Source organism: Chiloscyllium punctatum, chromosome 11 (assembly GCF_047496795.1).
Source record: "Chiloscyllium punctatum isolate Juve2018m chromosome 11, sChiPun1.3, whole genome shotgun sequence".
In the NCBI taxonomy this organism is placed as follows: domain Eukaryota; kingdom Metazoa; phylum Chordata; class Chondrichthyes; order Orectolobiformes; family Hemiscylliidae; genus Chiloscyllium; species Chiloscyllium punctatum.
The window spans coordinates 53,685,451-53,829,629 of NC_092749.1; the positions used below are offsets into that span (position 1 = coordinate 53,685,451).

The 144,179-nt window shown below is 39.6% G+C and overlaps 3 protein-coding genes across 3 annotated transcripts; 2 read left to right on the plus strand and 1 right to left on the minus strand.

Moving 5' to 3' along the window:
* Positions 1 to 600: 600 nt before the first annotated feature.
* On the minus strand, positions 601 to 51,543 carry LOC140482990 (putative deoxyribonuclease TATDN3). Its single transcript, XM_072580809.1, has 10 exons — positions 51,485 to 51,543; positions 37,792 to 37,824; positions 37,128 to 37,201; positions 30,466 to 30,550; positions 29,226 to 29,288; positions 19,059 to 19,168; positions 12,615 to 12,670; positions 9,101 to 9,213; positions 5,949 to 6,026; positions 601 to 1,110 (listed from the first exon to the last, which is right to left on the minus strand). The coding sequence occupies exons 1-10, from the start codon at positions 51,536 to 51,538 to the stop codon at positions 967 to 969; spliced, it is 810 nt and encodes a 269-aa protein (XP_072436910.1). The 5' UTR covers positions 51,539 to 51,543; the 3' UTR covers positions 601 to 966.
* On the plus strand, positions 51,285 to 77,152 carry nsl1 (NSL1 component of MIS12 kinetochore complex). The gene is made up of 6 exons (XM_072580810.1): positions 51,285 to 52,019; positions 53,420 to 53,504; positions 60,380 to 60,510; positions 63,949 to 64,006; positions 71,761 to 71,828; positions 76,094 to 77,152. Exons 1-6 carry the CDS (start codon positions 51,900 to 51,902, stop codon positions 76,367 to 76,369), a joined length of 738 nt encoding a protein of 245 aa, XP_072436911.1. The 5' UTR covers positions 51,285 to 51,899; the 3' UTR covers positions 76,370 to 77,152.
* A 14,060-nt stretch (positions 77,153 to 91,212) lies between these two features.
* Positions 91,213 to 121,460, plus strand: batf3 (basic leucine zipper transcription factor, ATF-like 3). The gene is made up of 3 exons (XM_072580811.1): positions 91,213 to 91,742; positions 91,855 to 91,959; positions 117,497 to 121,460. The coding sequence occupies exons 1-3, from the start codon at positions 91,668 to 91,670 to the stop codon at positions 117,707 to 117,709; spliced, it is 393 nt and encodes a 130-aa protein (XP_072436912.1). The 5' UTR covers positions 91,213 to 91,667; the 3' UTR covers positions 117,710 to 121,460.
* Positions 121,461 to 144,179: the final 22,719 nt, after the last annotated feature.

A 144,179-nucleotide genomic window follows, 5' to 3' on the forward strand; every position in this document is an offset into this window, starting at 1 on the left:
ATGTAGGAACAGAAGGATCTGTACATAGACCTGCCCAGATCATTGATGGTGGCAAGACAGGTAGGGTGAGCAGTTAATAAAGAATACAGTATCTTGGCCTTTATTAATAGGGACATTATGTACAACAGCAAGAAGGGTATGCTGAACTTACACAAAACACTTAGCTGTATTATTGTGTATATTTCTGAACACTGCATCAAAGGGTGAATGTGAACACATTGGAGACAGATAAAGAGATTTATGAAAATGATTACAGTGATGAGAAACTTCAACTATGAAGAAGTTTGGACTGTTCCCCTCGAATAGAAGAAGGCTTTAGAAGAGGTGTGACAGAAGTTTTCAAAATTGTGCAAGGTCTAGACCTTGTAGATAGTGAGAAACTGTTTCTGCTTATAAAAGGATGAACAAGAGGGTGCAGATTTGCAAATGAAGCAAATGTGATGTGAGAAAAAAATATTCTCACAAAAGTGATTTTGATCTGGAATATGCCACCTGGATGTATGTGGAGGCAGGTTCAATTGAGACATACAAGAAGGCATTACAGTACTATTTAAACAGAAACAATATGCAGAGTTACAGAGAAAAGGCAGGACAATGGCAGTAAGTGAACATGTTTATTGATTAGCCAGTGCAGATAATAATAGGTCAAATGGCCTTCTTCTGCACAGTAACACTTCTTTGATTTCAGCTTCTTTTCCTTTATTTCAGACTTGCAATGCATTCTTTTCACCATCACTAATTTGACAAATTAGTGAACACTAAAAGTAATTTTAATCTTAGTTTTAATGTATGTAAAAGTTAAATATAATGAATATATGACAGCTATAATGACCTTTAAGGGTGCCTTTATCATCATATTCTTACTTAACACCAAGATGTACAAAGAAAAGATAGAATCCTTCATTCTCCAGGAAATCAAGCATTCTTACTCAACTATGTTACTTTTTATTGGACAGAGAACCAAGGTTACAAGTGGATTAATTTTTGGAGCTTTGGGAAAAGTTTGCATGCATTCCTCGTTGTCACTTCCATGACATTCTCCACTGAAAGCCCTTTAATTTGTGCAATATACTGACAGGAGATAGATATGTTCTTCGGCTCATTTCTCATCTGTAAAACAGCAATAAGTGTGTATCAGTGATGTTCACCACAACACAGTGCAGTTATAAGATGCAATGTAGATAACAAATCAATTAATCTTACTAATTTAAAATATTTGTTGTCAGCTGCAGTGTTCTTTCAAACAGATACCTCAAACCTTTCCCATTCAATTCTTCTGAATCACATAATTTAAACAGTATATTTAGTTTGCAACAACACGAACAACCTTTCATAAAATTCTATTATCAGTTAATATATGTGATGCCTGGTTTAGAGTTTATATAGATATAGACATGAGGGCCCAGATTTGATCCTTAGGCAGTGTTGAATTGATTGAAATCAACTGTGGGAAGATTAGCTACTTAAAGCAAAGTGGAATATAATGTGGTAAAATGTGATTCATGTTTGTTGGAAGAAGAGAAAAAACCCTGAAAGGTTGGGTTTAAAATGATGAGAAATTATTGAATATTTTTGTCCAGAGGGTTAGGATGATCTTATACACAAATATCAGAAATTTAACGCCATGGTAGAACAAATAAATAGGAGGACAACTGGTTTGTATGTGAAATGAACTGCCAGATTAAGTGGTAGATGCAGGTACATTTAAAATACATTTAGATCAGTACATGAATTGGAAAGGTTTGGACCTTATGTGGCACACGCCTTGTGCGACATAACCTGTGTGCCTCTGTCTGAGTTTTTCTTTCACCCTATGACCTACCCGTACTGCTCGTAAACAAAGTTTTTCACTGTACTTAGGTACACATGACAATACATCAAAATCAATCAATCAATGAGCCAAACACAGACAAATGGGATTAGTTTAGATTGGGAAACTTGGTTGCCATGGACAAGTTGGACTAAGGGGTCTGTTTCCACACTATATGACTCTACGACTCTAAGTGGTAGCACACCCAGATATACATACTGGGGCACAGAAAGAGAATTCTCAGGAATTTACTGAGATCTTTTTAAAAACATAATCATGGAGAGTATCCCACACTGAGCTGGCCATGAAATGGCAGCTTTTCCTCATTAAAGGGCCACTTGCAAGGGCTCTGACAAACTTTATACTATAGACCAGATGCACTAAAAACTGCCTGATGGGTTAACTTTACTTTAAAAGTTGAGGTATAGAATTCAACTGAGGTATTCGCCATTACTGGCAGAGCTTTTCTGGTTTCTAAGGAGGTTTGGAGATCTAAGCGTACAAGACAGGTAATGCTTCCATTGCATTCTTGCTGAGGCAAAACCAGCAAAAACACAATTCCTCCAATATGTTTAAATTATGTTTTTGCAAAAGAATTTTTGTTCATAAAATATTTAAAACTATATTCTCAAACATTTCAGTTTGGATGTTATGGAAAATACAATAGATATAACATTGAGCATGTTGCGTTCTTCAATATCCCAATCCAATTCTAATAAATGGGAAATTTACTATATGCAATCAGTGACATGCAGCCTTTTCGTACACTTTGGCTGAAATGCCTGAGACATTTGCCTTTCCTCAATACATCTTTGTAGCGGATCCCCCATGCTTTAGTATGTCCCTCAGTATACATCTGTGGACCTTGGGATGTGCCAATGTGCAACATTCTGTTGAGGACAACTCAAATTTAAGTAATTGGCACAGTCCAACTATTTAGCTCCTGATACAAACCACTTTTCTATGTTCAGGACATGATAGACAGGCTTGGTTTGTATCTGGATTTTAGAAGAACAAGAGGCAAGTTAATTGAAATAGGTAAGATTCTGAAGGGGTCTTAACAGGGTAGATGTGGAGAGGATCTTCCTCTTATGGAAGAATCTAGAACAAGAAGTCCCAAAGATAACGCAGAGTGGCCCACTTAAACAGAGATTAGGTGAACATTTTTTCTGTCAAAGGGTTGTGGGTCTTTGGGTATCTTCCTAAAACAGTAGTGAATGCAGAGCTCTTGAATATTTTTAAGGCTGAGCTAGTGTGAATCTTGTTAAGCAAGGTGATGAAGGAGGCAGGCAGGAATGCAGGTTGAGGTTATAATCAAATCAACCATGATTTTCCGCATGGTGGAGCAGGCTCAAGGGACTGAATGGTCTGCTCCTAAATTTGTATGTTCGTATGTTCATATATTAATGGCTGTAGACTTCTCTTCATTCTCCAGCTGGAATTTCCAAAGGAAAACTCATTCACTCTAAACCAGCTTCACTTGTTTCTGAGTTAAAGACTGAATGCATTTTGAAAACTTGACAAATATATGTCGTTGGGAGAGAGAAAAATGGTGTTGGGAGGATGAGATACAAAAAATTAAGTGGGAGCTGAACACATTCTAAAACATTCTTAAAACAAATACCTGTTCTTTTCTAACGGTAGTGGATTTATTGGAGAATCTGGCTATTTTTTCTGGTTTTGTTTATCATCAATATTACCATTAATTGATGCAGAGATCACTCAGGTACAAAAACACAAGTTTGCTGTTTGGAACTGATACCAGAGCAATCACGCAGACTAGATTTAGGCCCCAGCCTTGGCTTAGTAAGAGGAACATGAAAAACAGTGAAGGCAATGCAACTGCAACCCTAGGAATGCAAACAGTCAATCCATGAATGTGTTTTACAGAAAATATTACTGCTGGTTGTGACAGTTTCAAAGCTACCTTGGTCATTTCCTATCGTCAGATTGAATAATGGCAGCATTCTTTTACCGGAACGTTTCGCTTGCATGGCCATTGAGTAGTAGTGACTTGCTTAACCTGTTTAAAGTTTTTAGATACTTTGCGTTTCCTAGGTAATTTAAAATAAAGTGTGCATTTTTCAAGAATGGAAGCAGCTGCCTTTGATCCATTTCAGAATGTACTGAATATATAATCTCCAACAATCTGATTAGAAATGCCATTGTCCTACAGAATACATTTACTACACTCTATTTCTTCATCAAACTTGCAAGATGAGCAAATGACAAGGCCCTTGTTTATACGATTGCTTATAAGGTCAATCTTCTTGCTCATGGGTGCTTGATGAATCTTAAAATATATATTGATCAGTGAAAGTAGGTTTGCAATAGACAGTTCCATTAGCTGATTGCTTAGTTCGCAAGTTAAGAAAAGGAAGTGTATCAAACTGTTCCATCCCAAAAGTAAATTTAGGATCAGGACGGATTGTATTAAGATGTGTAAGGAAATCCTTACACATGGCTGCAGATCTAGTGACCAACTGAATCATCTATGTATTGGAAATATACTCAGGGTAGGAGGTTATGGCTCATATCATTAAAAGCAAGTTTCTCACAGAAAGCAACAAAAAAAAGTTACTGAGCACTACATCTAAAAGAGATCCAATGGCTACCCCCTCAATTTGGCTGTGCAGGCTGTAATTTAAAGTGAACTCAATAACACACGTTACTAACTTCAAAAGTTCAATGAACACAGGTACAGATAATTGTATGCATCTATATTACCATGATATGGCAATATGGTGAAAACACTGATAGCTTTCTTCAGTAGGATGTTCAAAACTAAAATAAATTTGAAATTCTGATGTTTGTCTTGAGAGCAAGATGAGAAGCTTTGGTAATACACGGAGCAATGCTGACTATCCCAGCAGGTGCATTCTTTTCCAAATGAGAGTACATCCTGTCCCTAAGGATCTTATCCAACAATTTCCCTACCACTGATGTGAGGCTCACTGGTTTATAACTTCTTGGATTATCCCTGTTGCTCTTCTTAGACAAAGGAACAATGGTGGCTAGTCTCTAGTCTTCTGAGACCTCGCCTATATCTAAAGAAAAAATAAAGATTTGTCAAGGCCCCAGCAATCTCCTCCCTTGTCCCCCTTATTATCATGGGAGAGATCCCATCAGGGCTGAAGTACTTATCTATCTTAATGTTTTTCAAGACACTCAAACCAGTTCCTTCTTAATATCAACATGATTAGAATATCAACATATCCCTCTCTAATCTTACAACCATCTATTTCCTTCTCCTTAGTGAATATCAATGTGAAATACTCATTAAGGACCTCACCCACTTACTCTGGCTCCATAAATAAATTCCCTCTTTTGTCCTCAAGTTGACCTACCCTTTCCTTAGCTACTTGCTTGCCCATAATATACATACAAAATGCCTTGGGATTCTCCTTTATCCTACTTATCAAGTATATTTCATGGCTCCTTATGGACCTCATAATTCCTTATTTAAGTTCTTTCCTTCTTCCTTTAACTTAGACAAGGCTTTCAAGGAATACAAGTTTCCCTAAATCTTACATATGTGTCCTTTCTCTTTTTGACTAAACTTTCAATATCATTTTCTTTTCAGCAACATTCAGGTTTTGTACTGAATGCCTTTATTGAAGCCCAGCATTTTGCACGCCTTATTAACTACATTTTCATTCAAGTCCAGCTCTAAGAATTTATATACATATTAGTCTCCTTCTGGGGCTAATCTCAAAGGATCAGGGCCAGATTTGAAAGAGTCAGGAAAATTTCAAAAGGACCAGGGTATGAGACAGAACGATCGGAGGGTGGAATCAGTTGGGTTGGAGGCAGGATTGGAAGCATCAGAGGCAAAGTTAGAAAGTTTCAGGCTGCAAAATTCACAGGTCTGAGAAGTGGAATTGGAAGGTGAGTGAGGTTACAGCAGGAGGTCAAAACCAGCATCAGAAGGTTTGAGAAAGGTATGATTTCAAAGATCCGTGGGCAACATCGCAAAGATCAGGATTTAGAGTGGAAGGGTTGGGGTGGAATTGGAATGATCATCGGTGGAATCAGTAAGGTTGGGGGTGCGGCATGATAGAGTTTGTTGTAAAATATTTCTGATTCAACTACTTTTTGATTTGAAAGAGAAATTATACATGTAGAATTACAATGTTACCTGTTTTTCTGGCCCTAACGCAGGAGAGTCTGTTTCCAAGCAGATAAACTCTAGTGGCAGCTGCTTCACCAATTTCTGCTTCTTGGGAATAGTAAAGAAAATTAGTATGTTTGCAGATTACATAAGTTGAAAATTCAGATAAACAATATCTTGCAATGCATTTAAAATCCACAAAATCCTATTTAACGTCACAGTTTAAATATAATACTTCTAAGAAAATTCTCCTGTAACAAACCTATTCCTTCTGCCCACAGATTTGTAGTAGCAATATTCAATGTATGAAAATCGCTGTAAATGAATATTAACAATCAACATTTGTGTTTTACATATGTGCTGACTAGCCTACAAAACTATTTTAAACACCGAAAGAACTGTGGATGCTGGAAATCAGAACCAAATGCTGCCACATCTGGCAGCATCTGTGAAGAGAAATCGGAGTTAACGTTTTGAGTCCAGTCACCCTTCTCAGAACCTGCTGAGCTTTTTCAGCAATTTCTGTTTTTGTTACACACCTGTTTTGTTAGGTGTATTTTTGTACTTTGGAATTTTCTGTCCTTTATTCATAAGGATATAATACCTATTCTGTGATGGAGCAATAATAGTCCTAATTATAATAATAGTCCTAAGAGTAGCAACAGCCTTTCTCAACCACACTCAAATGGAAGCCGCATAGTGGATTCTGGTAGGTTATAAGAAATTACCACCATTAAGTCAGATTCTGTCTTAATGACAGAAGATTTTGTCTGGTTACCAAAGTTGCAAATAGTCTGGTTCAACCTGACCAGAGAAGCTGAGACAGCAAATGCAGTAACCTCATTCAGATTGAGACATCATCCAGATAAATACCAGATAACGCAAGCACAATGAGGGGGTTGTTGGGAAGTGGTGAAGAGATTGAATAGGTGTCATTAACTTACATGTAAAATCTGACCCCATGTTTATGGATGATGTTGCCAAGAGGCCGCATATAAATGATGAAGGGCTAAGAATAAAGTCTTGGTGGACTATAGAGGTTACATTGCAGAAATGAGAGAAGTCATTACCGACTGGAGCCTCTGGCTACAGTCAGAGTTAAGAACAAAAATAAGCAATAGTAGTCCAATTAAGTTAGAAAATGGCAGAGGCATTGGAGAAGGATAGTGTGGTGGATGATGTTTAAGGCTATAGAGTGGTGCAGTAGGATGAGAATGAAATATGCACTGTGATGTAAAGTATGTGATTTATGCACATCAATATAATTTATCTTTGACTTTAGATTTTGAATTAGTAGTACGTGTTTTTTTAAAAGGGTTTAATAGTTTGCATGTCAGTCTTTCAGAAGCCTTTTTTTAAAACCAGAACAAGAGAGGACGTCACCTAGAGTGATAATGGGAACTTGTTTGCAGTGTGAGAGTTTCATGATTGGACAGAGTAAACATTGAAGGCATTTGTTGCTTTTGATTTAAAAGAATCAGGATTTATTTTTGCTTAAGTGAGAAGAAATATAGATTGTAAAGCTTTTGGAGGTAGTTTGCAGAAGTTTTGGCTGAAGTTGGATGCAAGAACAGATTTTCCTGGAGAAAGGAGTTAACTCAAAACAGTTAGGAAATAGTGTAAGGGATTTAGTTTGAAATTCCAGAACTAATATGTTTGAATAGAACCCTAAAGGGGTTATTTGAAACAGAGAAATTCTAAGCTCAGTTGTGTGAATAATCAAGGGAAAGACCAACAACACTCAAGAACAAGAATTAAAGGAAACATAAGTCAAACCTGCAGAGGTCATGGAGAAGGAAACTCCTTCTCTCTGGTATTTAAGGACTGTAGGTGTTGCTGTTGGGATAGTTGGGATTGTAATTTTATCATGTGTTTTGAAATCTTTCAAAACTGTGTTATATGTAAAAAAGCTTGGTATATATTATCTTATTGCCACTCCTTTTGTGTAATAAACTTCTGCATCTGCATCATTGATGCTTGTGTTTCAGTGAAAGACCACTTCATAACATTAAAAGAAAACCTAACCAATCAAACTTGATTTCAGTCTGAAATTTGACTTGTCCAGTAATAACATCAGCTGGATCACAACAGGTGATGAAATCTTGGTTCGATCATTTTGATGTTGTAACAGGAGCATGAATCAGATTGGAAAGATTGCAGGATAGACAAACATAGATATGGGATATCACAACATAGGAAATGAAAAGGAGTTTCATTCATGGTGGAAATTTACAAAGACAGAGTGGTCAAGAGTGGGTGATTTGAGGAAAGTGTAATTAGCATAATGGAATCATGAGAGGTACTCATGGAAATCATGAACAAAATAAATCTCAATAAGCAGACAATGGAAAAATACAGAGACACAATGATTCAGGGCTGAAGGAGTGGGGAACCTCTGGGAAGGTTTGGCTTAAAGGAGATAGTAAAGAACACAGAACCTTCGCAACAAATAAGTTTAAGAGCTCCTTTCATATATTGTTGGAATTGACAGCAGATAAAATAACGTCAGAGTAGACAGTCTGTACAGCAGAAAAAAAAAGTGTTATCAGTGATCCAGGATGGTTCTGGATTACAATTTTGACAGAAAAGTATGAGTTTCAGTAGTGGCTGAGGTAGTTCAATCAAGCTGATGCTAGATTAGGTACTTGATTTTGGTCTCATACTCACAAAGCTGTAGTAAAAACAAAGTCCTAGAGAAAATCAATAGGTCTGGCAGTTTCTATGAAGAGAGAAAAATAGAGTCTCTGCAGAACTTCCTGTTTTATTTCAGGTTTCCAGCATTTTCAGTATTTTGCTTTTATGCTCAAAATTGTGCCTATTTGATTTGATCAAAAATCAAACTACACCAAGTTATAGTCCAACAAGTTGATTTTTGACCTTGTCAACTCCAGTCCAACTCCGGCATCTCCACATCATTTTTAATTTGAGACAGTGAAGAAAGAAACCATACTCGTTCAACAAGCAATACAACAGGCAGCAAGGTTTTGCTAGTGGAAAGAGTATCAGAGCTGTGTGAGTGAACGAGCAAAGTGACCACTATGGAAGTATCTCAGATGGCCTTTTCACAAATACTGTACCTTGAACCTTAGCAATGGAGTTTTGGGTCTTTTAGAGAATTAATATAACTGCTACATGTCTAGCTTGAATATTTTGGCAAACATTATTATGTTTAATCTAACCTGCTCGCTTCTTACGATAGATGGTGGAATTGAAAAGAAAAATCCAGCTTTCACCCCTTCCATAGCCACAGAGGGTTTTCCATCAAATGCATGCAACAACACTTTCTTAGCTCCTAGGAAAACAAAAATAATCCCACACTTTATTGTGTAATAATTTATAGTAATTTACTCTTATTTCTAGTTAGAACATGTCTAGCACTCATAATAACCCAACGTCATGTTTTACCAGACCAGATAAAATTGAGGAATCAATGTAAGTAGAATATATATTTGCACAATCTGGGCACACCCTAGAGATTGTGAATGCAGGCTAGAACAAAATATGCTCTCTTTGTATCCCTTTGTTCTGCAGCACTAGATACTGGTAGCCTAATGGAAGATGTCATTCATTACCCAATGAGTGAGACAGTAATACAGAAGCAACATACAGCAATTCTGGATCTAAAACAAAATCAGGGAATACTGTAAATGGTCAACTGGCAGGCAACATTTGTGCAGATAAACAGAATCTTCAAATTTTAATCATTCTTTTGCTTTGTTATGATCTATCTCCAATTCTTTTGTGCCCTTTCTTGACTTTCTCTCTCCATATGGATAATGGTTATTCACAAATAAGGCCATCAGCTCCGACATCTACATTGACCACACTTCTTCACACTCCATTTCCTATAAAGACTCCATCCCACTCTTTGAACTTTTACATCACTGTTGCATATGTTCTGACAAAGCAAGCTTTCAAACTAGTTCTTCTTCCTTTTCCTCAACTGAAAATCTCCCCTACCTTGGCTGATAGAGGCCTCAATCATGTTTGTCATATTTCTTGCACTTTTCCTCTCATATCTTCCCCTACCTCCCAAAATCATGATAAGGTTACCCTTGTCCTTACATTGCATCCCACCAGCCTCCATAATCACTTCATCACTGGCTAGTATTTCTTCCACCTCTAGGGTGATGCTTTTACCAAATGCATCGTCCTTTCCATTCTTAGCATTGAGTAGGATTTGTTCACTGCTCAACACTATGATTAACTCCTCAATTACCCCCAACACCTCCCTCCACTATCCCTCTCCTTATAAGTGCAGGAGCTGCAATACCTGTCTTTTTACCACCTCAGCCTTCACTATCCCTGGCTCCAAACTCTCCTTCTAGATGAAACAGCAATTTATTGCTTTGTGGAACACTTCCATTTAGTCCACAAGCTTCCAGTCACCTGTCATTTTAATTCTCCTCTTTGTCCTCTTTGACCTCTCTTTTCTCAGTCTGAAGTGTTCCAGTGAAGCTCAATGCAAGCTTGAAAAACAGCAGCTCAGATTTCAATTAAGCACTTTAAGCAGATTAAGTCTTTCAGACTCAACATTGAGTTCAACAGTTTCAGAATGTTAACCACTATCCCCAAGTTGTTTTGTTTCTCTTGGCTGGTTTTAGTTTTATTCTATTTTAAAATTTTATTTCAGCTTTAAGACAGTAACTATTCATCATCTACTATTACACTTATTCAAAGGACAACTTTTTTCTTTACTTGTACTGTGCCTTGCTCTTCCCTTTGGCCTTGCACCACCTACACTTTTGTCTTTTAATCTCTTCTGTCTTCCAGTTTGTCACATACATTTTTCTTCTTCCCATCTCCACTTTCACGTTCTTAAAATTATTACATTTCTAACTTTTCTCAGTTCTGATGACAGGTCACCAAGCTGAAACATGCATTTTTTTTCCCTCTCCACAGATGCTGTAAGATCTGAGTATTTTCAGCATTTATTTCATTTGAATAAATCAATGTTGGGCTTGACAAATAATTCAATTTCATCATCTGGCAAGCATGATGACTTTATAGTAGAAGTACCAAGCATTTCATTAACTCTAAAACAAGTTTAACACTTGTACTAGGTGAAAATTATTTCAGCTTTGACAAGAGGGCTAAGTAACAATCGATATTTTTCTTGCCGGGTATAGGAATGAGCAAGAAAATACTTCATGAAATTAAATGAGTAATGGTAACAAAATATGACAACTCAATTTTCAGCGTTAGAATCCCCTACTTTAGATGCAGGCCTGAAATTTGGGGATGCCAGCCAGCCTCCCCATGCCAATCCAACCTCTTCACAGTAACTGGAGGTGGTCAATACCAGCTCTGCCAGCAACATTCACTGAAATAGCTTAAGGAAAGTGAGGTGGTAGTGGAGACAGAATTCCAGATTTGCTAATCAGGCTGCCGAAATAAGATCAAAGATGATGCAGGCTAATGACTCAGGAGAAACAGCCATGAACTGTTGGATTTTTCACTCCAGGGAGGATGGTACACACTGGAATGAGACCCACCACAGCTGGAAACAGTGTTGAGGCAGCCACAAGAAGAAAACAATAAAGTCGATAATAAAACAACAATGGTTCTCTTTTTCACACCCCCTCACTCCCAGTGTCCCATTCACATCAAATCATGGGCCCTACCCACCCTCTATAATCTCCATACCCATCCAAGACCAAAGTCTTTCTTGATAGTGATGCCCATAGTCTTCTGCCAATTTATGCCCCTTGATCCATAACCAGGGCCCCTTATAGGTCAAGAAATGCCAGACTATGACCTCCACTTATCACCATACATTCTACATCATCTTGGAGCTGATTCATGTCAACCCATGTTGCCACTCACGACCAATTGACCATATCCCTCCATGCCATATATGCCGGTATCAATTTGAGCTAGGCCAATACGGACATGAAACAAAATAAAGATTTAAGCATTTATTGCAGACTTCACTGTATTAGAAAAATGCTATTTGATAAAAACCCATTCAATACATTTAAATCCCTTTAAGTACTTAATTTCTCATAAAATTGTATTCTAACACCAACATTAAAGAAAGCTAATCTCCTTGTATTTACTTGGAGCTGTCAATTAAGTTGTGAAACATAGGCTCTTCATTGTGATGTTTCCAGCAGTAAAGGGTCCCACCCCAGTCTGTACCAGTCTCCCTGGAGTGAACATCTGTTGGTTCAGGGCTCTTTCTCCTGAGTCATGATCCTGCACCATCTTTGATTGTTTTCAGCTGTGGTAGCAGTCGAGCAGTACTAACACTAAAATGATAGTCCTCAGACTAATTTCAACAAACGGCCATTGAAATTGCAAGCACCAATTTTCTTTCACAGGAGGGTGCACTCTTAATTTAAAGAACAGAGATTTAAAGAATTAGATAACTCTGCAAATCTTAATCACATTTTAGGCTCATTCACTTTTACTCTTAATAATGAGAAATTACACACTGTGGAAAATGGAACTTGTTCTAGCAAAAATGCAAACTTCAAATAACCCTGCTGATTTCAGATTGTCCATATATGATAATCACATCCTGGCTCCTTTCCTTCCCTTGTGAAGGTATTGTGTGCCAGAAATGAGCCGGAACTTCTGAATCTGGGGCTCCAACACCACTTTGGCTAAGGCCTAAAGATCTTCCAAGTCTGGAAATTAACATACAAATGATAATTCTAAAACAGAAAACAAGAAGTTCAAATTTTAGACCTTGCTCCTTCAGAAGATTAATGGTTGGTCGGCCAGCAGAACGAGAATGTACGTTTCTAATAGGAAGAAAACAACGATTAGATTAACACAATGCACATAGTAGACTGAATGATCCAATCTTATTCCTGCTGTGAAGTGCCTAAAGTTGAATGCAGTACTATATATGGGATGTGCCCAAAGCTCTGCACTCACTTGTAATTCAAGATCCCTGGAAAAAAGACCAAGGTTCCATTAATTCTTTTGATTCTATTCAAAGAGTTGCAGTGATTTTTATGCAAGGACATTCAAATCTCTACTTCTCTAGAGTTTTTTTTTACAACGGTTAGGATTTAAAAAAATTTTGTCTGTCATGAATCAAAGTGAATGTACTCCCACAATGAATTCCATTTGTCACAGTTTTGTCCATTCACTTTTTCTATTCCCTTTTTAATTTCCTGCTCCCAACTGAACTATTTATTTTTCCTCCCAACTGAATGTTATCTGCAAACTTTGAAATATGTTTTATTAGTTCATCCAAATCACTGTACAATATCGACCCCAGAGAACACCATATGTTGCAACTCACCAATCAGAATAATCAACTGTTATTCCAACGCTTTCTCTCTTACATTCCAACTAATTTCCAAGATATGGTATGGTTGCCTGCAATCCGGTATACTTTCAGTTTTCCTAATAATCTTTTCTGTGTGCCTTTGTCAAGTGCCTTCTGAAACGTCATACAGATAGGATTGATGGTCATACCTTCCCCATCACTCTACTGACATCAAGAAATTCAATATAATCTGTCAGACCCAATTTACTCAGTAGAAATCCATGCTATCTCTATCACATTCAAATATTCTCAAGTGTCCAATCACTCTGTCCCTAGTGAAGATTCTTGTAACTTCGCCACAACTGATGTTGGGCAAACTGACCTGTAGTTACCTGATTCTCATTCCCTTTTTTTTACATAATGGAGAAATGTTGGCAATATTTTCAATCCTACGGCACAATTCTCAAATCAAGAGAGCTTTACAAGATTACTACAAAGGCATTTGCAATTTTCTTATCTATTTTCTTAATACCCGAGCTGGATACCATCATATCCTGGAGAAGAATGTTTATTAATGCATGGCAGGAAACACTGCCAAATTAAATTCAAAGATTTTACAGTGGTGGTACAAGCTTCCACCAATGCTGCAGGTTGGAAGCAGCCATTTGAAATGAATATTTTGTGGCAACTTTGATTATATGCTGTAAATCTGAGTTTAGAGACAATAGAAAACAGCTGATATTAGATCATCACTTTTGATTTTCCCGAAATCAAAATTATCCCTGCGATATTCAAAACTGGAATATGTACATTGAGTGCTGGGTTCACATCAATGATCATGACTGACCCAAAAATCACATACATTGTAATGTCAATGCTTTCTCAATATGTGGCTTCACATCAGAGGATTGAATTACCACTGATTTATCAGCACTTTCTTGGTAAAAACCAAGCAGAATTAATCAGCTTTATACGTATTTAGACAGCATTCCCTGGCCAAATTAATTTCCATGTTATTTCAATGTATACATAGGTGGTACAAAGGAACTCAAAGGAACTATAGGGTATTTAATTGACTGCCACCCAAGAAATTTATCTTTCACAAATTCTGTTAGCGAAGTGCCTGAAATCAAAATCTTTCTTTGAACAGGAATGGAAAATCCTAGCAAGCTATATTCCCTCACAGCACCAGCATAAAAAGCACTTCAATATTTCCTGACAGAAGCAGCAGCAGACCCCGCTAAGTAGAGTCAACCTCTGTTATGTCCATTCAGGACCTGGGAACCTAATGAAAGTAGTCAATTTTATCACAAGGACAATAATTATTTGTAGCAACCATGAAGAATACCCATTGTGATAGAAAAAATGATTTGTGAACGATGTTGTAATAAATCATTTGAATTGGTGTTCAGTTTTGTATAATGACATTAGGGAGTAGGTGTTATATCTCAGTTTACATGCTATAGCAAGGTGACAAACAAGGATTTTAAGATAGATCATTCAGAATTTGAGAGGAAAAAGATCCATGTGAGCTGATAGAGTCAAATAATTCTCAAAGTTCTATGACTAAACAAACATTTTTGTCTAATTAACATTTTTAATGAAGAAATCATTTCATGGGACTTTACAGAAGTCTAATCAAAAGAGACAAAGGAAATATTAGGGAAGCCGAATAAAGGACACTGAAAGAGTTAGTTGGATCGTTGAGGAGCAAATTGCTGCAGATGTTGGAATCTATACTGAAAACAACAAATGCTGGCGATCACAGCGTGTCAGACAGATCCTTGGACAGAGAGCAAGCTAACATTTCCAGCCTAGTTGACTCTTCATCAGAGCTGAAGTGAAGTACGGAGGGAACTGCATTTTTACTATAGTTGTGGGAGGGTGGCATGGGGTGCTGGGGTGTAGAGTGCTGGGGGAGAAAAGTTGTTGATAGTTCAGATTAAGTGTCCAGAATATGAGCATGTATGGACTGTCTAAGGACCAGTAACTTCAGATAGGGATTCTGGGAAATATCTCAGATTGTATCGTGGTCTACAGATTACGCTGGATTGGTATTGGTGGAGTGGTCTGGCTCTCCTGGGGCACTACACGATTAATCTGACTTATTTTACACTCTCAAATTGTTCCTCTTTCTTCAGCATATAAATCATGTACAAGAGGAAACCATTTTTAAAAGGTAGTGATTTATAGGTTCTGGAGTTTTCTGCCAAGACTAGCATTTATTGACCATGCCTAATTACGCGAGAAGACAACAGTGGCAATGGTGGCCTGACAGACAAATAATGGACCATGATACTTCTCTTGTTTTAGGTGCCTTACTCCCTCAACCTTAATCTCGCCTATTCTCACTAATACCACTGAAATCTGCATCAAATGCACTTCAAATAATAATGTCAAGAAAAACTAGGTAAATTATTTTTCCATAGAAACTTTTTACTAATGTTTTATACTGACAAAAAAAATTATTTTACACACCAACCCCTTCAGGCAGTCAGACAAACTCCAAAATATTATCCTGCATCTATTTTCAAAAAGAAAAGTAAATAAGGTATGAACAGATTAGCCATGACCTCACTGAATGGCAGAGCAGGCTTGGAGATACCTTCTGTTCCTGATTCATATGTCCAAATGTAAATAAATCCGCAAGTCACTTTTAAAGGGGAAAGCCTCTCTCCATTTGCTCCAGATGCTTACAACACATGAATTAAAACAGGTGTACAGTGCAGGAGCATATCCAGTCATAACAGCTGATTTGGCCTCCAACCCCCTGGGTGCAGAGTCTGGGTAGTGTGGGAGAGGATATTAGAATTAGTCCAGAAAATGGAAAATATGTTTGCAATGTAGGCTGGCAGTAGGACTGCAGCAACCTACAATAGGAAGATGGAGGGAATGCAGGAGTCCCCATCATCTGCTGGCAACATTTTCAAGACTCTAGCAGCTTTCTCGGGTTTTGCCACCTCTGTCTCATGCACTGTCTCTCTCGTGCTCTCTCTCTCTCTCTCTCTACCTCTGCTCAGCTGTCACTTTATGAATTAACGAATGTCTCACATCCCATCCAGGACTCATATTGTCCAGGTGGAAACAATGACCTTGAAGCCTTTGCAGACTTAGGTGGTCGTGCATCAGACATGCCACTTGTTACCAGATGCAAGTGTGTTGCCTTTATTGTGTCCATTTGTCTTCTTGCCTGATCACTGCAAGAACAACACACTGGTCCCATTTCCACAGTACATTTCTACTATCACAACATTTATTTTCAGGCACTTATCCCATTCCTTTTAGAAAGTTTTTGGCCCTGAAGGGGGATTTTCCAAATTTACATCCTCTCTACTGGATCTTGCCTGGCATTTGTGTAGCATGAATGTCACTTGCCACTTAGAAACCCAAGCCTGAATGTTGTTCATGCTGCAAATAGTCATGGTCATTAACCAAGGAGCATAAATTAAATTGAACACGAAGCAATCATTAGCAGACATCCTGATTTCGGACTTCATAAATGGTGGGAAGGTAATTGATGAAGCCGTCAAAAATTGCTGATCCTAGAACAGTTCTCTGAGGAAATCACCCAGTGATGTTCTGAGGTTCAGATACTTGATCTTCAACAATTACAACAATCTTTCTTTGTGCTAGAACTGACTAGTCAATGAATTAAAACAGGTGTACTGATTTTCTCTCATTTCAATTTTACTCAGGATTCTTGATATCTCACTTAGTAAAAGCTGCCTTGACATCAGCGAAAACAATTTCACCGCACTCTGGAATTCAGCTTTGATCTTGTTTACCAATGCTCTAAGGCAGTCTGCAGCCAAGTAGTCTGGCAGAGTCAGTAAAAAGGTTATTACATGCTTGATAACATAGTTTACTGTATTGTTCTATGCTTTTTTTTATAATTGAGAATAGTTGATAGAGTGATAGAGTGGTAGTTGGAAAGATTGGTTTTATCCTGTCTTTGGGCAAATTTTCATTTTTCTTGATATGTGCTGTAGCAGTAATAGAACAGCTTGATTAAGGCCAGAACCAGTTCAGGAACACATCTTAAGCCAAGAAGTTTCAGGCCCGATATCTTTTGCTCCATGTATCCATTGCATTCAACCATTTGTTGACATCATGTGGAGTTAAACAAATTGGCCCATAGCTGGCATCCATGATGGTGTGGGCATCAGGTGGAGGCCAAGATGGATCGAATTGTAACTTCTGGTTGGAGATGGTTGCAAACATTTTAACCTAGTCTTTTGTACTCATGTGCAGGCTTAATCAACATTAGAGATGGGGGTATTCATGAGGCCTCTTCCGGTTAGCTATTTAACTATCCCCCACTATTAAGCAACCTTTAAACCTTATCTTATAATTATCTTGACACAAAATAAGGAGTAAGCTTCCTGAAAATAACTTTAACATTATTTTTTACAATTGCTGCTGTATCTTCCAAGATGCACTGAAAGGTTCTACAAGACATTTCAATGAGGACTACTTCTTTGACCTTTATTTCTATTTTGATAAGTGGGTGAACAACTTTTAAACAGTGCAACTTACAATGGATTTAGAATTTAGAATCCCGTGTATCAGCAGCTGAAGCTGAATAAAGCTACAATCGGAGTACATCACAGCACATCTTGTGGAACCTCAGGATAAATTGGCTCATTCAGAAATTTCTGGTTCTGCAAAGGTACAGATTCTATAGGGCCGCATTTACCACTACCCTGCCAATTGGTTTGAAGGTAGGACGACTCTAAAATCCAGCAGGAAGCCTGCCGACTACCTTCCTGCCTATCCTGCTAAAGTAATTATATCAGTCATTGGGTTGCATTCAGGATACTCTGCCAGACTACTTGGCTGCAGACTGCCTTAGAGCATTGGTAAACAAGATCAAAGCTGAATTCCAGAGTGCGGTGAAATTGTTTTCGCTGATGTCAAGGCAACTGAAGCCCCTAAATGGATAATTAAAGCTCACTTGAGTTTCTCATCTCACCATTTCCAGGATTTAACAGGCAGCAGAAGAAAACCATGCCAAGCAGACACGCCAAAAGATTTCCTTGCACAGGGAAGGGATAGGAAGGGCCCTTCTTAACTGGATCGTGGACCCATCAGAGGCCACACCCTTGGTATAACATGATACCCCCATCCCAGGGTGGCCATCCCTCATGCCTGCATAAATCTCAGTCCCTTTCTTAGGCCTGACAGCATGACAACTGGCAAGTCCCAAACAATGACCCAAATCCTGATTCAGTGCTGCATGCCTCTGTTGAAGAGCTCCCAGCCTCTGATTCAGATGTGACTTCTGATCCAGCGGGGGTGAATGGCAATTGTCTGTTAATTAGTGAAGGTGAGACTTCCATGCTCCTGGATCAGAAAGCCTAGTTTCAGAACGTATCAACCAATCAAAGGCAGGTAGATCTCCAGCACTCTGAGACAGAGTTCAACTGGCCATTCAATTTTACATTTAATAGCTGCAGGATAACCAGTGTTCCCCTTAATAGGGTCCCCTCACCTTTTTACTGGTGGTTAATGGAATCTGGCAGATTGAATGATTAAGTCTCTAATTTTACTACTTCCTCACACTAGGAATTATGGCTGTAAAGTATATCTGGCTTCTTCTGCAAACAACATAATCACGCCTCAAAATTTGTATAATAATGTATCCATTCAAAGAAAATTGTAACTTGATCAGGCACAATGTAAGTACTATAGCATTATTATGAACAGTGGTAAGAAAATAGATGGGAGAGTTTGGGAAAGTAAATAGTTTGTTTCATTATACTATTAACCAAATAGTTGTCATGTCAAACAGCTGATAAACTTGAACTGTCAGTCTGTACAATCATTTTCTCTGGCCATAAATAGATGACAAGTAGCTTCGACTTTCCTATATCCCAGCTCTTAATTCTCACAGAAATAAAATTCTACATTACAAAGGTAAATCCAGGCGCTTTGCAATTTCAATCTGTTCAATGAAGACCTTTCTCTGTTCATTTTTCTGTGCCTCAGTGCTGGCAAATCGTGGCGTGAAATCCAATCCAACCTAGAATAAAACACAAAGTATGAGATCTTTGATGCATAATTGCATACTCAAGCTACACATATTAATCTATCAATGGAAAATGATAAAATATTTTTAGTCCATTAATTCTGATGTGGCTTCACTTTACAAGAGTGTTCACAATTTGAGCTTCAGTATTCAATGCAATTTCTTTTACCAATTCTGTAAATACTTTTTAGGCACCCAAAATCTACCAACTTCCAAATATTATGTCCAACATCTGCTGTTCGACAAATCATGCCAGAGAAATGGAAAACTACAAACAATGTATCATTAGTTTAAAAAGAGAGAGATGGGATTCATTGATAATTACAGTCAATTAGCCTAATCTTCAAAGTTTGTGAGAAGATTTGTAGCTCGGGTGCTTGTTGTTGTGGTTCTGTTCGCCGAGCTAGGAATTTGTGTTGCAGACGTTTCGTCCCCTGACTAGGTGACATCCTCAGTGCTTGGGAGCCTCCTGTGAAGCGCTTCTGTGATCTTTCCTCCGGCATTTGTAGTGATTTGAATCTGCCGCTTCCGGTTGTCAGTTCCAGCTGTCCGTTGCAGTGGTCGGTATATTGGATCCAGGTCAATGTGCTTAGTGATTGAATCTGTGGATGAGTGCCATGCCTCTGGGAATTCCCTGGCTGTTCTCTGTTTGGCTTGTCCTATAATAGTTGTGTTGTCCCAGTCGAATTCATGTTGCTTGTCATCTGCGTGTGTGGCTACTAAGGATTGCTGGTCGTGTTGTTTCGTGGCTAGTTGGTGTTCATGGATGCGGATCGTTAGCTGTCTTCCTGTTTGTCCTATGTAGTGTTTTGTGCAGTCCTTGCATGCAAATCCATACACACATCCACCTCTGCATGAAAAAGTTGCCCCTTGGTCTATTCCCATTCAAATCTCTCCCCCTCACCTTAAAACTATGTCCTCTAGTTTTGGAGTCCCCTACCCTGGGAAAAGATCTTGACTATTCACCTTACTCTTGCCACTCATGATTTAATAAACCTCTATAAGGTCACCCCTCAGCCTCTGACGCTCGAGGGAAAATATTCCGAATCTATTCAGCCTCTCCCTATAGCTCAAACCCTCCAACCCTGGCAACATCCTCATAAATCTTTTCTGAACCTTTCAACTTTCACAACATTCTTCCTATAGCATGACTAAAGAAGGGTTCTTTGCAAGTTTCCTTTTGTAATCCCTTTTAGTAATCTTATCAGCTTCTTTGTGACCCTTTGCTGGTCTTTCTATCTTTCCCATTTGGCAAATCTGTGCTGTGTTTTGCATTTTTGGAAGTCTTCCTTTTAGTTTTATACTGTTCTTATCTATTTAGTTAAAAATCACACAATACTAGGTTATAGTCCAACAGATTTATTTGGAAGTACTAGCTTTCAGAGCACTGCTCCTTCATCAGGTGGTTGTGGAGTGTAAGATCCTAAGGGACAGAATTTACAGCAAAAGTTTACAGTGTGATGTAACTTAAATTATATATTGCTAAAGACCTGGTTTGTTTGTTAAGTCTCTCATCATTTAGAATGAACATGTTGATTTCAGTTCTTTCATGTGTAAATCGCAGAACTTTTTTAAAGTTACATTCTCAACTGAACCTTAACAATCGGTGTCGTGTCAGCCCAGATAATGCATTGAAGGCTTGAGATGCTCTGTGTGAGACTGTCTGTGCCACAATGTTCAAACTGACTCTAATCTAAAAAAGGATTTACAGAATCTTACATGGATTCATGCAGTTTTTGAGCAAAATAAAATGTAATTCTGCAAGTACAAATTCACCTCACAAACCTATATGTGTATGTTGTGGTTCTGTTCGCCGAGTTGGGAATTTGTCTTGCAAACGTTTTGTCCCCTGTCTAGGTGACATCCTCAGTGCTTGGGAGCCTCCTGTGAAGCGCTTCTGTGCTGTTACTTCCGGCATTTTTGTGGCCTGTCTCTGCCGCTTCCGGTTGTCAGTTTGAGCTGTCCGCTGTAGTGGCCGGTATATTGGGTCCAGGTCGATGTGTTTGTTGATAGAGTCTGTGGATGAGTGCCATGCCTCTAGGAATTCCCTGGCTATACTCTGTTTGGCTTGCCCTATAATGGTAGTGTTGTCCCAGTCGAATTCATGTTGCTTGTCGTCTGTGTGTGTGGCTACTAAGGATAGCTGGTCGTGTCGTTTCGTGGCTAGTTGGTGTTCGTGTATACGGATCGTTAACTAATGTAGTGTACAAAATCCCATGCAAGGACTGCACAAAACACTACATCGGACAAACAGGAAGACAGTTAACAATCCGTATACATGAACACCAACTAGCCATGAAACGACACGACCAGCTATCCTTAGTATAGTCTGTGAGTATAAGTCTGTGAGAGGGTGTGTGTGTGTGTGTGCATGAGAGTGTGGAAGTGTATGTGTAAGCATATGAGAGAGAGCTTATGTATGAGAAAGGGTCTGTGTGAGTGTATGGGTCTGTAGAAGTGTGTGTGTGTGTCTGTAGGAGTATGTGTGGCTGTGTCTGAGAGTGCACGTGTGCCTGTTTGTGCACGAAGTACAGTGGAGTCACCTGTAGTGTGACATGAACCCAAGGTCTCGGTTGAGGCCATTTTCATGGGTACTGAACTTGGCTATCAGCCTCTGCTTGTCCACTCTGCGTTGTTGCCTGTCCAAAGTCCGCCTTGGAGGACGGTGACCAGACGGTCACCCAGTCCTACAGACACACACACTCCTACAGACCCACACATTCATGCAGACCCTCTCTCATATGCTCAAACATACACTCCCACACTCATGCACATACACACATTCTCTCACAGACACTCATAACCCCAACCCAACACACACACACACACACACATAAACGTTTGTGGGTACTTGCATATAATTTCATATTATTTTGCTCAAAAACTGCATGAATCCATGTAAGATTCTACAAATCCATTTTTTACATTAGAATCAGTCTGAACATTGTGGCACAGACAAACAGTCTCACACAGGGCACCTTAAACACATTATCTGGGCCGACATGACGCCAATTGTTAAAGTTCACTTGAGAATGTAACTTTTAAAAAGTTCTGTGATTTACATATGAAAGAATTGAAACCAACAGGTTCATTCTAAAAGACGAGAGACTTAACAAACAATCCAGGTCTTTTTCAATATATAATTTAAGTTACACCACACTGTTAACTTTGGCTATAAATTTTGCGTCTTACGATCTTATACTCCACAAACCAGCGCTCTGAAAGTTGGTCCTTACAAATAAACCTGTTGGACTATTACCTGGTGTTGTGTACACCCCAGTCCAACACTGGCATTTCCAAATCTTACCTATTTAGTTGGCATAGCTGTTTTTTCTATGTGAAATAGACCTTTTCCCTTTCAGTGGTACAAACTGCTTGTGTATTGCATTAAATGTTTGTTTAAACATTCTCCATCCCTCAATTGTTATATGAATTAGCAGATTTTCCTAGATTTCTGTGACCAATTTGTCTCATGTTATTAAAGTCTGCTTTACCTAAATTTAAAATTCTAGTAGCTGACTCATGCATTTCATTTTCAAACATATGTTATAATCATGATTTGATAAAAGTTCATACATAATTAGGTTACTAATTAAATCTGGCTCATTACGCATTATTAAATCCAATATTGGTGGCCTCCCTGTTGCATTAAGGACATATTGCTGTATGAAACTTACCCAGACACACTCCAGAAATTCACTACCTTTCTGACAACTACTTCTACCTCTCGCAATTTATGTTCAAGTCAAAATTCTCCATTATACTACCATGGCTTTACTACACACTTGCCTAATTTCTGCATTTATATAATCTAGCACTTCACAGCTGCTACCAAGGGGTCTGTACAAAACACTTATTACTGTTTTAGATCCTTTATTATTCCTCAGTTCCATTTATAAGGTCTCCATGGGATGCTTTCCCGTCAGTATAGCTTCCCACACCACAAGTGATTTTGTTTCTAATCAGTAAGGCTACTTCACTCTTTTTGCAATTTTCCCTATCCGTCCTGTAAAGCTAAAGTCTGGCATATTTAGTTTCCAATTCTGACCATGCTGCAGCCACGTCTCAGTAACGGCTACTACGCTAAAATCTCCAATTTGAATTTGTCCTATAGCTTATTTATTCTTTACAGTTCACGCATTCATTTATAGAATTGCTACTGGGGCCATACACTCTGACCTGTCAATTAGCACTGCTGTTTATTCACCTGTTTGTTATTTCTCTCTTCTGGTTTAATCAATATATAGTTTTACCATTTCCTGCTGTACCAGAAATAGGATTCCGGAATGTCTCTTTACTCTCTGACCTGTAACTTGTTTTCAAAACTGTATTGACTTAACCTGAGAAGATCAAGAAGGTACAGTTTACTTTGTTACAAACAGACAAGATAATATTTGTCACTTTGCTAAAAGCGGTTTCAATACAATGGCAGGTGCTGAGGATAACCTACTGGAGAATTCAAAGTTACTGAGTCTCTGAAAAGCAGGATTTAGCAGGTGACAATATGCTTGAAGACTTTGAAGAGTAGGTGGACGTTGGAGACGAGGTGATAGTTTGAATGATGGAGGAGTTACTGGTTGTTTGTTTTTTTTTGAGAACAATAATGACGGCAGATTGAAAGGGAAGGGTAACAAATTGAGGAAAGAGAAACATTAAGAATTTCAGTTAATGTGATAATCAGAAAGAGAAGTAGTTTGATTAGCAACTAAGTGGGAACAGAGTCAAGGGAGTAACAGGTTGGTATCATGGATAAGATGAGCTCAGAGAGGGCTGATGGAAAAGAAATCAGTGTAGAATGTAAATTTAGGACTTGGAGCAAAGAGAGACTTAAGAGGAATTTTGGACTGGTGGATGAAAGAAAGGGTGGCTAATAGCAGTAACAGTTGATTGTATAGCCTCAATTTTGTGACAAATAATTCCATAAGCTTCTCAATCTTGTTTTTGAAGAAGGGTATGATAATCTCTATGAGCCCTGAGGGAATCATTAATTAATCTCCTGGTGGAGTTCAATAAGTATGAATTCTTTTAGTAACTGGACTGACCAACTAGAATTCATCACCCGAGTAGAATGCCTACCTCTGAGCCAGGAGGCCGATGTTCAAATCCCATCTGTTCCAGAAGTGTGTAATAACATCTCTAAGAAGGTTGGTTCAAAGTTATCGCATAAAGCAGATACAGTGCATTGCCCACAGTGGGCTTGGCATTTATACTTCTAATTAGCTGCATTGGTGATTACTGGTGGTGGTTAACAGCTAAAAAAAAACTCTCAGTGATTTGGTGGTGGGAAAGTCACTTCATTGTGTGCTGTAACATTTCCGGATGTAGAGGAAAAAACAGCAGACCCAGAAATCCCTTGTGGAACAGTGTCCCTATCTCCGGTTGTGGAGGCCTGAGTTCAAGTCTCACCTACTCTAGAGGTATGTAATAACATCTCTGAACAGGCTAATTTTAAGAAACTAAAGCAGACCGTGTGAGAACTCTTGTAGTGCAGAGGTACTGTCCCTATAGGCTCAAGTCCGATCTGCTGCAGGTGGGTGTCATAACATCTCTGAACAGATTGATACACGAGGCTCAATCCCCTCCTGCTCTCCCTATCCCTCCCTCACTGTTGATGGTTTGCATTACCCGTAATGGGCTTTACATGAAAACATCTAATTGGTTGCACAAATGATTTACTTGTGGTGAATAGTAGGTAGAAAAAAATGTCACAGTGCTTTGGTGATGGAAAAGCCACTTGGTTACGTGTGATAACATTTCCGGATTAAAAAGAATGAAAAAAAGTAATTAAGCAAATATGGGACCTCTTGTGGTACAGTGGTAGTTTCCCTACCTCTGGATCAGGAAATCTGGGTTCAGACCCCACCAGCTCCAGAGGTGCATCATAACATGTATGAACGTGTTGATGAGAAAACATCTATAATGTGATGGCTGGCTCAGCTATACACTGGACCATGAATAAGACTGTTTTAAGTCCCATGTACTCCAGAGGTGTGTGATGGTATCGCTGGATAGATTGATTACTAAATTTAAAGAAAACTTTGTGGTGCTGTGGAAGTGTCCTTACCTCTCATTCTGGAGGCCTGGGTTCAAGTTCTAACTGGTCCAAGAGCTGTGTAGTACCATCACTGAACAGGTTGATTAGAAAATATATGAAGCAGACCCACGCACAGCCCAACTGCTTATTTTGTGGCACTGCGAAGGTGGTAGATCATGTTTATATTTGTTGTTGATGATTGCCCTCCCTTCTTAGTTATTTAAAAATATCTTTTGTTAAGAAGTTTATTGCACTTCAGCCCCATGCTCCTGATCTTTGAACATCAGGTGCAGAGGGATGTGCACACATCAGCGGACCCCTCGTGGGTATGCTCCTGGGCTTGGCAAAATTGGCGATAAACAGTCAGCAGTCTGTGGAGTGAGTAATCTCTGCTGACTGTCTGCCTGTTCTGTGGTTATATTCATGCCTCGGTATCACTGAAGGAGGAGCACATGGTATCGTTCAAAGCTTTCAAAGCGTTTAGAGACAGGTGAGCACTGTGAGGGATATTTCCCTCACTGACTCAATTTTGATTTATCCCCTTCCCTCAACCCCACCCCCCCACAATGGCCGACTCACTTTTGAGCTTTTGTACTGTACTTTAAGGGCTTCTGCACATAAATATCCAATTGGCTGTATGGTGGTTTACTGGTGTTTGTTGCTGGTTGTAAACAAATAAAGTTATAGTGATTTGGTGGTGGGAAAGCTGTTCGGTTGTATGAGTTAACACTTCTAGATATGAAAAACAAAAGGAACAGAAATAAAGCAGACCCAAGGATTTTTGTGGTACAGTGGTATGACCCTACCACTGAACCCGGAACTGTGGGTTCAAGTCTGACCTGCTCCAAGAGCTGCGTAGGAACATCACTGAACAGGTTGATTAGAAAATATATTTTGGGCATCCGGTGCAAAGGGATGTGGGCAGATCAGTGTACCTCCTCATGGGTCTGCTCATGGGTCTGGCCCAAGTTGGCTATTAGCAGGTCCAGGCAGTAGACTGCGGAGGTGGTCATTTCTGCTAACTGCCCGCCCCTCTTCCAAGACTACATTCTTGCTTGGGAGTCCTTGGAGAGGGACCATGCAGTGTCCGCCAATACTCTCAATGCCTTTTAGAGATGGTGGGATACAGTGCTTTTATCTCTCCATCCAACTCCATTTTGATTTAGCCCCTTTCTTCCTCTGTACTCCTCACCATTTGATGGCAACAAGCTAGATATGTAAATATTCAACTGGACACAAGAGTGATTTACTAGTGTGAGTTGGTAGTTACAAATAAAGTCACACTGATATTTCCTGATCTGCAAAGATCCCAGAGAAAACTGTATATGTTTCATGACCTGTCGATATCTGCCAGGATGCCAGCCACCTGAACTTTCCTGACTTCATCCTTGTTTCTTTCAAGAATTAATCATTACTGACCAAAAATGTTTTCTTCCTGAATGCTTCACTAATGTCCTTTAGGAAAAGAAATCTGCTGTCCTTACCCGGTCTGGCCTACATGTTTGACCAGCAATTAGGGATGGACAAGAAATGCTAGCCGAGCCAGCAACGTCCACATCCCATGAATGAATAAAGTGTGAAAGAGAGAGCGCCCGTGTGTATGAGGGTGTCTTTGATTGGTTTGCGTGTGTATGTGTATGAGAGCAGTAGGGTAGCAAGACTAGAAGGACATATGCACACTTCTAGTGTCAGTACTAATAGTAGAAGTCTTTCAGTTAATGCTGAGAGTTTAAAATTTATCTTCAAGTTACTGGTCTCCACCAACACCATAACAAGCAGCAGAAGGCAATAAACTCAGAGGAACTTACAATTACTTTAAAGTAAGAAGTCCTCTATACTAATGAGTATCACAGCTGTGTTTTTAAATTGCTGTATTGGTTAATGAGTGAATGCCTGGGTAGATGTACGAAATGTACAAACACACTTTGTCCATGAAATATAGAACCTGGCCTTATTCATCAGTAAGCATTGAATAACTACTGAGTATGCCATTGCACTGCTTTCAGAGAACAACAGAAATTGCTTGATGTAAGAGAATTTTGGTCCATCTAGTTTCCCTTCTACCATCCCATCAATTGCAATGATATAATGATAATGGAGTTATTGAATAATCATAACCACTAATTGCTATCAACTGGACTATAAAAAAACTAAAATAACAAAGAAATACCCAATGGGATCCAAAGATCCAAAGTTAATTTGCTCTTCTCCAGCATATATAATGTTTCAAATTGCTGTACTCATTTTGCATATATCAAAATTTCATCCTATGAAAAAAATTCCATTTTTAAAAAAATCTAAGTCACCTCAAGACCCAAAATTACAGAACTTTAAAAGTTACACAATTAAATTACATATCATATAACTTAAAGAGTTGTAGAAAATTTGCATTTATTATTCCAAAATAAATCACCAATGAATCTGGTCTGTATAATTTATTCCGGTATGCTCTATATGTTTTACATTTACTTTATGCATTCATAAGATGTGGGCATCACTGGCCAGCCCAGCATTTATCACCTATCCTTAATTATCTTGGAGAAGGTGATGGTGAGCTGCCTTCTTGAATTGCGGCAGTCTTTGGAATGTATGTGTATCCACAATGCTATAAGGAAGGGAATTCAGGATATTGATCCAGCAACAAGAAATATTGTTTCAAAAGAGAATGTTGCATAGGTTAGAAGGAATCTTGCAGTTGGTAGTATTCTATTACATCCTTTATAATGGACTGTAATATTTTTCTAACAACAGATGTTCAACCAACTGGCTCACAGTTAACCTGTTTTTTAAATGAAGGTATTACATTGGCAGTTTTCCAGTTGCTCTTCTAAATTTTAAGCATTCTTGGAAGGTTACTATCAGAGCATCCACTATCCCTGTACTTAGATGCTCGAATATCCTAGATGCATCCCATCAGGTCCAGGAGGCTTATACATTTTTAGCTGCACTATTTTGCCTAGCACTTGTTCTCTAATGATACTTATTGTATTTATTTCCTTTCCTCCCTTTTCCCCTTAGTAATGTTGGAATACCATTTTTGTCTTCTACTGTGAAGACTGATGCAAAGTATTCATTTAACTCCTCGGCGATTTCATGGTTCCTCACTATTACTTCCTCAGCCTTGTTCTCAAAGGGGCCCATGTTCACTTTGGCTTCTCTCTTCGTGTATTTAAAGGATGTCACCTGTCTTGATATTGCTTGCAAGGTTACCCTTAAAGTTTATTTTGTCCTTTACTTTGGTCATCTTGTGTTGGCTTTTAAAACTTTCCCAATCCTCTGGCTTACCTCTAACCTTTGCCACATTGTTTTTTCTTTCAATTTGATGCTTTCCTTAACTGTCCTGGTTAACCATATTTGGCTTATCCCTTTCATACAATTCTTCTTCCTCACTGGCATATATCTTAGTTGTAAGCCAGTAATCATTTTTTTAAAATGTCTGCCATTGTTCCTCAACTACCTTTCCCAATTTACTCCAGCCAACTCTGCCCTCATTCCTTTATAATTACTCTTATTTAAGCACAGTTCTTTCCCATCCAAATCCCTCCCTCTCAAGCCAAATGCTAAATTCTTTCAAGCAATGGTCAACTGCTTCTAAGGGTGTCTTTTACTCTGACATCATTTATTAAACCTGCCTAATTACACATCACCAGATCCAAAACAGCCTGATCCCTGGTTAGAACTATAACATATTGTTCTACAAAACTGTGCCAAATACACTCCATGAATTCCTCTTTGTAGCTACCTCTTCCAGTCTGACCAGCCCAAACTCCATAAAGATTAAAGTCATCTATGATTAACGTACTGTCTTTATTACATGCCCTCAGTATCACCTGATTTATTCTCTGTCCCATTGTACAGCTACTGTTGGGGGTTATACAGATAGCTCCCATCAATGTCGTCTTTCTCTTTTTATTTCTTACCTTTACAATATGGATTTTGTCTGATTTCTTTGTTGCCCAGGATCTATGTTTAATGAATAGAATAAAACAGAACATCTGTAAAACTGAATGAAATTACCTCTCCAATTGCAAGTAAATGTTCTTTATATCTTTCTATTAATGGAAGTGCAGTCTGCAAATCCTGGTGGAGAGAAAATGAGTTTTGATAAATAGAGAACAAACAATCCAAAATGAACATTTGAGATCAATGCTTACTTGTTGACAAAACACAAACACAAAGGACCAAATGTTTCACAAACAGCATCTCATGGTGCACCCCATTAGTCAGGCTTACAATTGTGCTGCTAGGTTCTATACTTTTTGTCTACGAACCCACTGGTAGCGTGAGCACAACTTGAACAATAAGGAATTTAGGACGTTATTAAACAACAGAGTATATCTCTAAAAAAAACACATGGAAACAGGAGTGGGGTATTTTGTCTTTCCAGCGTGTTTTGCCATTTGATAAGATCATTGTAAATCTGATGATTGTAGTCTCAACTATACTTTCCTGGCAGCCCCTCTTCCATAATCCTGACTCACTTGCCATTCAAAATTTGTCCAACTCAGTCTTGAAAGAATTCAATAACCCATCTTCCACTAATTCCTAGAGAAGAAAATTCCACAGACTAATGACTCCCAAAAGAAAAAGAATCATCCTGATCTCAGTATTAAAAGAGAATTTTTATTATTAAACTGTGTCCCCTAGTTCTAATCACCCACAAGAGAAGACATCCTCTCAGTATCCACCTGATCAAGTCCCCTCAGGAACTTATATATTTTAATAAGATTATCTCTCACTCTATTAAAATCCAAAAGGGATTTGCAAACACTGATCTTTATAAGATCAGCCTTTTATCCCAGAAAAAAGTTCTCTGAACTGTTTCTAAAACAACTGTATCCTTTTCCAGACACAGAGATTGAAACTGTACACCTTATTCCAGATGTGGTTTCGCCAAGACTGGAGTAAAACATTCCTACAGGTACTTGTATATTCCATTACCCTTGCTATAAATGCCAACATTCTAGTTGCTATCCTAATCATTTGCTATACATGCATGCTAACCTTTTGTGATTCATGTATCAATGAAATAAAAAGTTTGAGAAATGAACAGGAGAAGGGTTACAGAGAAAGATGAATTCAAATTGATGAATCCAAAAATCACAAGATAAAAAGAATTGAAAAAAAAAGACATTACAAACGTTTCTAAAATTTAAAACTGATACGTCTAATGTTATCAAAAACAATTCAAAACCTAAAGCAATGAAACTCCACACTTAAATCTTGAAAAATGACACTGATATTTGCCTGCAATTACCTGCAAAGTGGCTGCACGCTGTTCTTGTGGTAGATTTCCTTGCACTGGATGAACACCAAGGCATGGTAGCACAAATCGTGAATACCTGAAAATAAATGGTCAATACTATTTTGTCAATGAGAAATATAAGCTACATAAAGGAAGCATAGAAGGTAAATAGGAGTATTATACAGGTATTCCTTTTTCTTTAGCGGTTTCAATCATGAAATCTTCACAATGGCATAACCTGCATTCAATGCACTTTAACAGGGCCTACTGTTGTTTAGGCTGTTTCACACTTTTTTTTTGTAGGTTAACTTAATGAGCAAATATTCCATTTAACTGAATTGTTACCTAGAATTAACAGCACAGGAACAGATCATTCAGCCTAACTAGACTATGATGGCATTTATACTCTACATGAGTCTTTTCCTATCTTACTTTCATCTATCAACACTTTCTTCTTTGAGGTCTCTCCCATGCATTCACCTAGTGTTGTCTTAAATGCCTCAACTACTCTATGTTATACAAGTCTAACCGTGACAATGCATAAATCTGCAGTGCAAATTATTTATTAAAGAGCACCTGTTTTATGAGTTTTGGATGCCATCTACTTTAAAATCTATTGAATACTGCAAGTCTACAGATCCTATAGTAAAACTGTATCTACCTCAAAAGTAGAAATGATTAATGATGTGTCATCATGAATAGAGAGGACTACTTTCATCTAGGTGTCAAAAGCAAGCTTGGACTGCTTTATCTATTCTGGTGTTTCCCTACTTCACTTTTCTACAATGTAAGTTTAACAATCAAGTTCTGTGACTATATCTGTTTGCAATGTTAATCATGTCAAGTCAGTACAAGTTTAAATATTTTCAAACATTGTTCAACACTGTGCAAGTTCTGACAGAACCATATGGGTGGTTTTGTCTACACTGATTAAAAAAGTACCATCTTCCTAACAGGTTAGTGTGAATCAACATGTAATTTTATAAAATGTGCAAAAGGCAGCCAACAGGGTGAAACAGGATGGAACAGGACAGGAAGAAATTGTGAGAACAAGCTGTCCGAAACAATAATCATTGATGTTGGCAACCATGAAAGGATCAATACCATAGATATATGATTGATGTTGGAAAGAATGACCAGAAAGAATGACCAGAAATAATATAATGAGTTTAACCAATTTGTTATTTTTATTAAAAGAAAATTGTATCTTATGAAACATATGTGGAATATCCTACAAATAAATAAGTGAAAAACTGTCAGAGATATCAACAATGAACCACATTATTTAATCTGTTTTTCACAAACATAAGTTAGTTCAAAACCTTTAAGTCTGCTTGAAAACTAATTCAGTCTGCTTAGAGCCCATTAAAACCATTTATATGAAACATTTATTAATGGGGTTTAGAAATGAAGCATCAGAGCTAAATTTGGTCCTGTCCTCTCCCAACATTTATTTATGTATACTTTTCCAGCAGGAATTAGATACTTCCTTTCTAACCTGGGAACACTGCTTTCACTGTCATGCTTGTTTAAATCAATGACTTATCATAAATCAAGAATCAAATCTGAGAGCTTTTGATCTCTATCTCAAAACACACCACACAGGGCTTTCACCCACTCAATTATACTGTTCGGTTTCTGTCCGAACTTACGTCATCAAAGATTTGGAATGAAATTGTGTGCACAAGTTATATCAAGCAGGAAACTCTGCCAGAATATCACAAAAATCTTCTGCCTGACTCACCACATCAGTAAATTTCTTTCTCACCTGAAATCAAAGAAGCAATTTTTCTCCTTTGACCAGGCCAAGTATCCATTTAGATTATATTAAGAGTTTTTTTAGATTCAGTAACTGGATTTGTTAACAGTGATGATATAGGTTTGGTATTTCTGATCAATCAGCATTAGCTACTTGTTTGCATAGAAGTTAGAATCGTCAAACAAGAACTTATCTCTGCAAATTGAGCAAACAACAAAATATGCAATTGGGTACAACATACAGTGGGATGAATTACGAGACTGAAATACAATAAAATAATTAACTGTAATTGTGATATTGGGGGAGACAATTAGATAGGCGCCTTGTATAAAAATGTGGGATTGGTGATAATTGGGATAGGGAGGAACTATGAGGCAATGAAACCATAAAAGGACATTTAAACGTATCTGTGAGATTAGGTCAGACCATTAATTTACCAACATACATGACAACACAGGGTGGAGGGGAATTCGAACAGCAACCTATTAGACATCATATTGGGAGACAGAAAATGATGAAAAGCTTTTTCTATTCATTCATGGAACATGGACATCACTGGCTAGCCCTAAATTGATTGCTCATCCTTAATAACCTTGGAGCAGGACGTGATTAATTGCCTTCTTGAATTGCTGCAGTTTTTGGGGTGTAGAGTCCCACAATAGTGTTCAGAAGGAAATTTTAGAAAGTTGACACAGCCAAAATGAAGAAACAGTAATATAGTTTCAAGTTAGAATAGTGTGGGGCTTGGAGGGAAACTTTCAGATGGTGTTGCTCTGCATCTGCTGCAATTGCTCATCCAGGTAATAGAGGTCACAGATTTGGAAGGTGTTGTTGTTAGAAGAAGCTTGATGAATTACTGCAGTGCACTGTACAGATGGGACATACTGCTGCCACTGAGTGTCAGCAGTGAAGGTAGTGAATGTTGAAGGTGATGGATGGCTGCCAATCAAACACTGTACAATGATCAACAACATCACCACTTCTGACCTTATGATGGCAGGAAGGTCATTGATGAAGCAACTGAAAATGGTTGTCCCTAGGACACTACTTTGAGAAACTCTTGCAGCAATATCTTCGATTGACCTCCAATAACTACAACATCTTTCTGCTGAGAATGTCTCCAACTAGTGATGAGGTTTGCACGCAGGAGATACCTATGCAAATTTCCACATTATTGAGTAGATGCCAGTTTTGCAGTTATACTGGAACAGCTTGGATGGGAAAGTTGCTAGTTCTGTAGCCCCATTCATACGTACTCTCACCAGAATGTTTCAGGGTTCGCAGCCATTGCAGTATCTAATGCCTTCAGCCATTCTTGATACTGCATACACTGAATTGAACTGGGGCTGGAACCTAAGGAGGAAGTCAGTTGGTGCTGGAAAACCATAGCACAAAATTTTAGGCAAACCTATACTAGATATTCCTTTTTCTAAAAATTCACTCATAGGATGTGAGCATAACTGGCTAGGCAAGAAGTTATTACTAATCCCTAATTGTCCAAGAGAAGGTGGGGTTGACAATGCTTATTGAACCACTGCAGTCCCCCATGTGGTTTTGGCACACTCACTGTGGTACAGGTATATTCACAATACTGTTAGGAATAAGAGTTCCAGGACTTTTACCCAGCAATGGTAAAGGATTGGTAATATAGTAAGAAGTCAGGATCACATTTGGCTTGGAGGGAGCTTGAGGGTGATGATGTACCATTTATGTGCTACCATTGTCCTTCTAGGTGCTAAAGGTCAAAGGTATGGAAGACCAGTCTTTGGAACCTTGGTGAGTTGTTGGAGCTTTGTGTAGATTGTACACATTGTCGCTATTGTGAGGCAATGGGGCGAGGTATAAGTGATTGAAGTGTTACTATCAGATCTGGTTTACCCTGGATGGTGTTGACCTTTTTCAGTTGTTGTTGTAGCCATATTTTATTGAGGAAAAGGTTTTGATGTCAACATTCCCATCTCATCATGTGCCCATTGGAGGCCCTCAACCCAAAAGTATTTCAATCACTGTCTCCCTCAATTCATGTTTGTCCTGTATATCTCACCATGTTGATCCTGATCACCCAAACCCATTCCCAGGATCCACAAGCCTGGGCCTGACAAATTTTACCTCATCTGGATTTCATATTGCTTTTTGAGGGACACAATGTTATCCCGGAAGTGGAGAGTACTCCTGGTGAGTTTGACTGGCTGGAGTTCTGAAGTGGGCATCCTCTCCAATGAGGAAAGCAGATCTTTCTCCAGCCAATTCAGGAGATAAGACCAGTAAATGGCTGCAGGGGTAATTGGCCAAGTTCTGCAATTGAGGCTAGCACTCAAGGACCTCACTCCCCAACGCAAAATTCAACCATGGTTTGTTTTTTTTAAAGCACCCCAATCCAATTAATATTGAAAACACTACAATTGCCCTCAACAGCTATGATCAGTCCCAATCTTCTCTTTTCTAGAAGAGTAGAAATTAGCAGTTGTCCTCCTGATTGTTAACTAGTAACTACTTGCAGAAATTGCAAGGATAAGAAATTCAACATAGACTTTCAACTCGATGTCCAAACTTATTGTGATTAGCTGTCCTTAATGGAAACTATCCAATTTTTATTCTGTAGTGAGGAATTTGACACCCTGCTGTGAAATGGCAATGGAATCAAAAAGAAGCTAGCAAATTCATTTGAGGCAGTTAACTAACATGAACATTTTAAAAGACATTCAATACATATAATATATCTATGATGCCTCGTTTCAGTGACGCAGCAGTTATTTTTAAATTGAAGTTTACTGCTGCTGTGACTAGTTTGCTTCGAATATTCAACCCTTTGATGAATCTGTTTGAATAAGCTGCCAAAAACAAGGAAGAACATTCTAAAGACTAGCGTCTCAAGGTATCAGCACCTTCAAGAGGGGGAGAAAATGTGAAAGAAAGCAGAAAATATGTGAAATATTGTTAGATATTTTTTCAAAATTACTTTTGAAATAGTTATGTGCTACTTTAAATAGTTCCCTCATAAAATTGGTTCCAGATTTTGTAGATTGCTGTAAATAGCTCTTTGTTCCAAACATTTGAGCTCGCCAAGAAGCAGTTCTAAAAGAAGACACTTTACGCTTGAATCATCAATTGAAATAGTGTAACAATCCTTTTATCAAGTAGGTCATTTTGCTCTTTTGGTACTCTTATGTTACTTATTATTAAACTGCATGATATGGCCTTGACCTGGTTTCATAAGTTGATTTGAAATAGAAATTTTGATCCTGTTGATATGACTTGTCACTTATTTAAATCTTCGCAGAATTTTAAAGAGAATATTTAAATTGAAATTGGCATGCTTTTACTCAAATATTTCATGACTAGTAAATTAAATATTACTAGGGCAACTAGCACTTATGTTGAATCTTTTCAGTTGAAAATGTCCCAAGGTGATTTACAGTGATGTAATTCTAAAAATAAAAGGAATGGACTGCCAAAAAGCCTTTTCACGAAAGGGTGGATTTTTAGTTGGATTGTAAAGAGGACAGGCATGACTGAGAGATGAGGGAAAGAAATGTAGACATCTGAAAGCATCACTGAAGTTGGGGCAAAGGAGAGGGTTGCATTGGAGGCCAAATTTCAGTGAGTTTGGCATTCAATTGCATTGCAATTTCAACACTGAAGATGTAATATTCAATAATGGTTCACATATGGTTAAGGTATATATTTACCATGAACTATTAGCACAAATGATTTCTTTTGAATGTAACTGTTCCCCAAATGGTTGCATGCCATACTCTATTCTTCTTTAAAATCAGGAGATTTGAGCAGATTAGGTGATTTGTAGTTTTGTCCAGGACCTGAGTCCTTTGAAAAAAATAAATTATGAATGCCTTCTATTAACTGCAGAAACACAAAATTGACACTATGTGATACATTTATCACTTTAACAGTTTCAGACTAAAGGTTTTTCTTCATCCATTTAAGCAGTATCACTTCAAATGGATCTGACACAAACTGCTATTTATGGATACAGATGGTGCAATGCTTTAGTTTGTCAGTGAAGAGTCAATTCTTCATGTGAATGTAATGTGCGACTTAGCTAAGGGACCCTTACACTTTATTCCAATGTCCATACACACACTTTCTTAGAAAACTCTGGTTAGCTCATTTGAAATGCTGTGAGCAGATCTGCGCACCACACCTCAGGAAGGATATATTGGTCTTGAAAGGACTACAACATAGGTTTACAAGAATGATACCTGGATTTCAGGGGCTAACTTATGAGGAAAGATTATGAAAATTAGCATGTTTTCTCTAGAATTTAGAAGGATATGAGATGATCTGATCAAAGTCTTCCGAATATTAACTGGAAAAGGTAGGGCAGATAAACTACTTCCACTGGTTGGAGATTCTAGAAATAGAGCCATAATCTAAAAAAGAATTAGGGCCACGCCATTCAGGAGAGATATTAGGAAGCAATTCTACACATAAAAGGTGGTAGATCTTTGAACTCTTTTTCACAATTGGCAGTTGATACTAGATCAGTTTTAATTTTAAATCTGAGATAGATTATTTTTTATGAAGCAAATATATTAAAGGAAATGGGCTAAAGGCCACATGAAATATGAAATAGGCTGCAGACCAGCCATGATCTCATTGAAAGGTAGGGCAGGTTCAGGGGGTTAAATAACTTACTCCTGCTTCTATGAATTGCTGGACTGCAGTGTGTTTTATTTACCCATTCTTAGCTCAATAATAATAAAGCTGACATTAATACCTCTGCTAAATCTCAGTTAAAGTCAACTATTTCTGCATAAATCTGAATAAAACCAAAGACCCACCAAATCTATACTGGTCCATAATACAACACATGATACTTTTAGTACTAACAGATCAGATTAAATTAAAAGTTTGGATATTTCGCAAATAACTGCAAATGATATGGTGTACTTACCTCTCTGAAAGTTCTATAAGCCTTTCAAATTCTCCAGAATGCTCTGCTACTGCCACAAGAGCTAGAAGTCCAGCCTGTGAAGATCAAAAATTGCTGTGCTAGATTATCATACTCAAATCAGCAATAGCATTTTGTGTTCAAGGTGCAATCCAAAATATAAACACAGTTGCTCAGCTCTAACTAAAAGCTACATCATTATCAGGAATGGAAGCTAAGTTGATAACCCACCTTGTCACATGATACTCCACATTAGCTGGAGTGTCCGTTGTGATACTGATTCTGTTGCACTGTTTACTTGAGTTTTCTGTGAAACAGCTAGACTACATATTGTCAGAAACACATCATTGCATTCTCACCAGACTGTCCAATATAAAAATATTGTCCAGATTGGGTAAAATTGATATTTAAAAGATTGCCAAATCATAAGCGTAGAATTGTTTAGAAATACTCAAACTCATGCAATTTCACCAGAAGTGCATGTGTAAACAGGATTGTTACACTTTATTGCCAGAGAGGTTTGGAGGAAATTTGCGACTAGTACTTATAGCCATTACACCAACAATACCAATTTTAAAATAATTTTATTTTGATGATTACGTGCAAAGAAGCACATTAATATGTGCTTTCTTTATTGAGAATTAATTGAAATAAATGAACATTGTACCTTTTTAGCTTGTTCTATCACAGCATCAATATCCTAAAATAAAACAACAAGATTAGTAACGCTATCCATATCCAAATGATGAGTTTATTTAAATGAAATTTATCGAAGATAATTGTGCAAATTAAAAATACTATTGAGCATTAATGACAGCAGTCTTTAGGTATGTGCTATGTTGTATATTTTCCTGTATTGAATACCATTATGAAAACTGGAATCTTTTCAGGCAATCTAACACAAATGTAGAATTAAAAAGTATAGTATCCTGCATGCATCCTTTTAAATTTATTACACTAGACATTCTTACCTCAGAAAAGCCAACCTGATACCTCAGAGGTGTCATGGTCAAGTCCACAAAATAGCTCATGCAGCCATTTTGCCAGCCCCCAGTCTGCACTCAACCTGTCTGTATAGCCTTGAGACTCCAACTGAGCTTACATGTAACCATATTATGGATATGTAGTTCCATATTAGATGAAGACCCTAGCTAATTACAATTTTCTACCGTTAAGAATAAATCACATGGATTGCAAACCGTGTATGGACAAAGGCATGAAAGGGTAGAAGATTTCTTTCCATGAAATTAGTGAAGCAGATTTTTTTAAAAACAAAACAAAAATAAAGACCTGTGGACGCTGGAGATCAATACAAAAAAAAAAGAAATTGTTGGAGAAACTCAACAGATCTGCTAGTTCCTGTGGGGAGACAGCAGAGTTAATGTCACATCTGGTCACTGGAAATGTGAACTCTGCTTTATCTCCACAGATGCTGCCTGACTTGCTGAGTTTCCCCAGCAAATTCTGCTTTGGTTTTTAAAAACAATCTAGTAGTTTTACAGTCACTATTACTGATTCTATCTTGTTACTCCAGATTTATTTAATAACTGAGTTTAAGTTCTCTAGCTTCCAGATGGGATTTGAAATCATATCTCTGGGTCATTAATTAAGGCCTCTGGATTACTTGTCCAGTAACAGAATAACTATGTTGTGAGGCAGAGGAAGTCAACAAATTTAAAACACGATTCCAGAATGAGGAATTTCCTGAAACAATAAACCCATTTGACTGAAAAACAGACATTGAAGATAATAAAAATGAATCTAAACAAGGTACTCAATGAATAAAATCAACGAGAAATAATCATTTCATATGTGACAAGGGAATTGGACAAGATGTGACCGATTCAGAGCTACGATTGACGAATCTCTGACAATGTCAAAACATAATGTTTTACACATAGGATAAACAACATCCACAATGGATTGCTAGGTAGATTAGTAACACCCAGATTCTTATAAGAAAATTGTAGATTCTGTAATATGTAGAACGTATATTTAAAAGTCTGAAATAATGTGATCAAAGGCACTGAAGCATAACTTGGTGTATTTAGACCGCCACCTAGTGCTCTTCTCATTTATTAATGGGAGCATGAACATAAGGATATTTTTCTTTATATATTGTTGTGCAAAATATTTTGCTTGGGAATATACATTCTAGGTTAATAATATCTGATCAAGTAAATTTACTATAGGTCAGTGGATAGATAATTTGCTTATAAATTAAGGATACTTTAATAAATAAATTTTATATTTACACAATGTGTATCAGGCAAATGATTCCTTAAATATAGCAGGAAATGTTTATTCAGATTTTACATATTTGCTAGCTGGCTTGCCCGGAGCTTCATTCCTTCAGTAACTTTCATCCAAATATGTTCAACTTCATAAATTGATGGAAATAACTAAGTTTGAATGTCATCTGACATTAAATAGTACAATGAAATAAAAGGGAATAGACAATTGAATAAAACTAAAACATTAAATTCACATTTTTTAAACAATTGTATTCTGAACAATATAAGACATGAAGGTCACTCTGACATCCCTTTCCTAGTGAAACACATTCAAGGAATTTCCACATTGTATTTCCTTTACTAAAAAGATTTCTCAAACATTAGGAATTTATGAACGTAGAACCCCTCAAACCAATTCCACAATTGTATTCGGTTATAACTGATCGGCATATTGACTCCATTCATCCTGTTTTGCTCCACATGCTAGCTCATATCATCGAAAAATAATTCTTTCAACCTTAATCCTGAACATTGGACTCATCAAATGTGCTTCATTCTGTGTAGTTGTTTCTCCACTACTGTCTGAAGTTGTTTGTGTAGTTACCAAACGGGTTTATCTTAATTCTTGTAGACTCCAGGATAAAGCAAAGGAAAAAGTATCCATATAAAACAATCACAATATTATCTGAGAACATTGTCTATTACCCCAGAAGATATGTACTCAAGCTTGCAATGTTTTGTATCAATTTTGTATTTTATTTTTACATTTATCAGAATAAAGGGCGACAGTCCTTTCACTAATTTTCTCTGCAAATTATTATCCCTCTTTTCTTAAAGGCGTTTACTTTTCCTGGAATATGACTCCATGGGCTCTCATTTCCCTCTAGTATCCAGATGGTTACTATTCATTCACACTCTTTGACTATGTCAAATGGGAAGTCAGCTTCAAGAGTGCCTGATGTGAAACACAGAATGGTTGGGGAACATAGTGCTCTGTAAAGTGTGCTAAAGTCAGGAAATTTATGCAGGTGGGAATTTGGTGCAGAACAGGAAGTAGGTGCTGCTGTTTATCCTCTCATCTATACCTCCAGTAGTTGATAAGTATTTTTCTTTGTTCTTTAAACTAAAAGACTATGACTTGATACTACTTCCAAGCTAACTTCTAAGTTAATAACTAATTAAATAATTGAATAAATGGGAATTGTGCCTGAGACAATTCTGTCCGCTGTACACAGAGGTCTAGTTCTGGATTAGGTCAGAAGTCACATGACACCAAGTTATAGTCCAACAGGTTTATTTGAAAGCACAAGCTTTTGGAGTGCTGCTTCTTCAACAGGTGAGGTGATAAAGGAGCAGCAAGCTGAAAGCTTCTGATTTCAAATAAACCGGTTGGACTATAGGTTTGGACTATAGGGGTAGGTTTGCTAGCACTCTTCGGAGGGGTTTAAACTAATTTGGCAGGGGGATGGGATCCGGACCTGTAGTCCAGCAAGTAAGCTAGCTGTGTGTCAGGATGTCCAAGACTGTAGGGAGGCTGTGGAGAAGGTAGCACTGACAGGGAATACTTGCCGACACAGAGATGGGCTCAAGTGCGTATACTTCAACGCAAGGAGTATCAGAAATAAGGTGGGTGAACTTAAGGCGTGGATCGGTACCTGGGACTACGATGTTGTGGCCATCACGGAAACGTGGATAGATGAGGGACAGGAATGGCTGTTGGAGGTTCCTGGTTACAGATGTTTCAGTAAGATTAGGGAGGGTGGTAAAAAAGGAGGGGGGGTGGCATTGCTAATTAGAAATGGTATAACGGCTGCAGAAAGGAAGTATGAGGGGGATCTGCCTTTGGAGGTAGTATGGGCTGAAGTCAGAAATAGGAAAGTTGCAGTCCCCTTGTTGGGTGTTTACTATAGGCCCCCCAATAGCAGCAGAGATGTGGAGAAACAGATTGGGAAACAGATTTTGGAAAGGTGCAGAAGCCACAGGGTCGTAGTCATGGGTGACTTCAACTTCCCAAATATTGATTGGAAGCTCTTTAGATCAAGTAGATTGGATGGGGCGGTGTTTGTGCAGTGTGTCCAGGAAGCTTTTCTAACTCAGTATGTAGATTGTCCAACCAGAGGGGAAGCCATATTGGATTTGGTACTCGGTAATGAACCGGGACAAGTGATGGGCTTGTTAGTGGGTGAACATTTTGGTGATGGTGACCATAATTCTGTGACTTTCACCTTGGTTATGGAGAGAGATAGGTGCGCACAACAAGGTAGATTTTACAATTGGGGGAAGGGAAATTACGATGCTGTAAGACAGGATTTGAGGAGCATAAGTTGGGAGCATAGGCTGTCAGGGAAGGATGTGGTGGAAATGTGGAACGTTTTCAAGGAGCAGATACGACGTGTCCTTGATATGTATGTACCTATCAGGCAGGAAAGAAATGGTCGTGTGAGGGAGCCTTGGTTGACGAGGGAGGTTGAATGTCTAGTAAAGAGGAAGAAGGAGACTTACATAAGGTTGAGGAAACAGGGTTCAGACAGAGCAGTGGAGGGACACAGGATAGCCAGAAGGGACCTGAAGAAAGGGACTAGGAGAGCTAAGAGAGGGCATGAAAAATCCTTGGCGGATAGGATCAAGGATAACCCCAAGGCATTTTATGCTTATGTGAGAAACCTGAGAATGATGAGAATGAGGGTAGGTCCGATCAAGGACAGTAGTGGGAGATTGTGTATTGAGTCGGAAGAGATAGGAGAGGTCTTGAACAAGTACTTCTCTTCAGTATTTACGAACGAGAGGGACCGTATTGTTGAAGAGGAGAGTGTGAAACGGACTGGTAAGCTAGAAGAGATACTTGTTAGGAAGCAAGATGTGTTGGACATTTTGAACAACTTGAGGATAGATAAGTCCCCCGGGCCTGACGGGATATATCCTAGGATTATGTGGGAAGCAAGAGAGGAAATTGCAGTACCGTTGGCAATGATCTTCTCGTCTTCACTGTCAACGGGGGTGGTACCAGGGGACTGGAGAGTAGCGAATGTTGTGCCCCTGTTCAAAAAAGGGAATAGGGATAACCCCGGGAATTATAGGCCAGTTAGTCTTACTTCTGTGGTAGGCAAAGTAATGGAAAGGGTACTGAGGGATAGGATTTATGAGTATCTGGAAAGACACTGCTTGATTAGGGACAGCCAGCACGGATTTGTGAAGGGTAGGTCTTGCCTTACAAGTCTTATTGAATTCTTCGAGGAGGTGACCAAGCATGTGGATGAGGGTAGAGCAGTGGATGTAGTGTACATGGATTTTAGTAAGGCATTTGATAAGGTTCCCCATGGTAGGCTTATGCAGAAAGTCAGGAAGCATGGGATAGAGGGAAATTTGGCCAATTGGATAGAAAACTGGCTAACCGGTCGAAGTCAGAGAGTGGTGGTAGATGGTAAATATTCAGCCTGGAGCCCAGTTACAAGTGGAGTTCCGCAGGGATCAGTTCTGGGTCCTCTGCTGTTTGTAATTTTTATTAATGACTTGGATGAGGGAGTCAAAGGGTGGGTCAGTAAATTTGCAGATGATACGAAGATAGGTGGAGTTGTGGACAGTGAGGAGGGCATTTGTCATTTGCAAAGGGACTTAGATATGATGCAGAGCTGGGCTGAGGAGTGGCAGATGGAGTTCAACCCTGCCAAGTGTGAGGTTGTCCATTTTGGAAGAACAAATAAGAAGGCGGAATACAGGGTTAATGGTAGGGTTTTTAGTCAGGTGGAGGAACAGAGGGATCTTGGGGTCTATGTACATAGATCTTTGAAAGTTGCCACTCAGGTGGATAGAGTTTGTAAGGAGGCCTATGGAGTATTATCGTTCATTAGCAGAGGGATTGAATTCAAGAGTCGTGAGGTGATGTTGCAGCTGTACAGGACTTTGGTTAGGCCACATTTGGAGTACTGTGTGCAGTTCTGGTCGCCTCACTTTAGGAAAGATGTGGAAGCTTTGGAGAGGGTGCAGAGAAGATTTACCAGGATGTTGCCTGGAATGGAGAATAGGTCGTACGAGGATAGGTTGAGAGTTCTCGGCCTTTTCTCGTTGGAACGGCAAAGGATGAGGGGTGACCTGATAGAGGTTTATAAGATGATCAGAGGAATAGATAGAGTAGACAGTCAGAAACTTTTTCCCCGGGTACAACAGAGTGTCACAAGGGGACATAAATTTAAGGTGAAGGGAGGAAGGTATAGGGGAGATGTCAGGGGTGGGTTCTTTACCCAGAGAGTGGTGGGGGCATGGAATGCGCTGCCCGTGGGAGTGGTAGAGTCAGAATCATTGGCGACCTTTAAGCGGCATTTGGATAGGTACATGGATGGGTGCTTAATCTCGGATAGAAGTTCGGCACAACATCGTGGGCCGAAATGCCTGTTCTGTGCTGTATTGTTCTATTGTTCTATAACCTGGTGTTGTGTGATCTCTGACCTTGTCCACCTAGTCCAACACCAGCACCTCCACACCATAGCTCTGGATTCATACATGTCAGGAAAAGCAAGGGGTTCCATTATTTCTCCTGGGGATCTCATCCACAAATTTGCGCGAAGCCGAATACCATCCAGTAACTATAAGTATCTGTTGTCCATCACTCAGCCAATTTTGTATCCATGTTGCTACAATACTTTTTTTAACAGTGTGTGAAGGTGACAATTGACAGATTATTTCATAATATTGGGCAGTTAAGGGCACAGATATTTCCTTTCTTGTCCTGTACCCAAACACCTAAGTCTGGATCTGTTTAAACTACTTTTGGAAATCTTGCACCAAATTGAGGGTTGCCTCAAATGTATGGCAGGTTTGGCAGTGTGGACTTATATTTAGTAAATCAAATGTAAAATAGGCTGGAAAAATTCAGATTGGCAGCTCCTGTGGAGACAAACAGAGTTAATGTTTGAAGTTTTAATGAAAAAGTGTCAACCTGAATGTTAACTCTTTCTCTCCAAACATGTTGTCTAATTTCTGAATTTTTCCACCTTTTTGTTATTTGTTCTTATTTCCGATTTTCAGGATCTGCAATTTGGTTGAGATTAACCAAAATCTTTTTTTTTTAATCCACACAAACAGCAGAGATCTTTGATGCCATGAGTAGAGACGGTATTTTAAAACAAATGTGAAAGGCGGTCTCTGAGAAGCAATTCACAGCTTGGAAGTCAAGATAAGCTTTAGGTGTACAGGTCATGAGATAGAAAAAATAACAGAAGACAAAATAATTTAAGAATCTCTAAATGCGAAGTCAAAGAAGAAATGTAAAATTGTAACATTCAGGGATTCAAGCTAATATTTGTGTAAATATGCACCAGATATGGAAACAAAATTAAGGATTTAAGATTATTGCTTAAAATAAAAAAACACAATACAGCAACTGCAGCTGGGCCAGGAGTGAATATTTGACAATAAGACGTAAGAGCAAAAGTGGGCCACTTAGCTCATTTGTGACTGCTTTATCATACAAAAAGATCAAGGTTGATAATCCTCTACTTTCCTGCCTTTTCTTCATAATGCACAATTCCTTTACTGATTAAAAATTTTTCTAACACAGCACTGAATAGTGACTCAGCCTCTCCAATCCTCTATGATAAAGAATTCCAGATATTCACTACCCTCGAGAAGAAATTCCTTCTCATCTCTGTCTTAAAATGGCAACTAGATTTTATGACTCTATAACTCCTTATATTGAGATTACGCTGTGTGGTCTTAGATTCTCCCACAAGGGGAAGCGATTTTTCCACACCTAACCTGTCAAGTACCCTAAGAATATTGAATGCTTAAATTTATATAAGTATGCCTGAGTATAAAATCGTTGGTAGGGACAGGGAAGAAATAAAGAAAACAGAAGTACCATAGTAACATTAAATAAAAAAAATTCACAATAAGAGAGCATGAGGATATATACAGAAAATTGGGCTCAAGAAAATAATTTCTATTTGGAAAATAATACAAACCATCAAAGAGTAACGGAGGATGAGATCTGGAGAGAAACTAAATTAACAATTGCTAACATTGTAGTCATAATTGCAGATACTGTCCAAATATCAGTTTGAATAAGGAACAAGATTGTGCTGTTTTTGCTTACAATATATTAATGATTGCCTTCTTAGTTGAAAAGGTTTTGCAGCTGTAGTTTTTGAAGAAAGAGAAAATCATATTTGACCCAATACTGCACAATAGTCTAGGGAACATAGAAAACCTAAAATAGGAAATTTGTGTTGAAGCAGATACCATATAAATAGATCCAATATAAGTACAGGAAAGCTAAAATAAGTTAGAGACAAGAATATTTAACTGAAAAAATTGAAGTGCAATAAAATGGAACCTTGCCCAGATTAATTTGGAGAAAATAGCAAATAAAATGATGAACACCAGAGAATATTTAAACAAGAAATGGAAGGAGTACAGACTTTCTATAAATACATTACCAGTATGAGAATATTTAAGTTGTATCTGGACTATTAGGAGATTGAGCAGGTTTGTCAGAGAAATTGGGGAAATGATGCAGATATCAAATTAATACTTTGCATCAATTTTCAAATTCAGTGGCTTTTGGGATTGTTGTAGCAGCAAAGGCATGTTTAGACTAGCTAATGCAGTTTATTATTTAAATTGATGGTATTAAAGAAATTACTTGAACCCTGTGCACTTAAATTATTGGGATTCCTATTTCAAAGAACCATGAAGGGAATATGTGAAGAAATAGCAGAGACACTGAAATTATTCAAGACAAATATAATACCAGCACAGGAACAGGCCCTTCAGCCCACCAAGCTTGCGTCAATTCCTAATCCTTATTTAGTCCCGTTACTTATGGCCCATATACAGTTTCTAACCTTCTGTTTACCTCCAGTTCATGTGTCTACCAAGATACGCCCTAAATATTGCTAAAATGTCTTCTTGCACCACCTCCACTGGCAGTGTATTGCAGGCACTCACTAACCTGTGTGAAAAGTTTTCCCTGTACTTCTCCCTGAGACTTTCCCCTCTCACTTTGAACCTGTGCCCTCTTGCAGTTGACCTTTCCATTCTGGGAAAAAAGCCTTTCTCTGTAAAAAATTATGCTATGAGACTGAATTGAGGTAAGTAGCATTTTCTACTTTGTAAATCTTACTTCAGTTACTAGTAAACTGCTAGGGCCTGAAATACAGAAGGAAATCATAAGATTTGTATAACATGATCAAACGAAAGTTAGATTTACAAAGGGTAGGTCATGTTTGACTGTTGTTTGATTGAAGGCATAACAGGAGAAATAGAAAAGGGAAATGCAATGGATCAGATCTACATGGATTTTCAAAGAAGCATGTGACAGATATTGGCATCTAGGATGCCACCTGCAGGCCAAATGCAGCTTTCAAACAGAAACTACAAAGTAGAAGAAGGAATAGACAATTTGAGCCTGCTCTGCCATTCAATGTGATGCTGGCTGATCATCCAACTCAGTACCCTGTTCCCGCTTTGATCTCCTCACCCCTGAGAACAATATCTAACTCCTTCTTGAAAACATTTAATGATTTGGCCTCAACACAATGTGGCAGACATAATTCGGAGGTGCTGGTGTTGGACTGGGGTGTACAAATTTTAAAATCACACAACATCTGGTTATAGAAGGAGTAGCGCTCCAAAAGCTAGTGCTTCCAAATAAGCCTATTGAACTATAACCTGGTGTTGTGATTTGTATCTGTGACAGAGAATTCCACAAGTTCACCACTCTCTGGAGAAGGAATTTCTTTTGGTCTCAGTCTTAAATGGCCAACTCCGTATTCTTAGACTGTGACCATGATCTGACCCATATAGGAACTGTCAGTTATGCATAGACTTTGTTCAGAAAGTCTAGAGTTTGGTTTGCATAAGTTATTGAGTCTGGAGGATTGAAAAAAGTTCTGGATGTAGGTTTGCTCATTGAGCTGGAAGGTTCATTTTCAGACGCTCCATCACCATACTAGGTGTCATCATCAGTGAGCTTCCGGATGAAGCACTGGTGGCATGGCCCACTTTCTATTTGTGTGTTTAGGTTTCCGTGGATTGGTGATGTCATTACTGTGGTGACATCATTACCTATGGTGATGTCATTTCCTGTTCTTTTTCTAAGGGGGTGGTAAATGGAATCCAATTCAATGTGTGTGTTGATAGAGTTCTGGTTGGAAAGCCATGCTTCTAGGAATTCTCATGCATGTCTCTGTTTGGTCTGTCCTAGGATGGATGTGTTGTCCCAGTCGAAATGGTGTCCTTCTTCATTAACAAGCCACAGAAAGACATGATAGATAAGGAAGGACATGACTTCAACTGAGACAACACATCCGTCCCAGGACAAACCAAACAGAGACACTCATGAGAATTCCTAGAAGCATGGCATTCCAACCAGAAATCCATCACCAAACCATTAACTTGGATCCCATTTACCACCCCCTGAGAAAAAGAACAGGAAATGACATCGCGAACCCAAGGAAACCCTAAATACATAAATAGAAAGTGGGCCATACCACAAGTGCTTCATTCGGCAGCTCATTGTTGATGTCACCTAGTATGGTGACAAAACTTCTGAAAATGAACTTTCCAGCTCAGCGAGCAAACCTACATCCAGAACCTCAACCTGAGCTACAAATTTTCTCAAAATTCGCTATTTGAAAAAGTGCTCCTGTTCGATGGATTTTAACTGAACAACAAATAGCCTTTACCAAACTTTTAGGCCTATAAACAAAATTATTTCATTCTATCTTGAGTGAGCTGGTGAAATACCAGACACAGAAAAATTAGGCTCAAGCATAGCTACTTGGAAAATGTTACAGAGCATCAAAGGGTAATCAAGAATGGGATCTGTAGAGAAATGACATTAATTATAGCTAGAATTACAGTAGGTAGTGTCCAATTATCAGTCTAAATAAGGAACGCGATTGTGATTTGTTTTGCAAATGTATTAGTTAGCCAAGTTGCCTTCTCAAAAAACCTTGTCCATGAGATATCTTCTCCTCCTCTAATCCTATTTCAGCTAATCAGCTGGCCAACAACTTCCCCACCTTATCCCTGTGCCAGCAAATGTTAATGATTTTCAGGTGTTGTCTTTTGCTCGTTTAATATTGCCATCACTACACATCTCTCATCTCCAAAAAGACTTTCACTCTGCTGTATTTGCAAGCTATCTCGCCTCCAGCCTCCCTTTCCTCTCCTAAGTGTTTTAATGCATTGATATTTCCCAAATCTGCTCCCATATTTCCCAGTTCTTCATATTTGAATTCCTCCATTAGATTTACACTATTGCCACAGTATTGACATAGCTCTTAGGAAAGTTACATGTAACATCCTATAAGGTGTGATAAAAGCATACTTTCCTACCTTGTTCTCCCCAAACTGTCTCCAACTTTTGGTTGATTAAACCATTCATCTTTATTGCATCTCCACTGTTGTGCATGTGTATGAGACTGCTTTCAATTTGTTCCATTTGTACAAAAAGTGTTACCAGAGTATCACATTCAATTGCCTACATTTTCTGGTCTTGCACGAGTACGACTGAGGTCAGCCAATAATTTGTCCTTCGTCTATCCTACGTCTCCTCTACATCCTGTCCTTTTTGGCATCAGCTGAAAATGGTGTCAATTTTCATGTGCATTGACAACACATGGTCCTACTTCACCATTGTCTTTCTTGACTTTACAATTTTTGCTGGATCATCAGGATGCTTATCTACAGCTGGATGAGTAGTAATCTCCTCCAATTAGGTATTTGAAAACTAAACCATTTTTTTCTGATCTTGGTTCAAACTCCATTCCCTAGATACCAAATTCATCTGTCTTCTCCACAACAGTTTGGCTTCATTTCATACTGTTTGCAATCTTGGCATCTCATTTGATCATGAAATCAGATTCTGACATCATACAGATCTGCAACATCTGTAACATCATCCAATTTCACCTTGCTTCAGCTCAATTACTGTTGGCACTTTTATTCGTGCCTATATTATGCTAGCTTTGACTATTACACTGCAGTTCTGGCTGATCTATCATCTTTCTTAAACGAGAGATCATCCAAAATTCTTCTGCTCATGTCTGAACTCATGCCAACTCTTGTTCACCTATTATCCCTACACTGGTTCCTATTGTACAATATCTTAATTTTAAAATTCCCATCCTAGTTTTCAAATATATCTATGGCCTTCTTTTTCAGCGTCCTCCAGCTCTGCACTTCTGTGAAATATTTGCAATCCTTTAAATATAGAGTCATAGAGTTATAAAGCACGGAAACAAAACTGCAGCCTTTGGTCCAATTAGTCCACGCCAACCAGATATCCTAAAATCATCTAGTCCCATTTGCCAGCAATTAGTTCATTTCCCTCAATACCCTTTCTATTCATGTACCCATCCAGACACCTTTTAAATGTTGTAATTGTACCTGCCTCGACCAGCTTCTCTGGCAGACCATTCCATATATGCACAACCCTCTGCATGAAACAGTTGTCACTCAGATCCTTTTTAAATCTTTCCCCTCTCACCATAAACCTCTAGTTTTGGACTCCCCTACCCTGAGAAACATACCTTGGCTATTCACTCTATCTATGCCCCTAATGACTTTATAATCCTCTCTAAGGTCACCCCTCAGCCTCCTGATTATTGTGGAGTTTCTTCCTCCAATGAGTTGTTTAATTGTCCACCACCATTCACAACTGGATGTGGCAGAACTACAGACTTTACATGAGCCATTGTCACTTAGCTCTGTCTATCACTTGCTGCTTATGCTGTTTATGCAAGAAGGGATGAGAAAATTATAATTTTATGATTGAGCTTTTGCACAACATGGAAGCAATATAAGCAGATGTCACAAAGAAATTTACAGAGTTTTGCTGAAACGTGCCATCAACAGAGATTGGCTGAATGTAAACATGGTGGAATTCATGATCCCTGAAACATATCGATAATGATATTGGTCTGTATGTGTGTACACTGATTTAAAAGGCTTGGACTTCACACTGGAGTGAGGGGCTTTACTCTTGTTCTTGTTTCACTTGAGGATGGAACTGCATGTGATGAGCTCAGAATTACCACAAAACACCCCCTACACTCAAGCCACAGGCTAATCTACACCCCCCTCCTTCTCCCTGCTCTAATCCATTGCCATCATTTCCATCCTCCGTCTCCATCTTCCTCCTGTAATTTCCTTCAATCCATCTTCCTCTTTCCTCCCTCTAGGTTTTGTGTCTCTCCCTCCATCCCTCCCCACTCAGTCTCTATCCTCATCCTCTCTCCCTCCAACCCCCATGTCATTCCCCTCTGCCCTCACTTTCTCTCCCTCCCTCCTCTATCCTTCAGAGCCCCTCTCTTCCTCTGACCTCTTGATCATCTTTAATTTTAAGTGCTTCCACGTAAATGGATGCCCTTCAACTGCTGAGGCTTCTGTAAGTATGTCTGAAGTATAACATTGTTTGAAATACAATGTTAATACATACATAACCAGCTCCCACAAGCAACAATGTGACAATGATCTGATAATCTATTTTATGATGTTCTGGAGAGGCAAATAATTGTCAGGAAATTGGAGATAACGGTCTTTCTCTCTGAAACTGTGAGAGCACATGGGGCTTCAATTTAACATCACACCTAAAAACAAAGCACCTCCAACAGTGCAACTATACACCAGTACGGTGCTGGGATGTCAACCTAGCTTTTCAAGCTCAATCTCTGGAATCTAAATGCAGGAATCACAGCCGCTGAGACACAAGGAACTGGAACTGATATTATAGTTAAGTTTTGGTTAGACGCAATACGCAGCTAGTTCTGAGCATTGCACCTCCGGAAGGATACATTGGTCTGAAGAGGTGGAGCATAGATTCACCAAAACGTTCCCAGGATTAAAAGTGTTGTGTCGGCTTGCATTCGCTTTGTTGTGAATATTGAGGAATAATTTAATTGATGTATTTAAGATGGTTGAAGAAATTATGAAAATACATTATTTCCTTAAGTGGCAGACTCAGAACAAAAGCAATTAAGACTTCTCTGGTTGATGGGAACACAATATTGGACATAGAGTCAGAGCCAGTGGTAGTAGAGTTTGTTCACACAAACGAGAATAGGTTAAAAAAACATTGCCTGTACTGCGAGTGAAAAAGCTCGGTGCCCGAGGTTTAGCTCTTACTGTGAGGAAGTCCGACGCTGCAAGGTGACAGTGACAATCGACGAACCCACTCATCTTACCCGGAGTACAAAAACTAACGCACTTCCGTTTTTGTCGTCGCTCCTTATGCCGAGCACGTTGGGCAGTCTTTCCCTAATGCCCGTGCTTTATATTCTGATGAGTTTTGGAGAAAATCATTGGATTCAATTTTCACAAAAAATAGCTGTCTGACTGGGATTGTGCATTCTGTACGTGATTTGAGACTGGTTGAATAATGAATCAGCCGGTCGGAACTGATATGAGAGGTTGTGTTTCTCACCGGAACTTTCGGGTGATGTTTCAGACGGGATGCAAACCTGAGCGGGTAGAGGCGGGAAAGTGAGCTCGCGAGCCGGCGGTTTGAGGATTTGAACGACCCAACGGGGTGGCCCGGAGGATGGAGGCCCGGCTCGGCCGCGTGCGTTGCTCCTCGAAGCGCGCGGTTTTGGCCGCGCTCGAGCGTCTGGCCGAGCCGCTACGGAAACGGCTGAAAGACTTCCCGCAGGAGGCCCAACAAGTGAGTGAAGGGGAAGGGGAAGGGGGAAGGGGGAAGGGGGAGGGTGGGGGCCCCGAGCACCACCCCAGGGGGAGAGGACACGGGGGAAGGGCTGTAGGCGAGTGCACGGGGGCAGATGGTGAGTGGACAGGGATGGGGAAGAGGAGGAAGGGGGGGTGGGGCGTTCGGGTGTAGACAAGTGTATAGGAATGGGAGAGCGAAAAGGGAGACGGTGGAGGTGAGTGGGGCCAGGGGAAGGTTGGAGATGGTTTACGTGAGGGGGGAGGGCTTGGGGGGGGTAGGTATTGGTGAATGAACGAAGGTGGGGGTGTAGCCGAGTAGCCTGGGGGTGGGGATGATAGCTTGAATGGTGGTGCAGGTGAGGAGAGAAGAATCACTGGGGTGCAGTGGGTGGAGAGAGAGGGGTTAATAAAGAGACCAGGGTTTGGCTGGAACAAGGTTGGACTTAGAGAAGGTAGAATCCCTACAACGTGGAAACAACCCCTTTGGCACAACAAGTCCATACCAATCCTCCGAAGAGTTCTATATTTACCCCTGACTAATGCACCTAACCTGCACACCCCTTAACACTATGGGCAATTTAGCATGGCCAATTCATCTAACACTCACATCTTTGGATTGTGGGAAGAAACCCATGTAGACACGGGGAAAACGTGCAAAGTCCACACAAAGTCGGCCAAGGCTGGAATTGAACCTGGGACCCTGGTGCTGTCACACAGTAGTGCGAACCACTGAGTCACTGTATGGCCCTTTGGGGGTTAGAAGGCAGAGGTGTCACAGAAACAAAAGATTCCAGGGAGAGATGGGGGGAGTTCCAGAAAGTTGAAAGGGATCCTAAAGGTTTGAGGTTGGGTGGAGTTAGAGAGTTGAAAAGTTGAGTTAAGGGGGTTCCAGAGAGGGGTAAAGTGAGGAATGGGACAAAATGTACTCGTGAGAGCAGATGAAGAGGGTTGATAGAGAGCTGAAGTGGAGAAAGAGATGAGGGGCACCGTTGGGAGGCGATGTAGTAGATGAGAGGGCAATGAAGACTGGAATGCAGGAGTATTAACGAGGTGAGGAAGTCAGAAGTTGTTAGGTGCTTTGGGAAAGGAGAATATGGGCTTTGGATTTTAGAGTAGACTTTGAGGGTTTTGGAAAGAAATGGGCCTGTGGACTTTGGCAGGCATGTTTTGGTGGGGCGGGGATTGCTCAGGTTGGAAATGGAGGAGGGGTGGAGAAGGGAAAAGCTGGTTGAGGGCTAACTATCAGTCAGCAAGTTGTGTCACACACACTCCACTGGGTTGCTGTCTAATTTGCACTTCATTGTGGGCATGAGATTCGGACTCAACTTTATCAAAAAATGCTAATCCTGTGTAATGAACTTAATTGACTTTGAACGTAAATAATAATTCTGTTTTCAGATATTTGAGACTGCTGTTCAGGAGAATATCCTTGTCAATGGCCTATTATGGCAAGAAGTCTCAGAGGAAGATGAGCTCAAATATGGTATGGAATTAAATTCAGTCCAATTTTCTTTGCAATCTCTAGATACTAATTACATTTGGAGCAAATTGATGTGTTAAGGCAGTTGTTGCGCTTTCAGAAAAATCAAAACTTTCTAAAGCTGTCCGATTACATTTCCCCTGTGCAAGTTCATTGTTGCTTTTGTCTAAACAAATCTTGAAAAATGGTTTTAGAGGAAATGGTGTTCTGAAAATATTTTTACTTACCCAATTATGATAAATAAAGTAAGACCTGGAGGTTGAATGATGTTTGTAACTGAATTCAGTTTATTGAAATATATCACCTGTCACTTTTTGTCAGAATATTCATCCAGATTGGGGCTCTGTCTATAAATGGGCAGACATGTTTTATATATGGTTAACATTGTCAGAAGTCAGCAGTCTTCAGCACAAATATGTTTATTTATTAAGCTCAATGATAAAATTTAAGATATTATTTGGCACAGAGAATGGATGATATGGGTTATCACAATGATAATAGGGTCCATCATGGTCAGGTACCATCCATCTCACACCATGCAGCCTCCAATTAGTAAGTTGCTTCTGTGCTACAGTTGATCTGTTTTAGTGTGTCCTTGGAATTTGAGTGCCTTCTCAACAAGTAGATGGAATCCATTGCACAAGACAGGCAGGCAAGCAAACACAACAAATGAAAAGCAAGTTGTCGGGTCTGTGTACATGGAATTGAGTGACAACTTGAAGTTAGTCATTAAGGCATGCGAGGCAATTATGATTGACATGGAATTTGATCGACTAGTGTAAACACGTTTTCCATACAAGAGACCAAACTTTCCAAGAGCAGGTCACTGAACAAAATGTTATGTTAATCTGGCAGGGAAGAATTCAGTGGAAATGCATAAGCAAAGTGTGGATCCTGTTGGGAGGAGCTTGTTACTCTTCATAGTGGTGAGACCTGGACAAATATGTTAGACAGAAGAAAAGGCTGAACTGCTCCCAACTTTGCTGTCTCCGATATATGGCACTTGGCAAGCCAAGGTTATCAATTCAGTTGTATTTATAGAGTGCTAATTTGATCAGCACACTCAGGAAATAGGACGTACTTGGACAATAAACTTCTACCCAAAAACCTGCTGTACAGTCAGTTGCCACCGTGTTGCAAACCTGAGTGTCCCACGTCTGTGCTACAAAGACAGCTGCAAGCAAGATATGTAGATGGTGGACATGGAAGCTGGCAACCACTCCTGCTCCATTGCAGGTCACCAGATATGAGGCACTGTTTTGTTGCACATGGTGCTGATCTGATCCATTCCACAAAACTGCACTGTTGCAGTCACTTGAACTATCTTCCACTTCATCTAGATGTCTAAGATGGACTATGTTTGCAGGAACACCATGTACAAAACTCTGGATAAGGGGGAGCAAAAATGTACTCAATGTTGCTCTTGACTTGATGGCCATCTTTGCGTGTGATTACATCAAGTTACGCGTAGACCCTCTGTACACACACACACCAAGTGTTACTATTTACTGAGGTTTTACCCGTCCTTGGTGTTGTCATAGGATGCTCTGCGTAGTCGACCTTTCTGTATTACCAGTCCTTCGTGGAGAAATTTAAGAAAAATACCTTTGACCACATGCCCATCAGGAATTAGTCAGCATGTAGCATCTGAGACTCTGCGGCGAAAGGAGAGGGTGGATCTGGTCTCGTGGCTCCATGAGCAGACTGCCAGTCATTTGGCAAAATGCCTCATCACCAGAACTTTCCAAATAGCATCATCATTGCTTGGCAGGTGGTGGGAATAGCATTACCTGTGAGAGGCGAGAGTGTGGTGCTGGAAAAGGTCAGGCAGCATCCAAGGAGCAGGAGAATCTATGTTTTGGGCAAAAACCCTTCATTGGGAAGGATGCTGAGGGCGTGGTGAGATAAATGAGGGGATGTGGGGCTGGGGGAAAGGTAGCTGAGAGTGCGATAGGTAGATGGCGGTGGGGGTAATAGTGATAGGTCAGAGAGGAGGGTGGAGCGGATAGGTGGGAAGGAAGTTGGACAGGTCATGAGAGCGTGCTGAGTTGAAAGATTGGAACTGGAATAAGGTGGGGGAGTGGATGTGAAACTGGTGAAATCCACATTGATGCTGTGGGTTGAAGGGTCCCGAGGCAGAAGATGAGGCGTTCTTCCTCCAGGCACCTGGTTGTTGGGGAGTGGCGATAGAGGCGGCCCAGCACCTGCATGTCCTTGACAGAGTGGGAGGGAGAATTAAGTGTTTGGCCACCGGGTAGTGGGGTTGGTTAGTGCGGGTGTTCCGGAGATGTTGTCTGAAGCGCTCTGCGAGTAAGCATCCTGTCTCCCCAACGTAGAGGAGACCACATCATGAGCAATGGATACAGTAAATGATGTGGAATTGAAGGTGAGACTTTGGTGGATGAAGAAGGTTCCTTTGGGGCCTGGAACAGAGATGATGGGCACAGGGTTTGCAATTCCTACGGGGGCAGGGGAAGGTGCCAGAAGGGGAGGGTGGGTTGGTGGTGGGCCTGGATGAGGGAGTTGCAGAGGGAATGGTTTAGGGTGTAGGTTTGCTCACTGAGCTGTAGGTTTGATATCCAGACGTTTCATTACCTGAGGGGTTGATAGATAGTATCTAGATCTATGTGTTTGTTTATGGCGTTGTGGTTGGACTGCCAGGCCTCTAGGAATTCTCTGGCATGTCTTTGCCAGGGACAAAAAAAAATACAGTCTGCAGATTCCTCAAGAACAAACCACGACAAGCAGACCAAACACAGTCAGAGACGCTAACCACCTTACCATACATCAAAGAAGTTTCAGAAATGCCAGCCAGACTACTAAGACCCCTCGGAATCCTAGTAGCACACAAACCCACCAACACTCTCAAACAAAAACTAACAAACTTAAAAGACCCAGTACAACCCATGGACAAAACCAACGTCATCTACAAAATTCCATGCAAGGACTGCCACAAACACTACGTAGGACAACCAGGAAATGACATCACAAGCCCCAGGAACCCCATCCAGAGCAAACATATAAATAGAAAGCAGGAGACAACAGCTTCGCTTCACTTGGAGGTCGCCACTGATGATGTTACCTAGCCAGGTAATGAAACGTCTGGATATCAAACCTGCAGCTCAGCGAGCAAACCTACACCCTAAACCTCAACCTGAACTACAAACCTTGCAGAGGGAATGGTCTTTATGGAAAGCAGGTGGGGGTGGGGAGGGAAATATATCTCTAGTGGTGGGGTCTGTTTGTAGGTGGTGGAAATGGCGAAGGATGATGCGATGGTATACAGTGGTCGGTGGGGTGGATCCTTTTTGTACGTCTGGTCTGTCTGCGCCGCCGCATGCTGCCCTCAAAGTGGTGGCAGGGTTGAGTTTGAGAGGGCAGAGACTATCACTCATCTCCTGCCGAAATATGCCTTTGCAAAGGAGGTCTGGTGAAAGACATGCAGTAGTTTGTGTCAAGGTTTGTCCCTACAGCTTTGTTACACAGGTCTCTGTGCTCTGCATCTCTGTTCCCTGGAACGCGCACAGAGACAAACATCAGCTGTGTATGGAGTACCATCAACTCTGAAAGACAGTCTTTAGTCTGCCCGAAACTTGTTTGTCTTCCAGAACAAGAAGTTGACCCTGACCGAATGTTGCAGACTGGCATGTTCCAAAATCCAGGACTACATGCTGAGACGTGGAATAAAGCATGAGGCAGCTGCTGCTAAGGTGCAGTGGGAAAGACCATTGTGTGACGTCTTTCTGTTGAAGTCTAAATGGGTGTCTGTTCATTTATCGGACCCTCCTGGTACCTCAAATACAGTGTATATGTAAATGTCTCTTTGTTCAAGTAAGCGACTTGTATCATCGATAGCCGTTGATGAGGTGTTGGAAAACTGGAGGTTGGTTAATGTGATGCTATTGTTTAAGAAAGCTGGTAAGGAAAAGCCAAGGAACTAAAGACTGGTGACCCTGACAACAGTGACGGGCAAAATATTAGAGGGGACAGGATTTGCACATATTTGGAAAGGCAATGACTGAGTAGGGATAGCCAACATGGCTTTGTACATGGGCAATCGTATCTTACTAACTTGAAGAAGTGAAGAAGATTGAAGGCAGAGCCATGGATGTTGTCTATATGGCCTTCAGGAAAGTGCTTAACAAGGTTCTGGTAGTCCTAGGTAGACCAGTTAGCAAGGTTAGATTACAGGGAGAACTAGCCATTTGGATACAAAATTCACTTGAAGATAGGAGACAGGGTAATGATGGAAGGTTGTATATTTGGACTAGAAGCCTGTGACGAGTGGTGTGCTGCAAGGATCAGTGCTGGATCCACTGCTTTTTTTAAAATCATTTTTTGTATAAATTATTTAGCTGTGAATATAGGAGGTAGACTTAGGAAGTTTCCACATGACAACAAAATTGGTGTAGTGGAAGCCAAGAAGGTTACCTTAGAGTGTGATGGGAGCTCACTCAGATGGGCCAAGGAGTGCCAGGCATAGTTTGTTTTCAATAAATGTGAAGTGCTGCATTTTGTTAGGGCGAATCTGGGCAGGATGTATCCACTTAATGGTAAGGACCTGGGAAATGTTGCCAAACAAAGTGACCTTGGAGTGCAGCTTCATAGTTTCTTGAAAGTGGAGTCCCAGGTAGACACTGGAGTGAAGAAGGCATTAATTTGCTTGCCTTTATTGGTCAGTGCATTGAGTGCAGGAGTTGGGAGGTCATGTTGTAATTGTACAGGACATTGCTTTGGCCAATTTTGGAATACTTTCAGTTCGAGTCTCCCTGCTATAGGAAAGATGTTGTAAAACTTGAAAGGGTTCAGAAATGATTTACAAGAATGTTGGGAGGGTTAGAGGATTTGACCTATACAGAGAGGTTGTATAGGGTAGGGCTATTCTTCCTGGAGTGTCTGAGGCTGAGAGGGGACCTTTATAGAGGTTTATAAAAATCATGAGAGGCATGGATAAAGTGATTAGTTAAGGTCTCCCAGGTAGTGAGTCCAAAACCAGAGGGCATTGGTTTAGGGTGAGAGGGAAAGATTTAAGAGGGGCAACATTTTCATGCAGAGGCTGGTGTGTGTTTTTGTGTAGGGAACAACCTGTCAGAGGGGTGGTAGAGGCTGTTGCAATTACAACATTTAAAAGACACCTGGATGGGCGCATGTATTGGAAGGGTTCAGTGGGATATGGGCCAAATGCATGCAAATGGGACTGGATTAATTTAGGACATCTGGTTGGCAGGGGCTTGTTGGACCAAAGGGTCTGTTTCTGTCCTGTGAATCTTTAGTCTGTTTGTGAGAATATGTACAGGGTATAAGCAGGCACGGAAAGAGTTAAGTTCTGAGTTTTGTGAAACAGAGGTTCAGCTGAGCATGACTCAGATCAGATAAGAATTTAGTTAACAGTGGGTGCTGGAGGCAAGGGTAATGGGTTAACAAGGTGGAAAAACATTCCTTATGTAGAGCCATTTAACAAAATGAGGTAGTATTCAGAATGTAACACCAGTCAACTAGGTGAAATGTATCCAATGTACAAATCCATTGTATAACAGTAAAGGGCTTGGTCTCTGCTATTGATTGTAATGGTCATCCAAATAATATGTATATTGCCTTATCTGGATGCTCCTCCCTGTAAAATTACTATATAGTTCATTGAGAAACTGCTGTTCCTGTGCATATGGGCGATCGTTCTCTCTTCCCTCCAGGGCCCGGAATAAAGATAAAGGAGGTAAAACTATACTGTATCTCTGATCGTTTTGCTTTGACTAGGGGGAGGGGGGAAAACAGGACGGCATTTGGACAGAGTCAAGGACCTGGGACCTGCAATGTTTATTTGTTCTCTTCATATCCTCCTGTACAGAACTGATCTGCATTTGTGACTGTGTATGTATGAAGATTTTTATGAATAAACTATATTTTTGAAATGTTGGAGCAATTTGATACAAAAAAGTCTCTGTCAGAAGAAACAACAGAGGCTGACACTGTTTAAAAAATAGAATGCTAAAAGGTGACTTTAAGAATTTCTAAAATTGTGAAGAGGTATGATACGTGCTCAGAAGATGTTTGACTTGGAGAAGTCCAAAATTAAAAGCAACAAATAGAAGATAGTTGCTAATCCAGTAAAGAACTTGGAAGAAATGCCTTTACCCAGTGAGTTGTTGTTTTGAGAGGATGCCTGTTATGCATGCAAGGAGGAAAGTAATAGCAAATACAGATTGAGTAGGAGGACGCTCATGTCCAGCAGAGGTGAGTTGAACATGACTGATATATCTATGAAATTACTACTATTGCTATCAAGTTAGTACATTTTAGTTACATTTTGAAATTGAAGTAATTGCAAAAGGAGCATTAATACCAAATAGAAAATTAGAGAACAGAATTTGAGTTACCTGGTTGTAATTAAGTGCATTTGGGTGATGTTTGATTTATGTTGCTAATCAAAATGTTGAATTGGGTATCACCCTAATATTTTGGAGTCTGGCTTGCTTAAATGCCTGAGTCCATCTAAATTGAATCTGTTAACCTCTTCTGATACAATTCTGTTTTTTAATGATCCAGAGGCAGATATGGACAACTCTGACCTTAACACTTCCGTACCCCTTTACTATTGTTTGCTATGCAAAATAAGGTTTTTCTATTTGTTATATCTATTCAGAATCTGATTGTTACTATAATTCACTATAACACAAATTGACATTGTTTCTACACGTGAACTATTAAATTGGCTGTAGCAATTACATCACAAACATTTTAAGCACGGTTTCTGAAGTGCAGTTTTTCTCTAATGTGGGATTGCACAACAACGCAACCATTGCATTATAGAAGAACTACCAGTACCTTGCAAACAAAAATTTTACCCTTATTAAAAGCCTTGCACCCAACTTTATTTCCAGGTAGCGACATAAGGGCTTTGGATGATGATTTGGATGAATGCATTAAAGAGACGGCCTCAAAACGTAAGCAGTTTCCAAGGAAGATTGTTGGACACCTTGCTAGGACCATGAAAGCAGAAAGGGAATCACTAGTATGTTTACTTTTTTTGGTATATTTATCTTAATTCAGTTTGTACTGATTTGCCCAATTATTCAGCTCCATGCTTTATATATGACAGTATCTAACTTATGTACTTGGTAAATTCAGTTGCATGTTCAAACCAATGGTAGGAGATCTGCTTTAATTTAGTAATATAAATCCTTTCTACAATTTCATCGAAACATGTCAACCCTCGGAAATTACTGGAGAAGTTCCTCAGTGTAATGTTCCAGCCACAGCTTTCTCAGCTGTTTTATCAATGATCATTTCTCAATCATATAGTCAGAAGTAGAGATATCACTGACTTTTGCAGTGTCCAGTACAATTTATAATTCTGCAGATACTGAAGCAGTTATGCCCGTAAACAGCAAAACCTGAATAATGTTCAGGCATGGAGTAAGTCACATTTTTGTCCCACAAGTGCCAACGGAGAAGGCGGTGATACAATGGTAAAGTCACTTAGCCAGGGTAATTCTCTGGGGCGTGGGTTCAAATCCCACCATAACAGGTGGTGAAATTTTTTTTTAAAAAAAACAGGCAATTAAAACTGGCCTAATGGTGACCATCTAGCATTGTTATAAAAATGCATCTGATTCACTATTGTCCCTTGGGGAAGAAGGTCTGCCGTGCTTACCTGGCTAGCCTACCCTACATGTGACTGCAATTTGCTTGACTTCTTAACTGCCCTCTGAAATAGTCCTAGCTAGCCACTCAAACCAAGGGGCAATTCAGGATGGTCAATGAATGCTGGTCTAGCTCAGTGAAGTACACATGCCATGAGCAATTTATTTTAAAAATGAGGAAATATCTCAGAATACTAGTTGACCATTGACCAGAAACTGAATGTATAAGTTCCCTAGCTGCAAGAAAGCAGGTAGGAGGCATGGAGTTCTGTAGCAAGCACTCTGCTTCTTGATTCTGCGCTGCAATGTATGGGAACAGTACCATCTTCCAATCCATACACCACTTTGATTTTGAACTATAATAGTGTTCCTTTGTGGTTATGCCAAAATCCCAAAACTCCCTTCCTAATGCTACTTTGAATGTGTATACCTGCACCAGCTGCATTACAGTTCAAAGAAGTGGTTTACCACTAGCTTTTCATGAATAGTTATGGATGAACAATAAATGCTGACATCGAGAAGGATGTGCATATATCTTGAAATTTTTTTTTGAAAAACATGAAGATTCAGCACCATTGCCAAGTTGTTTGTTTTTTGTTTCAAATGCACTTTGCTATTTCTTGATAGTGATATTGGGGTGAACTTGACAACAATGACATAATATCTTTGCAACAGGCAAGATTGAAGCATTTACAATTATATGCACCACCTTTATTGCAAATGTGTTGTTCATGGATTTCATCTGATAGTTGTGACCTCCATCCCATGGTGCCACCTACACACCATCCCCACCCACATGCTTTTTGTTTTTAATAGTAGTGAGGGATATACTAGAGTATAACTTCTCATTCTGGTAGGTTTTCCTGACAATCCAATAGTTTTGTGGTTGCCAAGATAGCTAGTTGCTGCTTTTTCTAGATTTATTTAATTAACTCAAATTGCCTCTAGATTTCAAGTACTGACCCCTCGGTTATTCAGTTAGTTTCACAATCACTTTTACTGTACTTGACAAAGATTGTGAAGAACAAATGAATTTAAAAGAAAGAGATAATAAACAGGCAGAGTGTTTTTTCAAAAATCTGCATTTCCAAATTGGTGGGATGTGGTGGCCTAGTGGTATTATCACTGGACTATGAATCCAGATAACGTTCTAGAGACAAGAGTTGGAATCCAATTCTTTTTTAAAAATCTGAAATTAGGAGTCTAAATATAGCCACCAAACCATTGTCGATTGTTGGAAAAACCCATCTGGTTCACAAGTGTTCTTCAGGAAAAGAAACTGCTATCCTTATCTGGTCTATCATGAGTGTGACTCCAAGTCCATAGTGATGCGATTGACTGTCTCTTAATGGGTAATTAGGGATGGGCAATAAATGCTGGTCTAGTCATTGACACCCATGTTCTGTGAATACATTTTTAAGAAAAAAAATTCAAGGGACAGGAAGTTGGTATAACAGTAATTGTTATCTCATACAGCATGTAAAGCTCCTTTTACTCCCGATTTATACTCTCCCTAAATCTTTCCATCATCTTGATGTGAAGGTAGGCATGTATAGCAAATCAGTGTTCAGTCTGTTTTGAAATGCCAATTTTCACAGTTCACCAGGTATGCAAGTACTTCAATACTTAAGTCTGATTTGTCCCATAATACCTTAGTGTGGATAACCTTGCGGTTACTATGATAACAGAATCTGGCCTTTGTGTTTATGAGCACTTTACATTTGTATAAAAGCAAACTGGGATGGTTGCTTTCAACTGTTACACGAAAGGAAGAATAAAAATATTTTTATACAATACATTGTTGACACCTGAAATGCTTTATCATTTATCAAAATAAGGAGGCAAAATTTTTAAAAAGAGGAGTGGTGAAACTTTTGTAAAACAAAGGTCTGGAGAAGTATGAGAAAGAGTTACAAGAAAACTTTGAGGACCAAGTCAACAGTTCTTTCAGGAACTATGTTATGGACCAAACCAGAAACATGCACGCATACGCACCATCCATTATGGAGCTAGCCTAGACCCTAACTTGCTTTCTCCACTTTATTTCCAGATACAATTCAATTGATCGACCACTAAGCTTTAATCAAATTGCATTTTATTCTTAAAACACAATCAAAATACAGCAAGAAGAATTAGCAAAGCTTGACTCAATTGAAATGCTTCACAAAATTATGTATTCTTTAACCAATAATCATCATCTGTTCCAACTCGACAGCATCCCACAAATGCATCCTTGGAAAAGGCAATTCAACGACATGTTTAAGGTTCTCACATGCTCTCTATCTCCAGCCTAGGAGAAAGAAGAATCTTTCCCTTTTAATTTTTAAGAAGCCTCGTGTCAAAGACTTCATTCTAGCAACAGAGAACTCAACTTTTAGCCCCAGCAACCTTATCAACTAGCTGAAATCAAAATTTCCTGGGTCTGTGTGAGCCCTGACCCTACCCATTAATGATTCTTTGTCTTATATTTTTAAAAAACACCCAGTGAGAACTCAAAATTGTTTATCAATTACCTGTCTGAAGGAGACATTTTGGTACCATTGTGACAATATCCATCTGCAAGAGAAACAGGACAGAATACATCTCTTCAATGTCACAGTACCATCATAGCTGGCGTAAGCACAACGCAACAAATGTCCCAAGCTGTATGATTCCCAGTAGCTCATAGGTATGCCATTAAAAGGTCTGCGACAATTATGGTTCAATCTGCAGGATCTTGAAAGTTAACCAGAGGAGTGGGGTGATGTTTGATTCTAATATAAATATTAGAATCAATTTTCTAAAATAATATATTTCATTTTGTGCAGAAGCTATATCAGCCTGCGGTAATGACCCAATTAAAAACAGAAGTTCCTCCAGAACAAGGTAAGCAAGTGAAAATTTTCTTTCAAAGTCCAGGTATCTTCTTTAGTTAACTATGCTGAACTCACTGAATTGCAACCCAATTAATACATTTGTGTTTTATTTGGAAAAATTAAAAATGGACGTGAGCTGTCTTTGTGCACTTGTCAACCACCTGAGACCATGTATTATACACGATTAGCTTTTAAAGGCACTACCTTTCTCCTTCCTTCATTTGAGGAGGAGGAGGAAAAGGATTCCGATACCCAGCAGCTCCCTGTGCAATAAGAGCTGAAATCAAAAATTTCAGCAACTTACTTTTTTTATATAGTGACTTTAACATTCCTATTAGGTAAAGTTTGGCACCAATCACAAGGAATAGTAGGACAGGTGATTAAAAAGTTTTAACAAATAAATTTTATGCAGTGTCTTAAAAATATTACATCTTTTTTTAAACATGGTATTTCAGAACCTCAGCTCTAGAAAGCTGAATGCACAGCTTAGTGCAGAGCAAATTGAGAAAAGGGAAGTGGCCAGAATTGGAGGGATACAGAACAGAAGTGGAGATTTGTAGGATTGAAGAAGGAGGGATATGAGACTCTGGAGGGCCCTTGAAGACTAGGATGATCATTATAGATTGACTGTCTGCAAGGTCCTTAATGTAATATTTACACCACATGTACTGAGCAATGACCATCTCCATCAAGGGAGAATTTAAGCATTATCCTCAACATTGAATGGCATTCCCATGGCTGAAACCTTGGGGTGGGCAGGACCTGGATCAACCGTATAAGCACTGAGTCTATAAAAGGAGGACAGAGCAAGACACTCTCCTCCTGACTCTTCAAAACCTCCCAACATAGAGAAGGCACAGGTCAACAATGTGATGGAATAATCTCCATTTGCCTGGATGAAATCAGCGCCAACAATATTCAAAAAATTTCAATTGGACTTTTTTGGCTCGGAGTTATGCTGCAGAAAACCATCTGGTGTAGGTATGAACTGAAACCAATCATAATCTGGTTTTAATAAGCATTTATTTGGAGCTCCACATTACAAACAAGTATCTCTTAACTCAACAACCATAGTTTCAGACTGTTCTTCTTTATATTACTTTTATAAAAGCACAGCCTGTTAATTAACAAAAAAAATTAATCAATCTGTTCAGACATGTCACAGCATAACTCAAGGATAGGTGGAACTGTGAAGCTGGACCTTCTGGCCCAGGGGTGAGAATACAATCTCTATGCTACAAGAGCCCCCAGCAGCATAGTAAAACAGTCAAAAGGGAATTGCAAGTTAATGCCTACCACCTGCATGCAACTTAATAAACTATGATGCAGTTACAACATTACAGTGTTTGTGGCCTCTGAATCAAGAGTCCCAATTCTCATCTGCTCCAGAGGTGTGTCATAATATGTCTGATCAGAGTAATTAAAATAGCTGTACTTTTGCCTAACAAATCTGAGGGCTCTTGTGGTGGTGTCCCTACCTCTGAGCCACAAGTCCTGAGTTCAGCACCCACCTGCTACAGAGATGTGTAATAATATGTCCTAACTGGTTTATTAGAACCTGTCTACAGTCTGCACAGGTGATTGGTGACCAGGAGTTAGGATGAGTTGTGATATGGGCAACAGAAATTTGAATTAGCTCAAGTTAACAGAGTAATGATGGCCAGTATACTGTTGAAATAGTTGAGTAAAATAAGCTATTACTTTTAATTAAATAATGCTGAACCCCCATTTATTGTCCATGCATAAGGGACCTTAAAGGTATTGACAGCTATCTTGAGCCACTACAGTCTATATAATATAGTAGATCTAGTGTTGTTACAAAGGGAACTCCAGTGCTTTAACCCAGAAGGCGATGGAGTGGTGATATGATTCAAGTCAGAATGGTGTGGTCGTGTTCCCGTGCATCTGCAGCCCGTGTCCTTCGTGCTGGTAGCAATTGGGAATTCAGAAAGTGCTGTCAAACAAACCTTGCTGCATCTTTGCGGGGCATTTTATGGATGCTATATACTGCAGCCACTGAACATGGTGATTGGGGGAGTGACTGTTGAAGATAACAGATGGGCAGACTGTAAAATGCACCATTTTGTTCTGGTTGGAATTGAACTTTATTAAATATTGTTGGCGCTGATTTCATCCAGGCAAATGGAGATTATTCCATCACATTATTGACCTGTGCCTTCTCTATGTTGGGAGGTTTTGAAGAGTCAGGAGGAGAGTTTCTTGCTCTGTCCTCCTTTTATAGACTCAGTGCTTATACGGTTGATCCAGGTCCTGCCCACCCCAAGGTTTCAGCCATGGGAATGCCATTCAATGTTGAGGATAATGCTTAAATTCTCCCTTGATGGAGATGGTCATTGCTCAGTACATGTGGTGTAAATATTACATTCCACCTGTCAGCCCAATTCTGGATTTGTTTTTTCCAGCCTTGCTGTATTTGGATATTGGCTGCATCAGGAGCTGAGGAGTTGTGAATGATACTGAATGTTGTGCACTCATCAGTGAACATGCTCACCACTGACCTTGTGTTGGATGAATGGTTGTTAATAAAGCAGCTGAAGATGGTTGAGCCTGTGAATCTATGCTGCAGGTGTTTCTCAGCAATATCATGTGGCTGGGATGGTTGATCTCCAACAACCACAACGATCTTGCATGATACTAGGTTTGATTCCAACCATTGGAGAGTTTTCTCCAATTCCTCTGGACTCTGATTAATTAGAACTCCTTAGTGTCACTTACTCAAATTATGCCTTGATGTCATGAACATTCGCCTTCACTTCCCCTCTTGAATTAGGTACCCAATATCCCGTGTGCCAGCATTCAGCTGGTTCGGTTCAATTCATTTCATAGATCCTCAAGAAGTGGCTTCAGGCATTGGATACTAAAAATATTAAGAACTCTAGCAACATTCTTTCAAAGTTACTGAAATTGTTTGCTCCAGAACTAGCGCAATTTTGTTTTTTGAACCAAAGTTATCGTAAAGGAAGGAGCTGAGTGGGCATCATAGAACTCGAACTGAACAAAAGTGCACAAGTTATTGTTGATACCACTGTTGGCATTTATCAATTTACTGATAATTGAAAGTAGAGTGATGGGTGGTAATTTGGTAGCTTGGATTTGTCCAGCTTTTTCTAGACACAATATACCTGGGCAATTTTTCATTTTGCTGGCTATGCACCAATATTGTAACTGTGCTGTAACTGCTTGGCTCAGCGTGTGGCTCGTTCTGGTGCACAAGTTGTCTGTGCATTTGCAAAAATGTTGACATTTGTTATGCTAAAGACCTCTGGGACACTGAGATAGATCATTCATTTGAATCATCTGGCTAAGGATTCTCGCACTGCAGGGCAAGATGGGACTTGATCTTCTTAAGGACTGTATGGTTGTCATTCCTACATGACTATCGCTGACATATCTGCTGAGGTACATTGGTGAGAATGAGGTCAAGTAGGTTTTTCCCTTCTTGGTTCCCTTGCCATTTGCCACAGGCTCTGGGACTTGGTCCACTCAGTTAATAGTGATCCTACTGAGCCACTCTTGGTGATGGGCATTTGAAGTACCTCCACCCAGAGTTCATTCTGTACCCTTGCTGCACTCCAAGTTTCCTCCAGTGTCCAATATGGAGATGTACTGATCAGCTAATGGAGAGTGATCAGTAATTATCTGGAAAGCTGCGTTACCCTTGTTTTGACATACACTGCGTGAGGCTTCATGGGTCTGAAGTTGATGTTGAGGACTCAAAGGACAATACCGTCCTGACTGAATATCACCATGTTACCTCCGTCCTACAAGTGATGCAAACCATACTTGGATAGTGATAGGTGTTAACTGGGTCATTAGCTACAAGGTGTATGATTTTCGTTTTAGAATTTCTTTCGGAAGTAACTGTTTCTGGTGCTTAAATAGATTCCAGGTGGTCCATTCAGGGTTATTCTATTTTGACTTTGTTTCTGTAGTAGTTCAGAACAACTGAATAGCCTACTAGGCTGTTTCAAAGATTAAGGGTCAACCACATTGATAAGGGTCTGTAGTCTCATGTAGCCCAGAGCAGGTAAGGATGTCTGATTTCCTTTCATGTTAGTGTACCTGATGGACTGTCATTAAAACTATTGGCTTCATTGTTGCCGGTTACTGAGTCTTGCTTTCAAATCCAAATATTTAAAACATTGATTTATTTTTGCCTTCATCAGCTGAAGGCATGGGATTTAAGCCTATCTTCTTAGGTCTTTGTACCAGTTCTTTGTATCACTCTCACAACGGGTCGTTATTCTTCCATTACAGCTGTATGTCTACACATGAGGTATTAGAGTCAGAAATAAAGCATTGAAACAGACCCTTCCATGCTGACCAGATATCCTAAATTAATCTAGTCCCATTTGCCAGCATTTAGCCCTTATCCCTCTTAAACCCAACCTACTTACGTACCATCCAGATGCCTTTTAAATGTTGTAATTCTAAATCCACCACTTTCTCTGGCAGCTTATTCCATACATGCACTATCCTCTGGGTGGATAAAATTGTCTCTTAGGTTCTTCTTAAATCTTTCCCCTCACACCTTAAACCCATGTTCTCTAATTTTGGACTCCCCTTGCCTGGGGAAAGCTTTTGACTATTCATGCCATTCATGACTTTGTTAACTTCGATAAGGTTACCTCCAACACTCCAGGGAAAATAGTCCCAATCTATTCAGCCACTCCCTATAGCTCAAACCCTTCAACCCTGGCAAAATACTTTTCTGAACCTTTTCACGTTTCACAACATCTTTCCTATAACCTATTTCCTATTCTGGGAGACAAGAATGGAATGCAGTATTCCAAAAGTGGTCTAACCAATATCCTGTACTGCTGCAATATGACCTCTCAACTCCTATACTCAATGTACTGACTAATGGCACCTTCTCTATCCTATCTACCTCTGCCTTCACTTTCAAGGAACCATGAACCTGCATTCAGAGGTCTCTTTGTTCAGTACCACTCCCCAGGGTCTTGTATATGTCCTACCCTAATTTGTCTAGCCAAAATGCAGAACTTCACATTTATCTACATTAAACTCCATCTGCCATTCATCATCTGATCAAGGTCCCATTGTACTCTGCGATAATCTTGACTGTCTCCTACGACATCAATTTTGGTGTCATCTGCAAACTTTCTAATCATACCTTCTATGTTCACATCCAAATCGTTTATATAAATGACAAAAAGCAGTGGAATAAATTTGGAATCTGGCAGTATTTGGGCAAAAAGTCCAAGTGGAGGTGTGAAAATGAAAATGGGGCACTAAAGGAAGTACTGTACTTTGTCATACTATTCTTCCCTTTGCAACTGCTGTTTTTGGAACAGTATAATCATTTTTTGAGTAAACTTAATATGTAATTATTCAAAGTACAGAGCATTGAATACTGTCTCAAAGGTATAGTGAACATTTTGTAGTTTAACAAGTGGTTTTGAACAGGCTATTTCTTAATATACATATAACTTTAATCCTAATGGGTTAAACTGATAATTATAGAGTTCTGTTTGATTATTTTTAGGGTCAGGAACTACTTAAAGGATTAAATATACCCATAGAGTATTGAGCGGGATAGATAATGTTTTATGGAAGGATTTGCAATTGACACTTGGCCCTTTTGCACAGTTAATGACTTAGATGACTGGTGAATTATCGCTAAGTTTTGTAATGACAAAAATAGGTAAAAAGGCAAGTAGTGGAGACAACACAATGAGTCTGTGAAATAATGTGGAGAGGTTTTAACTGAATAATCTTGGCAGCTGGAATATAATGTGAAAAATGTGAGGTTACCTACTTTGGCATGAAGAATATAGGAGATGAATATTCATTAAATGGAAAATGACTGAAAGCTGTGGTCCAGAGACTCTGAGGTCCTAATGCATGAATCGCAAGGTATTCACGATCAATGGGCAATACGAGTGCTAAATGGAATGTTGGCTTTTATTCCAAATGAAGCAGAAAAATAGAGTCTTGTTAAAATTGCAGCAGATGCTAATTGGACCACATCTGGAACACTCTAAACCGTTTATTTCCTTTGTCTAAGCAAAGGTATACTGGCATTGGACGCAGACCAGAAAATGGCCACTAGGTTGGCGAGGGGTTTTTGTGTAAGGAGAGGTTGAGTAGGTTGCACTTTTTTATGGGAGGGTCTAGGACTAGAGAACATAGTCCAAGTGAAAGTAGCCTCCCATTTATGACAACGAAGTGGAATCTCTTGTGAGGTAAGTGAATCTGTGGAATTTTTCGTTGAAGAGGACGGTCAAGGCTGGGTTGTTGACTATATTGTCAGCTGGACTGGAGATTTTTCTAATCATTAAGGCAATTTGAGAATTATGGAGATAAATCAAGAAAATAGAACTGAGGATATTTGAGTCAATCATGATTTAATTAAACGGTGAAACAAACTTGAAGGACCGAATGATTTCTATATTTTTATATTAATTCACTTATGAGGGCACTGCTGACTTGGCCAGTGTTTATTCCTGATCCCTAGTTGCCCTTGAGAAATTGGTGATGAGCTGTCACCTTTGAAGCACTGCAGTCCATTTGTTGTCGATAGATCTACAATGCTAGTGCGAAATTCCAGTGATACTGAAGGAAAGACTATATTTTCAACTCTGGATATTTAGTGGCTTGGAGGAGAACTTGCAGGTGGGGGGTGGTGCAATGTATCTGCCTGTCTAGGTTGTAATGGCCATATACTTGGAAGGTGCTAAGGGGCCTTGGTGAATTTCTGCAGTACATCCTGTCAGTAATACACCACTGCCATTGAGCATCGGTACTGGAATGAGTGCTGTGGTGCCAATCAACAGGGTTGCTTTGTCTTGAATGGTGTTGAACTTTTTGAGCATTCTTGGAGCTGCACTCATCCAGGCAAGCAGTGAATACTCAAATACACTACTGAGTTGTCTTTGAGATAATTACAGGCTTTAGAGAGTCAGGAAGCAAGTTACTTGCTGCAAAATATCTAGCCTCTGTCCTCTTCTTGTAGATATCATACTTATGTGAGTAGTTTTGTTCAGTTCGTAATGGTTCACAGAATTTCTCACTCACTCACACACTGTAGATGGTGAGGTACTTAGTAGTGATGAAGCCTTTGAATGTCAATGGGTGGTGATTAGATTTTCTGTTTTTGGAGATGCTCGTTGCCTGGTATTTGTGTGACATGAATATTATTTGTCAGTCCAAATCTGGGTATCCAAGTCTTGTTGCATTTGGGCGTGGCCTGCTTCAGTATCTGAGAAGTTGCAAATGGTGTTTAACATTGCGCATTTGTTAGTGAAGGTCCCCATGTCTGACCTTGATAGTAGACTGAATTTCTTGGAAGCAGCTAAAATGGTTGGGCCCAGGGCCCTGACGAACTCCCTGCAGACATATCCTGAAGTTGAGATGACTTGCTTCCACAACCATTTTACTTTGTGCCACGTGTGTCTCCAAGCTGTGGATAGATTTTCCCCCTTTTCCCATTTGACTCCAGTTTGCTAGAGCTCTTTAATACCATACCCTATTAAAAGCAGCCACTCTCATTTTACCTCGAGTTCAGCTGTTCTGTGCTTTTATGAAGTCTGGAGATGAGAGGTCCTCACAAAATCCAAACTGAATGTCAGTGAGCAGGTAATTATTAAGCAAGTACTGTTCTGCTTCTATGTCTTAAGGTCTTCGAGTTAATTTTAGAATAATCTTGAGCCATGCTGATTATCAGTTTATGTTGGTACTTAATGATACTTTGTAACATATTTGCACATGCACTTTTAATAGTATCCAAGGAGAAGGAGTTGGTGAAAATTGCATCAAATATTTCTCGAGATATGAGTGACGTTATGAAGGTAAGCATTTCAGAGCAATTTGTATATTAATTATTCATCTCAATAAAGGAGGTTCAACCACTCACTTTAATAAATTTCCAAAGTTTCAAATTATTGAACTGTACTGAATGTTTTGGGGAAATATTTGGTAGTTTTGTTCAAGACTTTGAACTTTGAACAAATCGCCCTACCTTGCCTGGTATGAGGTCTCGAATTTTTATAAATTTCTCCAGTACTTACTTGGCGCATAATAATACTGCACCATTAAAAGTGTTTGCATTGTTTTTTTAAATTTAGTTTTAAAGTGACTGTGTGTTCACATACTTGTATCCACTGTAGTTTGTATACATAGATCCTTGTATATATTTTCTTTAAAAAGGCTTTCAAACGGTGCCTATTCAAATAATAGAAAAAGAGAACTAGGAACAGGCCATTTGACCACTTGAGCCTACTTCACCTTTCAGTATACGGCTGATCCTCTATCTCAATGCCATACTCTTGATTTCTCTCCATACCCCTTGATGCCTTTAATGCTTTTTAAAAAATCTCTCTGTCTCTCTCTGTCTCTCTCCCTCTCTCTCTCTCTCTCTCTCTCTGTCTCTCTCTCTCTCTGTCTCTCTGTCTCTCTCTCTGTCTCTCTCTCTGTCTCTCTCTCTGTCTCTCTCTCTGTCTCTCTCTCTGTCTCTCTCTCTGTCTCTCTCTCTGTCTCTCTCTCTGTCTCTCTCTCTGTCTCTCTCTCTGTCTCTCTCTCTGTCTCTCTCTCTGTCTCTCTCTCGCATATACGCTGCTCTGGCCTCCACGGACTTCCATGGGAGTAACTGTCACAGGTTAACTGACATCTTTTTGAAGAAATGTTTCCTCATCTCAGTCCTAAATTGCCTACCTTGTATTCTAAGATTCTGACCTCTGATTCTAGATTTCCCAAATATAGGAAACATCCTCCCTGCATCTAGTTGGTTTAGTCATTTTAGTTGGTTGATCCCTTTTTGTGTTCACACTTCCTAAAATATCATTCTTTAAATAATGCTGTACCTTTTTTGTTATTCACACTAAGGTGTACAATTTCACAGTTATCCATGTTCTAATGTATCTGCCATGTTTGCTTTTGCACACAACTTGTTCAAATCATCCTGAAGCCTCCTTACATCTTCCTCTCGACTCTCAATCCCATCTAGCTTTGTGCCATTAGCAAATATGGAAATATTACATTTGGTTCTCACATCATTTATGTATAAATGACTTGGATGCAATATATATTTTGTGAATAGCTGGGTCTCGAGCATTGATCCCTATGGTGTACCACTAGTCACTACCTGAGATCCAGAAAAAGATTAATTTATTCCCACAGTTTCCATATCAGTATGTTAGCCCCGATGCCACGTGCTGTAATTTTGCCTACTAACCTCTTTTTATAATAGTACCTTATCGAAAACTTTCAGGAAATCCAAAAACACATTACCTGGTTCTCCCTTACCTCCTCTTCTAGTTCCAGCCTCAAAAAAACTCCAATAGATTAGTTGAGCATGATTTCCTTTTCATAAACTCATGCTAACTATATCTAATCCCATTAATGTTTTCCATGTGTTTTGTTAACACATCTTTTATAATAGATTCTAGTATTTATACACTACTGATGTTAGGCTAACTGGTCTGTCTTTTTTTTTCCCCTCTTTCTTTTAAAGAATAGTAGGGTTACATTGCTACCCCGCAATCTATAGGAACTGATCCAGTCTATAAAGTTTTGGAAGATGACCATCAATTTACCCAATATTTCAAGGGCCACTTCCTTTAGTACTCCAGTTACAGATTATCGGGTCCTGAGGATTTGTCAGCCTTTAACCCCATTAATTACTAATCTTTATATAACGCTGATTTTCTTAACTTTTACTATTCCTAACTTCTCTAATATTTCTTGGAAATTATTTGTGAAGACGCAACCAAAATGTGTATTCAACTCTTCTGCCATTTCTTTGTTTTCCATTATAATTCCCACTTTTGACTGTAAGAAATCTACATTTCTCATCGCTAATCTTTTCCTGTTCACATATTTATAGAAGATATTACAGTCAGATTTTATGTCCAGACAAGTCAGACATTATTCACTGCCTTTTCAAACTTTTTGTCCTCTTTTGAACATATGAACTAGAAGCAGGTGTATGCGATTCACTCTGTTCCACCATTAAATATGATCATATCCACTTTCTTGTCTGCTGTCCAGAACCCCACTTCAAGTACTAATTTAAAAATCTATCCATCCCCTTAAATTTACTCAGTCCTGGCTTCCGCCATGTCCTTAGGTTGTGAATTCTCCAGGTCTGCTGAATTTTAACTTGCTTCCAGTCTTCAGGTTTGCTGCTTTTTCTCGCAATTTGTGTCTCCTCTTTAGATGTCCCATCAGTCATAATTTATTTTGTAAGCCATAGTCGAGCCACCTTTTCCTGTTCTATTTTTATGCTGGATTGGAAAGAATAATTGTCATATATGCATATGTTCATTAAATATTAGCTGTTACCTAACCACTGCCAATCCTTTAAGGTTTTCTCAATTTAATATCGCCAACTTGCACTTCAGGCCATCATAGTTCCCTTTATTTAGATTCAGGACCCCAATTTCAGATTCAGTGACATGCCCCATCTTAATAAATAATTTTGTCATTTTATCATTGCTCTTCTGCAATGGACCTAGGAGGACAGGAATGTTAATCCTTTCTCATTACGTAACACCCAATCTAGGGTAGTCAGTTCTTCAAGATATTATTCTTAAAATATGTACACCACTAAAACACATTCACTCTAGGAAATCATCCTCTGTTATTTGCTAATTTGGTTTGCCCAATCTAAGTAGATTAAAGTCACTCATGATTACAATTATACCCTTATGGCATGCATCTCTAATCTCCTTTCTCTGTCTACACGCAAATGCAAGAGAAAATCCCCAACATTGTTTCTGCCCTTGATGTTTCTTAGTTCCACTGAGCAGAATCCAAATCATTATTTTATGGGCCAATATCCTTCCTCATTGTGGGCATGGAAGATCCTTTACGAATAATGCTTCCCACACCACCTTTCCTTATTTGCCTGGCCTGCCTAAATACTGAATACTCCTGGATGTTCATTTCACGACCTTAGTCAGTCTGTAGTTATGCCTATGTAATTGCAGCTTTATTATAACTGTATATCTATTTGTGCTATTAATTCATCTGTCTTACTGCCAGTGCTCCACACATTAACATGCAGTACCTATAATTTTGCTCATTTAACCTTATTAGTTGTCTTTATTTTGCACTATGACACCATTTGGTTCTTGTTCTTGTTTTTTCTGCCTATTTTTGTACTTTTGTCTTTGATTTCTATCCTTGGGTCTAACATCTCTGATTCCATGCTCAGGTTCCCATTCCCCTGCTATTGTAGTTTAAATCCTCCCTGACAGCATGAACAAACAGCTCCCCCTTGCAAAGATATTAGTCCTATTCCTGGTTCTGTCCAGATGCAACTCGTCCTGTTTGGAGTAATTTAATCTTTCCCAGAACCAGTTCTAGTATCCCACAAATCTGAATTTTTCCCTTTACGCCATTTCTTCAGCCACATATTCATTGAGTATACCCTGTTATTTCGACACTTGTCAGGATAAGACACTGGGTAGCAGTTCTGAGGTCCGACTTGATAGTGCGTGCTAACTTCCTAAACTCTTCTTGTGCAATTTAATCCATTCTTCCACTTTTATATCATTGGTACTGATATGTGACAGCCATTAGCAGTTTACTCTCCCTCTTCAACATGCCCTGCAGCTTCTCCAAGACATCCTTGATGCTGCTACCATGGAAGTAATATACCTTTTGTGGAGTCTCTCTTGCAGCACCAAACCTGTCTGTTCTCCTTACTGATGGGCAGTAAACAGATGCTCAATATTGGCATGCCTCAAGAACAAGAAACATTTTCTGTAAATTCTTTTGAAATGTCGGTGAATAAAGGCTTATTAAATATGGTTGACCCCCATCCAACTGTGCCAGTGAGGAAGAAATGGTTTCAGGAAGATATGACGATTGAGTTTGGTCTGGCAGTAAAACTTCAAGTTTGATTATGCTTAATTTTGGGAAAGTTTAACAGCAAGTGGTTTTTATAGCCAGATGTTTACAGCTATATAACCAATGGATTATCTCGCAGAATATTAAGTCTGTAGGCCTTTGAACGATTTCCAAGAATGTTCAGTTTGTTAATCTAATTTTTTGCAGGAGAATGTAATTGTGATGTGCAAGAACTAATGTTAATGCAATTTTGTTCTCCCAGCATTTACCAACATTTATGGAGAAAGCTGAAGGACTTTTGCAAACTCTAACTCTTGTTCCCATTATGAAGCAATCCCAGACAAACAAAGCAATATTCTCAACCCCCACAGAGATGTGTTTCCAAAATAGCAATGTACAAACTCTGCTGCTTGGAAAATCTGATGTCACTCCCATAGAAACTGAAAGAAAATTGAAGAGTCGTAAGTCACACAAAAGTAAAGTATATTCTTCTATTAATCGAAGATATCCAAAGCGAAGACTGCATCTTGGTCAATAATCCTGCAAAACATTCAGCGGCAACAGATAGCTTGTACATTAATAGCATGGGTTTTTTTTAGTATTTTTAGCCAGGTTTGGTGTAAAGTTCGATCGTTGGCATCTCAGTTTGGAAGTGCTTAGAGTACAGTCCACAAAGGTATTTATCCAAAATTGTTTATTCATATAAGAATGTATACTAATGTCCAGCCCTGAGGAGAGATCTTAATGTGAGAAAATTAATTAGATTTGAGAATTGTTTGAGTAGATGAAACCTAAAACCTATTTGTCACCTAATTTGCAAGAGAGTTAACCTTGTTCAGATTTTTGTATTTCAGAATCTGACTCATTATTGTTTAATGTTAGAGTTCCATTCCTCTTTTAGGACTAAAATCCCCAGAAAAGATTTTTAAAATTATGTATAAATAGCTTGATTTTTTTTGTAATCGTTACTTTTTTCTCTGTTTTCTGTTAATTTACTTTTGATATGTTCATTTAAAAGCAGTCTATAGTTGTGACTGTCAGTTACTTCAAATCTAACAAATGATGACTCCGTTAAAAAGAACTTGTATAAACATTGCATGGAAAATGAAATGGAAATGAATTTGTTATATAAATGGACAGTGAAATGTGAATAGTTGATTGGCCACTTCTAACTATCTTGTGTAAAAAATTATTTTTTTTAAAAGTGCGGAATAACACATACTTACTGGTTCTTTGAATATTGTAAACTTCAAAATTGTAAATATCCAATGTCTATCTTTGTATGTTTCTCATAATTTTAAATAAACATAAGATACATATATATTGTAAAACTATATTTTTCTTAATTAAAAGCTGGCAGACTTTTCATGGCACTTTTCTCGCAGGAACAATGTAGCTTTTTCTAACTTGTTCATGGTATGAGAGAATCACTGATAGGTCCAGTATGTTTTGCACATTCTTTAACTCACTTGAGAATTTGGTAGTGAGCTACCATAATGAACTCATGCAATCTAATGTGGTGCAGTTGCACCTACAATGCTCTTAAAGGGGTGACAAAGTTCTGACCCAACAATGGTGAAAGAATACATGACAAAGTCCAGATGATGAGGAACTTGCAAGTGGTGTGTTCCTATGTTTCTGTTCACCTTGTTTTAGATGATTTACTGTTGGAAAGTAGCTGCAGTACATCTTCTACTCTATTTAGATTGTCACTGTACACTGATATTGAAGGGACTTCACGTTTTTAAAGTAGTGGATGGCAGCTTTTTCCTGGATGGTGTTGAGCATCTTGTGTTGGACTCGTACCTAACCAAACAAATAGAGAGTACTTTGGTCACTCTTGTGACTTGTATCTTGTGGATCATGCAGTTAGGGTGTTGTGATGTTAATGCTGTTGAACATCAAGCAGAGATGGTTAGACCCTTTTAAGTTGAACCTCATGATTGCCTGGTACATGAATGGCACAAATGCTACTTGTGACTTGTAACAGGCAGCATTCAATCTTGGGTTAATGTTGTCATCATCTGTGGAGTTGCAAATCATACTGAGTACTGCAGTTATCACTGAAGATCTTCAGTTCTAACCATGTTTTGGAAGGAAAGGCCATTGGTGAAGCAGCCAAGATGGTTGGATTTGGAAATGACTGAAGATCCCCTGCAGTGATGTACTTGGGCTGAGATTTTCTTCGGCCACCAACAACCACCATCTTCCTTTATGCTAGATATGATTGGCAAGAAGAGTTTTCCCACTTTTTCATTGATTTCCCCTTTTCTAGAGGTATGCAGGTAATTTGGACAGGTAGGGGGAAAATGCTGGTCGTTGTATAGTCATGTGTATGGAGGCCTGCAAAATATTGGGAGGACTATCAAGTCGAAGAATGTAAGTTCTAGGAAAACTTATGCAAAGTCCCAGAAAACAGGTTGGACTCTTGTGTTATGAACCCTGTAGTGACTAACTTTACAAAAAATATTTTACTTCCAGTTAGCCACTGAAAATCACAAAATTTAAGACTACTTAATGAAATAAACTAAAAGACAAATTGACAAAACTCTATTTCATTAGGTGACTATAGTCCAAACTACAGAAATATTTCTCCACTTTTTGAAATGTTTGAAAATTCCCAAGTGTATCCAGAATTATCACAGATACCTTTGCAATTGTCCAAAGGTGTGGACATCTTGCACTTTATTTCCAGTAATTCAACCTGGGTTTATTGTTTTCCTAGCAACCAAGCTCCCAGGCATGTTGTCAAGCAAGATTTGCATGATGTCTTTCAATACTCTTCAGTTCTGTATAAAGGCAGTTTGAACCAAAGCACCATGAACTTCACTGTAGGTAGAGCAAAGAGATAGGTCTTGAACCCATCCCAGCTATTCATGTTTACATGTATGTTCTAGTCCAGAATTCCTTGGTAATGAGGATAGAAAGGCTCCCAATTCATTTTTCATCACACAGGTGATCAAGTATCTCCTGCTCTTAGCATTGCATTGGCATTGGCATAGATTAATATAAGTTGATACTTAAATTGTTTGCACACTCCTTGATTATCAAATGCTAAATCCCCAGAACTTTGAATCAAAGGCTGGATATTGCCATAAGAGGAGCTGAACAATGGCAGGTGGACTTCAATTTGGATAAATGTGCAGTATTGCATTTGGTTCAACAAACAGACAGGACTTCTACAATTAATGATAGACCCTTGGTTAGTGTTGTAAAGCAGAGGGGAGTAAGGGTTCAGGTACATAATTCCTTGAAGTCTGCATCACATTTAAACAGTGGTTAAGGTGTTTAGCACCTTTTATTGCTCAGTCCTTTGAGTATAGGAATTGGGAAATCATGCTGAGGTTGTACAGGACATTGGTGAGGCCTCTTCTGGAATGCTGTGTCCAATTGACATCAACATGCTATAAGCTAGAGAGGTTCTGGATTTATCTTCTCAAAACTCGCTAACCTAGAGAGGTTTCAGAAGAGATTTAACAGGATATTGCTGGATATGGAAGGTTTGAGTTATATGGATAGGCTGGGACTTCTTTCACTGGAACGTAGGAGATTGAGAGGTGACCTTTTATAGACGTTTATAAAATGAGGGGTATAGATAGTTAATGGTAGGTGTCTTCCCTAGAAATGGGGGACTTTAGGACGAGGGAGCATATTTTTAAGATGAGAGGAGAAAGATTTTAAACACTGTATGAGAGGCAACACTTTACAGTGGTTCATATATGGGATGAATTGCCAGAGGAAGTGGTTGGTGTAGGTAGTTATAATGTTTAAAAGACGTTTGGGTAGATCCATGAATAACAAATGTTTGGGGGAATTTGGGTCAGGAGCAGGCAGGTGGGAATGGTTTAGTTAGGGAACATAGGTGGCGTGGACCCGTTGGGCTGAAGGGTCTGTTTTCATGCTGTATGAATCTGACTGACCCTTCAGTAATTCATCTCCTTTTAAATTAGCTTGATGGTTCCAATTAAGGACAAACATTTTAACTTTTATTTTTGCTACAGTCTCGAGTTCTTGATTGGTATCTTCGGTGAGAAAACAGTACTAGTGTGAGGGTTAGGGCTTGTGATCATCTAATCTACATTTAGTGAATTAGCAAAGTGGCCCAAATAACTGGTGTTAATCATAAGTAAAAATGTACACTTTTTCTAGGTATTGCAATGCGATGTGGTGGGTAAGTAAACTTTTAATTACATATCTGGCATTAGTTCTACACTTTTTCAGTTATTTTAGAATATTGCTTTGGGGCGGCACGGTGGCTCAATGGTTAGCACTGCTGCCTCACAGCGCCAGGAACCCGGGTTTGATTCCAGCCTCGGGTGACTAAGTGGAGTTTGCACATTCTCCCCATGTCTGCGTGGGTTTCCTTCGGGTGCTCCAGTTTCCTCCCACAGTCCAAAGATGTGCAGATCAGGTGGATCGGCCATACTAAATTGCCCATTGTGTTAGGTGCATCATTCAGAGGGAAATGGGTCTGGGTGGGATTCTCTTCGGAGGGTCGGTGTGGACTTGTTGGGCGGAAGAGCCTGTTTCCACACTGAAGGTAATCTAAATCTAATCCATTCAGAGGATTGCATAAGAGCTGGAACCACTCTTGCAAGAGGAGATAATTAGACATTTACCAAGATTTTCAGTGGCCAAGTTAGGTGTAAGATTAAATAATGGAAATATAAAATAAGAACAAGATCTAGGACTTTTAATAGCAAATATTGGGATTATTGAGTTCTGGCAACATCTGTGCACACACAAATGGAACTAGCGTTCTGAAAATCCATTGGCACAAAATATTGTTTCTCCTTCCACAGATGTGTCCAGATTTGCTGAGGATATCCAATATTATTTTGGGTTTCCAGCATCTCTGGTATTTTGCTTCTGCCATTAAGGTGAAAATTGATTTATGTCAGTATACCTTGATCCAATCAGGCATGTAACCATAAACTCTAAGCCAGGCCAAAGCATAAGAGGTAATTAGTAAATTTGTGTGCATGAAATTGAAGGCAACTGACTAATAAGAAATTGCTTAGGAGATAGAAGACAAGTTGGAATAATTGGTTTGTACTCCTTGGAAAGATGTGTCTTATCGTGTCCTTCAGTAATCTGTAATTGAGGCTCAGCTATTCACTATTCAGTCTTTCAATGAAGTAACCAATGAACTAATTTTTCTGACACTGCACCAGATGGCGCAGTAAATAATGTTACAAAGGTACATTTATGTAGAAGTTAGCAGGTAAGACTCTCAAAGATGTTTAATGTGGGAAAGTGTGAGATCTTCCACTTTAAACCTAAAATGGATCAGACTGTAGGCTAAATGGCAAGAAAATAGAGTGGGGATAGGTACTTTGACTGCTAACTATCTATTAGCTTTTACTGATTTCTGTATGAAAATTAAAAGATGTAAGGATTTTTTATTTCATTACAGCCGAATTGCAACGAAGGTGAAGTTGTTATAACCATACAGAGCTCTGGCTAGACCCCATTCAGAGTGATGTGTTCAGTTCTGAGTATTGTACCTTATGAAGCAGATATTGGCCATGTTGCTCTGTGTTGCAGTAAATGTTAAAAGGGTTAGATTATCAGGATAAATTGCCTGGACTAAGTTTGTCGTCATTTGAGCATTGAAGATTAAAGATAGTTTACTTAACATGTTTAAGATGATTAAAGGAAGTGAAACCATGGAATCATAGAATCCCTACAGTGTGGAAACAGGCCGTTCGGCCCACCAAGTCCATGCCGAACCCTCTGAAGAACATTCCACCCAGACCTAACCCCCACCCTATCCCTGTAACCCTCCATTTCCTGTGGCTAATGGACCTAACCTACACTCCCTGAACACTATGAGAAATTTAGCATGGCTAATCCACCTAAATTGTACGTCGTTGGACTTTGGGAGGAAATCTAATCTCCTGGCGGACCATTTCCCATGGTAGAGACTCTAAAATAATGGCATGTAATGGCTCAAATCTTGGAATGTCTGTACCATTGAAATCTGGACTTGAGTTCAGAGAAGTATCAGGACCCAGCAGAAGACCTGCCACAACCTTGTGCTATAGATGCCCAGGAAATTTAAACTTCCATTGTACATCCTTTACAACCTTGATCAGTGTGTCAAGGACTTGGACTAGACTTGTGGAACTTACAATGCAAAAGTAACATTGGTCAATCTGAATTATATCAAATGTAAACATTGTGACTGAACTGAATACTATAACTGACACTGCCAATACTCACTGACCCAACTAACCCTACCACAACACACTCTCTAAGCTGTAGAAGCAAAGTAAACCATCCCACTGAGCCTGTTCCACTATTCAATGAGATTATGGCTGATCTGAATATCCTTAGCTCTATTCTCCTTCTTGATTAATCATGTCACAAAGAGAATTGATGAGGGCAGAGGGGTGGACATGATCTATATGGACTTCAATAAGGTGTTTGACAAGTTTCCCTTTGGTAGACTAGTTAGCAAGGTTAGATCTCATGGGATACTGAGACAACTAGCCATTTGGATACGGAACTGGCTCCACTGGAACTGGTGGGGAGTTGCTTTTCAGACTGGGAGCCTGTGACTAGTGCCACAGGAATTGGCGCTGGGTCCACTACTTTTTGTCCTTTGTATAAATGATTTGGATATAAACATAGGGGGTATAATTAGTAAGTTTGCAGATGACACCAAAATTGAAGGTATAGTGGACAGCGAAGAAGGTTACCTCTGAGTACAACGGGATCTTGATCAGATGGGTCAATACACAGGAGTGGCAGATGGAGTTTAGTTTAGATAAATGTACGGTGCTGTATTTTGGAAAAGCAAATCTTAGCAGGACTTATACATTTAATGGTAAGGTCCTAGGGAGTGTTGCTGAACAAAGAGACCTTGGGAGTGTAGGTTCATAGTTCCTTGAAAGTAGAGTCACAGATAGATAGGATAGTGAAGGTGGCGTTTGGTATGCTTTCCTTTATTGGTCAGAATATTGAGTACAGGAGGGGAGGTCATGTTGCAGCTGTACAGGACGTTGGTTAGGCCACTTTTGGAATATTGCATGCAACTCTGGTTTCCTACCTATCAGAAGGATGTTGTGAAACTTGAAAGGGTTCAGAAAAGATTTACAAGGATGTTGTCAGAATTGGAGGATTTGAGCTAAAGGGAGAGGCTGAATAGGCTGGGGCTATTTTACCTGGAGTGTCAGAGGCTGACCTTTCAGAAGTTTATAAAATCATGAGGGGCATGTATAGGATAAATAGACAAAGTCTTTTCCCAGTGGTGAGGGAGTCCAGAACTACAGGACATAGGTTTAGGGTGAGAGGGGAAAGATACAAAAGGAACGTATGGTGCAACTTTTTCACATAGATGGTGTGTGTATGGAATGAGCTGCCAGAGGAAGTGGTGGAGGCTGCTACAATTGCAGCATTTAAAAGGCATGTGGATATGAATAGGAATGATTTAGAGGGATATGGATCAAGTGCTGGCAAATGGGACTAGATTAGGTTAGAATAGCTGGTCGACATGGATGAGTTGGACCAAGGGATCTGTTTCCATGCTGTACATCTCTGTGACACTCTGTCCTTCCTAAGATGTGGCTGCATATGAGTTAGTACCTGAGACACACAGGCAAAAGTTCTGGAATTTAAGGAAGCAGCCTAGGCAACTCTAAATTGAATTAGAAAGATTTAAGCAAAGTAATTTTGACAAGTGGAGAATAGCATGTGTAATGTTCTTAGAGACATTATTCTCTTTGTGGAATTTAAAACTTACCACTTTCCATAATAAATAAAGCTGAGGACCAAATGGTCCAAACTGCTACATTGGCAGTGATAATGGCTGACAATTTAAAAGCATGAAAGAGCAGTAGTGAAGGGGAATTAGTTAGGGGAGCAGACTGGCAATTCTACTGTGGTGGACATCACTCCAGGATGGTTTGTTGCCTCCCTGGTGCAAGTATCAAGGATGTCATAGGGTTGCTGCAGGTTATTCCTCTGCAAAGGCTGAATAGCCAAGGTCATGGTCCACAATGGTACCAATAACATTGGTGGGAAGGAGGCAGTGGTCCTGAAGTCAGAATTTAGGGAGCCATGTAACAAAAAAAAAATTAGCAAACAGGACCTCAAAGTTGTAATCTCTGGTTTTGTTCCCAGTACCATGAAGTGAGTACAATAATAAGAGGATAAGACAGTTGAAAGTGTAGCTGTAAAAGTGATGCAAGTGTAATGGCTTTAAATTCCTAAGATATTCTGTCTTGTCACAAGTTAACTGGGAAGAATGTGGTAATCATTCTGCCCCAATGTTTGACGAGCATTCGCAAAATGTTTAAGTCCCATTTCAACAACCGAGATGACCAATTTGCCTGACTGTTATTCAGAACAAAAGCAATTCACACCAGGTTCCATTGTTAATAGAAAGTCATTCTATTTATTGTATCAGACTTTAAATTTAACAAATGGCAGAGAAAAGAAAGGATTTCAATCTATTACTGTGTAATTTAAAATCCCAATATAGCTAAACACTCAGTCACAATTAAGACAGGAAAAAAAGCAACCAGTTGGCATATTATGGGTGGTGAGAAAAAAGACAAGGTAAGCAAAATTCCAAAAATGAAGTTTCCAGATTATGAGGGTGGCTTAAATTATTTTACACAGTTTCTTTTGATTTCAGCAATGATGACATCTGGTGTCTGGAAAGTAAAAGTTGTTCAATAGTTGACCCAATGGAGCTAGGTCTTTTCTTCCGAGAATTCTTTCTTCTCAATTTTGCTGTTTGCCCACATGGAGAGAGGGAGAGATTAATATTTTTGGTTTGCAGGCACTGGATGTCTTAGCTTGGCCTTGCACTTAAAGTTTTACACCAAACTGTAACTCAACCAATCAGAAGACTGTTAACAGTCAGAATTTGCTTAACTCATAAGACTTTTGATGCCACTTTGCCAATCTCCATCACTGTGTCAAAAAGTAACATTATCTTGCTCAACTAAGAATAGGCAGTGCACAATCCCAGTTGTTTTGCTCAAGTTGCAAAATTCTGGTATTGCAGCTATACAGAGTCAGACAGCATGAATCAGACCCTTTGATCCAACTCGTCCACACCAATTATACATTTCAATCTGACCTACTTCCATTTGCCAGCATTTGGCCCATATCCTTCTAAATCCTTCCTATTCATATACCTACCCAGATGCCTTTTAAATATTGTACTCGTACCAGCCTGCACCACTTTTTCCAGCAGTCCAACTTCTCAAAAAAGAAAAATATTTGCTTTTTCTAAATCTGTACAAGCTGGATAGCTTGCACCAAACAGAGCCATGCCTCAGTTCCTTGCAGGGCTTTTTTGCTGGTGTGTAGGGGAGACTTTAATATTCTCTCCTGGCTCCTACAACCCACCTGATTTATTTTAAACAGGAATACTAAGGTGCACAAGAAATTGAGAAAGACAATGCCACAACAGAATTGTAGGCATTAATAGGCAAAGTTGAAATAGGGGAGAAATCAAAACATTCTAAACCATGGTTCCATTGTGAGTATATAAGATTGCTGAGTTATTGGTGCAGACTGCCATGTGGATTTATAACGTTGTGGATACCATTGTGACAGCAGGCCAAAATTAATTAGCCTCTATATCACTGGATGTGCAGCATATTGAATATTTTAATTACACTGATGCATTGCCCTATTGCTCCTAACTAGACTTCTAAGAATAATATCAGACACCACGTGTATAACTTATACAGAAATTAACATATTGTTAATATATATTAGCGGTCAAGTGGTATTATGATTGGAATATTAATCCAGAGACCCAGGTAATGTTCTGGGGTACTGAATCCCACCGTGGCCAATGGTGGAATTTGAATTCAATAAATATCTAGAATTAAGAGTCTAATAATGACCATAGATCCATTGTCGATTGTCAGGAAAAACACATCTGGTTCACTTATGTCCTTTAGGGAAGGAAACTGCCATCCTTACCTGGTCTGGCCTACATGTGACTCCAGGCCCACAGCAATGTGGTTGACTCTTAACAATTAAGGATGGGCAATAAATGCTGGCCAAGCTAGCAGTGCCCTTATCCCATGAATGAATAAAAAATGTACCTTTCACCAAGCAAAGCTAAACAAGTATACACTCTAATTAAGATCTATGATTTAAACCCAATCTTCTTTGATCATTACCTCCAGACTCACATAAATGGACACAGTTAAGGGATACATTTAAAAGAAAATAAAAGAATTGTAATTCACCAGTTTGATAACCATTTCAATGGTGAGTACCAGTTCTTCAGGGAATCTTTGAAAAATGTGTTATATTACAGGCACATAGGAATGCATCTTACTTGATTTCTGAAGTCTTCAGTCAATGCAATCAGCTTCCAGCTGACTCCAAGGAATATTCACATGTTTCCTAGGAATTGAGATTCTTTTCTCAGAAAATTCAACAATTCTTTAATTGGATATAAAACTCAAGAGAGTAAAACTCTGGAGTCTTTCTCTGTCCAAACACCCAGTTCAATCTATGGTTTTGCTTTTTTTTAAATATTCTCTGTTGTTAGCTGGCCAGAACCTGCCTTGTCTTCATTGACCAATGCAGCATCCAACCAGCTGCCAGTCCTTGAGCATACCACATCCTGGTAACAAAACATTTGCAGAGTTCTTAGGATGATAATCTGCATTTATCTTTCCAAGCCAGTTCCAATACCTATGTTTCAGTTTATGCTTTTTAATGAAGCTGTTATTCGATGTTGAAAGTTTGATTCTCAACTTAAGCTCTCAGACCCAAATCAAAATTGAGAAAATAAAGAAAAAACAATGATGGTCTCAACAATACAAGGCATTCAGGAGCAGAGTTCAAGGACAGAATAATTTTGGGTAGAGCTAAGGAACAAAAAGTGCAATGACACTGTTCAGTGTAGTCTATAAGCTACTAAATACTGGGAAAGATGTACAGGAACTAATCTTCAAGGAAATTATGAGAGGTACAAACAATGTAGAGTTGTTAGAATAGAGGACTTAATTATCTCAATGTAGACTGTGTAGAGTGGTAGTGTAAAGGGCAGAGAGGGGCAAGTGTTCCAAGATCATGTTCAGGAGAATTTTCTACTGTAGTATGTAGTCCAGATGACAGGAATGCAGGCATTATTCCTAGTTCTTGGGAAAGAGATGGGTCAAGTAGACCAAGTGTCAGTTGGGGAACATTTAGGGAACTGATCCTTGCATTATAAGATTTAAGATGATGATGCAGAAGAACAATGGATAATCCAGGGTAAGAAAAATTAACTGAGAAAACAGCTCACATCAATGTGAAAGAAAAGGAGCTTGGCCAAATAGACTGGAGCCAAAGGGTGGTGGGAGCAGTTGCAGCAGAGTAATGGTCTTCCTTCAAAGAGGAGATGATTCAGCTACTGTCAAAGTGTATTCTCTCAGAAATGTAGAGGTCTCTGGATGAAAATTGATGTAGGAATTAAGATAAAGAAGAGAAAGTGCATTTATGATAAAGGGTTGGGTAATAAATACTGCTGAGGACTAGGCTGAAAATAGAAGGTTCAGAAGCATTTTTAACTGATGCAGGGAAAAGTATACATTTTGAGGCAACAAGTGAGGTTTGATAACTGAACAGACCCCATTATACTTTGGCAGAAAGACCTTAGATGGTGGTCTTTCCCCACTGCATTTTGGCAGCAGCTGCCCCAAGCTTTAGTGCATCCCTCAGTGCATAATCCAGGGCCTTGGAATGTGCTGGTCTGCAACACGTGGTTGGGGTCAACTCTTTACAGAGGAACCTCGATAATCCAAATATCAATTATCCAAATATCGGATTATGCGAAGGAGATCTCGAGGTCCCGATAGAAACATTATATCAAAGACATGTTTCCAACACTGATTGCATCTTTCGTTTACAGTGAATAAAAGTGAACTCGTCTTACTGAAATGCTGCCGAGTACAGACCTGAACTGATGGGAGCCCAGGCACCATCTCCATATGACTGACCGCCCGCAGTCTCTCTCTCGCACCCCCCCCCCCACTTTCCCTGGAGTTCTACACAGGCACGTACCCTGAAACTCCCCTTCCCCAGATAATCTCTCCACCATTGTCCTGTACAGGGCAAAGGTGGAATCTGTCAAAAAGTTGTAGTAAAATGTGCTATTTGGAGACTCATCCCTCAAAAGGCAGCAGCAGCAGTCTTGTTGGTGTCCAGTCCAACTGCCAACTGCCATGGAGACGGGGCAGGGGGGGGGTGGACGGACAGGGGGCAGTGTTGGACTGTTTTGGGAGAGCAGGCACAGTGGAGTGGAGTGGGGTGGGGTGGGGGGGGGGGGGGGGGCTCATGCACATGTGCTGCTGCCTAGTCTCTTGAACAGGGTGTGGACTTAACAGAAAACTCCAAGCCCCAGTGGAAAGGCATTGAATCAATTAACTGAATAATCAATTATCCAAACGAAATAGTGCCTGCCCATCTCGTTAGGATAATTGAGGTTCCTCTGTACTCTAGAAGGCCAACATGTTTCAGGTAGACCAATGAGCATCTTTCACGGAGTTGATAGTCGTCCAAGCGCAGTTAATGTGTGTCTTGGAGTGTGTCCCGGGAAACAGGTTGCAGAGTCCTACATCACAGAACTGCTTGGAACGAAAGTTAACAAAAACCACTGCATCTTTCTTCAAACCTTCTTTGCAAAGGTGCATTCCAGACAGAGGTGTGTGACAGTCTCTCCACTCAGCTGCTTGGAGGGAAGTGAGCAGTTCTGGAGGGAGTCCAGACTACATGAAGAATCTTATAGGAAATGCCCTTCTCACCACTGCCAAACTATGTCTTGGTGATTGTTAGAAAGCTCTGAATGAGGCAGATTTTTAATCTTTACGTATATCCATTGTCACAAAAGTAGTTTGGTTCTGTATAGTAAAATATCAAGGAAACAAAAACACTGGAGTTTGACCCTAGTCAACTAACCAAAGACATCTCTTACACATACAAGGTGAAATTTACATGCATGTGAGGCACCAGGAGACTCCGAACTGACTCCCATTTAACTTCGGCTGATAAACCTCAGGTAATATGATGCAGATTAAATGGGAAATAACGCATAATCACCAGCACAGGGAAGAATGTCCGGCCCCTGGGCTGTGTATTGGCTGTCACTCTATTTAGAGTCATAGAGATGTACAGCAAGGAAACAGACCCTTCAGTCCAACTTGACCATGCCGACCAGATATTTTAACCCAATCCAGTCCCACCTGCCAGCATCTGGCCCATATCCCTCTAAACCCTTTGTATTCATATACCCATCCAGATGCCTTTTAAATGGTGCAATTGGACTAGCCTCCACCACATCCTCTGGCAGCTCATTCCATACCTGTATCACCCTCTACTTGAAAAAATTGCCCTTTGGTCCCTTTTATATCTTTACCCTCTCATCCTAAACCTATGCCCTCTAGTTCTGGACTCCCCCACCCCAGGGAAAAGGCTTTGTCTATTTATCCTATCCATGCCCCTCATGATTTTATAAACCTCTATAAGGTCACCCCTCAGCATCTGACGCTCCAGGGAAATTTGGGAAAGCAAATCTTAGCAGGACTTATACACTTAATGGTAAGGTCCTAGGGAGTGTTGCTGAACAAAGAGACCTTGGGAGTGTAGGTTCAGAGCTCCTTGAAAGTAGAGTCACAGGTAGATAGGATAGTGAAGAAGGTGTTTGGTATGCTTTCCTTTATTGGACAGAGTATTGAGTACAGGAGTTGGGAGGTCATGTTGCAGCTGTACAGGACATTGGTTAGGCTACTATTGGAATATTGCATGCAATTCTGGTCTCCTTATCGGAAAGATGTTGTGAAACTAGAAAGGGTTCAGAAAAGATTTACAAGGATGTTGCCAGGGTTGGAGGATTTGATCTACATGGAGAGGTTGTAAATCTTTTCTGAACCCTTTCAAGTTTCACAACATCTTTCCGATAAGAAGGAGACCAGAATTGCATGCAATATTCCAACAGTAGCCTAACCAATGTCCTGTACAGCTGCAACATGACCTCCCAACTCCTGTACTCAATACTCTGTCCAATAAAGGAAAGCATACCAAACACCTTCTTCACTATCCTATCTACCTGCGACTCCACTTTCAAGGAGCTATGAACATGCACTCCAAGGTCTCCTTGTTCAGCAACACTCTCTAGGACCTTACCATTAAGTGTATAAGTCCTGCTAAGATTTGCTTTCCCAAATGTAGCACCTCGCATTTATCTGAATTAAACTCTATCTGCCACTTCTCAGCCCATTGGCCCATCTGATCAAGATCCCATTGTAATCAGAAGTAACCTTCTTCGCTGTCCACTACACCTCCAATTTTGATGTCATCTGCAAACTTACTAACTTTACCACGACACAAGAACATTTCATTTATTTAAATTCATATTTAGGCTTCCACGGTAAAGCTATAAAATTACCGTCACTTTTCATTTCCCACATAAAGGTCCACTGCCCCCATCAACTATGCGCCACCTTTCAGGATTTTCTGTACTTTCATTCAGGGATACACTCTGGACACGCCCTGATCCTTTTAATAAATTGAAGATTAGAATGGTGCTGGAAAAGCATAGCAGGTCAGGCAGCATCCTAGGAGCAGGAATGATTCAACTTTCCTGATGAAGGGCTTTTGCACGAAACATCGATTTTCCAGCTCCTCGGATGCTGCCTGACCTGCTGTGCTTTATCAGCACCACTCTAATCTTGACTCTAATCTCCAGCATCTGCAGTACTCACTTTCGCCTTTTAATAAACTACCGATGCACCGAAACATTTGACAACATTCTATGCAAGGAAACCAGAAGGAACAATGAGTGTGTGTATATCTATATATTATATATCTTCCTATAGGAAGTTGACTTTTTAATTTTAAATAATATAACGAACGTCGTTAAACAGACACAACATTTTTTTAAAAAAAGTTATGAACATGTAAGGCCGATTCACAAAATAAAAATGAACATGCCCTCCGGTGTTTGAGTGCTTTAGGGTGGACATAACCATGACATCACTTTCACAGTAGTTATTTTGAGTGATTTTACAGGTATTACGTGAAGAATCAGTCCCGGGCATGATTAATGTCCATGTTACTCTTTATCCTTTCCGAGGGAGTCGTTTATTTGAGAGTCTGAAACAATGGCCTGTCACTCAACTGTTTCCAAATAACCTTGGCGCTCTAGTTGCCTGAGAGTTTAATGTGCAATGTAGCGACATTTTCGAGCAAATAAAGTTTAGACTTTATACTTGCAGTAAATCAAAAGGAAAATACAGCGAATGCGGGAAATTTGAAATACAAACGAAGTACTGGAGAAGCTCAGCAGGTCGGCAGCATCTGTGGAGAGTAAAGAGTTAACATTTCGAGTCATATTAAACGTTAACTCTGTTCTCGCTCCATGATACCGTCTAACCTGCAGAATGTCTCCAGCACTTTCTCTTTTTACTTCAAATTTGGAGGGTGGCCCGTCAAAACAATGACTTTCAGTAATTGCTAACGTTAATTAAGTTTGAATAGTCCTGTGAATTGGAGGTAGACCACCGATTTTTTTTTGAGATTCCTTCTTGCCTTAAAGATAAGCCACAGCACGTGACTTACTGCAATATTGCGAGTACATTCCAAGAAAATGTTTTCTGACAAAGTGAAACTTTCAGAACTGCTTTTAGTTTTATAGTTGCATCACACACAAAAAAGGTTTCCTGAACTCAATTACGGGCAGCAGTACTCGCCTCTAGATCTTAAGATCAGTTTCAATGGGAAATCCGGGTGTTTGATAGCAAGCTGCTTTCGAATCTCCTTTAGCATTCGGTTACTGTTGTCTCTCTTTGCACGTATGTGCTCACTTGTGTGTCATGTCTGAAGTAAACTCTCCAAGATTAACTGTGCATAGTCCAGCAAACGACAGCTCCACAGACCGGGAATCGCAGGTCAGTAGAAAATATGTTCCCAATCTGGTTGCAATTCCGCAGTGCCCCGGCTGACTATCGCTTTTTGTTCGAAAGCACGTTTTCAAATCAAAATCGCATGTTTGAACTTTAGGACTTTGGAAGCGATAACAAGAGGCTTCGGAGAAGAGAGAAAAACCGAATTGCCGCGCAAAGAAGTCGGAAGAAACAGACGCAGAAAGCAGATAAACTACACGAGGTAAAAAAAAATGCAGAGGAACAGATCTGGCAGTAGTCAGGCCTTTAAATTTTAACTCCTTCATAACAGTTTGCAAATAGTGATTAGCAATTAAACTAATCGATAGTGAATACGGTGCGGTTAGACATAACAAAACGTTGTTATCAAAAATTAATTTGCACTTCTTGGCATTTTTTGATCCTTAGATACGTAACCTTTTAATATTAAAAACAAACTCTATTGTGATTATCTGGTAGTCAGTTATTTAAGTAAATTTCATCAAAATTGTAAAGCTGAAACGTGAAATTTAAGTAGACAAAACAATACACTGAGTTCACCGACTGTTTCTGAGATTTGCTTAAACATTTCCTGCTAACCTGTGAGGAATTTTCTTGCATCTGACTTACGGTATCTGGACTGCAAATTTGCAAACCACAGTATTTAAAGATTCGTGGGAGAGAGTTAAATGCAAATCGAGCTAGGATTCTGAGTAATAAAGCCTAAGATTGCCTTGTCCCTGTAGCTTAATTGACCTGATTCGCCCCAACTACAGATGTGACCGTTTGGGGCCAATGTTCACAGCTACATCACTCGTACTCAGTTAAAATATCCTGAGCTCTTCACACCTTCTGTATCAGTTTATACAAGCTTTGTCTTCTCTGATTCCTTATCCAGCTTATAGTATTTATTCAAAATTATACACTCAAATGTAACACTGCCTGGCAATAACGTTAACAAGTTAGTTGGAATTGTGAAGCATATAGTTCTATTTCCTTTGTGGATTTAACAAAAATGCAATTTCTTAGAAATGTATGCTAATCAGAATGATATCTTCACTGATGCAGGAATCTTTCATCTTTTTCGCTTTTGTAACCATGTGAATCATTTCCAGATCTGCTTAAGCGTGGGTTACAAATAGTATATAGTTTAACATAAGATACGCTCACAATCAATATGAAAACCTTATTATTCTTGTTAATCATTCTTGGCCATTAATGAAAAAGTTAGTAGTCAGGTTCAATTAGGAAAGAAAATGGTGTGTTTGTCTTCATCACAGAAGTATTGGAGAATAAAGTAAAGAATTCTTACCGCAATTGTATTGGACTTTCATGGGACTGCAGTTTTGGTCTCCTTAACTAAAGAAGGATTTACTTCCCTCTAGGAATGCAGCAAAGGTTTACCTCTGACTTAAAAATCAAGGTCATTATATTTGTAGACCTAATATCTTTGTGAAGTATTAAAACATGTGGCAATGTTAATTAGTGGTTCATAGCTTTAGTAACAAGGAATTCTGAATACTAATCTAAGTAGGGCATTTATATGTACCACTTCCACAGAAATTAGAGCACAGAAAATGATTATTTGGCTCATCTAGTCCATGTTGCGTTCAGTTTTCCTGTCATGTTTCTCCATCTCAGTTTGTCAACATATTTCAAATTACTTCCCATATATTTGTCTAACTTCCCCTTAAATGTCTTGAACCTGTTTCATTGAACCATTTCTGTGATATTTTACCCATTCACTGAACAAAAAGGTTTCTCCTAAATGTCTTTTCGGTTACTGTCTTATTCTTAATTTTGGTTGCCACAAATTTTGGAAGCTTTTTCTTTATATTAGAATTAGGTTTATTGTCACATGTATTCAAGTACAGTGATGCAGGAGTACAGTGAAAAGTGTACAAATTTGCAATTCTTCAGTGCCATCTTAGGTACAAAGGTACCTAGGTACAAAATCTTATGTATAAAGGAAAAAATAAAGAAATAAAATTAAAAATTTAGAATTACAGTTTTTCTTAAGTGCTTAGCCATGGGCATCCACCCCAGAGACCATCACCAGCATGAGTCCCTTTGCCGTACTATGCTACAGAACTGTGTTGCTATTCTTCAATGCCATCTTGCCTCTTCCAATGATGTCGCTGCCATGAGATCACACTGGGATGGATGCTATCCACAGAATGTAAGTAATGTTAACATTTTTTAAAAAGCAGAGAAAGAAACAAAGTATAAAAGCAGGTGAAGGAGATGAGTCTGCTCAGAGCTGGGCTCCATCTCCAATCCATGCTGTGCTCTGACTCGGGACCATGCTGGGCTCCAAATTGGGATCTACACAAGGCTTCACCACAAGTTCGCACTGGACTTCTGCACTGTCTACACTGGTAAACCCTTTAACACATTTAATAATGTCGGTCAGGTCACTCCTCGCCCCTCTCTTTAAACAAGGAAAGATGCCAAACCCCACCACCACCACCAATCTTTCCCTATGTTTTGATCTCTGAGGCATTGTTAGTGCATGGGAGGGTAGCCTGGAATGTCGCACAGGATAGAGTTGCTAGTTAGATCATACTTGTGAAGCTTCCTTTGTCTTCAGAGCTACTTTTGATCAATTCCAATCCATCCGAAAAAGTCTACTAATTGGCTGTCTGCTATTTACTCTTTCTTCCATTACACCATAATAACTTAATGAATGAATTTGTTCTGCTAATAGGTTATCAATCTGAAACATTAACTCTGCTTTTCTCCAAATATTTTGCTTGTCTTGCTTAGTATCTTCAGTGGGTTTTTTTTTCATTTCTGCTGTTTATTTTTATATTCAGTTAATTTACTGTTTGATTATTTAATAAATAAGGCCTCACTTCAGTTATTTTTCTTTGAGAACTTATCATCCTTCAAAGTTAGACACCTTAAAAGATGTAACATGACAAGTCTTAAACTTTTAATTATGCACATGTATCTCTCTTACTTTACCTATGTAAAATCAGGACAAAAGACATTTTCCTCAAAGGGCATCTTTAATATTGTAGTATAGACAAAATGCATAATTAATATTGTAATAGAAGCAAAGAAATCTCCCACTTCCGAAGCTCATTTAGAAATATAATTTTTCCAGTCCTTTGTGGAATGTGGCCATTACCTGCAAGACTAGCATTTGGGAATTCCAGAACTTAACCCCACAACAGTGAAGGAACACCAATATATTTCTTAGTCACAGTTGTTTGTGTAACTTGGGGAAAGTTTGCAGGTGGTGGTGTTCCCATAGTGATAATCCTGTCCTTGTTCTTCTTGGTGATCCTCTTCTTGGCATTTCTCTATGGATACAGATTTTAGGAATATTGTCCTCATTGGTTCCAGGCTTGCAGTTTCTCCAACAGTAGGTGCAGGATGAAGGTGTTGTCACTGCTGAGAACAATTGAATTGATACTTCTCTTCCAAGCTGGTTTTTGACTTGCGAAGATCTCTGTAGCACTCCTACTATAGCATCTCTAAGCATCTATCGCTTCTCACTGTCAGTGGTCAATGTGACAGGCAGAGGAACTTCTTCAAAGAGTTCTTGGTGTGTCTGGGGCAACAATAAAAGAAGGGCAATATATTCCAGTCTTGATGGTGTGTGACAACAGGGAGGGAGGGATCTTGCAGCTGGTGGTGTTCTGGTGTTGGTGATGGTGCTTTTTACCTTCCAAGTGATGGACATCATAGATTTGGAAGTTGCTGTTAAAGGAATTTTAGAAAGTTTCTGCAGTGCATCTTTCAGCCATTATGCATCAGTGTTAGAGGAGTAAATGTTTAAGGTTGTGTATGAGGTATCAAGCAAGAAAGTTGCTTTGTTCTGAATGGTCCTGAGATTCGTGAATGTTGTTTAAATTCATCCATGAGGCAAGTCGGGAGTATTCAGTGACACCCCTATCCTGTTTCCTGTGGATGGTGGACAGGTTTTAGGGAATGAGAAAATGGATTATTCACACAGAATTCAGTTTCTGATCTGCTTGTATAACAAGAGTATTTATGTACTGGTACAGAGCAGTAGAGTGATAGAGATGTACAGCATGGAAACAGACCCTTCGGTCCAACCCGTCCATGCCGACCAGATATCTCAACCCAATCCAGTCCCACCTGCCAGCACCTAGCCCATATCCCTCCAAACCCTTCCTATTCATATACCCATCCAATTGCCTCTTAAATGCTGCAATTTTACCAGCCTCCACCACATCCTCTGGCAGCTCATTCCCTACATGTACCACCCTCTGTGTGAAAATGTTGTCCCTTAGGTCTCTTTTATATCTTTCCCCTCTCACCCTAAACCTATACCCTCTAGTTCTGGACTCCCCGACCTCAGGGAAAACACTTTGCCTATTTATCCTATCCATGCCCCTCATAATTTTCTAAACCTGTATAAGGTCACCTCTCAGCCTGCGACGCTCCATGGAAAACAGCCCCAGCCTGTTCAGCCTCTCCCTGTAGCTAAGATCCTCCAACCCTGGCAACATCTTGTAAATCTCTTCTGAACCCTTTCAAGTTTCACATCTTTCCGATAGGAAGGAGACCAGAATTGCACGCAGTATTCCAACAGTGGCCAAACCAATGTCCTGTACAGCCGCAACATGACCTCCCAACTCCTGTACTCAATACTCTGACCAATAAAGGAAAGCATACCAAATGCCTTTTTCACTATCCTATCTACCTGTAACTCCATTTTCAAGGAGCTATCGATCTGTCTCTTTGTTCAGTAACACTCCCTAGGACCTTACCATTAAGGTATAAGTCCTGCTAAGATTTGCTTTCCCAAAATGCAGCAACTCGCATTTATCTGAATTAAACTCCATCTGCCACTTCTCAGCCCATTGGCCCATCTGGTCCAGATCCTGTTATAATCTGAGGTAATCCTCTTAGCTGTCCACTACACTTCCAATTTTGGTGTCATCTGTAAACTTACTAATTTTACCTCTTATGCTCACATCCAAATCATTTATGTAAATGACAAAATGTAGAGGGCCCAGCACCAATCCTTGTGGTACTCCACTGGTCACAGGTCTCCAGTCTGAAAAACAACAGACTGTCTTCTACCTTTGAGCCAGTTCTGTATCCAAATGGCTAGTTCTCCCTGTATTCCATGAGATCTAACTTTGCTAATCAGTCTCCCATGGGGAACCTTGTCGAACGCCTTACTGAAGTCCATATAGATCACATCTACTGCTCTGCCCTCATCAATCTTCTTTGTTGCTTCTTCAAAAAACTCAATCAAGTTTGTGAGATGATTTCCCACGCACAAGGCCATGTTGACTATCCCGAATCAGTCCTTGCCTTTCCAAATACATATACAGCCTGTCCCTCAGGATTCCCTCCAACTACTTGCCCACCACTGAGGTCAGGCTCACCAGTCTATAGTTCTCTGGCTTATCTTTACTGCCCTTCTTGAACAGTGGCACCACGTTTGCCAACCTCCAGTCTTCCGGCACCTCACCTATGACTATCGATGATAGAAATATCTCAGCAAGAAGCCCAGCAATCATTTCTGTAGCTTCCCACAGAGTCCTCGGCTACACCTGATCAGGTCCTATGGATTTATCCACTTTTAACCGTTTCAAGACATCCAGCACTTCCTCCTCTGTCATCTGGACATTTTGCAAGATGTCACAATCGATTTCCCTCCAGTGTATATCTTCCATATCCTTTTCCACAGTAAATACTGATGCAAAATATTCATTTAGTATCTCCCCCATTTTCTGTGGCTCCACACAAAGGCCGCCTTGCTGATCTTTCAGGGGCCCTATTCTCTCCCTAGTTACCCTTTTGTCCTTAATGTAAAAACCCTTTGGATTCTCCTTAATTCTATTTGCCAAAGCTATTTCATGTCCCCGTTTTGCCCTACTGATTTCCCTCTTAAGTATACTACTTTTTTTATACTCGTCTAAGGATTCACTCGATCTATCCTGTCTATACCTGTCATATGATTCCTTCTTTTTCTTAACGAAACCCTCAATTTCTTTAGTCATCCAGCATTCCCTATACCTACCAGCCTTCCCTTTCACCCTGACAGGAATATACTTCTGGATTCTTGTTATCTCATTTTTGAAGGCTTCCCATTTTCCAGTCGTCCCTTTACCTGCGAACTTTCGAAAGTTCTTGCCTGATACTGTCAAAATAGGCCTTTCTCCAATTTAGAACTTCAACTTTTAGACCTGGTCTACCCTTTTCCATCATTATTTTAAAACATAGAATTATGGTCGCTGGCCCCAAAGTGCTCCCCCACTGACACCTCAAGTCACCTGCCCTGCCTTATTTCCCAAGAGTAGGCCAAGTTTTGCACCTTCTCTAGTAGGTACATCCACATACTGAATCAGAAAATTGTCTTGTACACACTTAAGAAATTCCTCTCCATCTAAACCTTTAACACTATGGCAGTCCCAGTCGATGTTTGGAAAGTTAAAATCCCCTACCATAACCAACCTATTATTCTTACAGATAGCTGAGATCTCCTTACAAGTTTGTTTCTCAATTTCCCTCTGACTATTGGGGGGTCTATAATACAATCCCAATTAGGTGATCATCCCTTTCTTATTTCTCAGTTCCACCCAAATAACTTCCCTGGATGTATTTCCGGGAATATCCTCCCTCAGCACAGCTGTAATGCTATCCGTTATCAAAAATGCCATTCCCCCTCCTCTCTTGCCTCCCTTTCTATCCTTCCTGTAGCATTTGTATCCTGGAACATGAAGCTGCCAGTCCTGCCCATCCCTGAGCCATGTTTCCGTAATTGCTATGATATCCCATTCCCTTGTTCCTAACCATGCCCTGAGTTCATCTGCCTTCCCTGTTATGCCCCTTGCATTGAAATAAATGCAGTTTAATTTATTAGTCCTACCTTGTCCCTGCCTGCCCTGACTGTTTGACTCACTTCTCTTCTCAGCTGTACCCGTCTCAGATCGATCTCTTTCCTCACTATCTCCCAGGGTCCCCCCCCCTCCACCTTACTAATTTAAATCCTCCCAAGCAGTTCGAGCAAATGTCCCTGCCAGTATATTGGCCCCCTTCCAATTTAGGTGCAATCCGTCCTTCTTGTACAGGTCACTTCTACCCCATAAGAGATCCTTCTCCCATACACCAGCTCCTCAGCCATGCATTCATCTGCTCTATCCTCCCATTCCTGCCCTCACTAGCTCATAGCACTGGGAGTAATCCAGATATTACTACCCTTGAGGACCCCCTTTTTAGATTTCTGCCTAACTCTCTGTAAGGGTCTAGAATAGAGTGGTGCTGGAAAATCACAGCTGCTCAGAGGCAGCATCCGAGGAGCAGTAAAATCGACATTTTGGGCAAATGCCCTTCATCAGGAATACAGGCAGAGAGCCTGAAGATTGGAGAGATAAATTTATGAGACATCCTCGATCCTGGCACCAGGGAAACAACACACCATTCTGCTTTTTCTCTGCTGGCCACAGAAACGTCTGTCTGTACCTCTGACTACAGAATCCCCTAACACAATTGATCTCTTGGAAGCCGACATATCCCTCGTTGCATTAGAGCCAGTCTCAATACCAGAAACTTGGCTGTTCGTGCTACGTTCCCCTGAGAATCCATCACCCCCTACATTTTCCAAAACAGCATACCTGTTTGAAATAGGTATATCCACAAAAGAATCCTGCCCTAGGTGCTGACCTCTGTCACCCTTCCTGGTGTTAGCCCGTCTATGTGACTGTATCTGAGATTTTCTCCCCTTCCTATAACTGCCATCCATCACATATTGTTGCTGTTGCAAATTCCTCATTCTTTCTATCTATCTCTCCAACAAATCCACTCGATCTGATAAGATTTGCATCCAACAGCATTTATGGCAGATATAATCCGCAGTAACCCTTAAACCCTCTTTAAACTCCCACATCTGCCAAGAAGTACATATCACTGCAAAGGCTATTTTTGCTCCTTCACAATCTACAGACCCAGAAAATTACAGTCTTATTCCTCTCCTAACACTGCCCCAGGTTAAATTAATAGCTATGGCTTATATTTTCAGTTTAATGAAGAGACTTATCTCCAAAAACACATAATCAAGAAAGAATCCACTATACTCACTACTGCAGCCTTTGTCTTGGACAGATTTAAAACAACAATCAACTTCTCATTCTGTGCTGTGAACTTCGCCCAACAGTTCCTCCAAGATTAGTTGTGAATTTTCTCTCTCTCTCTCTCTCTCTCTCTCCTGCACTGTCCTCACCATGTGTTTCCTTTATCTGCTCTTCTCCCTTTTAAATTGCTGTTGTTTTGACATTTTTTTTCCAAAGTTCCAAAACAATGCAATAGCATATAAAACAGTAATTGCTGCTCCTGGAATTCGAGGAAATCACCTCCAACACCTAAAATACCTCAAAAAAAAAGGAGCAGCTCTTACAGCCAGAAATTTTTCCCGTCCTCCATCTTGGATTGCCCAGAATCCTCCTCCCACTAGTATGTTGATGTTGGGGGTTTCAGTAATGATAATGCTGTTGAATATCAGAGAGCAATGGTTAAATTCTCTTATTGGTGATGTTTTTTCACTTGCATGGTATGAATTGTATTGTTGCATGCATGACTGTGTCATTGCATTATGAAGCTCAACTCATATGCTTGTGGCATATGTGGGAAGTTTCATACATGAAAGGCAGAAATATTAATGATTGCAGAGCAGAAAGATAAACTGAAGTCCCGAACATTTAATGCTGCTTATGATTGGCTAACTTCACAATATGCCTCACTTGTTCTGATAATGATTGAAATCATGTTTAGAATACTAATGTAGGAGTATAAGTAATATATGATTAATCAAAAATTCTGATAGCTTCATTGGTGTGGAGCTTAGAAGAATAATTAGGTGAACACAATGCTGTCTCCTTTCTTCTGAAGTAAATGGGAATTTTTATAGATTGTCACATCATCCATGTTCATCTAAGTGTATTAATCAATCAACAGCTGAGTTGTGCATTGTGCATGTTCCTTTACTGGAGCTATCTGGTTCCTTAATGGGTTGTAACCTGCATCTGCAGCCAGTATTACACTAAAAACCACAGCATTTCCAATCATTTCAAAAATGATCCACCACTTGCATGGACGGCCAATATCATAATATCATAGAATCCCTACCGTGTGGAAACAGGTCATTTTTGGCCCAACAAATCCACACTGAACCTCCAAAGAGTAACTCACCCAGAACCATTCCCCAACTTTATTACTCCAAATTTACCCCTAACTAATGCACCTAACCTACACATCCCTGAACACTATGGGCAATTTAGCATGGCCAATTCACCTAATGTGCTCATCTTTGGATTGTGGGAGGAAACCACAGCACCTGGAGGAAACCCACGCAGAAATGGGGAGACCGTGCAAACTGCGTGCAAACAGTCGCGAGGCTGGAATCGAACTTGGGTCCGTGGCACTGTGAAGCAGCAGTGCATCAGGCAGCTGAACGATTGGACTTGTTACTAAATATATACGAGTTATGTTTGAAGCTTGTTCTTACCATATAATACACCATCTGTGAGTTTCTTAGAAATTTTCCAAAAGGAATGCCTGGGCAGGCATTGATTCTGTAGGTTAAACATGCTTTTAAGCAGTGTTAGATGTAATATGTTTTGCACCTTCGGGAATTGCTTCGGCCAGAAGATGTAACCCTGGACAGGTTGTCTACATTGGTAGGCTGGTCTCGTAATATTTCTACTGGGCTGTGTGTGAGACAAGCTAAATTACACAAAGGAGGAAGATTACAGACATTAGCTCCTCGAGCTGAACCAACTGTTTTGTTATCAATTTGTTTTCTGATCTTTACTTCTAACAAGATCACAATAAACCAATTTTTGGAAGTCCAGGTACAGCCCACTGTGGCACCTAGATACACAGGAATTGGGTTGTGTACCAACCAGGGAACATAAAGGAAAATATGAAGCCTTTAGCTGGGCATTGTGTGGTTGGATGAAAATAGATTTAAATTGTTCTTTGGCATGGCTTAAGTCTTCATCTTTAGCAGTAAAGACTCATTTCCCATTTGTGCTCGGGATGATATGCTTCTTCAATTGACTTAGCTGTTATAGTTCATTTTAATCACTTCTGGGACAAATAGCCACTTGTACTTTGACCACATATATAAATGCTCAATTCTTCCTTATGCACCTCCATGGAATGGACGGCATTCTCTCATTCATATGAAAATTAGTAAGCACTAATGATACATGACGATCACAAAACTTCACTCCATTGAGGTCAATTTTCCAGCACCACTGTTGCTAATTTGTCTTCACAGGAAAACCAATACCATACGTGCACTCCCCTGATGCCAAACATTTTGGTGGGAGTAATAGTGAGAGTGCAGGGAATGTCCATCAGAAGTATGCATGGTAAGTAGATCATGAAATCAGTCGCCCTGACTTTGACTTTGTACCGGTGGGTGTATATTTAGCAATAGGAAGGTACCTCACCAGTGCTGCAAAAAGGATTATCAAAAGGTTAGTTGTTAATTGATTTCTGCTGGCTATTGCTCAGTATGTAGAGAAGCTAGGCAGAGCCAGATACAAAAATTATTGACCCTGGTCCCACCACCACCACCCCTACCAGGTTTAATCCCCCATTTATATTCTTCAAGTACCCACAATTGGGAACCTTAGTGGGTTTAACTGTTTTATATAGGTCTATCCAGATTTCTTGATTCTTGTGGCCCATTGCCTCAATATTGAAAGTGAAGCCATTGAAAGCTCAGGTTGTAGTATGATGCACTTTACAACCAGAGCTTTGTCACACAACTTGGTTGTTCATTTTACACAACTAGCTCTTCTTCTTTGAACCTGGCCATATGTAATTTGCAGACAGCAACAGCTTCTAAATTACTTGAATCTCTCAACAAAGTCATAGAGATCTACTGCACAGGAAAAGACCCTTCAGCTCATCAAGTCTATGCCAGTCAAAACTAGCACCTATTTTCCAGCACTTGCCCCAAAGCCTTTGCCTTGGCATCGCAAATGCACTTCTAAGTACTTCTTAAATGTTATGAAGATTCGGCCTCTCATAGTTAACCTGGCCGTGGCGTAGATTATAAGAGTAGGAAGATAGTTGGAGCTGTGAAAAACTTTGGTCAGGTCACAGATGGAGTGCATAGTTCTAGTACCCTCAGTAGAAAGGATGTGATTGTACTAGAGTTGGAGGGGTGGGGGGGAGGAAGGAGAATGCACAGCAGACTTAGCAGGATTTTGTGTGGAATGAAGTAGGTTAACTATGAGGAGAGGCTGAATAAGCTTGGGTTGTTTTCTTTGGAACAGAGAAGGCTGAGTGGGGAAGTGACTTGAGGTATATAGTATTATAAGGGGCATGGACAGGGTGATTAGAAAGTAGTTAAAGGGTCAGTTGCATGGATGTCCTCATCACAGAAGTCAAAATGCAACCTCAGGACAGGGAGAAGATGCTATGGCCAGTGTAAATTTATCTGAATTTCCACTGTTGATGAGGTCCCACATGGGTGACTGATAAACAGTGACTGTGAATGTCGCCATGAATGTTTACAAATTTGAGTATCTTCAGCCTGGATCTTGCAACATTCGATCTTGCAACATTCATAATATCTCCCAGTTTGTTTTCCACTGTTACCTAGGGGTGGTCACTGAGGCTCTGTTTTCCAACAGGACTTAACACCTTTCACTCTTTTGCCAGATAGAAGAAGGTAGAACAAGCACATAGCTACATGAGGATTACAGGCTTCCCTATGGTACAAAACATCATTGACTCCATGCATACCGCTTCGTGGGTGCCGTATGTCAACCGTAACATGCATTGAATGGATTTCACTCCCTCAACTTCCAGCTGGTTTGCAAGCAAACACAACGTGCAGTCTCATGCAGGTCAGTGGCCGGTGTCCTGGCCACAATCCACTTGGCCATGTACATTTAAGCTGCAAGGACAAATTGGAGGGCAGCTACTATGCTAACTAAAAGCATAGAATCAAAGAATTATTACAGTACTGTAATTTCACCCCGATCTCTATACTGGCTCTCTGCAGCAAAACCACCCATTCCCCATAGGCCAGCATTTTTTTTCTACTCCTACGAATTCAGTGCAAGTTTTAAAAGTTAGAATCCACCTACATTACACAATCAGGCAATGCATTCCTGATCTTTGCCACTCACTGCATAGAAAGATATTTTCTTATGCCACCGTTACTTCTTAATCAGTAACTTAATCGTTTTTTAAAAATTGATGTCCTCTGATTCTCAACCCTTCTGCCAATAAGAACAGACCTCCCTAGCCATAAGACATAGGAACTGAATTAGGGCATTCAACCCACTGAACCGGCTCTGCTCTGCTATTCAATCATAGCTGATATGTTTCTCAACCATGTTTTCTTGCCTTCTCCCTATAATCTTTGTTCCCCTTACTAATCCCAGCACTGACCCCTGCAGGACTCCACTAGTCTCCACTGGCGGCCATCCTGAAAAAAAACCTTTAACCCTATGCTCTGTCTTCTACCAGTCAGCCAATCCTCTATCCATGCCAGTACCTTGCCCCTAATACCATAGATTTTTATTTTGTTTAGCAGCCTCCTATGCAGAGCCTTGTTAAAGGCCTTCTGGAAATCCAATAGGTCATATTCTCTAGCTCTCCTTTGTCTAACTTGATTGTTACCTCCTCAAAGAATTCTAACAGATTTGTCAGACAAGACTTTACCTTGACAAAGCCATGCTAATGCAACTTTTTTTTTTGACCATCTACTTCCAAGTATTCCACAATCTTATTCTTAATAATAGACTGTAAAATCTTACTGAGGACTAAAGTCAGGCTAACCAGTCTATAATTTCCTGTCTTCTGCCTCCTTCACTTTTTAAACATGGATGTTACTGGAGTAGGACTAGAAAATAGTTAATGTGATTCCTGAAAGGTCACCACCAATGCCTCTACAACCTCCTCAACTATATCTTTTAAGACCTCTGGAGGAGTAGTCCATCTGGTCCTAGTGATTCACCCACCTTCAGACCTTTCAGCAGTAATGGCAACTGCATTCTCTTACACCCCCTGATTCTCTTGGAGTCCTGGTATGTTGCTGGTATCTTACACTGGTACCTAGTTCCTCTGGCATTTCTTTGTTCCCAATTACTTATTTGCATTTTCCATTATGTTTTCCATTTTACATGACATTTTCCAGTGTCCATTTTTGCCCCTCTCTTTCTATTTAGATAAAAACTAAAAACTTGTGCAACCTTCTTTTATATTACTAGCTAGTTTACTCTCATATTTCATCTTTTATCCCTCCCTTTATTGCTTTTTAAAGTTATCTTCTGCTGGTTGTTAAAGGCTTCGCAAAAATCATCTTCACATTGTATCCTTCTTCTTGGGATGAGTTTCTGCTAAGCTCCCAAATTACACCCTGCCATTGCTCCTCCACCATTTTCCCTACTAGGCTCCCCTTCCAATCAACTCTGTCTGGCTCCTCCCTCATGTCTTTGCCATTGCCTTTACTCAATTGTAATACAATTCCACCTGATTCTTAGCTCCTCCCTCTCAAACTGCAGGGTGAATTCTATCATATTGTGGTCACTGCCCCCAAGGGGTTCCTTCACTTTCGGCTCCCTAATTAAGTCTGCCTCATTAAACGTTACCACATCCAGAATTGCCAGTTCCCTAGTGGACTGCTCCAAAAAACATGTTGTAGACATTCCACAACTTGCTTTCTTGAGATCTGCTACCAACCTGATTTTCCCAGTTAACAACATATTGTCTGGCCTGACATCTTTATGTTAGCCACTCTGTCCCAACTCCTGTCAAATCTATCAAATCTCCTTTTAATCTTTCCTTCACAAAGGAGAACAGCCCCACTTTCTCCATTCTAGCCATGTATCTAAAGTCCCTCATCCCTGGAACCATTTTCATAAATCATTTTTGCATTTTCTCAAAAGTCTTTATATCTTTCTTAAATTGAGGTGTACAATTAAAATTTTAGAGCCAGACAGTTGAGGAGTCAAATTAGGAAATAATTCTTCATTCATTGGAAATTTGGAGCTCTCTCTGCTGCAAAAGGTAATCCTTGCCACATCAGTTTCTAATTTTCAAACTTAAACAATGTCATGATCACTGATAACCTCAGGTCGCCTATGGATATTTTAAACTTTCATTCCAATTTTTTTTTAAAGTGGACTGATAGAGCGAAGATAACTTTGCATATAAATCCGGTGGCTACCTGGAGAGAAATTCTGGAATGTTACATGTGTACAGATTCAGGAAAACTTAAAAAGATAAAAAAAAAGAGAGAACACTAGGATGACTGCTCACGCCCCTCTCAGTGAGGAATCGTTTCCTTCAGAGTAGGTTTATGCTTTACCTTTCCAGGGATATACAGAAAATAGGGTGTAAAAAATGTGGGTTAACTAATTTGTGTTTGTAACTTTGCATCCTAGTGTTGACTTGTGTGCTATGAAAATCACAACTTTGAGACAGCCATTAAACACCCCTGCACCTCAGGTATAAAAGGAGAGTAGACACTCCCTGACTGAGTGTTGCTAGCCAGCCACTGTCAAGGACACCAGAGAATTTCAATTGACATGCAAACCAAGAAGCTTGAATTTATAGTCACAGTTATACAGCATGGAACCAGACCCTACGTTCCAACTCATTTGAGCAGAGCAGATATCCTAAACTGACCTAATCCCGCTTGACAGCATTTGGCTCATATCCCTCTAAACCCTTCCTATTCATGTACCCATCCAGATGCCTTTTAAATGTTGTAATTGTACCAGCTTCCAGCACCTCCATTTGGCAGCTTGTTCCATACACACACTACCCTATGCATGATAAAGTTGCCCCTTAGGTCCCTTTTAAATTTTTTCCCTCTCACCTTAAACCCAAGCCCTCCAGTTTTTGTCTCCCCTACTCTGGGGGAAAAAGACCTTCGCTATTCACCTTATCTATGCCTCTCATGATTTGATAAGCATCTATAAGGTCACGCATCTGCCTCCAATGCGCCAAGGCAAAACGCCCCAGCCTATTTAGCCTCTCCCTATCTTCCTATTTACCCTCTCAAGCTCTCCAGTCCCAGCAATATCTTTTCTGAACCCTTTCAAGTTGAACAAAATCTTTCCTATAGTATGCTGCCTGACCTGCTCTACTTTTACAGTGCAACACTTTCTGACTTTAACCCAATCATACCCTATTACCTCATTATATGTGGATATTTGAGTTATCCTCTACAATATTTGCAATATTTAAGCTGGTGGCTGAGAGTGAGAGCAAGTGAGGATGCTCTATCTTCATTAATACAAAAGCAAAATACTACAGATGCTGGAAATCTGAAATAAATGCAGACAATTTGGGTAAAACTCAGCAGGCCAGGCAGCATCTAAGAGAAACAGAGTTCTGATAAAGGATCATTGACCTGAAATCTGAAGATTTTTCTCTGCACTGATGTTGCTTGATCTTTCTCTTCCATCACTCCCTGACCAGGTTGCCATTTTTGTGTATCCGAAATTAAAAACGCCCAAGCTTGGGTGGTAAACCATCACATTACCTGTCCTACAGGTGAGGGAGAAGTCAATGAGTGAATGTCTTGTTGGATGATGTGTTGACATGGTTGCTAACCTGATCATCCATGCAAGCTATGTTATAGGTCAGTGGCTTGTACTGTACGGGTGAGGCGAAAGTTTAAAAGTTACTTTTGAATTATCATAATTGAAAAATGAGTCTTGGAGTGTTGTGAATTGACCAGCTTGTGAAGCTAATGATACAATTGTAGGATTTGATATTTGAAGGTGAAGTCATTAACCATGGGCATTTGTGTGATTGACCTTGCAACATTACATCCACCTTAGGGCTAGACTCCTGACATTGATCATGGCAATCTGCTCCCATTGTCCTGTTAAAGAGTCTATCAACCTGGCCTCTTGACCTCTTAGCGCCAGAGGACTTTTCTGTTTCTCTGCCACCAGGGAGTTCAGGACAGCATCACAACACCTTGGATGATATTTTCTGCGTTACTGAATCATAATTCACTGTTATTTCCTGCTTGCATTTTCTGTAAACTGCCAATTCAGAATATGCCTGGCCTTTAAGAGTTACGTGCTGAATTGACCGAGCAAGGTACTAGTATTGTACAAATGTGGACTCTACCCAAGAGACGCAGCCAATCAGCAATACATTTAACACTTTCTGTGATGTTATCAGGTTAATTATGCATTGTGATAACTGGGCTAGTTCCTCAGCCTTAGTGAGTGTGTAGTGGTGCTGCATTCTGGGGTGTCCTTCTGAGGCAGAAAATCACCCCTGATATGGCAATAGTGCCATGGGCTCCGCTTCCCAACAACACATTCTAGTCGAGGTCACTAGTGGGTAAGATCCTTGAGTAACCAACTGGGCCATATATTTTCAGCGCTATGGAGAGGCATGTGAATGATATATTTTTGATATGTTAGTGAGTGAGCTAGGTATAAAATTTGGGTTTAAATCCAGTTTAGACAGTGTGGTAAAAATATTTCACTGACATAATGGTGCAAAATGAAATGAATGAATAAATTCAACTTGTATTTTACAAAAAATAAGTCAGCACAGCAACACAAAGCTTACTTACCAATAAATTACGAAAACGTAGATTGTAAAACATGCTGCATGAAATAATTAGTCCAATGCTAAATGTTTTTCTAGTTTTGAAATCCTGGTTATGTTATTGATTAGATTTTGGCATTTGGGGGAAGTTTGAGTGCTTGTCTTGCACACTTGCAGCAGGAAGTCACACCCATTGTCAGTACTGCTTGTGGTTTTTCCAATTTACACAGGCAGTGAGTGAGGTTCCCCATCATCCGAGACTAGGTACACTAACTTGAATATTCATTATTACTTGCTTCTCTCAATTAGAAAGTGAAGCTTTTCAAGGAAATTATGTTAATCCTGCAGTAGCAAACCAAATTAACAACTTACAGCCCCTAATTGCAATGAGTTGCTGTTCAGCAATATAAAAGATTGCAGATGATTCAACAATACTGCTGATCCTGGAAGCCCAAAATGAAAACAAAATGCTGGAACTATTCTGGCAAGTCTAACAGCATCTGTAGAGAGAGAGAGAGAAAAACAGAGCTAATAGGCAGAATTTAATGCAAATTTGAAATAAAGGTGGCATTTACTTGGGCAGATGGATGGCAGGTAGAGACCCTGCTACTCTAACTCCTGCCAAAGGTAGGCTCATGGATATCCCTGTTATGCCATTGCCAATTGAGGCCCTTAACCAGGCAATAGCAATGTGCATCATAACTGGAACCTTCTACAAAACACCCCACTCCTGTATTTTTGACATTGTAATAGTCACTTCCCACACCCCTGCTGTCTGACAAAAACCCACAAGCCAGTTGAAACCATCCATATCCATTCCGTATAATAGTTACCACTCCATAATGACTTGTTCAATCCACTTTCCAACTCCGCATCCCATACATAGCAACAATCCCAAGCAACAGCTTTTGGATCAAGGAATGGAAAACATGAAAAGTCACCAAGTTCCTGTTCTTACACTCAAACAAAAACCTTTCACCTTTGTAAATATATCCTCATTACACTTCTAAAATATCTGCTCTAATGTCTTTGCTGTCAAACCTGGTTGTGAGACATACCAAGGAACAGCATTGCTCATCTCTCTCGAGTAATCGACTCCTTGACTATAAATAGCCTCTGATACCAGGAACCATGACATTGATGACTATAGTCAAGGTGTTGCACTTTAATGTGGACAACACCGAGGCAAAATATAGCACAGAGGGATTATGGTAAGGTCTGGCCAGCAGGCATCATTCTGCACTTACACCCACCTTGTGAGGGAAACTATAGAATCACTGATGGTTCCATACATTTTTGGAAGGAATGATACATTTTGTCCTATGTATCAGCCTTTCAAGGGAGCACGCTGCTATTCAAGGCTGGGAGATATTCAATAGGCAGCTCACCTCTCCATTTTCTCTCATAGCTCAGTGGTCGCTGAGGAAAAGTTGTGAAAACACTGCCTCTTGTAGATTATTACTATCCTAGACAATGCTTGGTGATTTCATGGCGATGTTTCAGTCTGTTGCAAACTTAAGAGATTGGATTACTAATGATGGAATGATCAAAAGGAGAGCCATACGATACATCCTATAAAGATTGTGTCCCTGCGCGTAAAGCAACTTGGCAGAATCATGCAAGTCACGGGTATTCCTAAAGTCCTAACTAAACTGTTGAAGGGCTGAAGTGGTGATTATATTAGTCCAAGAGTAGTACAATGACGTGTTGAGGCTGGTGGTTTGCCACCACGGAGTTGTGTGGTTGAAGGATAGCGAGGAAGCTGGTGACCATGCGGGAATGTTGTGGTGAAGACGCATTTGAATGATGGCCAGGGCAAACAGTTGGCGGGTTGCACCTGCCAAGTACCCGCTCTGACTCGCATATCATATGAAACATAAGGAAGAAGAGCAGAAATATACCAGTGGACCCCTGAAACTTGCTCTGCTATTTAATAAGAGCATGGCTGATATGTTTGTTTTTCAAATTCAATATTCCCGTCTGTCCTGATGACCTTTTGATTCTGTTGCCTAACAAGGATTTATCTACATCTGCCTTAAAAAATTGTTAAAGTACTCCTCTTCCACACCCTCTACGGCAGAGTTCCAAAGTTGCAGAATTTTCTGAGAGGAAAACAAATTCTCCTCCTCTCTGTCCGAAAAGGAAACTCAATTTTAAAACAGTGCCCCTGACTGTGGATTCACCCACAATAGGAAACATCCACAACAGCCAAGCCTGTCTACTCTGTCCTTACAAAACAACCTACTCATTCCAGAAATCAATCCCTTAAACCTCCTTTGAACTGTTTCCAACTTCTTTACTTGCTACATTAAATAAGGGGTCAAATCAGCACATAGTATTCAAGCTGTCGTTTCACCAATGTATTGGAAACATAACACCCTTCATTTTATATTTAGTTTGTCTTGTCATGAAGAAAGGCATCCCACCTGCATACTAACATTTTGTGACTCGTGCACTAGTGTACCAAGTTACCTCTGTACCTAAGAATTAATCAGGAATTTGTGTCATCTAGTTTCTGAGGGAAGGGGTGGAGAATTGAAAAGTGGCAATTAAATGAAGTGCAAAACTGAAGTACTGCCAATACTAGAAGTCTGAAAGAGAAATACAGGGAATGTTGGAGAAATTCAGGAGGTGTGGCAGTTTCTGTGGTTTTCTCTCTCAACATATGCTGCCATGTCTGCTGAGTTTGTCCAGCATTCCCTATATTTGGTAGCTCAATTCACCTTATTTATAACAATAGGATGCAAATGCTTGCAAATAAGGTAGTTGCTGCTCCATAGTGAGATTCTGAAGTTATCATTTAAAGCTTTAGGGGACAATTGAAAAAATGATTCTCAACATCAAGTTCATTCTCACTGTATTTTTCTACCTTTCCCATCATTTCCCACACCACACAAAGGAGGGTACAATTCCACCTCCATCTCTATTAATAGAACCTAGCATTTTCTCTCCTACTAACTAGCTTTTAATTAATCTCCTGTTTTGTCTCCTCCTCCTTAAATAGTGGGGTTAACTTTGCTACCTTTCAATTCTTTTGTACCATTGCAGAATCATAGGAAATTCTGTAACATCAATTTAATACAGGTGTTACCTCTGCACTTACATCTTTGAAAACTTGAGGAGGAAAGCCATTACATCTTGGAGATTTGATGACTTTTTGTGCCTTTAATTTTTCTAGTATCTTTTTTTTTCTCACCAATACCAATTTCTGACTCATGCTAGCTTCTTAGATTCAGACTGTTTCCAGAATGTTTCTTGTGGCTAGTACTGCAAAGAAAGGTACCAAGTATTTGTAAAATGGCTTTGCCATTTACTAGTTCATTCTAAGCTCTGCTGTTTTTACGGAAAGGACCTGTTTATTTTCACTTCTCTCTTCCTTTTCATATATCTGTGGAAAGATTTGCAATGTGTTTCTTGTCGGTTTTCACACATTCTTTTTCCCTTTATCAATTTTGTAGTGAGATCAAAACAATTGCAAATGTAACAAGGGGGTGGGGAACAGAATAATGAATAAGCAAGTTAAAAAATTGTAGAAGGAGAGTAATGTGGATCTTGCAGCTGCTCCGGAATTGGAGGTTTTCCTTGGGATTTTCCTCTCTAGTTTTCTAGAGCAGGAGGAAATTTTTCATTTAAAATTTTTCTTGGAACTTTTATAGTCCAAAAGAAAAGAAAAATGAGGGAGGAGAAATTGGATTACACAGAATTTGTTGGAGAGGCCTGTCCATGTGTTTGTCTAGGTGTTGACGGCACTAGAGAGAGAAGCTTTTATTGTTGCACAGAACTCGGGAGATTGACCTTTTCAACTTGTTTGTGGAAGTTTTGATATTAGCAGTTTAAATAATGACAGGGATCAGGGCTTAATATTCCTTTACTCAGATCTGGAGATTTGAAAGCTGACTGATCGAGAATGTGAAGAGGAAACTATTTTTCATTTGCTGGGAATTTCAGCTAAGTGCTTTTTTTTTCTCTTTTGCACGTTTGAAATTTAAAATTTGTGGTAAGGGAAGGGTAGTTTTTTCTTGCGGAGAAGTTCTTTTTAGAACTTTTTTTAGGCCTTATCCTATAGGATATAGTTTTAAAGTTCTCCCTACATTAGTGTTGTAGACTAATTGCTGTTGACACACTGATTTGAGAAAAGTGGGGTCTTTTCAGTCAAATCTAAGTGAGCAAATTTTAACGGGGAATTATGGCAGTCAATGGCTTGTTGTGTTCCTCCTGTCAGAACTGGAAGATTAGAGAACAGTTGACCATCCCTGGATGCTGTGTCTGCAGGAGGTGTTTTTGGGTCCATCTCATTTCAAACTGCTTGAATTGGCTGGAGAGGCAATTAGAGTCACTGAGGAGCATGCAGGAGACACAAAGTGTGATAGTTAATCGTTTTAGAGAGGCGGTTACATTGCAGATTCCGTGAGATAGATGGCTGACTGTCAGGAGAGGTAAGAAGGTAGTTCAGGAGTCTCCTGTGGTTATTTCTCTCTCAAACAGATATACTGTTTTGTGTTCTATTTGGGGGATAGCCTCTCAGAAGAAAATAGGTGGCAGCCAGATCTTGGGCACCAAGAATGAATTATATATTAAGCAGGGTTTGTCAGTGTTCAAGAGGAATTGTTATAGGGCACAGACAGAAGAATTGATTGGCGTAGACTGTTCGCAGCGAAAAGAATGACTGTCAAGTGGGAGGCTTTTAAAAGTGAAATAATGAGATTTCAGAGGTGTTATGTTCCTGTTAAATTGAAGGGTAAGGCTAGTAGGAGTAAGGGACAATGTATGAGTAAAGATATTGAGGCTCTATTCAAGAATAAGAAGGATCATATATTAGGTATAGGCAGCTGGGATCAAGTGAATCTCTTGAAGAGTCTGGGATCTGGAGGGTGGTTAATGATGTGCCTTTATTTAAGAGGCTGTAAGGAGAAGCCTGGGAACTGTAGACCTGTGAGTCTGACATCAGTGGTGGTAAAGTTGTAGCACGGGATTCCTAGAGGGGATTTACGTGCATTTGGAGAGGCAAGCACTGACTAGGGATAGTCAAAATGGATTTGTGCGTGGGAAATCATGTCTCACAAACTTGATTGAGTTTTTTGAGCATGCAACCAAAAAGATTGAGGGCAGAGATGTAAATATTGTTTACTTGGACTTTAATAAAGCCTTTGACAAGGTTCCACATGATAAATTAATTAGTGAAGTTAGATCACTTTGGATTTAGGAAGAGCTTGCCGATTGAATACAAAATTGGCTTTATGGAAAGAGACAGAGTGAGGGTTGTTTTTCGGGATTGAGACCTGTGACCAGCAATGTTCTGCACGGACTGGTGCTGGGACCACTCTTGTAATTTATATAAATGATTTGGATGAGAATATAGGAGGAATGATTAGTAAGTTTGCAGATAACATCAAAATTAGTGGTATAGTGGAGAGTGAAGAAGGTTATCTAAGATTACAGAGAGATCTTGTTTTCGGAGGGTCGGTGTGGACTTGGGCCAAAGGGCCTGTTTCCACACTGTAGGTAATCTTAAAAAAGAAATTGGGCAAATGAACTGAGGAGTGGCAGATGGATTTTAAGTTGGATAAATGTGAGATATTGTATTTTGGTACAACAAACAAGGGCAGAACTTGTACAAAGAATGGTAGGTCCTGGGTAGTGTTGTAGAACAGAGACAACTAGGGGTTCAGGTACCTGGTTCTTTGAAAGTTGCATCATAGCGTGGTTAAGAAGGCTTTTAACACACTTGCCTTCATTGCTCAGATCGTTTTAGAATTGGAGTTGGGACATCATATTGAGGTTATACAGGACATTGGTGAGGCCACTTTTGGGGTACCGCATTCTGTTCTGGTTGCCCTGTTATTGGAAGATATTATTAAATTGCAGAGGGTTCAGTGAAGATTTACCAGGATGTTGCCAAAACTAGAGGATTTGCATCATAACGATGGGATGTATAGGCTGGGGCTTATTTCACAGGAGTGTAGGAGATTGGCGTTATAGAGGTTTATTAACTCATGAAAGGCATAGATAAAATGAATAGCAGAGGTCTTTTCACTAGAGTGGGTGAGTTCAAAACAAAGGGGCATATTTTCAAGGTGAGAGGAGAAAAACTTAAAAGGGACCTGAAGGGCAACCTTTTCACATAGAGGGCGGTTTGTATGTGGACTGTCAGAGGAAACAGTAGATGCTGGAACAGCTACAGCATTTAAATGACGTTTGGCTAGGTACATGAATTGGAAAGGTTTAGAAGGATATCGGCCAAATGCAGGCTGGTGGGACTGCTTTAGTCTGGAAAACATGGCCAGCATGGACGAGTTGGACCACAGGGTCTGTTACCATGTTGTGTGAATCTGTGACTCTATAATAATGTCTGTTTTGAGATTCTCTGTTCTCTGAACTACTTTTTGGTGTTAAGAAGGAATCACAGCTGAATAAAGAGTTAAAGCATCTAGTGGAACTTTTGGAGGAGTTGGGAAAAAAATGTAAAACAGTATTTTATAGAGGTAAATGTGGCCTCCTTGGCTATCTTTTAACTGAAATGGTGATCAAGATCATCTCCGTTCACCCAGGCGATGGCTACAATATCTCTAACTCAATTTTCTGCTCTGTGTGTTTCCAAAAACTGGTGTAACAGCTTTGGTAGGGAGCTTTCACATATTCAGCAGCTCAGAACCATCTCTCAGAAAGCATGGTTCAATAAAACCACTTTAATTCTGGCTCTGCCCTGATAGATTAGCTCTTCATGAAACCTCAGTTACCATTCAATATCAGCTTGAACAAAGGGTCTCTTCCATACTTGCTGGAACCAAATTCCAGTTACCGACCTCATTAATAATTTTGGCTATCTGTTTAAATTCTTTGCTCTTCCTAGAGTCGCTGTATCTGTTAGAATGTTTTAATTCAAGGCTTAGCCTACAGTAAGCAAATGGACTTAGCCTCACAAACAAACAAACAAACAAAGCTTGTTTGGTGTGTTTTTTCCCTTTTACCAAAAGTTGTCTCAAAGTCCACAAGTCATTTCCAGCTCAATTCAAAATTGTTAAAATAAAAATAATGAAAAATCAGCAAGGAAAAATAATGAAAAATCAGCAACAATGGTCCATCACCTCTGTTCCCTCGCTGATTTAACTGGTAGTCTCCTTTTTCTGATGTCATTGTAAAATGACCACCAACTGGACTTTTAGTAATGGAAATTGGCTACCTGTTTCTAGGAGCAGGTAACCTCTTCACTTTCAGTCCTGTTGTCAAAAACACATCCCAAGGAATATGCTGCCTATTTCACTGACCCTGCCTCCACTGCTGTCTGGGGAGTAGAATTCTACAAGACTTAATAACCCCTTGAGGAATAAAACATTTCCACATCTCCATCTTCAATGAGAGATCCCTTATTTTTAAACTATGACCCTAGTTCTAGTTTTTCCCAGAAGGGCAAATGTTAGTATTACATTAGACAAGTCGTCTCCTCAGCAGCATATGCAGCATTGAAGGCAATGGAAAGAAAGTTCACTGGACTGATTCCAGGTATGGGGAAGAGCTTGAGTTATAATGGGTTTGTATTTGTTGAAATATAAAAGAATGAGAGATGACCTGATTGAAATGTGCAACATTTTAAGCAACATGGGACAGGCTAAATGCAGGAGTCTCCCCTTGTGGGAGAGTCTAGGACTCAAGAGCATAGTCCCAGAATAAGGGGTCACTGATTTAAAACAGATGAAGAGGAATTTCTTCTTTCAGAGGGTTGTGAATCTGTGGAATTGTTCAGAGTGATGTAGAGTCTGGGACATTAAGTATGTTCAGATAGATAGATTTTTAATCAGTAAGGGAAACCAGGGTAATGGGGGAAAAGCAAGAAGGTGGAGTTAAGGATTATCAAATCCGCCATGTTCTCATTGAATGTTAGAGCAGACTCGATGGGCTGAATGGCCTGCTTTTGCCTTTAGGTTTTATGGCTATAAAAATGTAAGTTTTTTTTCTTTTTTCCTCTGTGTATTAGGTTTAATTAAATAACAGCAGTTTTATGTCTTTGTTGGACAGTACAGTTAACAGGTGTCTGTCGTATTAACCTGCTACAAGACATGAAAAATGGATGAGTATCTGAAATAGGATTCCATTTCTGCACATCCTGCTAGCGTGGGCATTCAGTCTCACTTGCTGCTAAAATGAGCATCTAGAAAGTTTAGTGAAGCTTTCAAACCATATCTCATTATCACCTAATCTCCAAGGAAGTACTGACTGAAAGTTTGTGGGCTCCATTCCTGGTGGTTATGCCAGGATTGCGCCATCAATTTTCTCCAGTGTTGTTCGTTCTGGAGTTTGTAGTCAATGAAAGGGCACCCTTATTAACATGGACTTGTGGGTCCCCAAATCCTATGTCCACCTGCTTACCTGGTGTAGCTAGAATCTGCCAGATATTTAGAAGTGGAGATTTGGGGTGGTCTAGGTAGCAATTCCAAAATTGCATTTGTTTGCTCCCTGTTAAAGGGACTAATACTATACTACCTTCTGGGACGCAGTTATTTCCCTGCTCAGATTGACATCCTCTACCCCACTGCCCTCATTTGTCTTTCTAAAGGGAGGTGTGCATCATGTGACCGAACATCTTGGCTTCTAAACTGGCTCCATTATGGGTCAGAGAAGATAGAGTCCACAGCACACAGAGTTCTGGCTTTACCTCCTTCAATATTCAGGTCTTGACATTCCTGAGCCTTTCCAAGGAGTGTTCACCAGAGTTACATTTGGAGTCAAAAAGGCTCAGGAAATTTTGAGTTTGAGCAAATCAGTAGCTTTTTTTTTTCATAAGTGTGGATTCAAACAATATAACTCAGAAATTGGGGAAGGTTCTGTCCTGTGAAACTACTTATTTCACTATTTTTATCTGTTCCCCTTTTAGTTTAGCTACCCCATCCCCCACTGCCTGCCCTTCATTGTTGTCTCTCTCTACATTTTGTTTTTTTTCTCCGTTTGCATCAGTGAAACTTAATGATTAGCTGCTGATAATTAGCTAATGGTTATGATCTTAATTTCTGTCTCCTTCTCAGATTTCTGTCAAATATTGCACACCTTTAGCACTACACTTGCAAACCACTTGCATGAAAGGTATATATGTTTGATTGTAGCTAACCATTTCATTTGGGATTCCATCAAAGTCGCTGGAAGAGAGAGAATTCTCAGACAGTCTTGTCGAAATTAAGTTTTATGATAAATATACTTGAGTTTATCCTTTCTTTTGAGTTCTCCCTATTTAAGATGTGTTTCTCTTTTAACAGGAATATGAAAGATTGGAACAGGAAAATACTGCTTTAAAAAGGGAAATAAGGAAACTTAGTGAAGAAGTGAAACATTTATCAGAAGTGTTGAAAGATCATGAACGCATTTGCCCGCTGATACAGTGTGCCATGAACTTTGTCACAATGCCTCGGCCTCACTCTGATGGACTCGCCAGCTGTTTACCACGTCGTGGTCAAAGCGAAGTTTCTTAAATGGCACTGAAATTGCAAGATTTTATTTTATCACGGAAGATTCCGATACATTGTCAAATGTTTGAATGTGTTTGATTGTTTTTTTTTGTAGATGCAGAGGTGTGAGGACATTATTTATGAGATGTTGGACCATATTATGAACTACATGATGCTGCTGTGATCCTGTGCACTGTAATGTCAAGTCTAAAGACACAGTCAAACTTATAGGGACATGAACAACATGTGGAAGACTTGTGGAAGAATCTGACAAGAAGTTGGAAAGGACGAAAGTGATGTTGCAAGCAATTCATTCTTTTATCCAGCTCCAGAGCGGTGTGGCAAGTTTTTCACTAGATGCCACTGCATTGTTAATTAATGGAGTTGTTAAATGCCTTATTATGCCACAATTCACCTCCTCAATATTCAGATTCCTATCTTAACTAAATACTTGATGCCTAGTTTTTTTCAATGTATTTTGCTAAGGACATCAGAGAGGGTATATGACAACTTCAGCTCGCTATTTGGCAGCAACATCTCAGGGCACATTCTATGCTCACCATATTCACAGACATTGACATCCAATATGTGCCAGTCTCTATGACTCCTAATGGCACATCTCCAGTCCACTTACAAGACTCTTCAGCACATCATTACTGCACCTCAGGCTGCACTGGCATCTGTCACTTCAATGCTGCTGCAAGGACATTGTACATTCAGGGAAATGCACCCAGCTCATGGACTGGGCCAGGCTGTAGCTCCAGCCTGTTTGCTTCCTGTTACAGTGATCACTTAATCTGAGCCTCTCTGAATGCTCTTAATATCCCTGTCTTGCACTGCTTTGCCTTCCCTTTTTGCACCATGTTCCCTCCGCCAGCGATACCAGGCTTATAGTGTTGCTGTATTGCTTTGCAATTTAGTACAGGCACAATGTCAGGAAAATTGTCATGGAAGTCAGCAATCCTCAGTTAAGATAAGAGTGGTAGCTTTATCTCAGGGATCCCAGAACAATAAGTCAAGGGCAGCCTTCGATACCAGTCCACTGGCTTGGACAGGGTCGGTCAACCATTGGGGGCCATCAGGATGTAATAAGTGAGGAGCCAAATGTCAGGCGGGTCACCCACCTTGACTATCTGCATCCTACTGGTGGCTGTTGTCTTCCTGGATTGAGAGTGAGAGAGATGATTGTGGAGATCAATTAATGGAGATGAAAGCAGGTGACAAGCTTCGGGGAGGGAGCAGAGAGCTAGTGCTTTCGGAGATTGGAGTGGTTGAAAGTAAGCGGATGAGAGAAGATGTTGCAGGTATTTGAGAGTGGCAGAGCCTTGATGGGCATGGGTACAAGGATAGAGTGAATATATGGTACAAAAGCGAGGCTGGTATCGCTTATACTCACTGTGTGGAGAAACACCTTCCTACAAAGCTGGGCCATTCACCAGATGGCTGAGACTGCACTGACCCAGGCTGCAACCCAGAGCAGTCTGGCATGGTGTGCTATCGTGGCTTCCTCTGCTGGTCCTAGTGGAAGAGAGCTGTGCACCACCCCTTCCAGTAGGACATACAAGTCCCAGCCCAGAATGTGGAAGCCCATTTTCCCTTGCCTGTCATGTCCAAGGCACATGTCAGAGACTATGCAGGGCAGCTCCCACTTGCCGTGCTCACCCTGGTGTACAGCAGCTTTTTAAAGACTCCAGTGTCAGGGATGAGAGCCAATTCTAGGATATCCAGAGAACAAGTTGTTCTGTGAATTGTGCCAGGTAAAATGGAGCTTAAATTGACAAGAGGGATGCTATGGAGCAGGGTATGTGTAGTTAATGAGGCAATTTCAGTAAGACAAGATAAGAAACATGGCTGGACTGTAGTAAATAAACCCATCAAAAAAATCTCAATGCAATCATTCTTTGCTGAAAAATATGAAGTTCAACCCTAGATATTTTAAAGTTTGCATATTGTTCAGAGAATATGTATATAATATTCCCCTCAAATCAAATGCAATAAAGTTGGCAGTTGGTAGTCACATAGGCAGAAGCTGGCACATATCTTTATATTCTCTTGGTTTTTAAAATTATGATTGGTTACACAATTTAACAAGCTTTGTAGTGAACAGTAAGAAAGTCAGCTTTTTGAAAGACATCACCCTGAAGTTTTTCATTTATTTAGTAAAGCTTTGCATACACTGACCTCTTTTCCCCCATGCTTCCCCTCTTTTAGCTATATTGACAATGTCATAATTTTTTAAGCTAGCAGATAATAATGTCTGCTCTGTCGTGAGAAAAAAACGAAACTGACCAAATTTCTTGTGGCTACTCGCGCCGAAGTGTTAAACTTCATGGGAGTTTTATTTCCTCTAAATGTGAAGAAAGCACATCATCATATCCTACACTGAATGAAGAAATAGCACATAACTATCTCCACAAAACAAAAGAAATTCAATTTCATCAACTCTAATGGAAATAAGGAATATAGTTTATTAACTTCTCCGAGTGGAGCTATCCTTGCATAAAAAAGACAATCTGAGAGTGGTTTACTTGGTGATTTGAATGGATTATACACTCATTGACTTGCAGCTAGAAACCATTATTTCATGAAATGTAGCCCTGATGTTACAACTGACCTTTATACCATGACTTTACACACTGGTTCCTCTGAAACATTTTGGGTATTATCATTTGAGCACATAATAGTCGTTAAATAGCATGAATAGTGTTATGAAGTTGAAGGCAGGTACTGTACCTTTTAAGAGAGTGTGAATGCTGTGTTGCACTAAGAGTTTACAAGCACCTGTCATATGACTAACTAGCAATCTCAAAGTGTACAAAAAATTGAAAATATGTAACATTTAGCTGTGAAATAGATACCTGAGTTGGTTGCTGTTTTGACAACAATTTGCATCTAGCCAATTGGTTTAAATTATGTCCCAGGATACTAAACCCAATTGTCATAGAGATGTACAGCATGGAAACAGACCCTTCGGTCCAACCCGTCCATGCCAAACAGATATCCCAACCCAATCTAGTCCCACCTGCCAGCACCCAGCCCATATCACTCCAAACCCTTCCTATTCATATACCCATCAAAATGCCTCTTAAATGTTGCAATTGTACTAGCCTCCACCACATCCTCTGGCAGCTCATTCCATACACTTACCACCCTCTGCATGAAAAAGTTGTCCCGTAGGTCTCTTTTATATCTTTCCTCTCTCACCCTAAACCTATGTCCTCTAGTTCTGGACTCCCCGACCCCAGGGAAAAGACTTTGCCTATTTATCCTATCCACGCCCCTCATAATTTAAGGTCACCCCTCAGCCTCCGCTCCAGGGAAAACAGCCCCAGCCTGTTCAGCCTCTCCCTGTAGCTCAGATCCTCCAACCCTGGCAACATCCTTGTAAATCTTTTCTGAACCCTTTCAAGTTGCGCAACATCTTTGTTTTGCCAACCAATGAGATGATCCGATGTTGAGGGGATAAAAAAGATAGGCATTTTGAAAGTCAGACAGAGTAACTGCCATCAAGACAGACCCAAACACACACTATCAAAGGTACCTTTTCATATATTAAAAAAAAATTCACAATAAAAGAAAGGGAGATCTTCAGCTCGAAGAAGAGAGACACCAACAACAACAGCCACTGTATGGTTTTGAAATTAAGTTGATGTAATTTTAATAAGTGTTTTTATTGGAACAGTATATTGTTATACAGTTGGAGGCAGATAATAAGCAGTTAAGAGAAAGGGGGGCGTCAAGTTGTGAATTGTTGTTTAATGTTCACTTTTAGAGTTAAGGAATAAATTGATATTACTTTCTTTAAATAGTGGAATTTGGGGTGTTCTCTGTCACTCATACTTTAACAGATTACGAGATGAGGTGAACTTTCCTTGGTTTAATTAGCAGAAGGGTTCACCGCCGTGTTGTAACAGTTTGGGGGTTTGGGTCTGGGATTTGGACAGGCTTAGACAGATCCAGTCTGACATTTGGACAGATTTGAATAGATTTGGGGTATGAAAAACCCATGGAAATTTAAACACTTGCCAATTAGTGTCCTAGATCTTTAAATAAAACAGAGGTGAGACAATTTGTTTAATTTCAGTTACTTGTGGTTGGTTAAATTAAAAGTGAAAGAATTGGATCTTAAAATTGCTAAAGAGGTTCTGGAGTTTGAAGATGATTCCCAAATTTACAAAGAAAGTTTAGAGAGACAGAAGAAGGCCATACTTTAGAATTAGCAAATAGGTTAGAATTGGGTCTAACCAGGGATAGAAGTAAAGTTGAAATTGTAAGGGAATTAGTCAAACGCTTGTGTGTCAGAGAAGCAGGCAAGTGCAGTAGAGTTAGAAAAACTTTAATTGCATTTGCCTCACTTGTAATTTGAGGATAAAGAAAAAGGAAGAAGAGCAGTGAGAGAAGAGAGAAAGAAAAAGAAGGAAGAGAAAAGGGAGAGAGAATTTGAACTTTAGATTTGCAAATTAGTCAGGAAAGTCAAGTTAACAGGATGGAGATGAAGAGCGATGGTAATGATATATACAAATATGTTAAAATATTGCAGCATTTTGATGAGAAAAATGTTGAAGCCTTCTTTATTTCACTAGAAAAAAATTGGCTAGGCAGATTAAGTCATCATGGAACTTGTGGGTAATGTTAGTTCAGACTAAGCTGGGAGGCAGAGCCAGTGAGTTATTTGCAGCGCTGTCAGATGAGGGGTCAAGAGATTATGAAGATGTCAGGCAGGCTATTTTGAGTGCTTATGAATTGGTACCAGAAGCGTATAGACAGCAGTTTAGGAACATAAAGAAGGAACCAGGTCCGACTTACGTTGAGTTCAAAAGAATTAAACATAGTAATTTTGATAGCTGGGTGCAGGCCTTAAAAATAGATAAGACCTATGAGGCTGTAAGAGAGATTACCCTGTTGGAGGAGTTTAAAAATGCACTTCCAGAGATGATAAGAATTCATGTGGATGAACAAAATTGAAGAAGTGAGAAGAGCAGCAGAGATGGCAGATGAATATGCATTGGTGCATAAGGTGAAGTTTAGCTTCAGGCAGGAATTTCATCCTGTGAGGGATAGAAATTGGGAGAAGGAGAGGTCTTACACTACAAAACAAAGAGTAGAACACTCGAGCTTGTTATCCTGTGGGAAACAATTACCAAAGAGGGTGGAAAAGAGGTGAAAGGCCCCCAGTGTTTTCATTGTAATGGAGTGGGACACAGAAAATTACAGTGCCAGTAGTTTAAGAAAGGCACTGGGAAAAGGTGTTTTCATTGCCAGAAGGTTGTACATGTAAAGTCGCTGTGCTGGTCGTTAAAGAAAGGTGCTGTGGTAAAAGATGTGGTAAAAGAGGCTAAGCCAGTGGTATTAGTGAAAGTAGTAAAGGAAACCCCAAGAAAATTCGAAGAGCTGCAGGTGAGTGCACAGCTTAGGCAGGGGATGGGTATGGAGTTATTGCCTGATCTCTAAAAAGAATTTGCCTCTGTGGGTAAAGTTTACTCAGAAAGAACAGGGGGAGCCAGGAAAGAAGTTATAATTTTGAGAGATACAGGATCTTATCAGTCTGTACTAGTAAGAGATGAACATATTTGCACTCTTTATGATCTGTTACCCAAGAGAGTGGTAATTTGTGGGTTAGTTGGACAGAAATTTAGTGTTTACCTATGTTAGATCAGGTTGGAGTGCCAACTCAAGACTGGGGAAGTAACAGTCGGAGTGATTGACAGTGTCACTTACAGGAATCCAGTTTGTTTTTGGGAATGATTTAGCAGGATCCAAGGTGGGAGTGATGCCTTTGTTGTGGAGAAGTCAAAGGAAACCAAGAAACTGAGGAGTTAAAAGAAAACTACCCAGAATTTTTCCAGACCGTGTGGTAACAAGATCCCATTATCACGAGTCACAGCATGAAACAAAAACTAAAGAGAAAGATGGAGTTGAGGTTCAGTTAGTGGATACTAACTTGATGTAATAGTGCAGGAAAAAACCTGAACAGGCAAGGAGTCAGACAGAAGTGTTTAGTCCTGAAAGGCTAATTGACTTGCAACAGAAAGACAAGACAATAAAAGATATACATATATTCAGAAAAGGAGTCAGAATATATTCCTGAGGATTATTATCTTAAAGGTAGAATCCTAAGACGAAAATGGACACCACAGCAGGTTAGTGCAAAGGAGAAATAGGCGGAAGTGCACCAGATTGTGTTGCCAGAGGCACACAGACAGGAAGTGTTACGGGTAGCACGGTAACTACCTGTAGGAGGGCACCTAGGTGTAAGGAAGACTCAGACCCAGGTACAAAAGCATTTCTATTGACTTTGACTGCACAAGGATGTAGTTAAATGTTGCTGACCATGTCATACATGCCAAATGGTCAGTAAGCTACAGGCAGTATTAATACCAGCACCTTTGTGCCAATTCCTACATTTGAAGAACCTTTCATGTGGGATATGATTCATTATATAGGTCCCCTCCCTAGAAGTGGGAACCAGTACTTGTTAACCATAATGGATATGTCAATCAGATTTTCAAAGGCAATTCCATTACAGAGTATTAAGGCAAAAAGGGTAGTAGAGCAGTTAGTAGCTTTCTTTCACATGGTATGGGCTATCCAGAGAGATTCAGTCAGACCAAGGGTCTAATTTTATGGCTAGGCTGTTTTAAGGAAGTCATGGATAGGCTTACAGTATTTTAAGTCAACTCCGTACCATCCTGAATCTAAGGGAGCTTTGGAAAGGTGGCATCAGACAGTATGTTAAGAGCATACTGTCAGGATTACCTGAATGATTGGGATAAAAGCATCCCATTCGTGTTATTTGCCATTAGAGATGCCCCAAATGAATCTAGTCAGTTTACTCCCTTTGAGTTAATATTCAGACATGAAGTGAGAAGGTCTTTGAAATTAACTAAAGAGAAATTGACAGGACCGAAGTCCGAGATCTCACATTTGGATTATGTATCTGAGGTGAGGGAGAGATTAAATGGGGTAGATGTGTTAGCCAAACAGCACCTGAAACGGTCACAGCATAGAATGAAGCAGGTGGCAGATAAAACTCTGAAATTCAGACATTTTGCTGTGAGGATGACATGTTAATATTGTTGCCAGTGGTAGGAGATTCTTATGTTGAAACCTTATTATAATAGAAACAGGGAACTGGAGAAACAGGTGTTAGTTACTGCCCTGCAGAGCGAAGAATCAAGTCCAGATGTTGTGAAGTTTGTTGTACCTCAAAATACATTAAACAATGAGGATGTCCTTGAGAGTAGGATAGGTTAGTGAACTATCTGTCTCAGGAGCAAAGAACCAAGTTGAAAGATTTGTTACAGCAGTATGAGGACTTATGCAGGAATAAGATGGGGAAGACTAATACTATTGTGCATGAGGTGGAAGTAGGGAATGCTGTTCCGATAAAACAACACCTCTACAAACGTAATCCTTTCAAAGCCACACAGGTCCAGAAAGAAGTGGATGCGATGTTCAATGACTATATCATCGAACTGAATCAAGGTGAGTGGAGTTCACTGATCGTGTTAGTTCCCAAACCTGATGGGACTCGATGATTTTGTGTGGACTATTGGAAGGTCAACACTGTAACAAAATTGGACTCGAACCCAATACCCAGATTGGAGCACTGTATAGAGAAAGTTGGACATACTGTATGGTTATTGGCATGTACCTTTATCAGAGAAAGTAAAAGAAATTTCTGGGTTTGTAACCCCAAGTGGGCTATATCAACTTAAAGTGCTGCCTTTTGGAATGAAGAACGCACTAGTCACATTCATGAACAGAGTTGTGGCTAGGTTAACAAATTATGCTGTTTATCTGATGATGTAGTGATCTTTAGTGAGTCATGGAAAGATCACCTGGTACAGTTGGCAGAGCTCTTTGAATGACTACAAGAAGCAAAACTGATAATAAAGTTAAAGGATACAGATTTTGTGAAGGCAGAGGTGATGTTCTTGGGACATAACATCAGTCATGGAAGGTTGACCTCAAGGAATGCCAAAACAAAACCAATCAAAGAATTTCCATAACCAACCTCAAAGGAAGAAGTGCTTCGCTTTTTGGGACTAAGCGGATTCTACTGGAAGTTTGTTCTAAATTTCAGCAACGTGGTGGTATCGCTTATGGATTTGCTGAAAAAAACACAAAATTTCATTGGTTAAAGAAATGACTGGGGGCATTTGAGAATTTAAAAGCAGTATTAACCACAGCACCAGTTTTAGCTACATCAAACTTTTTGAAACCTTTCAAAGTTGCAATTGATGCTAGCGATATAAGAGTTGGATTTATACTGCTACAGGAAGATGATAATGGAATTGAACGGCCAACTGGCTACTTTACAAAGAAACTGAACACCCACCAGAGAAAATACTCTACCATCAGAAAGGAATTGAGTTTGGTACTGAACTTACAACATTTTAATGTTTAGGTGACAAACAATGTGTCAGAGACAGTTGTATACATGGACCCAGTTGTGTACATGGATCCTCTTACATTCTTGGAATGATTTAAAGACAAAAATGAGACTATTTCATTGGAGTCTTATGTTACACACTGTTAATGTACAAATTGTACATGTGTGTCATAAAAATGTGATAGCAGATATGTTATTGCGGATTTAATGGATACAGTATAGACAAGATTGAACAGATTCTAATGTTATATATATTAAATTACAGAAATTAATAAGAACTTAGATTAATGTCCCATATATATTTCATTGTAATGGAATTAAGAATTAGGAAAAAAATATGAAGCCATCTTTTCATTATGATGGTTCGTTTTTTTCTTAAGGAGAAAGTTGTGAAGATGAAGGCATGTATTGTACCTTTAAGAGAGTGAAAGCAGTGTTGCACTGAGCGCTTAAGAGCACCTATTATATACTAACTAAAAGTTTCAAAGTGTACTGGAAAATTGAAATACGTAACATTTGACTGAAATAGATCAGAGTTGGTTGCTGTTTTGACAACAATTCGAATCTAACCAATCAAATTATGCCCCAGGATACTATAATTTAATTGAGTTTGAATTTACTGTTTTGCCAACATCAAACCAATGACATGATCTGATGTTGAGGGGATAAAAAAAAGACAGGGATTTTGAAAGTCAGGCATAGTAACTGCCATCGTGACAGACCCAAACATTCCTAATATGAAAAGGTACCTTTTCATATAAAAAAACCTTGCAGTTAAAGAAAGAAGACAACCCAAGGAGATCTTAAATTGGAAGAGGAGAGACACTGACGATGATGGCTGTTGTAAGGTTTTGAAATTATGGTGGTGTAATTTTAGTAAGTGTTTTATTTTAACCCCCACAATACTGCCTAACTGTGGTAGTGCTTATATTTTCCCCAGTACCCATGTAGGTGTAAGGCACAGTGATAGACAACAGGTGTGCAAATCTTTATTCAATTAGCAATTGCTTTTATAGGAGCATATATATCTCGTTATAGAGTTGGAGGCAGATAATAAGCAGTTGAGAGAAAGGGGGACTTAGAGTTGTGAATAGTTGTTTAATGTTCCCTTTTAGAGTTAAAGGACTAAAATGATATTATTTTCTTTAAATAGTGGAATTTGGGAGTTCTCTGTCACTCATACTTTTAACAGATTATGAGGCAAGGTGAGCTTTTCTGGGTGTTTTGTTTAATTAACAGAGGGGTTCACTGCCGTGTCATAATAGTTGGTACTTGCATCCATTAACATTGGAGCAAGAGAAAATTCAGATGAACTGTTAGGTATTCATATGATGACATTTCAGGGCCTAAATGTTTATCCATGATATATATGAAGACTGTTATACAGAGGAACCTCAATTATCTGGCACTCAATTATCTGAATTTTAGATTATCCGGCAAGATCTCAAGATCTCGATGCTTGGTTAAACTGTGTTATCCAGCACTTGATTATCCAAACATTTGATTATCCAACAAGATACTCCTCGCCCATGTCGTTTGGATAATCGAGTTTCTTCTGTATGTTCTTTCATGATTTGTGAAAGCAAGTAATGATTTAATCTTTGAATATCATTGTATGTTACAAATATTGAATGTCCATGGATTTTTTGATATTCCTTTAATTATTGATTTTCTATTATGTACTTGTTTTGAATAATGAACACACATATTCTCCTTTAAGGACAGATGATCAGTAGCCATGTAGTATATACAATCAATCTTAATGTTAGTGAATGCTAAACTGACGAGTAGTGCATCTGGTGACAGAGAGTTAGACAAGTTAAAATTTTCCCTTTTTCCTTTGATCTCAACCTCCCCAAAGCAGTCAGTCACTCACATACAATCACAAAGATTTTGCAAATTAAAGAAAATGGAAAAATTGTTTCAAATGACTGGTGAAGTTTGAAGGTGAAATGCTGAAGTCCAAGATGAGAAAGATAAACTTAATAATAATTAGAAGGTGTGAGAGCTGGTTATAGTTGGTTTGATATATAGACTAAAAGATACGGTAATAAATGAATAGTGGAAAACAAAATTTAAAATGTTGAATGGAATATGTATTCCATTAATAAAACAAAGTAAACCAGTTGCTGTGATTTATGTAATTTCGAAAGAGAATTTGATGAAGTACTACACAAAAGGCAGATAAGCAACATAAGAACTTATGGAGTTGGGATAATATATAAACTTGGATGGAGAATGGGTTAATTATCAGAAAGTGTAGAGTCATCACTTACTACAACAGGCTGAGACTAGAAGAATATGGATGTCTCACTCCAATTGTAGAAGACTTAGGTGAGATTACACCTGTTGTACTGTGTACAGTTTTGATCGCCATACCAAAGGAGGGATCTACTTACCTTAAGCAGACCAGATAAGTTTCCTTAAATGAGAAAGTCATTCTATTGGGATTGGCTGAGTGAATATGACCTGTAATCTCTGGAGTTTGGAAGAATTAGGGTTAGTACCACTGAAACATAAACATGCATGATTCTGAAGAGCTTGACAGGGTGGATACTGTGAGCATGTTCCTCCTTGTTGGGCTTCAAGAATATGCTTCAGAAAGGACTAGAGTCATAGAGATGTACAGCATGGAAACAAACCCTTCGGTCCAACCTGCCCATGCCGACCAGATATCCCAGCCCAAACTAGTCCCACCTGCCAGCACCCGGCCCATATCCCTCCAAACCCTTCCTATTCATATACCCATCCAAGTACCTCTTAAATGTTGCAATTATACCAGCCTCCACCACATCCATTGGCAGCTCATTCCATACACGTGCCACCCTCTTCATGAAAAAGTTGTCCCTTAGGTTCCTTTTATATCTTTCCCCTCTCACCCTAAACCTATGTCCTCTAGTTCTGGACTCCCCGACCCTAGGGAAAAGACTTTGTCTATTTATCCTATCCATGCCCCTCATAATTTTGTAAACCTCTATAAGGTCACCCATCAGACTCTGACGCTCCATGGAAAACAGCCCCAGCCTGTTCAGCCTCTCCCTGTAGCTCAAATCCTCCAACCCTGGCAATATCCTTGTAAATTTTTTCTGAACCCTTTCAAGTTTCGCAACATCTTTCCGATAGAGAGGAGACCAGAATTGCATGCAATATTCCAACCAATGTCCTGTACAGCCGCAACATGACCACTCAATTCCTGTACTCAATACTCTGACCAATAAAAAACCATACCAAACGCCTTCTTCACTATCCTGTCTACCTGCAACTCCACTTTCAAGGAGCTATGAACCTGCACTCCAAGGTCTCTTTGTTCAGCAACACTCTCTAGGACCTTACTATTAAGTGTATAAGTCCTGCCAAAATTTGCTTTCCCAAAATGCAGCACCTCGCATTTATCTGAATTAAACTCCATCTGCCCCTTCTCAGACCATTAGCCCATGTGGTCATGATCCTGTTGTAATCTGAGGTAACCCTCTTCTCTGTCCACTACACCTCCAATTTTGATGTCACCTGCAAACTTACTAACTGTACCTCTTATGCTCGCATCCAAATCACTTATGTAAATGACAAAAAGTAGAGGATCCAGCACCGATCCTTGTGGCACTCCACTGGTCACAGGCCTCCAGTCTGAAAAACAACCCTCCACCACCACCCTGTGTCTTCGACCTTTGAGCCAGTTCTGTATCCAAATGGCTAGTTCTCCCTGTATTCCATGAGATCTAACCTTGCTAACAGTCTACCATAGGGAACCTTGTCAAACACCTTACTGAAGTCCATATAAATCACATCTACTGCTCTGCCCTCATCAATCTTCTTTGTTATTTCTTCAAAAAACTCAATCAAGTTTGTGCAACATGATTTCCTTTGTACAAAGCTATGTTGACTATCTCGAATCAGTCCTTGCCTTTCCAAATGTACATCCTATCCCTCAGGATTCCCTCCAACAACTTGCCCACCACTGAGGTCAGGCTCACTGGTCTATAGTTCCCTGGCTTGTCCTTACCACCCTTCTTAAACAGTGGCACCACGTTTGCCAACCTCCAGTCTTCCGACACCTCACCTGTGACTATCGATGAAACAAATATCTCAGCAAGAGGCCCAGCAATCACTTCTCTAGCTTCCCACAGAGTTCTCAGGTACACCTGATCAGGTCCTGGGGATTTATCCACCTCTAACTGTTTCAAGACATCCAGCACTTCCTCCTCTGTAATCTGGATATTTTGCAAGATGTCACCATCTATTTCCCTACATTCTCTATCTTCCATATTCTTTTCCTCAGTAAATACTGATGCAAAATATTTATTTAGTATCTCCCCCATTTTCTATGGCTCCACACAAAGGCTGCCTTGCTGATCTTTGAGCGGCCCTATTCTCTCCCTAGTTACCCTTTTGTCCTTAATATATTTGTAAAAACCCTTTGGATTCTCCTTAATTCTATTTGCCAAAGCTATCTCATGTCCTCTTTTTGCCCTCCTGATTTCCCTTTTGAGTATACTCCTACTTCCTTTATACTCTTCTAAGGATTCACTCGATCTACCCTGTCTATACCTGACATATGATTCCTTCTTTTTCTTAATCAAACCCTCAATTTCATTAGTCATCCAGCATTCCTTATACCTACCAGCCTTCCCTTTCACCTTGGCAGGAATATACTTCTGGATTCTTGTTATCTCATTTCTGAAGGCTTCCCATTTTCCAGCCGTCCCTTTTCCTGCAAACATCTGCCTCCGATCACTTTCGAATGTTCTTGCCTAATACCATCAAAATTGGCCTTCCTCCAATTTAGAACTTCAACTTTTAGATCTGGTCTATCCTTTTCCATCACTATTTTAAAACTAATTGAATTATGGTTGCTGGCCCCGAAGTGCTCCCCCACTGACACTCAGTCACTTACCCTGCCTTATTTCCCAAGAGTATGTCAAGTTTTGCACCTTCTCTAGTAGGTACATCCACATACTGAATCAGAAAATTGTCTTGTACACTTAAGAAATTCGTCTCCATCTAAACCTTTAACACAATGGCCGTCCCAGTTGATGTTTGGAAAGTTAAAATCCACTACCATAACTACCCTATAATTCTTACAGATAGCTGAGATCTCCTTACAAGTTTGTTTCTCAATTTCCCTCTGACTATTGGGGGGTCTATAATATAATCCCAATAAGGTGATCATCCCCTTCTTATTTCTCAGTTCCACCCAAATAACTTCCCTGAATGTATTGCTGGGAATATCCTCCCTCAGCACAGCTGTAATGCTATCCCTTATCAAAAATGCTACTCCACCTCCTCTTCTGCCTCCCTTTCTATCCCTCCTGTAGCATTTGTATCCTGGAATATGAAGCTGCCAGTCCTGCCCATCTCTGAGCCATGTTTCTATAATTGCTATGATATCCCAGTCTCATGTTCCTAACCATGCCCTGAGTTCATCTGCCTTCCCTGTTAGGCCCCTTTCACTGAAATAAATACAGTTTGATTTATTAATCCTACCTTGTCCCTGCCTGCCCTGACTGTTTGACTCACTTCTGTTTCAACTGTATCTGTCTCAGATCAATCTCTTTCCTCACTATCTCCCTGGGTCCCACCTTACTAGTTTGAATCCTCCCAAACAGTTCTAGCAAATTTCCCTGCCAGTATAGTAGTCCCCTTCCAATTTAGGTGCAATTCGTCCTTTATGTACAGGTCACTTCTACCCCAAATGAGATTCCAATTATCCAAAAATGTGAATCCTTCTCCCATACACCAGCTCCTCAGCCATGCATTCATCTGCTCTATCCTCCTATTCCTGCCCTCACTAGCTCATAGCACTGGGAGTAATCCAGATATTACTACCTTGGAGGACCTCCTTTTTAAATTTCTGCCTAACTCTCTGTAATCTCCCTTCAGAATCTCAACCTTTTCCCTTCCTATGTCATTGTCAATGTGGACAATGACCTCCTGCTGGCCCCTCTCCCCCGTGAGAACATTCTGCACCCTCTCTGAGACATCCTCGATCCTGGCACCAGGGAAACAACACACCATTCTGCTTTTTCTCTGCTGGCCACAGAAACATCTGTCTGTACTTCGGACTACAGAATCCCCTAACACAATTGATGTCTTGGAAGCCAATGTACCCCTCGTTGCATTAGAGCCAGTTTCAATACCAGAAACTTGGTTGTTTGTGCTACGTTCCCCTGAGAATCCATCACCCCCTACATTTTCCAGAACAGCATACCTGTTTTAAATGGGTATATCCACAAAAGACTCCTGCCCTAGGTGCCGACCTCTCTTACCCTTCCTATATGACTGTATCTGAAACTTTCTCCCCTTCCTATAACTGCCATCCATCACATACTGTTGCTGTTGCAAATTCCTCAACAGATCTATCTGTCTTTTCAACCAATCCACTCGATCTGATAAGATTCGCATCCAACAGCATTTATGGCAGATATAATCCGCAGTAACCCTTAAACTCTCTTTAAACTCCCACATCTGACAAGAAGTACATATCACTGCAAAGGCCACTTTTGCTCCTTCACAATCTACAGACCCAGAAAATAACACCATCTTATTCATCTACATACACTGCCCCAGGTTAAATTAATAGCTATGGCTTATATTTTAAGTTTAATCAAGAGACCTATCTCCAAAAACATATAGTCAAAAAAGAACCCACTGTACCCACTAATACAGCCTTTCTCTTGGACAGTCTTAAAACAACAATTAACTCATACTTCAGTCTGAGATGAGAAATTTTTTCACTCATAGGGTTGTGAACTTTTCAAATTCTCTATTCTAGGAAGTTATGGATAAAACATTCTTGAACATATTTAAGGCCTGGATAGACTATTGATCTCTCAGGGAATCAAGCAATGGAGATAATGCTAAGAAGCAGAGCTGAGGTGGAAGATGAACCATGTTCACATCAACAGCAGAGAAAGTTCAATGGGACTTTGAGCTTTTATTTATGATGATTTATATGAAAGAAGATCTACTGCCAAGCAAAAGATTATTTGTTTCTAAATAACTTGTAACATAACCAGGTGACTTGAGTGAAGAAATTAATTTCTCCTGCACTTAAATATATGCGCATGTTAAAACATGCCATGATCACTATACTTCCTTTCACTCATAATTTGTTTTTCTCTATTTATACAAATCACATTCATAAGTATACAGTTACTCTGACTCACAAATATTTGCTTCAATATGTTTGCCTGAAAATTAGGAGTTCACTAAAGCACGAACCATTTTGTTCCTATAATTAGAGGCCATTTCAGACAATTTGGAACCAGTATAGGTCCAACCCAAGAGGTTAAAAATAACCTTGCCTAAAGAGTAAAGTACTCACACCGCTCTAAATCTCTGGGTTGAGTAATTGGCATCATTATTCATAACACTAGTTGCTGACTCAAACCTGTATAAATTTGTGGTCACCATAGATCTTCAAAAATTGAATAAGAAACTCATGACAAAGATCGGAAGGCATGGAGTGAGACAACAAGTAAGACCATAAAATGCAGTGTAGAAGTTAAAGGAGGCTTTTATCAGAGCAACCAAAAGTGAGAAAGTATTCAAATATTCTTTGTGTTTGGTCTCCCGCATTTGAACTTCTACAAACCTTCCACCTACCTGTGACATGGCGGAAGTGATATCATGGAAAGCCAGCAGCAAAAACTGAATGTGTTCTCAGGGGAGCAGGTCCCCAGAGAGAGCCTCAGCAACAGGTTAACATGTGGATTTGCTTTCTGTTAAGCAACACCAAGTAGCAGATAAAAATTGTAAGTGGTACAGCCTTTACTTTAAAATGTTTAAAGTTTGTAAATTAATCAGAACATTTAGAAGAAATGAAATGATGCTGAGTATTATACATATATTATATATATATATATATAAAACAAAGTCAAATGTTTCCAAAAAGCCACCCACAACTACCTGCAGTGAACACACAACTTTTATTAGCACCTTGCATCAAGAGGCCTTACAGTCCAGTATCTCATGTAATGTTTGTTAATTATATTGGAACTATGGCAGACCAGGCACTCAACATCTTTGTGATAGGTTATATAAGTGTACACATAAATGTTTAGTTATGTTTACTGCACAAGTACCAAATATTCATATTATATTGAGCTGTCTTACATAAGTATCTATGTGCAGAAAGCAGACGTTATGCATCTCCAATTCCACCACTGGAGGCTATGCATTCTCCTGTCTAAGTGTTATTCTTAAGTTCATTTCTAAATTTCGCTGCCTCTCCACTTTTCCTTTCAGGCACTCTTGAATTGTCATCAATCCTAATATTTCCTTTTGTGTGTGGTGTGCTACATATTTCTGGGGAGTGCCCTAGAAATCAAGCCCCACTATTTTGAGAGTTGTCACAAAAGTTAAAGATTTTATAAAAGGATGCCAAATTCCTTATTTGTTTTAGAGCCAGATAGATAGAAAAGATGGACCTTAGTAAGAATGACTATTTATTACAAATAATTAGATTCTAGTGACAGATAAACAAGTTATTAGTTAAAATAGTAGCGCCCTTATAAAATCCCTCCCGCACACATACAGGTAGGCACAGGATCAATACAATGTGAGTGCTATGAGCAGAGGGAAAGACTGGGAAGGCAGTTCAATGGTTCCTGTTCACAACATTCACTGACATGATGCTTTGGCTTGACATGACTTGCTGCTTCTTGATCTTTCTTCTCCATGTGCTTTCACTTGTTTGCAAGAAGCAGAATGATTAACAACACTGAATTATTAGTTTAAAAAACCCTACATCTTACGACAACTATTGAGGGAATCAAATTGGCATACTCCCCAGCTTGAGGTGTTTCTTTTTAACTGCAGAGAAAGGACAGCTACTTCCTCTGCGTGATCTGATGGTTTCTGACCAAACATTCACACCCATGAACTGTTGTGCTGTGTGAGAGCCAATCGAATAGTTGTTGGAAGGCGGAAGATGTTTGTCATTGACAACTGGTCATGACTCCACAGAGCGATCAGCTACTAGTTGCTGGCACATCAAACTTTGTATGCACCCTGCAAACAACCCGCACCCCACCCCCCACTTCAGTTCATCTGTGGAAACCACACCCACTGTTTGAACAATGAGCAGTGTTAACAGCATTTACTATGAATGTCATAAAGTCCCTACAGTGCAGAAAGAGGCTATTTGGCCCAACGACTCTGCACCAATTCTTCAAAGAGTGTCCTACCTGGACCCAATCACATCCCCTCCCCACCACCCTATCTCCATAATCCTGCATTTAGCATGGCTAATCCACCTAACCTGCACATCTATGGATTGTGGGTGGAAACTGGAGCACCCAATGGAAACCATTGCAGACACAGGGAGAATGTGCAAATTTCACATGTCAAATAACTTGCTTTTAAAAAGTGCAGTAATCTTTTCAACAATCCTTGATTTTTGAAACAGTCGTTTTTCCATTTCAGTCAACAATCAAAAATATTAAAAATCCAAAAGTTTAAAATTGTCAAATATTGTTTGATTATACACCTGCATGCACCTTGAGACAGTTAGTGCACAAAAGGTACTATATATTGACAAGCTGTTGTTGATGTTATTAAATGATCCAAACTCAGAAATTGGAGTTACACATCTGAAAATCCATTCACACTAGCATTTGGATGCATCTCACGACAGAGAACTATTCCTGCATTGGAATATGTTGGCCCAAGGTCTACCTAAAATTGGAACTTGCATCTTACTGACATTAGGCATCCCAGGACAGCTTATCATTGAAGAGTTGAGGTTATTCTAGGATGCAGCAGCAGCCCACAGGTAAGGTCTTAAACTAGCAGAGGAGGGGTTTGTGTGGCAAGTGGGGTAGGTTTGTGTGAATCGGGGAAGATGATAAGGCAACTGGGAATAAAGTCACTGTACAGTTATTTATCCAGAGGGCAGGTGTAGTAGCTAGTACAGCATATACATGGTTTTAAAATGGGGCTAGGAAGTGGAATCTTGCATCATCTGGCACTTCATTCCGGTAAGGTTGATAAAATCTTATCATTTTGAGGTGGTCTGCAGTTGTTACTTTAAAGACTAATTCATTCTACATGATAAGCTAGTTTTCTTGAAAAGAATTGATCTGCCATTGGTTACAATCAGGAAAATCCTGTTTGCACAGTGCACCTAAATCAGAGCTTATTTGCATAGATAAAGTGCTTACCCCCTGGTCACAGGCATTTCCTTGCTCATACCAGTATGATGGATATCAAGTATTCCATTTACCTTGAGTGTAGCTGCAACAACTCTCAAGCTGCTTAACATCATCCAGTTCACAGCATGATGCTTGATCGACATTTCATCCGTCAACTTAAGCATTCACTCTCTCTGCCTCAAATACATTAGAATGGCACGGTGGTTCAGTGGTTAGCACTGCTGCCTCACAGTACCAGGGTCCCAGGTTTGATTCTGGCCTTGGGCGACTGTCTGTGTGAGTTTGCCCATTCTCCCTGCGTCTGCATGGGTTTCCTCCTGGTGCTCCGGTTTCCTCCCACAATCCAAAGATGTGCAGGTCGGGTGAATTGGCCATGCTAGATTGCCCATAGTGTTAGCTGCATTAGTCAGAGGAAAATGGGTCTGGGTGGGTCAATCTTCGGAGGGTGGGTGTGGACCTGTTGGGCTGAAAGGCCTGTTTCCATACTGTAGGGAAACTAATCTAATCATTGTAGCAGTAGATGCATGAACTAGTAAATCTATGGCAGCACTGCAGTAACCAAGCCTCCTTGGACAGCACTTCCTAAAACCTTCTTGAACATGTTCCTTACTTTCTGTCTAATGGAGCCTTTCCTGATTATAAGAACATTGGAAAATTAACATCAATACATCAACTGGCTCATTAGCTACCTCATTTAAGACCCTAGGATGAAGTTAATCAGGACCCAGAGACTTATCTGTCTGAAATTCCGTCAGTTTGCTCAGTAAGGTAAGATAAAGTTGCCAGAGGACCATAGGGATGCTCTTTCATGAGAGAGAGGAAACTGGTGGTGGTTTAACCTAAGGGTCCCCACACCATAATGAGACCAGAACCTTGAAGTGAAAACCGAGTCATTATCATATACCACACCGCCATTCTGTAGGCTTCAACAAGTTCAGTTAGCAGGACAAATCACAAAACACTTCTACTAATTCAACAGTATTCTGTAGAAATTAGTCAACAACTTAAAATGTTGATGATAACAGCATTGGCAGTCCTTCCTGCTGTTAGTTTATATTCTGCAATGAGAGGTTAAATGGGAATGTTGATGTTGAAATTAACACTGCTGAAATCCAATCAACATTATGCACAGGTTGATATCACAACTAACCTTGTCCATGTCCTTCTATTGTACAGCCCTGTGTTCTGTGCTAACACCTTCACCAAAGTGGAGCTTGGTGTGTGGCCACAACAGAAGTATAGCTATTTCTGTGCAGCATGGATACTATTTTGAATTTGAAATGATGCCTGTAGCATTGACTTTATGCAATTTGGTCAACCATATTTTGAGGCCTTTTTTTCTCCCTGCCTATATTGTTAAAACTTTTCATAGTTTTAAAGATCTTTGTCAGGGCCACACTTCAGCCTTTCCTTCCCCAAAAAGAGCCTTAGCCTGTTCAGTCTTTTCTCAAGAGTATAGCTTCTCAGTTCTGTAGCAACTTAACCAATCAGGAAACCACTGTGGAGTCCACAGTCCAATTGAGGACGGTGTCACCCCTCCTTTGATTCAGCAGTGCTCTCATTTGAGGTGGCCATTCCTGAGGGTGCCTCTAGACTGAGTCAGCCTTGAAGGTCAGATAAATCGTTTTTTCTAATTTGCCATTGTTTGTTTTACAATCGGAGTGGGGTGTACACCATCCAGTCATAAAGCCTTATCCTGGGTGACTGTAATAACTGGGGAGCCCCTCTGTAAGGAACAACCATAAAGGAGATCTCTCTCCTGTTAACCCAGCGGGGAGGTCTGTCAGAGCTGGCCTAGAGTTCTCCCTACAAGGCAATTGTCTCTGCTGACATTGGCAAGTTTCATTCGGGGCTGAATTTAGTCACTCAAATAGGGTAGTGAGCTGTCCACCTCTGGTCAGTGCCTGGTCACCTTACTAATTTCCCATCTTGTGGCAGCGGAAATTAGGGTCCCAATTTTATGCCTTCCACAGCCATTTATGAGGGCTCCTGTCTCCAGATGCTAGTAAAATTTAGCGCAATCTTTTCTTCGGTATCTCTACATCATTTTATACAGTGAAGACTTATGCTGTTTGTAATACTTTGAGTATTTCAAGCAGGTTTATAATATAATTTCTCTGTTTATTATCACTTTTAATGATTTGTGTACTGTATCCCTAATCTTTTTGCAACTCAACACCAACTGGGTATCTAAACAAAAAGACAAAGAATTGCAGGTGCTGGAAATTAGAAACAAAAACAGAAATTGCTGGAAAAACTCAGTAGATCTGGCAACATCTGTGGAGAGAAATCAGATATAATGTTTTGGGTCCAGTGACCACTCTTCAGATTGATCATAGCTAGGAAAAGATATACATGCTAGAGGAGGGTCAGGGGAGGGGGAATGAGTAAACAATAAGTGCAGCCCAGGGAAGGGTTTTCACTGCTATGCAAGGATGGTGTCAGTGTAACAGTTAGAGCTGACCATGGTTCAGGTGATTAGGATGTAGAATCAATGGAGATGAGGAATAGTAGAGAGTTTGTTAGTAACCTCAATATAGGCGGAAGTTTAGAAGAAGGAATGTTGGGTGCTTGCGATAAAGATAATGACAATAATAACACATAATTTAATCTCTGTATAAACTGGATAAATCAGAATGGCAATAATAGCTTGGAAGAGGTGTTCATAGAATGCTTTCAATATAATTCCTTCAAGCAGCACATTCTGGAATAAGCATACCTAGGGCAGCATGGTGGCACAGTAGTTAGCACTGCTGCCTCACAGCACCAGGGGCCCGGTTTTGATTCTAGCTTCGGCGACTGTCTGTATGGAGTTTGCAAATCCTCCCTGTCTCTGTGTGGGTTTTCTCCGGATGCTCTGGTTTCCTCCTACAGTCTGAAGATGTGCCAATTAGATAGACTGGCCATTCTAAATTGCCTATAGTGTTCAATAATGGGCAGGTTAGGTGGATTAGGTTTTGGAATTGCAGGGTTACCGGAATAAGAAGAGGGATGGGTCTGGGTGGGATTCCCTCAGAGGGGCTGTGTAGACTCAATGGACTGAATGGCCTACTTCCACACTGTAGGGATTCTATGATGTTATATTTGGCAATGTGGCAGTATTAGTTAATGACCTCAGAATAAAGGCATCAACCATTATAAAATTAATGTCCAGCTTGAAAAGGAGAAGATTGGGTTTTAACTAGTATTTTAAACTTAAACAGGTAAAACTACATGGGCAAGAAGGCCAAGGTAGCTTGAGTGAACTGACATATTAAGCTAGAGGGGTAATCAATTAAGAAGCAGGAGCAGACATTTGAAATTATATTTCAGAATACGCAAAATAAATATATTCCAATTACAAAGAAACATTCTAAGGTGGGATCTCATTATCTGTCATTAACTAAAGAAATGAAGAAAAGCATCAAACTTAAACAAAAATCATATAATTGTTCAAAGCTGAGAGCAGGTCAGATTTTTATTCAGAACAGTGGAGAATGATTAAAAGATTAACCGAGAGAAAGTAATTATTGGCACTTGTAAGAGTTTCAATATGTATTTAAAAGGGAAACAAGTAAGTTATGTGAGTGCCAGTCTTCGAGAAAATCAGCAATGACAAGTTAAAATTAGAAAATAAGAAAGTAGCAGATGAGATGAACAAATATTTTACTTTTGTCTGCACTTCAGGGGTTACAAAAAAGAATGTGGAAGGGAGAGAGCAACTTAGAAATTACCATCACTGAGGAAGTAGCACTGAACAAACTGATAAAGCTACAGATTGCCTGAGGTCCCGATGGGCTTTTTTTAGTGTTTTTATAAAGGGGGTTAATGAGGTAAAAGATATGTTGGGGTTCTTTTAAGATTCTAAAGAGGTTCCATCAGAATGAAAGATAGCAAATACAATAGGCCAGTTATCTTGATGATTGTCACAAGGTAGGTGTTAGATCGAAGAAGGTTATAGCTGGACAAATACACAATTTCAAGGTAATTTAGGAATAGTCAGCGTGGTTTAACAAAAAGGAAATCAATTCACAAATTTATTGGAGTTCTTTGAAGACGCAGCATGCAGTTGGAAAAGTAGGAGCCTATACATGAACTGTACTTGGATAAAGCATTTGACAAGGTACCACTTAAAAGGTGATTGTGCAATGTAGGAGCTAATGACAGGGGGCAAAATATTAGCATGAATAGAGAATTGGCTGGCTGGCAGAAAACAGAGAGTTTACATAAATGAGATTTTTTTTTGATATGTAGAAAACAATAAATGGAGTTCTGCAGGAGTCGGTGCCGAAATCTTGGCTTTTAATATTTTAGATCAACGATTTTAATGAAGGGAGCTCAGTTAGTAACTAAATTTACAGATTACATAAAGACTGGTAGAAACATATGTTGTGAAGAAGATGAAGGTTACAGATAGATATAGATAGATTGAGTAAATGGGCAAAAACCTGGAAGATGGAATATAGTGTGGGAGCATATGATGTTGTTCATTTTGACAAGAAGAATATTATACTTCAATGGAGAATGCCTGCTAAATTCCAAGGTACCAAGGAATCTAGATGTTCTAGTTATATGGACCAGATCAAAATCCCTTCAACTATATCAAGGAGGTAGCATTATCCTAACCATTATCCTATTTAAAGGCAAGTGTAAGGTGTTGTGCTCCAGATGTAATTTGATTGGTCACACTATTTGGCTTAAAGCAAAATGCAATTTATTCTTACCCTATAGTTAAAATACAAACAAAAGAAAAAAGAATTGGCATAACTTTAACTCTTATTGGAAAACTTAATAGAATAATGGATTATTTAACTACTAACAGCAAGTGTTCCAATATAATAATGTCCCATTATCACACCCTTGACAAAAGCAAACTCAGTAAAATAGATTGTCTCACATGCAATGTTTTGCTAATCCAGGAGGAAAGAACATCAAGAGAAAATTCTGGCAGAGAGAGAGAGAACTCAAATGTTTTCCTCTAGAAGGGAGAGATTTGTGACAGTTTCATAACTCATCAACTACTGAAAGCTAAACTAAAGCCTAGTTCTATGGTAACCTGACTCCACCCATTTGTGCTGCTTCTATTGTTTCAACTTTAAATAAAACCCCAAGACCTCCCAAGTTGTTTATTTTATTGATTAGAACAGATCACACAACATTTCTGTCTCAATGTCTCTTCATAAAAGAAACCAAGACAAAAGACAAAATGACCTCTTAAATTCATTGAATCAACCCATCTCCCCCCTTTAAAAAGCCCCATTAATGTACAAAGACTTCATTTTAAAAACCTTTGATCTTATGCTATTAGTACACTACAATACATGTACAGTACATTGACTCTGAGCATACAGTCCATTTTAATCTGTTTCTTCAGCCACCAAACTTCACCAAAGTCATGCCAAAGTGTCAGCAATTTCATTCTCTTGTTCTGCCTCATGAATAATTTTCAAATTAAATGGCTGTAACAATAAGCTCCATCTAAGCAGTCTAGTAATAATATCTTTAATGTTTTCCAAAAATGTTAAGGGGTTATGATCAGTATATATAATTGTCTCAAGACACATTACTGTCAACATAAATGTTGAAATGTTGCAACGACAAAACCAAACTCAAGGTCACCTTTTCAATTGTGGAATATTTCTGATGATCAATATTCAACTCTCTGGAAAAATACTCAGTAGGTCTTTCTATCTTCTCATCCTCTTCTTGCAAGAGTACAACATTAATGCTCACATCACTTGCAAAGCCTTGAATGGCTTCATGTAATTAGGTGTGGCTAACACTTGCACTTGGTTGACACAGCTTTCAGGCTCTCAGATGCCTTCTGATATTCCTCCGTCCACTGAAAATTTTCTGCACTTATTCAATGAGTCAGTCAGTGGAGCAACAATGCTGCTAAAATTTGGTACAAATTTCAATAAACCACTCAGCACCAGGAAGCATAAAACATTCCTCTTCTTCGATGGTATGCAGAAATCCTCAATAACCTTTGTTTTCACATCTCATGACGCTGTCTGTCCATGTTCAATGGCCTAGGAATGAGACTTGGGCTTTTGCAAACTCACCCTTAGCCAGTTTTATCACCAAATCTACCTTCTGAAGTCGATCAAGCAATTCCTATAGATGCTCCAAATGTTGCTTCCATGTGTGATTAAAAGTCATCAGGTTGTCAATGTATACTAATCAATTGGGTATTCTAAAATGACTTTATTTGGTTAATCTTTGAAATGTAGCTAGCACATTTTTTATACCAAATGGCATAACTTTAAACTAGTAGAGTCCATTTAGCGTCATGAAAACCAAAATTTCTTCCGCTCTTTCGGCCAAAACTATTTGCCAGTAACCTTGGAGTAAGACCAGCTTTGAAGTATAAGTTGCTTGTCCCTCCTTCTCAATACAGACTTCTGGCTGTAGAATAAGATATGTATAAGATTTACAGTGATCAACATATAAATGTTGGGTATCATCTGGTTTTGGCACCATTACTATAAGTGAGTTCCATTTTTTGCAACTCACTTCAATTATATTGCCTTTGAGCATGCTTTCAATCTCTTTTTGAACCTGTGCCAATTTTAGAGGGTTACATCTATGAGGATGTTGTTTAATTCGAACTGCATTTCCTATATTGACATTATGTATAATCATGTTAGAACTTCTCAGCTTATTCCCACATATCTCTGTATGCGATTGTAATAAATCTTTCAGGTCATTTCAAATTTTCTCTGGAAGGCAACTTAATAATTTCTCCCACTTTTTGAAAACTTCCTCATTATCCAATTTAATTTGAGGAATATCAAATTCACGTTTATCCACATTTAGTTCATCACTGAGTTGTAACCAGTATCAGATTCTCCTTTTCCCTTTCTTCCCTATCAAAAAAACCACTTGAGCATATTCACATGACACACACTGTGAATTTTTCTTCTTTCTGACATTCTAATCAAATAATTCACATCACTTAATTTTCTTTACATTTGATAAGGCCTACCAGACCTTGCCTTTACAGGTTCATCTACTACCGGTCACAACACTACCACTTCATCTCCTCCAGCAAAACTACATTTTTTTTATTTCTCATCTGCTTCTTGTTGCATCCCATGCTGTGCTACATTCAAATGCTGTCTAGCCAACTCATCTATTCAATTTAATCTTCTGTAAAAGTTTACACATAGTTCAAATATATGATCTCTGAACTCTGACTTAGCAATGTTTCCAATTTCAGTGGTCCTCTTAACTCATGTCGAAAATCTAATTAAAATGGACTGAATTTAATTGATTCATAATGTGCATCCTTAATTGCAAAAAGTACATAGAATTCCTCTATCTCAATTGTCTGCATAGTCTTGACTATAAGCCCTTAAAATGGTCTTTAAAATTTGATATCACTGTTCTAATGTTCCCTGCGATTCTGGATAGAATGCAGTACATTTAAATTGTTTTAGTCCCGAGCTATCCATAACTTCCTTGCATAATTTTGATGTAAAGTTTGCCCCTTGATCTGACTGGATTTCTGTGGGTAGTCTATATCTAGTAAAAAATTTGTGTTACTCTTCTATAATTCTTTTTAGCCATGATATTGTGTAATGGAATGGCCTCTGAAAAAATAATAGACACATGCATTATGGTCAACAAATATTGATTCCCACTTTTTGTTTTAGGGAGGGGTCTTATGCAATCAATTGTAAAACTGTCTCAAATGCTGGAAGGGTATTAATGGTGCTAGTTTTATCATGACCTGAGGTTTTCTATTACCTGACATCTATGACATGTCCAGCAAAATTCAACCACATCTCTATGCAGTCCAGGACAATAAAAATGTGTTTGTATTTTGGCTTGAGTTTTGCTTACACCCAAATGACCTCCTATTGGTATCTCATGTGCTACCTGCAACACCTCCTTTTCTATCAACCATCGGTCATACAATTTGATAAACTTCTGCCCATTTCCGATCTGCCTGAATATGTAGTGG

Coding starts and splice junctions, on each gene's coding strand:
- LOC140482990 (XM_072580809.1), bottom strand. CDS start 51,538: ATGAGTGGGTTCGTCGATTGTCACTGTCACCTTGCAGCGTCGGACTTC. Junction 29,289..30,465: donor AGCGTGCAGCCACTTTGCAG/GTAATTGCAGGC, acceptor TCTCTCCACCAG/GATTTGCAGACTGCACTTCC. Junction 19,169..29,225: donor ATTTACTTGCAATTGGAGAG/GTAATTTCATTC, acceptor GTTTTATTCTAG/GTTGGATTGGATTTCACGCC.
- nsl1 (XM_072580810.1), top strand. CDS start 51,900: ATGGAGGCCCGGCTCGGCCGCGTGCGTTGCTCCTCGAAGCGCGCGGTT. Junction 52,020..53,419: donor TCCCGCAGGAGGCCCAACAA/GTGAGTGAAGGG, acceptor TTCTGTTTTCAG/ATATTTGAGACTGCTGTTCA. Junction 64,007..71,760: donor AGAAGTTCCTCCAGAACAAG/GTAAGCAAGTGA, acceptor CACTTTTAATAG/TATCCAAGGAGAAGGAGTTG.
- batf3 (XM_072580811.1), top strand. CDS start 91,668: ATGTCTGAAGTAAACTCTCCAAGATTAACTGTGCATAGTCCAGCAAAC. Junction 91,743..91,854: donor CCACAGACCGGGAATCGCAG/GTCAGTAGAAAA, acceptor TTTGAACTTTAG/GACTTTGGAAGCGATAACAA. Junction 91,960..117,496: donor AAGCAGATAAACTACACGAG/GTAAAAAAAAAT, acceptor CTCTTTTAACAG/GAATATGAAAGATTGGAACA.